Raw genomic sequence first — 144,179 nt, forward strand, 5'->3', positions numbered from 1 at the left:
TAACGAAGTTATATCGTGTCCCAGGACACAAGAGGTTTGAAAATCACTGGTCTTGGTATTGCCCCCCTCTAGCATTAATGGCTCAGGTTAACAGCATTTGTGTTGCCAAAGGTTCTGCAGACAGGTATGGATCGGTCTTTATTAGTACTAGGCAAAGGAATCAAGCAAGCAGAGATGTTCTTAGGCACAACTGTGGGGAAAATGCCCAGACCCACAAACATTTTGGTTGAGTATGTTCTACGTAGACACTTGCTGACTAATGAACTTTAATTTGATTTGAAAATAAACGCACAATACAAAAAAGTAACTACAGTATTCAAATTTTATATAAAAAAGGATCACACTAATCAACTAACCTCATTTCCTTTACAACTTCACATGAATGTTGTATTTTAGTATCATTGTGACAGTCTTAAGACTGCAGACCAGAGGAATGCAAGCTGTTCCAAGAATCAAGACATCAATAGTTTGGATAGACATACATTCCTTTGTTAGATGGCAAAGGAGAAATGCTAGAGAGGGGAAGCCAGGATGTCAAATCAAAGTGTTCAGTTTTCTTGCCTTTGGTCTCACTACTTCATATACCTTTGAAAGGCATTAAACTACAAAAATGTAGGTGAAAATAGTTTCATATTGTTCAGACCTGCTGATGCTAGCCTAGTCAAAATCAGGCATCTCATTTTTAATTTCTGAACTGAAAACACGTGTAAGCTCTTCTTGAAGAGCTCTTGCATGTTAAAGTTTGTCATTGCAGTTACAGGAGCATTTATCTAGCCTGATATTCATCTACCTCTTATGTGGTTCTTTTTCTATAGAGTCAAACATTGAAGTGATCACTGCATTTTTATCCAATAAAAGATAAGCCAAAAGAAGGAAAATAAATGTAAACCAATTTTATTTTGCTTTTAAGTAGTGTTCTTAAAGCACTACAGCATGGTAAACAATGTAAATTAGTATAAGTCATCTCAAAAGCCAGAGTTCTCTTTTTATGAGTTGTTAAAAAGATGCAGCCTATTCTAACAGGATAAATATTTTAACCATTTCACTTCGAGTTAATGAAGGCTCACAAATGAGCAACACTCCTCATTGAGGAAAACAAAAAGCTGTTGTCGACAAAGCGACAGCACACACACAAAAACAAAAGAACTGTGTAAAAATAACTAACTGTACTGTGTTCCCATAGTCTTTTGAAGTTGCTTTACAATGGGATGATATGCACATGATCTTGATGCAAACTTGTCATATTACTTGCAAATACATGTAGCCTAGCCTTACCGTTCAGTCCAAAAGCTGCTAACTGTTCAGGTAATGCAGCACTATACTCCTCTGCTTACCATCAACTCAATATGTTTTACTCATTACCTTTTCTTCTAGACTGCAGGGCAGGTTAGAAAGAAAATGATCCCCTCATTAAAAATTGGTACTCTTATAGGAAAAATGTGTAATTTTGCAATAGACTTAACAAGTTATGTTTTGCCTCTCTTTTCCCCTTAGCCACAAAATGGGCATGAAGTATTGGTTTTTTTTTTTTAAAATGCCTTAATTCTCAACTTCATGCAAATCTAAATAAAGATGACCAAAACAAAAGCTTAAACAATGGAAGGATATTTCACAGAAAATTTCTTATACAAAAAACACATAAGAAAAAGGGCCACTAGGTGACATTTTAATTTACAAATTGGCATCATTTTGGTCAATATCCAAGTGCTGTTTTCTTCTACCACAACAAAGCAGCTGTACAGAAAGAAAACTGCATAACTGGTTTTATGCATTTTAATCACACATTTCCTCAGGAATTTCATGTGGATTAAGGATGCCAGGGACAGACATCTGAAGCTTATGTTTCTCCTCCTGAGCCTGTCGAAGGGCTGTTTCTCTTTCTTCCAGGAATAAATCGGATGTGTCTTCACCTGCAAATTCCTACATAAAGAAGCAGTTTAGTTAGTTCAACGTAAGTGTTTTGAAATCCAAGAATAAAAAGTAAGAAGCTTCCAAAATCCAGACATTTTATACATAAATATGAAAAATCAATTTTTCACACTTGACTGTCAGAACCAGAATTTAAAAAAAAGTATTTTCTTATGCAACAGTTGTTGCCACTAAAACCTAAATCAGTATAAGGAATGTAGTAGCATCCTGCATAATATTTGCATTTTCACTAGCTGCTGCAGGTGGGGATACCAGCCTCAAGTTTTGAGTGGTCAGTTTTTTGGGTCCCATTGAAATGTAGGCATTATAACATCAAAATGTTAGAACTTGAATATACATTGTAATTCTATTTAGGATACTTTACTGAGGGACATTCCTTCCTTTAATTACCTCTTGAAGGCCAACTTATTTCTAAAAGGAAATAGAATGAAACCCTGACTCTAGGAGATCCCAACAAAGAAAAGTTTAGGGTTCTGAGGACTGAAATGCTTTTGTCTATCCCAGCTTACTGGGTTAAATATAATAGCCTGTGATACATAGGAGGATCAGCCTAGAAGATCTAATAATAGTCCCTTCTGGCCTTAAACTATGAAACTATTCCAAAACCAGGACTGCAATATGGCCTCTGTTTAAAAATGGGCTTACTACACATCTCCCAGTTTGGAAAGACTCACAGCTTCATAGAAATCCATAAGGTGCATCTATCCAGTCTCTCAGTCTAAGGCAACAGGCATTCCTCTGCACCCATACTGAGGTGGCCAATAGTCAAGACTGTGCCCTACAACTCTGGGATGGTGAAATATAAAAACATGATGACCTGTTTGTTGCATGACTTTTTATAAGTGATGAACCAGGCTCTTTAGTTTTGAATATCACATTCAACGGTCATTTAAAATTTACACTAACATTCCAAACATACCTTAATTTGGACCAGGAAATCCCTAAGGTGTTCCTTGAAGGCAGGAATATCCTGATTTAAACTGAAGAGTCCTGTTACAAATAGCTTAACCTGTGCACTAAGAGTAAAAATACTAATTAGTACATGGGAAACAAAAGAACCACACTCAATTTTTTTTTATTTATTTATTTTTTTTAACGGCCACAGCACACTTACTCTTGCAGATGAGGAAATGCAGATTTAAGAAGATTAGCGACATACTCCTGAATAAACATTTGGTTGTTCAATGGATTTCCAGGGTTTAAAGGTGTACTTATTTTTCCTTCTTCTACTAAATTGAACATGTACGCAAGAATTGATGCATGCATTGTCAGACCTGCATATGTAAAGCAGAAATGAAATTACTTGTTACTCAAAATAAATTCCTTTATTGTTTAATGATTGCTGTACTGTTTCCCTCAACCTCAAGCACTCTTACCAGCAGTATGTGAAGTATCTGTCACAACAGAAAAAATATGCTGCAGAATGTCACAGAAATAAGTCTGATAAAAACTCTGAGCAGCAGCCTCTTCTTGCGCAACATTCTGTAATAGAGTATAGAGTATCTGAAGACCTGAAAGAGAGCAAAAGGGTGAAGATGACCAAAATCCTTTACATTACTTTTCCTTTCCAGAAAAAATTGCATATAATCAAGAAGTTCAGATTTGTGCACAGAGAAGTCTGACCTAGACAGAATTATGAGAACCAATACTGAAAGATTTTTCAGGAATTTCTTCAAGCAGCTACCATATTTTTATGGATTTTACATTTCATTATGATTACTAAGTATCAAGACCTCAGGACTGTAAAACTCCTAAAAAAAAAAAAAGTTTGTTGGAATTTGCTGACATCTAAACGTTTTGCAGAAATGGTTAGATTTAGTCAAACTTCCAAAGAAATCCAGATTTCCTTCAGTTTGCCCGCCTGGCTTCTCCACAGTTCATCTGGTGGTCTGCTGAGACCAGGCTTCTAGGGTCCACAACTCTTGGGCAACTGCCAGGCACTTTCCTGGAGCCAGGGACCCCGTGGCTTCTAAGACTTCTGGGGCCAGGTAAATTCCTGACTCTGGGAGTTGAGTCCACAGGAGCCCTGGTTCCCAAGCTCCTCAGCAGACCACCAGGTGGGCTGTGGCCCAGCTGGCACTCTCAGGCTCCCCTTTAGTTCACCATATGGCTTGAAGGAGGGCTGGAAACCTCAGCTCCTGGAACTCTCAGAGCTGGCACTCCCTGGCTCCCTGTCAGTTGGGCTACCAAGATGCATCCAGGCTCCTCACATGGCAGGCTGCAGCAGAGCCTGGAACCTTGGAAGCCATGGCAGCTAAGACTGAAAATGACAGTTCTTGTCAGGTTCACTGCTGCCCTGAAAATTGACCAGATTCCTGTCATTTTCAATCCACAGCAGCTATGATTTTCAGAGTCCCTGGTTCCGCTGCAGCGACCAAGCAGACAGCTGGGGACCTCGGACAGCATATTTCATTTTGGAAACATCACATTTTGCTGTTCCAAAAGAAAACATTATAGGATTTCAGTTCTGCACATTTTTTCCAAGTTTTTGGCTTTTCATTCCGATTTGGGATGATAATAAAATGCCTGAAAATTAAGTAGTTTTTGCAGAACTGAAATTTGGTTTCCCAGTCAGCTCTACAACCAACCAACATCATTAACATTACAAAAATGGCAGACACCAAGCCCCCTCCACCACCACTGTTTGGCAACGATTTAGAGAACAATCTTATAGTTAGATACTTATTTAAAAAACAGACATCCTCATCAGACCTTGCCTCTATCTCTATACAACAGGCTGCATTGCCTACAATGGGAGAGAAGTCTAAGGCCTGTTACTCTGCCAGTGTATTTGAAGGTACTCAGATGGCCTGCTCCAGCATCTCCCCCTTCCTGAGGGACACCCTTCTAGTCCCAATATGGGTGCCTCCTATTGGGGTTTCCTTCTTGTTGAAGGCTGGGGAGATAGTGAGCTACAGGAAAGGAAAGGAAGCTAGAAAGGGGAGCAACAACAACAACAGGTACCCTCCCTGGCTGTAGGAGACAACTAAATTCAAATATTTTAGCTTTATACACCTGGACAGACAGCAGAAGCCTGTGAAAATAATGACTAATGGAAAATATTGATACAATACAGCAATACCACCTCTGCAAATATATATTTCCCTAAGTTGACCTACTTATCACATACGCCCTCAAAATATAAAATTCAGACCAATTAACTATCTGTATTTTTAAACTTGAATATAGCCAAACTCTACTCACCTGTATCTGCAACATTTCTCATTGTGTGTTTGAAAGCCCAAATAATAGAATCCAAAACAAGTTTGAACTGTGCAGGTGGAATGGCCAGGAATGCTGGAAAGCAATGAGAATTTACTGCCTGGAGTAGCAAGAAAAAGTTTGTTCTATGTTCAGGATACTCTTCAAAGTCCTAAAAAGAGAAATACATAATGAAATTCCAAGTTCCTTTAGCAGCTATACGACACACCACCGGCTATCACCATAACAAAAATCTGATCCAGTAGCAGAAAGAGCAGCAGCTTTCCAACCCAGGACAGCCTTTTTCCTTATAAAAAATTATTATAAAAGGAAATATTAACAATTTCAGGCCAGCATGTGGACCCAATGCAATGCTTTTTGACTTAAAGTCTGATAATCTTATGTTCTGATGAGTTCATCAAACTGAATCATCATTCAAGCCGGAGTTCTACTGTAGTTAGCATGTAAGAACTGTGCAAGCCATTCACATACCACTTATATTTAACTGTTGTATAGAAACTTGAGTCAGACACTTCACAGCACAGAAAAGGGGCAGAATGGTTGCAGCAGAAGCGGGAAGGGTAGTTTCACAATATGCTTGCCTTAGAGCACCAGAAGCCCATTAGAGTCCCACCGTACAACCACTACTATTTTGTGAGGTTAGGTGTTTGGTGTAGCTACAAGTCAGTTACTTTACATAGCATGCTCCCTCCAAATCTGGTGGAAGCTACATTGTTCACTAGTACGCATGAAGGCCAGGGGAAGGGTGCAGGAGGAAGCCAATGGTAAATGCCATAGTACAGTAGCAGAGCAGACCCTCTTCCAAGGTGCTCTGGATTCTGCATGGATGGAACCTGATTACACTGATGCGCAGGCTCTACAGGGTTTGGAAACTGTACCCCCCTGCACACACACACTTCCTCCCATAAGATGAAACACAAGTTTCCCTGAATTTTTCTTCTTATTGCCTATCAGGATAGCAAGGGTGGAAAAAAGGGGACAGCCATTTAGACCTAATTGTTAACTCCAAACCACACAATCTTTTCCTGGATGCTTAGAGAAGTATGAAAACCATAAAGGAGACTAAAAGGACTTTGGACCAGTTTCTAAGAAGATGATAAACACAGTTATAATTTAAAAACATTTGGAGAAATGTTCAGGCAATAGTCTAGAAACAGATCTGGGTACAGGTCTGAGGACAGCATGAATCCAAAGTACGTTTCTCCTCTTTAAAAAAAAGCACTCTAATGTTTATAAGCTCCTAAATAAACAAGACACTTAGAAGCAGGTTAACAATTTGTCTCATACAATGAATTGCTGTATTTTCTCACAATGGGGTATCACTTTTCATGAAGATTCAAGGGCTATTCATTACAAAATTATGACTGGAGTCTTGTGCACCTGACAGCTGTAGGAAGAGCTGGGACAAAATTCCAGTTCTTTGAGTCTGAAAACCTTAGTTGCTTTTGGCAAGAAGTTTTCATTAGTAACGTAAGTCTGGTCACAATCCGCAAAGTAGAGGTAGCTTGATGTGTGGCTCAGAAACAGCACTAACTCTGGTGTTAATATTTTGGGAATTATTTCTGGCTATTTCTTCGTATACTACCTTTCTAATAGTACTTCTCACTTTGACACATGTCAAACATTATGAAATTATGTACATATCACTGCAGGTTATACCATAAGGATTTAATCACACAAGGTATTTTACCATATAACTGCTCTAAGGATAACTTAAGTTGTTTTTCTTAGCTTCCAAAAAGGAAGGACTAGTAAGTAGAAGTCTTAATATTCTTCAATTAAGAAGTCTTTGGAAGTTTAATGCAGTGGTTCCCAACTGTAATCTACAGGGACCTAAAATGTCACAAGGCTGACTCCTACTAGCTTCCTGCTGTACAGACTTAAAAGCTCTTAATTGCAAGTTCCCTTTCAAAAAGCCAGGTCATTAATAAAAAATTTAAGTCTTGAGAGGCTAAAAACAAGACGCATAAATCCACATTAAGGCACCTATGTTCAAAAAAGTAAGCTCATTCAGCACTTAAAAATAAAAATCAATAGTTTCCTAATTTCTTTACTACATAAGCACTTGCTGCAATTGCTACAGGATTGTTACATAATTTCAAAAAGGAGGGGAGGTGGTCCACAAGACACTATTCAGATGTGGATCACTGTGAAAAAAATTGAGAACCCCAAAGTGTTGACATCTGGGGCTGGATTCACGAAAGCACTTACACCCTTAAGGCCCAGAATCAGGCCCCACCGATTCACAAAACCCCGGTTAATGGCCCCTGAACCCTGTAGGCACCTGAAATCATTTGGCACTTGAATTACTGCAGTAAATATTCCCTAGATGTCTATGTTTCTGTCTCTGAGCATGTGTTGTACAGCCCCATGCCAGAAGTCCAGATGCCTAAAGCCCAGAGCAGTGCACAAACTGGGAGAAAATAAGTGTTCCTCCACTTAGCTTGTCTCTGGGACCCGATCCAATAAGCGTGCTCAGACCAAACTTACTACCCTGAATCTTTATAGGCGAGCTTACACAAAAGCAGCCAGTAGTTGGGGAGAGGAGACCCTCCCTCATAACTTTTAGTCCACTGGTTAGGGTACTCACCTGAGATGTGAGAGACCACTGGTTCAAGCCACTCTCTCCCCACTGACAGGGAGAAAGGATTTTGAACAAGAATTGCCGCTTAAGTGAGTGATCTAGCCACTAGGCTGGGGTGGGCAAAATACGGTCCACGGGCTTTGGATCCGGCTCACGGGATTGCCACCCCTGTGGTGCCATGGGTCCCCCGCTGCTCCGGGAAGCGGCCAGCACCACGTCCCTGCAGCTCCTGGGGGAGGGAGGGCAGAGAGCGCCACGCACGGCTCTTGCCTGTGGGTACCTCCCCCAAAGCTCCCATTGGCCGGGAACTGGGAACCACAGCCAATGGGAGCTTCAGAGGAGGTACCCACAGGCAACAGCAGCACATGGAGCTCTCTGCTCCCCACCCCCATGAGCCACGGTTGCCGGCTGCTTCTCAGAGTGGAGCCTCCCTTGGCCCCAGTGGGTGCCGCTGCCACCCCGGAGCCGCTCCAGGTAAGTGGCACTGGGTCGGAGCCCGAACCACTCCTGCACCCCAACCCCCTGCCCTGAGCCTTCTGCGTGCACCAAGCACCCCCCCCGCACCCCAACCCCCTTCACTGAGCCCCCTCGTACACCCCGCACCCCTCCTCTGCCCCAACCCCTTGCCCTGAGCCCCTTCTTGTACTCCGCACCCCCTCCCACACCCCTTCCTGAACCCCAACCCCCTGCCCGAGCCCTACATTCATGGCCCTGCAAGCAATTTCCCCACCCAGATGTAGCCCTCGAGCCAAAAAGTTTGCCCACCCCTGCACTAGGCAATAAGGCATTCCAATATCAGGAGAGACTAAACAAGCCCCTATGACAGTGTTCCACTTGGAGCAGAAAAACTGGATCCTGAGTCTCCCTACACCTCACGAGTACTCCAATCACCAGGCTATAGACACACACATGCTTGCTCTCTCTGGCCCAACTATTCTTTTCTGTATTTACCCACAGTGCAACTGCTTCACCATTGGGCCGAAGAGAGGACAAATACAAGAATGACTCTGTAGACTGGTGCTTAGAACATTCACAGGAGGTAGGAGACTTAGCATCCAGTCCCCCGCTCCACAGGAGAGACTGAGGGAACATTCACATCAGAATATCTTATAGCCGAGTGACTACGGCACATATCTGAAAAGTGGCAGATGCCTGTTCAAATCCCTTCTTCCCCTCAGATGGTGATGGGAGGACTTGAACTGGGGATCTCCCAGATCTCAAGTGAGAAAAGTTGAGGGAGGCCCTCCCCTGCCTTACAAAAATCACATCAGCACCTAACACCAAGAGAGGGTTTGCAGCTGAGAATCCCAAGCAGAGGGAGGTGCCTCACCACAGCCTGGACCCAGGCACCTATCTCCAACAGGGGAGGGGCTAAGTACACATCCCTTAGCTTAACACCTCTCACTGGCTACCTTCGGAGGAAGAGCCTCCTGGCTTTTGTGAACACCATTCTGAAGGGCCTCTCTCTCCCATTCATTGTAAAGGGAGCCGAGGCACTAACTCCGGCTTTGTGAATACCAGTGATTTTCTAGGCACCTAAAAGTGATGTATGAGGACACTCAACATCATGCGTAAGGTAAGTCTATACAGCAGTGTAAGCCCGGGCTTGAACCCAGGCTCAAGTCTAACTCCCTCCTTGCACCCATACATCAATTGTGCTAACCTAGAGCTTGGACCTAGGATCCCAGGACCCCACAAGACTGGAGGGAGGACCTAGGGGCCAAGCCCTATTGCTTTCCTGTGTGCACGTAGCCCTGGCTTGACTTGGCTCCCAGAAGTCCTCTGGATGTGTCCCAGAGTTCCCAGAGACAGAGTAGGAGCACTGAAAGCATTACTGCATGGCTGAGCTTGCTTCCTGTTTCTGCTCTTCTCACAGCGGTGGCAGTTCCTGCTCTGGCTCCTCCTTGCTGCTGCGTGGAGCTTGCCCGGAGCAGGAAGCAAAGGTGACAGGCAGGAAGCAGCTTCTGGCTGCCAGGATGTTGGGGTTTAGCCCTCCCCTGGACGTGCTGAGCCAGCAGCTCTGCTGTCGCCCCTCCCTGCAGGGCAGCCACTTGGTCTGAGTCTGCTCTCTGTCCTTTGCTCCTGGACCTGCGTGTGCAGAGGTGCCCAAGCAGCATGCACTATGAGGGCAGCAAGTGGGAGCCAGACCAGAAAAATCCCCCCAGCCTCCCAGGGATCCCTTATCCCTGCCTCCCAGAATGTGGCAAGGACAGGAATAAGAGATCCCTGAGGGGTGCTGGAGCACACTGCACCCCAATTCCAGGGGATGCATTTCACCGCTCCGCAGCGAGCAACAGCCAGGATGGGGTGCATGAGTGATTTTCCTCTGAAACCTACATTTTATGTCATTTCAAAATAAACCAATCAACCAACTCCTTAATTGAACATACCATTTTAAAAATTAAGAATTACAAAGTTTCATTTTAATAGTTTGACAGTCATGCAGACTGATGTCCTAATTATCGTTTGAACAGGTGCACGTGGGCATTTTCCTGCCAATGTGACTCAACCTAGAGCTGGAGAGCCCAATTTTCAAACTAGATGGTAGTTCAGTATAAAGCCTTCTCAGACTGCAGTCATTCTACTGAGATAGCCACCAAAGGAGCTTATTATGCAGTTTAAGTATTCATGTGCTCCCTATGGGCACCTGATCTCATCAATAGCACCATCACAGCTGGGAAACAGGGTGGGAAGTAGAGTTTGCCCACAATGCACCACATTCCCAGCGCTAGAATTTTGACACAGGGTGGTGGGTGTGCTAGGCACTCTAGGATAGGGTCTGTGTCCTGCAACATGGGCACCAGAGCCCTAGGTTCAAGCACGGGTCAGAAAATTCTGAACGTAGGGTTAAAATGCAGTGTAGATGCTGAAGCCCATGGTTTCCTGACACACGTCAGCTGACGCAAGTCCCACTAACCCTAGGTTTACATTGCTGTATAGACATATCCTAAGTTTCTTTGTGAATATAGTACTTGGCTCCTATATTTGGGAAAATGCTGTAATATCACCCATCATGGTCCTTCTGTATAATCAACAGCAATAGCCAACACCCTAGCGGGCTTTGTGGAATGTTTGATTCTCCTCCCATTTCAGAGGAGAACTCTGCTTGGGATATCTTATTTGGTTGGTTTTATGTGATGTATTATGGAGACTATAGGTATCCAAACACAAAAGATTAATATACTTACCTTATTAATCATATTTAACGTGCATTCAAAAACAGCATCAAATATCTGAGGTATTTCAGCAGTAATGTGTCCCCCCAATTTATTTACAATGATAGCCATTGTACTGAGTACTTCAGGTTCTCTAGCAGCTGGAACGTTTCTCTGGTAATCAATGAGAACTGCATCCAGCAAAGGAGGAACAAAATTTTCAGCTACCTGGTAAAGAAAGCAGAACTTTGTTAGATATCTAAAAGACTGCCTATAATAATTGCATAATTAATGCTTTGTAGCAGAGTATGAGCTATTTTACATACCTACAAATAATTTAGGTCCTAAATGCATTTTTTAAAAGTAGCTTGCCAAATATATACATGCATATTTTTCATGTAAGCAGCAGTGACTTCTTTAGAATTACTTCTAATCATTGTTTTAGATTATTGATCATGTAGATCCAGATCTATTAAATCCTCTTGGCTATAGCTCATAAAATTGTTGCAATATCACTTAAATTATGTAACTCTCACTCGGCCTTGAGTCCTAGAGTATGTATTACGTATGTTTTATGGACCTCCTGAAAATGAGTTGCTATGACAAAAGCAGAGTGTCTTAATTATACTTTTGTTCTGCTGTAAAGATTGTAGATTTCTCCCAGAGTGTCTTATTTATGACTATTGCTTGTTACTTTAAAAATCCACTTACCATCTGCGGATCATTGGACCTGCTCACCCAACCAGAAATTAGTTTTAGAGTTTCCCTTTTTACTGTCCTCATACTTCTAATCAAAGGTTGTTTGGTAACCATTTCACCTGAAAAGTTTTAAATTTTATTACAACTCAGTTAAAAGGGTTTGTTGATACTTGAATATAAAGAAAACTGACTTTTTACACAGAAGTTTTATGTCAAGCTGCTGTCAATCCCACATTTCATTTAGCAGCTCATGCTCTTTGTACATGCCTATCCCATGCACCAAGTAGTCTCTCAATTGGGAAAATACTGCATCAGTTCTAATCTCCCTTCCCTTTCACTCAATGCCCCACATATTTTGGTCTCCTTCCTTTTGCTCTGTCCATGGCATATGATGTCACAAGAGCAAGTCAAAGGCATTACAAACGTGCAATATAACTGCTAATCTGCTACAGTATACTACCACTGGCAGACAGACATGCTCAAAACAGCCTCCAGCTGTGATTTTATTACATTACACATTCCAACCTATAAATACTATGAGACACACTGGCCCGTCATGTACATTCGCTCCTAAACAGTTAGTTGCCCTCTCCCCCTATCATCTGTTCAGAGATTGCAGGACCTCCACACTACCTACAACTGACTGGAGTGGGTCTTACTTTACAATCCTAGAGACACTTTGTCAGAGTCGTGTTAAATCCTGAGAGAGGTGCGATCCAAACTGTGGGATTACCCAGTAGTTGCAAATGCAGCACTGCACCCCTAAACTGCAGACAGAGCTTCAAGAACTACCTAGCAATAACTTCTGAACTTCATAACTACCCATTTCTAGGCATGGACAACTTCTGGCCTTTGGAGCTGCATAGAATCAAAGATATACTCTCTGGTAGGGAAGGCTTCACATAGGTCAATTGTACAGCAACTCTATAAACATCAAGTACTGCAACTCTACTCTCACTATTCATCTGTGCAAGTTCTACCTGCATTATGTGATGAATATGTACGTTCCCAAAAAACAGCATGTGGGTAGTGCTGACTGGTACAGCAGAGATGGAAAAGCCTTTAATTGCTCCATTAGAACATCCTATGGCACACCAAAGGGAAAGCAAGACCTGTTCCTAAACTACTGCAACCGCCCTCCCCCACCCACCTCCTTTGAGAGAAAACACCTTATATGTAATATTTGTATTTTGTTTGACAAAAATGCTATCCAAGTGTTAATTTCTTTCCAGCAATAACTTTTGATTTATAAAGTCTTGGCCTTGAATTTCAGTACAGATCATTTATTAAGAAGACAAAATGCTCTTAGTTAACATCAAAATACTAGCTTAATATATTAGCACTTTTCAGATAGGATAACTGAAGAAAGAAAAGGGAGTTCTTGGCTCTGATTTAAAGAAACTACAGTAAGACACATTTCCAAGTGTGGGTTGGGGCTTTTATTACAAAATTTAGGATGAGTTTTCACTTCCACAGAAAAATATTTACTGTGTTTTACAACCCCACAATTCTTCTTATTCATAGTTTAACAGTATCATCTATTTTTCCATCAAGAGACAACAGAAGTTTATCTGACTATAAAGGCTAATAAGTCTCTCAATCTGAAAAGTCAATATAAAATTAAGTAAGCTATTTCTTACAATAAGCACTTTGTTATTTACTGATTAAAAGGTGGTAATAACAGTAGATAGTATTATTCCCATTTTGTTAGAAATAACATGGAAATGCTTACCATTAGCCTGAATAGCTGCAGAAATATTTTCACTTAGGCACTTGTACACATTCAGCATATCTAAATAAATTCTTCCAAGCTGAATCACAAAGGGGTGTCCAACTGCTTTACATGCTCTTACATTTGTTTTCAGAATGCTACCCAGCTGTTTAACTGTTTCAGGATCCTTTAGAATATCAACATTCTATTGAAGAATAGTAATTAAGTTAGTTTTGTTCAGTTAATGAGACTGAGCTTCTGGTAATTTTTTTATGAAATAAAAATTCAATCATTTCAAACATTTATCCCATCTATGTGTTAAGACTATCTCAATGCAGGAGACAGCCCCTATACTGTTGTTCTGACTCATGGCACTTAGTGATGCCAAGAGCAACAATGGGATGAAATTGGGATTACTTCAATATTGCTTTTCTGGAGAAGTACCACGTACATGAGCAGCAGTACAAGTATAACCCTAAAAGAAGGAAGAACATAAGGACAGAGGAATGGGAGAAAAGGCACACGAGAGGGCGAAAAAAAAAAAAAAGTGAGGAGAAATAATGGTCCAATGGCAGTATAAGGTAGAGAACAAAGCTTGTTCTTGTCACAGCAGGGATCTGCAAAGAAAAATAGGTCTCTTACTTTCCTTCATAAAAGGGAGGATTTTTTTTCAGTGCATAGCTATTAGCAGTGGCTGGAGGAGAAGACAACTCTCCTACCTGGAGTAGTATTACAGTAAATGTGTGGGGCATGTGAGCAGGGGAAAAAAGAGTAGATCTCCTCTGAAGACACAAATTAAGCCCACAGACAGGTAAACACCATTTTATATTACTACAAGAAATATGCTGCTAAGTTCTTTAAAAGACTATGAAAAAAAGACACTTCCCTTTTGTTCCCTTCCCCATTTTCGCAATACTTCTACAATCATGCCAATTATCCTACTACCCAATGTTTGGCCAGGTACCGCCAGAATTAGTCCACACAATGCCAGATCAAGCACAAAAGTAAGCCTTATTAAAAATCTAACATTTAGCAGGCTCTCTCTAGCGGAGCATAAAATATTTAGAAGTTAACATTTCCATAGTGCTCTTACTTTTGTTGCCTGCTGAATTATGCTGTCCCACACTTGATTAGGGAGCAGCATGTATTTTTCGATCAAATGCTCCTGTACAGTTTGGTCAGTCTGTGCCCCAATCATGTATCCAACAGCTTCATAGAATGTATGCACCTGATTTGAATGAGAAACAAGTGAGATAGGAAGGAAAGTTTTCAGAGTTAAGACCTAATGTTAAAACAACACTTCTTTATGCAGCCATTCCTGTATCTCTAGTGGTACATGCACAATTTTTAAAAGTTGTTCATAAAGAGTTGAAGCAGAAAGTATGTTTTAACTGAATCTAAAAATATCCCCAATACACACTTCACAAAGATTCCACATTTTTAACCAAACATCAAAACTGACTATTTTTGGATGTTTGCTGGACTCGATTAAAACATTTTCAAACATCAGATTATTTCACAAGGTTTGTTTGCAGGTTCCCAGTTTTGTTTTGTTTTTTTTGAAAGAGCAAGGTTTATATCAAACTGGGGTATCAGGTGTGCAGCAGGGAGGAAGGACTGTTTTAACAAATCCTATGAGGTCCATCAAAGTAAGGTACCTGTCCTACTGACTTACTAGGCTATACGTTGCTGGGATAATAGTGCAGTGTACTGTAGGGGAAAATGGAGAAGGAATGGGGAAACAAATACTGAAACATTTAAAAACTGTTTAGATAGAATACTCAACATGGGTAAGAGTATTTTATTCAGTCCTTCTCCATGCACCCCATTTATCTCCCTCCTCTCCTTCCACTCCTTTGCACCGCCTTCATCTTCCTTTCACATTCTATCAGTCTGTCTTCCATCCTTATTCTGCACCCCTCACAGAGCCACAAATTGCAAGACGAAGCAGCTCATATTCATGCCAACTAACTCCTTTTTAGTACGTCTCCCTCCAGTTTCTTTTAGGGTACATTTGGAGGGTGATTAAAAAAATCACTTACAATGGGAAGCTAATTATATCTTTCAACTATGGAGTGGCTACCACCACTCCCTAAAGTCAGGGGTTTTGGCCCGAGGGCCACATCTGAGTGGTGAAATTGCATGCAGGGGCATGAATGTAGGGCTAGGGCAGGGGTGCGGGGTGCAGGAAGGGACTCAGGGCAAGGGGTAGGGATAGAGGAGGGGTATGGGGTGAAGCAGGGGGCTCAGGGCAGGGGCTTGAGGGGCAGGGTGCAGGAAGCGTTTGGGGTATGGGCTCTGCAGCAGCTCCAGGGTGGCAGCAGCATGCACTGGGGCCAGGAAAGGCTCCCTGCTTGCCTGTCCTGGCCCCATGCTGCTCCTGGAAGCGGCCAGTGGCATGTCCCTGCGGGAGGGGGGTGAGGGCTCTGCATGCTGCCCTCGCCTGTGGGTACCTCCCCTGAAGCTTCCATTGGCTGCGGTTCCGTGTTCTCCACGTGGAGCATTCTGCTCCCCCCATAGGGACATGGTGCTGGCTGTTTCCGGGAGCGGCACAGGGCCTGCTGCGCCATGGCGTTGGCAATCCCACGGGCTGGGTCCGGCCCGAAGTTTGCCCACCCCAAAATAGATCTTCCCCACATGCTAAGCCATTTTACGCACAGAGAAAATTGCAAGTATTATTGCTACACCATATATAGTAAGTTTGTGTTTGTCTCTAGTTTTATCAAACTATGGTTCCCACTTGGCATAATATGTACTGTTTGTTTTACCTGTATTCTTGAACTTTTCAGTAGTTGCATGTTGTTAGTGGCGATACTACTCTATGCCATGTTAAAACCATTAACTAATAAAAACAATTAGGTGGGGAATCTTAAAATGTTTATCCCAAAAATTATTCAACCAGAACTTAATTCTTGTTAAAGAAATAAATGGGAACCCATTAAACCCACTTAATCTCCTGGAGAGGACGAGGAACAAAGTCTGCTGAAGGGTGTTAACTAAACCCCCACACAATGACATAAGCATTCTTCTAGTGCCACAGGATTATGCCACAGGATTATACTAGCAAGACTAGGAAACTGAATTCAAATCCCCTAGAAAGCACCACCACCATTTCACCATGACTTTTAAATATTAGCCAGAGCCACTACATATCATTACTTAAATTGCTGTATTTAACATACCTGCTGTGGCTGAAGATCACAAATGATTGTATTAATATTGTTCAGGATCTCATCAATGAATGGCATGACTTCTCCCACTTGCACCTGAACAAAGTGTCGGCGGCATTTCTGTGCTATTTTTATGAAGGTATCACAAGCCATATCCTGGACACCATCATGGGTTTCTAAATTAAAATAGAATTGTGCGTGACTTTTATGCTCTTCACAAAAATTCTACACGTGTATATATATATACACACACACACACACACACACACACACTCGATCAGCAGCTCCAACATGAAAGTAATATTTGAAAATTTAGATCCCCAAAAATTTAAGTGTTAGTGAGCAGAAAAGTGATGAAACAAACATATTTACCATGCATGAATTCAAATAGCTTGTTGACTACTGTCTTCAAAAATTTCCAGTGAGCTCTCAAAAACCGTGGATATTGACCTACTATATACATAATATTTGATGCAATAATAGCTTTGTTATCTTTCCCTCGCTTTTGTTCACAGAGTCCCAGAAGATCCTGCAAAGAAAAAACAACCTATACTTGTCTTCCTTTTCAAGTTTAATGTTTATATTTTCTTAGAACTGTGATGGGGCAAAATTTAAAGTACTATAATAACCCATGCTAAAACTGTAGTTTGGCAATACCTGACAAATACCCAAAAGATCACCAAATCAGGCTTCATAGTTGTTTCAATGCATTTGAACAATGTAGATTAAAGTTAGGATATTAGAAATACAGAGATTTACTAAAACTTTTTGGAAGGACAAGAAAGCAGTTTTCTACCCAGAAATTATTTAAATACACCTCATTAAGAGTTTTCAAACTGATTTTTTTTTAAAAGTAGCCTACAGTATAGTTTTGAGTAACATGAGTCAGTCTTCTTGTGAATTATAGGTTGTCTGAAAAACACAGAAAAAACCTCAAGCCAATCAACATGTAACATTAATCTCTGCTATGAATGTACTCATACCTGGTGTCACATGAACTTAAATTCACTTCAGGCATGGATATAAAAGTGTAAGCAATCCTCAGTGTTTTGTACCAAATGAAGGCAAGCACAAATTTCAAGTCTGCGAAATTTATTTAACAAAAACCAAGCAGTCTTAAGTTCTTCCTGTAGCACAAGGGACTGGCTACCTACTAGTCTTATATTGGTGAGTGTAAAATAAATGATAATTGAAAGAAATAATTTAATATGAATTACTGTGTGAATCTTTAAAACATGGTAAGAAATGCCTCTTTTCTAAGGAATCTTGAGTTTTTACCAAGCAGAGCCTCAGTTTTGACAAGTTTTCCACTCTGCCAAACATCTATTGATAAAACTAAACTTCTAATAAATCTAAAATGTATATAGTAAGAATGCTGTTCTCCCCTCACTGACCGTAGTAGAGAAAGGTACAACCTTAAAGGAAAGAGAAATGCATGATAAACTTAACTTCTTCTGAATTAACCCAGTGTAAAACTTATCTGGGCTAATTTCCTTTATAAGCATGATAGCCAAGGCTCCTTTTCACATAGGATATATTAAATTTTCGTAAAATTGACTAGTCAGTTTGCTTTTTTCTACAATGTAGTTCAAAAAAAAAAAAACCAAAAAAAAACAACACGTGCATCAAATGTTAATATCTTCAAAGAAATTAAAAGAAATCGCCATTGCACTTTTTGAACCTACCAGCTGTTCTGGCGTGAATGTGAGGAACCCACTAGTTTTATGACATTATACCTTAATTACTGTAACAAGAAATCGTTTTTCATCCTCTTCATGCATTGCTCCACTGATTGACCCAATAGCCCAACACAGAGTATTCAAATTCTTCCACGACCATTCTGTTCCATTCACTTGATTGTGAAGTTTTTCTGTCATTATTCGTTCAGTATCTGCATAATCCAGATGTGTAAGATAAACTAAAAGAAACAATTACATTTTAACATATTACAAATCCACTTTTTAAGTAGCCACAGTACATTATGGAGGTGCTGGTCACAACTCCATTGCAGAGATTGAGTTCTATTTCATACATCTGTAGTTTTCATACAAAACATATGTTTTGTATGAAAACTACAGCATATCCTTCCTAAAGTTACAGTCCAGTGTGAATTTTGCAAGGATTTAAGTAAACGTTAGTTTAGGATTTAAAAATAATTAAAAACAGGGTCCTATAAAAATTTTACATCTATGTCAAGTTTTTTCTTTGTCCTAAACATAATGCAGATAACTATATAGAAAGTGTGAACTAACGTTAATTGAAATCTTGTTCATAAACTGTATGTGGAGAACTTAGACTGCTATTAAGCTAAATTACTAATAATGGTTGTATCTAATTGTTAAGATTATATAGGCTCCAGTAACCCATAAGTGAGGCCAATGTGATGTAAGTGGTAAATCAATCCATCCCCCTAGTTAGTTTGCATGCAATAATTCTATTGGTTGTAATGACTCAGTGCTATAATGGAGATGGAGTTCCCACTGGTAGATTACTTGATGCAACTGTCACTCTTCTTTAAAGAGTCTGTGGATGCATGCTACCTTGGGCCTCCCGATAAAAAGCCCTTCACAGCAGTGCTGCCTGAGCTCCAGTTGCACACAGGCACTTTGGGACTCAGAGACAGCTCTCCCAACCCTCAGTTTTACACAGCAATGCTCTCATTGACTGTCCTCTACATCAGTAAGTCAGTTGCAACTTGAAGGCCAGATTCACCAATATGCTTTGGCTGCTCTGTCCGCTCTAAACCCAGTTTAACTAGCTGGTGCACTCTGGCTACTTTGGTGTACCAGTAAATCTACAGTAAAAATAAAAAGTGACTTAAGGTTGACACATATCTTTACATTGTATTGCAGGGTAGCAATGTTTCTTGTTTAGTGTTCGTGTATGAAATTCTATTCTTTTTTTTTTTTTTTTAAATAGAGATGAGGAATTTCCCTGAAACTAACTACATCAAGATGGAGTTAAGGTTGAGCATATGCATCAGTAACAAACGTAAAAAAAATTACAGGGATATGATGGTGGTCTCAAAACTAAGCACTAAGGCACCCAAGCAGCCTTAACTCTGCCTGTAACGTCAGGAGGGGGGAAAAAAAGGAAAAAGTGTTGATTAAACAAACAGACTAAAATAATCTGGGACAACCACCATTAAAATGCCTTACTCATAAATCTGTATTTATTCCACAATGTCGCAGAGTTGGGTGCCTTATGTTTAGATTTCTATTAAGTATATCTTTAACTCTGAATTTCTAGTGTTTATAACACTGTTGTAAGAAAATTACACCAGTGTAATTTTTTTTTTTTAATCCTGAAGTTACTGATGCACACTTTCAACATCAAGTTTTTTTGGTCTAGGAATATATAAGATGAACACAGTACATGGCTAGCGTTCAATGACCAAATTGGAAGGTGAAGAACCATCACTGAACAGATGAAGATACCAAGCAGAAGAATAGATATATCACATACTTAGAACAAAATGCTGAAGACTAGTGTTTCTTAGGTATGTAAAAAACACTGATCAGGTATTCTACAGTGTGTTCAAAATCAAAGGATATGATAATTTTCACAAAAAGAAAAGGAGTACTTGTGGCACCTTAACGACAGGTTTCAGAGTAACAGCCGTGTTAGTCTGTATTCGCAAAAAGAAAAGGGGTACTTGTGACACCTTAGAGACTAACCAATTTATTAGAGCATAAGCTTTCGTGAGCTACAGCTCACTTCCTCAGATGCATATCGTGGAAACTGCAGCAGGCTTTATATATACACAGAGAATATGAAACAATACCTATTCCCACCCCACTGTCCTGCTGGTAATAGCTTATCTAAAGTGATTTCCAGCACAAATCCAGGTTTTCTCACCCTCCACCCCCCCACACAAATTCACTCTCCTGCTGGTGATAGCCCATCCAAAGTGACAACTCTTTACACAATGTGCATGAAATGTGGCACCTTAGAGACTAACAAATTTATTAGAGACTAACAAATTTATTTCAGCATAAGCTTTCGTGAGCTACAGCTTACTTCACTATAGCTGTAGCTCACGAAAGCTTATGCTCTAATAAATTTGTTAGTCTCTAAGGTGCCACAAGTACTCCTTTTCGTTTTACGGATACAGACTAACATGGCTGCTACTCTGAAACCGATAATTTTCACAACTCCTACAGATATTTCTCTCAGACGGTCTTAAATATGGTGGTTCACAGTGGTTGCCAGAATTATTCATGACTAATAGATTGTATTCTAATAACCCAAAGTAGGGTTTTTAATTTTTCTGAATTTCCTTTAGTAAACATATTTAATTTTTTTAAAATTATACTGAAGTATTTTGTAAATTTGTTCAGCAAACATCTTGATATTTTCTAGCAGCATTGACTTTCATAATGCTTAGTATGAATGATTTTGAATATCTTTCAAAGTTGTGATATAATGGGAAAACCAATTTTATTTCAACTATGCATGATACTGTCAAGATGGTAGCTTGTTGCTGGTTCTTTTTTCAAATGAATAGTTAAGGTTACGAAGAATTACACTGCATTTTTTTTTTTTAAACTGACTACAGCTTCTGAAAAATTCTCCTCTGGAGCTGGTATGTCATGTCTCAGACAAGGAGATTTGTAAAAAGTTATTCAAGGACAAACCAATTCATTCTGAGCTACTGGAGAGTTAAGCTCTACCTATTTTAGCTTGAAAGTGCTGGGTCTGCTCAAAAATAACACAAATACAACTGAAAATAAAATTTAAAACCAACATGTCATTCTGTAGATCTCCACAAAGTTCCCAGCTAGCTTAGGAAAAAAATGTTTCTGTGAATGCTCAATGAGCATTTACTAAGATTTTGGCAGAGCTGTTTTTCCCCCATGTGACATACACAGATTGGGAAATTGCATATTCTCCTAACCCAGCTCAGGAAGACAAGAACAATGAGCCTCCAAGCACTGCCCCAAAGTGAGTGGAGCTAGCAGTGTCCAGCTTGGCAGGTGAGTTTTTTGGGGAAGATCAGTGGTGCCACAGTTGCTGCCGACTATAGAGGGATAAGGAGAAAAGTCTAGCCAATAAATTATTAGAATGCAGGTTAAGCAGTAGAGCTGGTTGAAAATTCTGACAGAACAGTATTCTGTCAGAAAATGCAGTTTGATCAAAATCTAAACATTTTGTTTCAACTTAATCACTTAGAATTATTTACTAGAATTAAGGATATGATTTAGTCATGGGTTCAGTGTCTTTACTGGACCTCCATGACTTCAGCGGTCAGTGACAGAGGCAGAGCTGGAGCTATGCACCCTCCTCACAGCTGTGGCAAGAGTGTGGGCTGTGCCCCCGTCCACCACTTGAGCCAGGGCTGTGCACCCCCCCGCCTTCATCCAGGGCCAGAGCTGTACATTTTGGTACAGCATAAAGCTACAAAGATAGGCACCAAGTAATGTATAAAATGAGAACTAATGAGTACTCATGCTGTTCTCTTCCATTCAGACTCCTCTACTGCACCCATCACCACCATGGTACCTGAGCCCCTTCCAGCAATGCATTAAACAGGACTCATGTGTCATGAGTAGTTCCTTCTCAGAGGAAAACAAGAATATGGAATTCTAGAAGAATTATGATGTGCCGTCTGGTTTCATTTGATATCAAAGACAAAACGTGCCTTGTACTGCCAAAGGAAAGTGACAACACTATAGGTGGTTCTTACGTCCTATAGGCTTTCCAGTCTTGGTCCAGCCCTCAAGACTGTTTAGGCCTTGTCTACACCACAGAGTTTTGTCAACAAAAATTATGCCACTTCAATTAAAGGGCTTTAAACAAACTGCAGTTGAATGTGCTGGCAGAGTGCATCCACACCAGCAGCTCTTGCATCGACAGAGAGACCAATGCACTATGGGTAGCTATTCCACTGTGCAACTGGTTGCAGGGTGCTTTGGGAAGGGTTTGCAATGCCTCATGGGGCAAGTACAGTATATGATGCAGGTTTCTCAATCCCACCGTTCCATGGGCATCCTACTAGACTGCCAGCTGCTTTTCAACAGAAGCGAATGTAGTGGAAAGGGGGGGAAGAGTGTGTGACAGGGAGCGTGAGGGGGAGACAGAGACAGTGAGCATGTTAGGGGAGAGTGTGTGGGCATGTTGTCTCCGAGATCAGACAGTGGCCTGAGCAACCAATCCTGGGGGAACAGGACACCCTCCCACATCAACCCCTGGCTCCACACAGCAGTCTCTTCTACTCTCCCCCTCCCCCTAGCAGCAGCCCACTCTGCCTGCCTGCCGATTCCACATTAATGGTTCTGTGATTCCTCAGCCTCCTCAGCTACCAGGAGCACCATCTTCAGCAGCTCTGTCAGTTCTCCATGCTAGGTTGCCAACTTTCTGATAGCAGAAAACTGAACACCCTTGCCCTGCCCCTTCCCCGAGGCCCCACCCCTTCACTCCATTCCCCTTCCCTTAGGTCATTCACTCTCCCCAACCCTTGCTCACTTTCACTAGGCTGGGGCAGGAGGTTGGGGTGAGGGAGGGGGTGAGGGCTCTGGCTGGGGATGCGGGAGGGGGCTCCAGGCTGAGGGGTTTAGAGAGTGGCAGGAGTCTCCAGGCTGGGGCAGAGGGTTGGGGTGTGGGTTCTGGAAGCAAGTTTGGGTGCAGGAGGGGCTCAGGGCTGGGGTAGGGGATTTGGTGTGGGATTCAGGCAGCGCTTACACGAGGCAGTTCCCGGAAACAGCAACATGGCCTCTGACTCCTAGGTTCAGTGGCGGCAAGTGAGGCTCCGCGTGCTGCTCTTGCCCGTAGGCACCATCCTCACAACTCCCATTGGCCATGGTCCTGGCCAATGGGAGCTGTGAATCTAGTGCTTGGGGCAGGAGCAGTGAACAGAGACTCTCTGGCTGCCCCTGCGCTTAGGGGCCCCAGGTACATTCTGGCTGCTTCCAGGAGCCTTAGCCCAGCTGTGCTGCTGACTGGACTTTTAACGGTCCGGTCAGTGGTGCTGACTGGAGTTGCCAGGGTCCCTTTTCGACCATGCATTCCGGTCGAAAACTGAACGCCTGGCAACCGTACTCCATGCTAAGGAATGTCAAACCTTCCTAGAACTTTTGAAAGTGGAAGGGTGAATACCTGCAGGGCACCAGAGTTCAAAACAGCGAGCAAAGCGGTCACAGTGGGCACTGAGGGAAGCCATTAATGTTGATATAATGAACAGCAGCATCTACAGTGACGATTTGTCAGTTTAACTTTGCCACAAAAAGCTTTATGCCTCTCGTTGAGGTGGTTTTATTTTATCAGCAACACAGTGAGAGTTTTGCTGCCAAAAGTAGCTTTGTTTTGTGTACATCTCCACTATTTTGTTTGCAAAAACTGCCTTTTGCTGACAAAACTGTGTAGCATAAACAAGACCTTAGTTTCCTTCAGCAATGAGCTTTAACTGCAGAGCTTGGTCCTACGTCCCAATAATTAAAAACCTTTAAGATAATGCCCTAAGCTACTTTTCCCTCCTAAAGACATTTCTTTTTCCATTAACTTAATTTTTTTTCTGGTGCTACTTATTTAAGATGGTTGCATCTGATCATAATAAAGTGAAAGATAAACTTAAAGACAAAAAACTGACAAGGAAAAAACTCCAAAAATTAAGTCAACTGCTTCTCAGGGAAAAAAGTCTTCCTAGAGTAGCACTCCATTCCCCATTCTTGCATTTCCTCTCCCTCATACCTCCCCCCCCCACTTATCTCGTTCAGTAGTTATTCTTCCTTGCATTTTCTATCTAAATTAGATTATAAGAGCTAGCATTTAGTCAAAGGATTTCATATTTTGTTGCTGTATATTCATAAGATAAGTCATTAACTTACCCAGCGTCTCCCTCATATTCTTGTACAAGTTTATAGAATCTGTATCCTTCATGAATTCTCGTACAACTTCCCCCTGATCGTTTTCCACAACCAGCACTTCTTCTGGCTTAGCCATACGGCTAACCATTAACAACCGGACCTGTGTTTACCAGAGAATCAACAGTTTTAGATTAAGAAAAATTTAGGGTTGGGCATTTGACCAGTTCAAGAGTAAATGGTCAACTGACCTGTCAAATATGGTCAAATATTTCAAAGCACTTATTTGTTAGGAGAGTTTTAAAAAAAAAAAACTTCATGGTCTACAATAGGTTTAGCCTTAGACAGGCACTTATGCCTACTTACAAAAGAAGGTACTAATGGAGTTATTTTAACTCAGAAGAATGCCAAAAACAATGCTCTAAAAGAAAGGCAGCATGACGCAATTAGAAAATAGTGGAAAGAGGAAGCCTCAGTGGAAGAGGCTAAGACAAGGACTACATTTTGGCCTTGAAATGCAGAGCACATACACACTTTAACCAAAATACAAACAGGACTTCAAAATATATGCTTTAAACCAGTAGACAAGGATAATCTTAGATGACCTGACATGCCAACTGGGCACCTCTCACAAACAGACCAAAAAATGCCCTGGGCTGTCTGAACAGTGGCCAGTGTGGCTGGCCCCGGGGCCGCTCTATAAGCGGCTAGCTGCGGAGCTGCCCAAGCGGCAACTGGTGCAGCTGGCCCCAGAGACAGCTGCTTCCACAGCCCTAGGGTCAGCCACACTGGCTACCACAGAAGTCACAGAGTCCATGACTTCCGCGACAAAAACAGAGCCCTACTTATGGTGCATTTAATTAAACAAACATTACCTTTGACAGAACAGGCAGATAAAGCTGTCTCCTGGGAGGAACATCAAAATGTTGACTTCCCGAAAGCAATGGAGAAGCAGATGTTGAAAATGGACTCTCTCTATACAGTTCAGCAGCCAAATGATTCCAGTATTCAAGACAAATCTTAAAAATTTCAGTTTCTTCAACTTCTGACACCAGCAACATATAGTGAAGAGCCTACAGAAATGTGATTTACACAAAAATTGGGTGATTGGTCAATCAGTATTTTTATGGATAATACCTTGACACTGAAGGTTTATTTATCCAAATATTTCTAGTGAAGGGCTTTTTATATATTTTTGCCATAATCTCTAGAAATAAAAGGAATTAATATGTTATAATTACAATTAGAGGTCAGCATCCCAAGAACTGTTCAACAGCCATGACTATGACTACAGGGAACTTTTCCAACATATGCACCTATACTTTTGAAAAGTTACAATAACCTGACTAAAAGGTGATAATGTCTCAAAATAATTGAATCTCCATGTATAATTCTTGATTGATCAAGATAATCATCTCTTGAGTCTCTGCAAGACACTGTGGTTTTACAGTCTCCTAACCAAGGTGTTTGTCAACAGGACAATACCAATATCTGTCTACTAGAGATTACTACTGCCTTAGTGTTGTGGAGCTCAGCATTTTGAAGAAGTCTTTGTTGAGTGCATCATCTTCTGCTGCTCACAGAAGGTAGATGTCTAGACTGCTGACAGAGAAAAGGCAGACATTCCTCATTTGCACTCAATGAAAATTTCTATCAGGACATATGAAGGGAAATAAAAGTTACTTTTATTTATAACTTCCTTTATCTCCTGTGACAGGGTCGGGCCAGATGGCTACAGGAGAGTAACAGAAGATAGATATACTAGCCCCAGGCTAAGTAGGTCCCTTTTCCCTGGGTAAAGTAACAGGAAAGGTTCCAGAACAATCAGGAACCTTCTGGAGACAATTAAGACAGACAGGCTGATTAGAACACCTGCAGCCAATCAAGAAGCTGCTAGAATCAATTAAGGAAGGCTAATCAGGGCACCTGGGTTTTAAAAAGGAGCTCACTTCAGTTTGTGGTGTGCATGTGAGGAGCTGGGAGCAAGAGGCACTAGGAGCTGAGAGTGAGAAATCATACTGTTGGAGAACTGAGGAGTACAAGCATCGTCAGACACCAGGAGGAAGATCCTATGGTGAGGATAAAGAAGGTGTTGGGAGGAGGCCATGGGGAAGTAGCCCAGGGAGTTGTAGCTGTCGCACAGCGGTTCCAGGAAGCACTCTAGACAGCTGCATTCCACAGGGCCCCGGGCTGGAACCTGGAGTAGAGGGCGGGCCCGGGTTCCCCCCAAAACCTCCCAACTCCTGGTCAGACACAGGAGGAGTTGACCTGGACTGTGGGTTCACGAAAACGGCCAAATTAATGGCTGCCGTGAAGCTCCAAGGTGAGCAAATCTGCCAATAAGCGCAAGACCCGCCAAGGTAAAGGAGGAACTTTGTCACACTCTTTACTGCAATGGTGCTAACCAACATACAGACCACAACTTTAAAAGGAATCTATTTGGTATATTTCTGATATAGAATCATGAGATGGGGCTACACGCTCCAACATTCAATGCTCTCTTAGCTAACCTTTCCCTTCAGCTGATCACGGCATCCCATATCACCAGCCACCTGTGGACAAGATCAGTTGGAGGTGAAATCTCTTTAGATGTAGTCCCCATAGGCTGTGCACACTAGGAGAATCAAGTGATCCATAACTGAACTGATTTAAAACAAGGCAATGTGTTCACAAGAGTTATGTCAAATCAGTTTCAAAATGACATGAACACAGTTCTAAACAGTTTAATTTACAATGCTATGTGAGTAGCACAGAACCCTGCATAGCTCCCACAAGCAGAGAATTGAGAGATTTCAAAAGGTCCTTGATGCAATATGGGGTAGCAGTGGAAGGACTAGTTGAACTACTACTATATGTTTGCCTTCACACTGGCAAAAAACATTTACTAACCTTTCTGTGACTTTTTCTTAGAGATGTGTTACTTATGTCCATTCCATGCTAGGCGTGTGCGTGCTACATGCACTATTGCCGGACATTTTCCCCTTAGTGGTATCCATAGGGCTGGCTCACTTGGATATGTGCTGGTATCAGAGGCGCTGCCGGACCCACACCATCTCAGTTCCTTCTTGCTGGTAACTCCAACAGAGAGGTAGGAGGGTGGGTCATAGAATGGTCATGGCAACACATCCCGAAGAACAACAGTTACGAAAGGTTAGTCACCTTTTTTCTTCTTCGAGAGCTTGCTCATGTCCATTCCATGCTAGGTGACTCAGAAGCAGTACCCCAGGAGGTGGGCTCGGAGTTCATGGACATACTGACTGTACCATTGATCTCCCAAAACTGGCATCATCTTGTGCCTGTTGGGTGATGGTGTAGTGGGTTGTGAGGGTATGAACCAACAACCAGGTCATGGCTCTGCAGATTATAGAATATCAGGGTTGAAAGGGACCTCAAGAAGTCATCTAGTCCAACCTCCTGCTCAAAGCAGGGCCAATCCCCAACTAAATCATCCCAGCCAGGGCTGTCAAGCCTGACCTTAAAAACCCCTAAGGAAGGAGATTCCACCACCTCCCTAGGTAACTCATTCCAGTGCTTCACCACCTTCTTAGTGAAAAAGTTTTTCCTAATATCCAACCTAAACCTCCCCCTCTGCAACTTGAGACCATTACTCCTTGTTCTGTCATCTGGTATCACTAAGAACAGTCTAGATCCATCCTCTTTGGAACCCCCTCTTAGGTAGTTGAAAGCAGCTATCAAATCCCCCCTCATTCTTCTCTTCTGCAGACTAAATAATCCCAGTTCCCTCAGCCTCTCCTCATAAGTCATGTGCTCCAGACCCCTAATCATTTTTGTTGCCCTCTGCTGGACGCTTTCCAATTTTTCCACATCCTTCTTGTAGTGTGGGGCCCAAAACTGGACACAGTACTCCAGATGAGGCCTCACCAATGTCACACAGGCAGAATGATCATGTTCCTCGATCTGCTGGCAATGCTCCTACTTATACAGCCCAAAATGCCATTAGCCTTCTTGGCAACAAGGGCACACTGTTGACTCATATCCAGTTTCTTGTCCACTGTAACCCCTAGGTCCTTTTCTGCAGAACTGCTGCCTAGCCGCTCGGTCCCTGGTCTGTAGCGGTGCATGGGATTCTTCCGTCCTAAGTGCAGGACTCTGCACTTGTCCTTGTTGAACCTCATCAGATTTCTTTTGGCCCAATCCTCTAATTTGTCTAGGTCCCTCTGTATCTTATCCCTACCTTCCAGTCAATCTACCACTCCTCCAAGTTTAGTGTCATCTGCAAACTTGCTGAGGGTGCAATCCATGCCATCCTCCTCATCGTTAATGAAGATATTTAACAAAACCGGCCCCAGGACTGACCCTTGGGGCACGCCGCTGGATACCGGCTGCCAACTAGACATGGAATCATTGATCACTACCCACTGAGCCCGATGATCTAGCCAGCTTTCTATCCACCTTATAGTCCATTCATCCAAATGTCCTGGACTTTACCTGCACAAGAAATGCTGCTTATGAAGCCTGGGCTCTTGTGGAATAAGCAGTCATGATGGCCGGAGGCAGGATATTCGCCTGCTCATAGCAAGCCCGAATGCACGTGGTGAGTCAGGACGAGATTCTTTGGGATAACACAGGTAGTTCTCTCATCCTTTCCGCTATTGCTACAGAGTTGTTGCGATTTGTGGAAGGGCTTACTCCTTTCAATATAAAAGGCGAGGGCCTGCCTAATGTCCAACATACAAAGTCAATGTTCCTCAGTGGATTTGTTGGGTTTTGGGAAGATAGGTAGAAAAATGATCTGATTATGGATTTGTGACATCACCTTTGATAGGCTGAATTGGGGTGCAGTTGGGCCTTGTTGTTGAAGAACACCATTTAAGGAGGTTGCGACATAGGACTTTGATCTCAGAGACCCTGCTGACCGAGATAACAGCCAGCAGGAAAGTGACCTTTCAGGAGAGAAGCAGTACGGAGCACGATGCTAACAACTTAAAGGGGGGGGACCCTGTGAGCCTCAACAGGACGAAGTTTAAGTCCCTTGGTAGGGGAGGGGTCAGTTTGCAACCGTGAGGATAGTGTCTTTCCAACCCCTTGAGAAACTAGACTGTCATCTCGTGGGAGAACACCAATCTGCCATTCACTGCAGGGTGGAAGGCTGAAATGAATGAACCTTAATAGATGAGAGAGCCAGACCTTGCTGCTTTAGGTGGAGCAGATAGTCCAAGACAGACTGCAGAGAAGATCAGAATGGAGAGAGATTCCATTCAGAGGCCCCCAAAAAAGAAATGTTTCTACTTGGTCAAGTAGGTAGCCCTGGTGGAAGGCTATTACTTTGCAAGACCTGTCAAACCTGAACCGAGCAGACCTGTTCCTCGGGGTTCAGCATCCATGCAGTCAGGTGCAGTAAAGCCAGGAGATCAAGTCCGGGTAGACTAGGAGCGTGAGAGGTGCTGCCACCGAGAGGTCCAGAGCTGTGCCAAACCAATGCTAGCATGCTATCAGGATAACCCTTCCCTTGTCTTATTTAATTTTTAGGAGAACACTGTGAACCAAGGGGATTGGAGGAAAGGTCTGTATAGTAGATGGTCTGCGCACAAGAGGAGGAGCCCACACAGCGAGCAGTACTGATGGCATTTCCTGTTCTGCCTAGTGGCAAATAGGTCCAACTGGGGAGGCTCCCACCTCTGGAAGATGACACTGATGACTTCCAGGTGAAGAGACCACTCATGGTGAGAGGAAAAAGCTCTGCTGATGTGATCCGTCAGTACATTTCGGGCTGAAGATCGAGCACCTCCCTGCTTTTTGAAGTAAAACATGGATGTGGTCATGTCTGTCAGGACCTTCACCACTTTGCTTGAGATCTGGGGAAGGAACTCGTGGCAAGCTAAGCCCTGAGTTCCCAGACATTTATGTGTAGGGAGATTTCTTCTTCAGACCAGAGGCCATGGGTCCTGAAGTTGTTGAGGTGGGCTCCCTACCCTAAATCTAACCGAGATTAAGGCTACAAACAGTTGAGGAGCAGCAAAGGGTACCCCCTAACATTACCAATTCTGGGTCTTTCCACCAAGTCAGGAAAGTGAGGACTGGAGGTGGGACAGTGAGTCTAAATGTTGTCTACTCAGGGAGTAGACTTATGTCAGCCACATCTGGAGGGGCTGGAGGTGCACCCTTGCATACTATACCACGTAAGTACATACTGCCATGCATCCCAATAGTTTGAGGCACACCTGGACAGTCATTATTGGATAAACTGTGACATTGGATATCAGATCCGACATAAGTTTGGAATTGGGCCTCCAGAAGGAAGATTCTGGCTTGTGTCGAGTCAAGCACTGCCCCGATTAACTCTATTCTGAGCTGGGACCAGAGAGTTGACTTTTGTTAGTTTAATCAGCAGAACCAGTGCCTGGAAGGTGGGCCGGACTGTACTGATGCTGTGCTGTACCTGAGCATGCGACTGACCTTTGATCAGCCAGTCATTGAGGCATGAATAGACTTGGACACATTAGTGCATGAGGAAGGCTGCTGCTGCTATCATACACTTCATGAAGACCTGTGGGGCTGCCAATAGGCTGAAGGGGAGAGCGGTGAATTGATAGTGGTGTTGACCCCCTACAAACCTGAGAAATCTTTGGTGACTGTGGAAGATAGAGATGTGAAAGTAAGCTCCATTAAACTGAGGAAGGCGTAGCAGTCTCCTGGATCTAGGGAGGGTATGATGGAGGCCAGAGAGACCATGAGGAACTTTTAGTTTCTTGAGATATCTGTTGAGGTGATGCAGGTTCAAGATGGGCAGTAGGCCTCCTCTGGCCTTTGGGATTAGGAAATACTGGGAGTAAAAAAAAAAAAACACCAAAAAAAACTCTTCCCTCTCAAGGAACTTCTTTTATGACCCTGTAACGAGGCAGATTGGTCACCTGCAGACCTGGAGGGGAGGGGCTCCTCACTGAACCTTGGTGGGCGGAACCACGCCACACTCCACTTTCCTGCCAGAAGTCAGTAGACGGGACAGGAAGTACAAAAGGCGGGCCGGAGAACTCAGTTGAAGCCCCAGCCGCCAAAGGAGCCAGAAACCTCCTGCGAACTCTAGAGCTGGGTGGCTGCTGCAGATCCTGAGGAAGTGGAGGACTGGCCAGGACCATTTACAGACCTGAACATGGAGGAGATGCAAGCCCTGACAGAGGCCCTCTTCCCCAACGACCAGAACGACCCTCTAGAGAGCCAGGTATGCCCTGAGGGGGGAGTTAGGAAGTGGCCCGGGGTAACCCCCCCGTCTGACTGCAATCCTGACAGCAGGTGAGTCAGTGAGTTGCAGTCATGATCCCCGCTGACCCAGTGGCAGACCACTCTGCCACTGCTAGGACCCTGGGCCAGGATGCAGTGGAGTGGGTGGGCCTGCGTCACCCCCCCACGCCACCCCAACCCGTGGGTGGCAGTCTCCCCCCCTCTTAGGTAAGAAGCCTGCACTCGTTGACCCTCTGCTAGAGCTAGGAGGCCTGACTGTTTTGCTGCTCAGCCTGAGTGCAGGCCTGAGCCCTCAGACTCTACTTCCCCACCCTGATCAAGGGCCTGGGCTAACTGACTGTTTGGCTACCCAGCCAGAGTACAAGCCTGAGCCAGAGACTCTTTGCTGCCCCGCCCTGACCAGGGGCTGGGCTCCATGTTTGTCGTTTGGCCCTGATCACAGACCTGCCCTGCATTTCCCATGCCAGGCAGACTCCCAGAGATGTAGTGAGGCCTATTGGCTTCCCACAGACCCAGAGGGAGAGGGGCTATTCCCCCGCAATGGACTACAGGCCCCCACAAGTAGGAGGGATTGCATCTCCCCAGCGAGGAGTTGCTGGTGAGAAGGGCCCCTGAAGAGGGACTCGGGTGGGGAATGGGAGGGAGGGGTAGATACAAACTGGAGGGTGGAACCAACTGTTACTGTACTGAGTAACTAACAGTCCAACATTATCTATGATTATGCTTGGCTGAAGGGCAACAAGATGGTCCAAAAACCAAGAAAGGCGATGAATCTGGAACTCAGACTGGTGTAATGCCCTCTGATGCACCTTTAAAAAGCCTGCGGATCAGTGACCATTGTGCCAGGATCATGAAAGGCTTGCTCCTAGACAGTGCAGAGGTGGTTGGTCCTGGCATGGAGCTCAGCGCTTCCTGCTCTTTCCTATCCCCGGCTGTCCTGGCTGCCGGAGATCCTTGTGGGGCTGGCAGAATTGGGGGAGACAGGTCCTTCATCACTTGAAATGCCTCTGGCGTTGAAAGAGGTGGTGGACACCTAAGCACCATGGTTGCTTCCAGGAGTCTATGGTGGGTCCCAAACCAGACTAGGCACTCTAAGTGGAGTTGACAGTGCCATCAGTGGCTCGGTGAGGACAAGTGACCTGACATGGGTCTCACTGAGCTGTCCATTTCCTGCACCACAGAGCGCCCTCTCTCTGTGTCCTGTTTCTTATGCTTCTTCCTCAGCACCGGAGACGAGGAACGGTGGCGGAAAGAGCACTGTGCCGAGGGAGTGCTTTGCATGGATATCGAAATGCTCAGCACCGATGTGGAACAGTTTGGTTCCGAGACTGGTCTGAGGGCCACCTCCATGAGTAGGACATTCAGCTGATGGACACTTTTTTCTCGTGCGAGGGCTGCATTTTTGCCAATCTGGCACTTATCTTTAACCTGAGACTCCCCCAGACAGACACTTTAAACAGCTTGAGTACAGGTCACTCACCTTGCATTAGCTTGCTAGTGGCAAGAGGCCCAGAGCTTGAAGCCCAGGGATCAGGACATGCCCAGCCTCTGCGGCAAAAAGTCCCTCGATGACAGAGACAACTATTCACACTAGTATATACGCTAATACTGAGAACTAACTACAATAACTACACTAAGAATAAATGGAGAAAAGTCCAAACCACTTGCCGCAGCAAGAAGGATCGTTCCAGCAACCATCACGGGTAGTAAGAAGGAATCAAGAGGATGCGCCCCTTATCCCAATGCGTCTGTACGCAACTCTAGAGGGCACTAGAGCCGACCCTACAGATTCCACTAAGGGAAAAATCTCCAGAAACAGTGCACACAGCATGCACATACCTACCATGGAAAAGACATGAGCAAGCACTTGAAGAATAAATCAGTTCTTAAAACTCCAAAAGCAGAGTCTTCGCAACCAGTTTTTAAGAACTTTTGTAAAACCAGTTGAAGCAGTTGCATAGGATTTGAAGTGTTTCATAAGCATCCCAGGGACTTAAGCCCACATTTTTAAAAGGTATTCAGGCTTTGCTGGGTCACTGTTGCAACACCTGATTTAAGAGCCTAAAATCTCATTTTCAACAGGGATTGAGGCACTTAGTCTAAATTCCATCAACACTTGGTGACCAAGCAACACCTAAATACCTTTAAAAATCTGGTCCCTGGATTCTCAGAATACTGATTTTTTTCTAAAGAAGAAAACAAATCTATATAATCTTACCAGTTGCACCTGACAGAGCTAGGAAGCCAGAATGAAGAAACTGTGCTATGAAGAACACCTCAAAAAGAGGTCTTGTCATTACTAAAGATGTGAATCTTTTGCAACTAAACTCACTGTACTGAAGCAATTTAACGACAAACAATTCAGCGTATTCATGCTAGCTATGCTGAATCAGTTTAAGATATTTTGCAGTGTCTGTCCTATGTCCTCACTAGCACTGTCCTAAACATTGTCAGCTGCAATATTCTGAACCCTGATCAGAGTAGTTCAGCTTCCAGAAGCAATGTACTGAGGGAGATTTCAAAAGGCCACCACACTACAATGTGGGACAACAGTTGAAGTAGCAGGAGACCCATGTCAGCTAATATGCATCCATAGTGGTGCTTAAACAACAAAGGCAGAAAGTGAATCTAGTTCCACATAAAACTTTTGAAGCAGTTGCACATGAATATGAAAATACTTAGTTGTTTGAAGGGCTGAGCAGGAGAGAGGCAGAAGCAGCAGCAACACAGAACAGCCGACACCCAGCACAACTTTGAATCGCAACACATGACTAAAGAGACCTATCCTACGACTCAAATCCTAGAATCATCTTTTAGGTTCTTGTGGGCCATGGGCCAAAACAGATTGAGAACCACTGTTCTAATACTTCTGATGGTGCAGAGCAGTTTTCTGCAAAATATTCACAAGTACCTTGCCCAGTTCAGTTTTAAATGATTGAAAAAATGGGGCTTCTTACACTTCCATTGCAAGGTTATTCCCCAGTCTAAGGGCCTGTCTAGATTACAAACAGACTCCGGGGACTCCACTGTAACTGTTCTATACTTGCTGCTTAGATAGATTGCCCTTTAAGTGTTTGATAAAATCTTCCAGGGTTTCAGTTTCACACCCTTTTCAACTACAACTGAAATTTTCTTTTATTCTATTTCACTGCATTGCTCTTAGTTATATTTCATGACTGAGAGGAAAAAGGAATGCAGCAGCAACTAGGAAAAGAAGGGAGCAAGCAGAACTATAGTAATACTGTAAGCTTTGACTACTACAACATATGTACAGCATTTAGCACAATGAGGCCTTAATCTCTAACTGCAACCTCTAGGGATATGTCTACATGGCAATTAAACACCCATGGCTGGCCTGTGCCAGCTGACTCAGGCTGGGGCTTGTGGGGCTGTTTAATTGCAGTGTAGATGTTCAGCCTGGGCTCTAGGACTCTGCAAGGTGGAATGATCTTAGAGCTCAGGCTGCTGCCCCAGCCCAAACATCTACACTGCAATTAAGCGATCCCTTAGTCCGAGCCAGCAGGCATAGATCAGCCACAAGTGTGTAAATGCAGTGTAGACATACCCTAGGTGCTGCTGCAATGCAAATATGGTCACCAAGAGTACATGGTAAATAGGGCTTAGAGTTCCGCTGTTGGACCATATTAAAGAAGTTCTGTATTAAAATCACAAATGAGTTTGATTCCCCATAGTTTAAATTCCAGGGTATTAAGAGGTCTCATGGTTTTTGGTACTGTTTCTCTCTCTCTCTGTGTGTGAAACTTGCAAGCTGCTAATTGTGTTAGTACATTCTAAGACAGAGTCTGTTCTCAAAGCAATAGTCTTTAACTACAGAAGCAACACCCAGAGACTCCCCACCCTTTTGTTGTATTCATCTCGCTTTGTTAATAATTGTGATTAAAATAGAGATAGAGGATGTATGTGGATGGATGCTTGGTGTGGATAATAACTGAATGATCAGGGAGCTGCCAGCCTAAGAATCCAGTGTCCATCGGCTGAAGAAGGCATCAAGTGGAAATAACCAGAGGACCCCCAGAGGGCAGACTGGAATCCACCCGACAGCCTCAAGAATGGGAGAACCAAAGAACAAGATAACATCTGGCAGCATGGTGCCATCAGGAATGAAGCAGCAATTCCCATAGACTGGCATAGGAAGAAATTCCTATAAAAATGGACTCTAGAAAGGGAGAACTTTGGGGTCTGATTCTGCAAACCAACTTCCAGCAGCATCAGATGAGCATCTGACAAGGCCCTGCTCCCTCCTCATGTCCAGGCCACCTGGCCAGTGGCTTGGCATGAGCAACTCTAAGGCTGGTACCTATGATAACAACCTTACAGAATGTGTGTGTGTGAGTGTGTGTGAATAAATATGAAATTGAATGGAATGTTATAGCTATAACTAACTGCTTACTATGATTCTTTCTGTATTCACAATAAATGTGGCATTTTGTCTTTTCCCCTTTAATAAGATCCTGCTGGTTTTTATTGGTATAACACCGCCACTATTAACCTGTAAAGATTACCCCAATGGCATGTATTACTGCAATGTATATCTCTGTTATTACATAATGATGGGATACTTCCCTCAACTAGGTTGCTTAGTTTAATACTGAAAGTTTGAAACGGCTCACTTTACGGAGGTTATGATAAATACAGAGAAGACACTAGGATAGTTTAAGTCGAAAGCTAAATGTTATATTACACATACATACACCCCTCCCTCACACAGCTTTCAAGTTTTACCATGTAGTTCTTTAGTAGCAGGAACTGTATCTGCCTATACATTTGTACATATAGCACAAAGGGGCCCTGATCAAGACTGCAGTCTTTGGGCATCGTGATATAAATAATGTAAGGTCACTGCATATAGAAGTGCAATTAGCAGGTGTTACCAAGTGCAATATCTTTAATGTGTCTCAATCAGGGGTTTAAGTATTTGTTAGTTATGGGAAGGAAACTCAAGTACTTACTTCTCTAACTGCATTTCTTTTGTGGTGAGTGCTACAGATTTAGTTCAAGTAACTGCACTAGGGACACATCATTTGAGGTACTCATCCAGCACAAGGACATACAAAGTACATTAACTGCCACTAGAGAACTTACCTCCATTAACGTTTCCCTCAGATTTAATCTCTTTTCTATAAGTTGACCATGTTCCTTGAGAAACGTGCAAAGAAACAAGCTGAGATTCTGAATGAAGTTTTGTTCATCATCTTTTCCATTGGAGTATGCGAGTCGAATATTGGTGTTTAAAGGAAGCATCTAAAAAAACAGGAATGAAGTTTCTAGATCAGCAGTTTTTAAACTTTTGTATAGTTCGGATCACACCAAATAGGTATCTCAAACAATATCTCCTCCTGTTTGCAATTGTGCAATATTACCTGAAGACGACAGGGAACATTTGGGTGTTTTTAAACAACAAATGACTTGTCCCTTTTAGGAAAAAACATTTCTGCTAATCACTGCATTCCCCTCCTTACAACCACTCTGCAAATGCTTCTCCCCTCCACCCCACCAAAAGCACACAGATATATCTGTATGGAAAGGTTCCAAGAAATGGGAACAAATTCCATTAATCTTTAATATACTATACCGTGCCTGTATAATAGGGCCTTGGCTTTCAAGGGCTACCCACAATATAAATAAAAATAATCTCAATGCCTTACGTTTGATGACTGCCTTAAAACAACAGTATTGACATTAAATTAAGTGTTTCAGAGGACCTAAATCTTTAATTATCTGCCAAGATTATATTTTAGTGTTAAATTAGTTTGGTTCTAATATAGTTTATCTTTATAAAACAAACTAATTCAGTCAAATGAAGTCTTAGAGTAAGAAGAAGGAATTCAAATGGAAGTCTCTGGGCCAAATTCAGCAATGGTATAATGTGGTACTAAAATGGGTTTACCCAATTTGTGGTATATTAAAATACTTATTCAATTGGTACATAAACTGAATAAAAACTCAATAAGCCAGGCAAATTTAAGTAGAAAGAAGTAAAAGCACGTAACAGGAGCATGGAAGAACAGAACACCAGCTGCCAAATTAAACAAAGAGTAATACTCAGAACTCTGACATGTCTGAATTTAGCCCAAAAGGGTATAATCCCCATTTTCTTCAATGGGAGCCACATTAGGATTGCAAAAAATCCTGTTTAAAACACTAGCCATATGTTTCCAGATGCTTTAAAACTTGCACGTCCACTAGATGCTGCAAGTGAACAAACAGAGGAAAATTAAAAGAAAAACTCATGTAGTCATTTATGTCATTTATGAAAGATGACTTAAAAAGGACTACAAGCATCCACACTAGGAAGATCTGTTCATAAAAATATACAGTATTCAAGTTGCTGAAAATGCCATCCAAGGATGCAGAATAAAATATGACAAGGATATTGATCAGAAAATGAGAGGTGAACTTTACGTACAATCAAACTTAGGTACAACCATATCTGGGTGCATAGCATGCTATTTGAGTTTGAGAAAGTAATAAACTTGATCAGCCTAATGCATATTGTGGAAATAAATTCTTAGGCAACCAGCAACTGCTTGGTGAATGACTGGTTGAAAGAACCGGTGCCCCAGATTTTCACTGACACACCAAGAAACTCAGGAAGACTGCTACTACATTTGAATCCAACTACCATGTTAGATTTCACACTGAGCATGAGGACTACACTTCTATCCCGATAAAACATGAATTCAGACATAACGTGGTAAACCAGCGCTCTGGGGGGCAGGGCTACACGCTCCAGCGGATCAGTGCATCAGGCTCCGACACACTCCTCTGAGTGGCGTTTTAAGGGTGCCTGGCCGGGCCGAGGGGATGGATAAGGGGCAGAGGGTCTCAGGGGATGGTCAGGGGACAGGAAGCGGGGGGGGTTGGATGGTTTGGAGGTTCTGGGTGTGTGGTGGTCAGGGGATGGGGAACGGGGGTATTGGCTAGGGAGTGGAAGTCCCGGGGGGCCTGTCAGGGGGTGGAGGTGTGGATAGGGGTCGTGGCAGTCAGGGGACAGGGAGCTGGGGGGTTGGGTAGGGGGTGATTAGGGACCGGGGGTATGGGGAGGATCTTCTCTGGAGGGGGCGGTCAGGGGACAAGAAGCGGGGTGGAGGGGGGTGGGTGGACAGGCTGGGGGTTCTGAGGGGACAGTCAGGAGGTGGGAAGTGACTATTAACGGAAATGCTCGAGGCCAAAGGAAGTTCGATACAATGTGGTAAGATTTTTTGGCTCCCCAGGACTGTGTTATATCAGGGTAGAAGTGTAGTGTACTTTGATTAAAATAGCAGCATTCATATTACACAAGGAATGCTTCTCATCAGAGAGCCACTGAACTTAAACCTTTTCCAGTTGCTTTGAGAGACTTGTCAGATTACAGGCTGACACTACTGTCACATCCTCAGTGGAAATCTGTCTTGCTCCAAGAACTATCACTATCAAAAAACCCCCAACCAATCAAAACAACAAAAAAACCCCATACAAACCAAGAACTGAATCAAACCTAAGGAACCTTTTCCATTACTTAGCCAACATGATTGTCTCAAACACAAGGCCATCCGTTGAGTCTATACAAGAGGAAATAAATTGACTACTGAGGACATAATTTAGTTCATTTCTTGTCTTCCAATAGTTAAAATTGAAGATCCAAAATTCAAACCAATAGCCTATACTTGTGAAAGAGGTTGAGCATAATTTGCTGCATGAGGATGATTGTTAATTGTGGAAATAAAGTCATGGAAGACAGAACCACTGAAAACAAAGTGTTGTATTTAGAATTGATTTCTGCACTTCAGTCCAGCAAACTTGGCATCAGAAATGCTCTCAGCTCATTTGGATAAATTTGGCTCAAGCTTTGTAGTAGTTTAGATGCTGAAAAAGCAAGTACATTGGTAGAAGTGTTTTGATATATTAGAGCAAATACACTTATGTTTCACAGAATAGTTTTCCATTTTGGATAAAGTTTATGTCTGTGTTTGAGGAATAACTGTAATTAAACACATAACATGGGATGTATTTTATTTCAAACCATTTTTCTCCCTGCCCCCCCAAGATTGGGTAAACCACAACCCTGAGTTCCATCCCTTTTTATCCAAGCCAGATTTTATCCTAACAAAATCCAAGTCAGCTATTCATTTAAATACCCACTGAATGCCAAACCAGAAGAAGATACAGTACTACTTTGTTCAAAAATGCATTTTAGTAGTACAATCTACGGCAAGGTTGAAACTTAAATTGTTATCACCACCACCAAAGCTGGTTTAAGGTCACTATGAGACCTTTATTCATCAAGAGTTGACCTATAACATGAACAGATTGCTAGAAAATGCAAACTTTGATCTCAAAGATTTTTGTTGGTATGAATGCTATATTCCACACACACCTCAACTGCTTCACTGTCTCAAAACAAATTTGCACACCACACCGCAAAATCCTAGATCCATTACTGTCCCCATGTCAGTGGGAGAAAACCCACGAGATGGTTTGGGGCCGGAGAGGAACAAGCTGTTTAGTCCAAACAGCTTGCAAGCTCAGCCAGAGCAATTTTTATGCATAAACTTCAGGAAATTTCCTGTCAAAAAAGCATTAAGCTACAGTGAATGCTGTAAATTTGTGTTACCTGAAAGAAAAACCCTTGAACATGGTGATCTTCATAGAAAGTCACAGTCAGCACTAAAGGTCACCAACCAACTTAAGTTTGTCATGAATCACCTAAGTAATGCTGGGTCAGACCAATGGGCCATCAAGCCCAGCATCCTGTCTGTGACAGTGGCCAGTGCCAGAAGCTTCAGAGGGAATTAACAGAACCCTGTTGCCCAGTCCCAGCTTCTGGCAATCAGAGATTTAGGGACATCCAGAGGATGGGGTTGTGTCCCTGACCATCTTGGCTAATAGCCATTGAGGGACCTATCCTCCATGAACTTATTTAATTCTTTTTTGAACCTCATTGTGCTTTTGGCCTTCAAAACATACCCGGTTGACTGTATGCTGTGTGAAGTACTACTTTCGTATGTTTGTTTTAAGCCTGCTGCCAATTAATCTCATAACTATTGTGTTATGTGACAGGATAAATAACATTTCCCTATTCACTTTCTCCATACCATTTGTGATTTTATGGATCTCTATCATATCCCCTACTAGGGGTCTTTTTTTTTTTTTCTTTAATAAGCTGATCAGTCCCAGTCTTTTTAACCTGTCCCTGTATGGAAGTTGTTCCATACCACTTATTTTTGTTGCCCTTCTTGGTACCTCTTCCAATTCTAAAATATCTTTTTTGAGATGTGGAAACCAGAAGTGCACACAGTATTCAAGGTGCGGCCATACCATGGATTTATATTTTGGCATTCTGATCCCTTTCCTAATGGTCTCTAACAAAGTTAGCTTTTTTGAATGCCACTACACATTGAGCAGATGTTTTCAGAGAATTATGCACGATGACTGATGTTTTTCTTGAATAGTAACAGCCACTTTAGCCCCTGTCATTTTGTCTATATAGTTGGGATTGTTTTTTCCAACGTGCATTAGTTTGCACTAATCAACACTGAATATCATCTGCTATTTTGCTGCCCGGACACCCAGCTCTGATAGATCCATTTCTCAGTCAGCTTTTGACTTAGCTACTTTGAGTAGTTTAGTGTCTCTGCAAACTTCGCCACCTCACTGTTCACCTTTTTTTCAAGATCATTTATGAGTATGTTGAACAGCACAGGTCCCAGTACAGATCCTTAGGGGACCCCACTATTTACCTCTCCACTGTGAAAACTGATTTTATACCTATCCATTGTTTCTTATCTTATAATCAGTTATTGATCCATGAAAGGACCTTCCCTCATATTCCATACTGCTTAATTTGCTTATGAGCCTTTGGTGAGAAACCCTGTCAGACCCTTCTGAAAGTCCAACTACACTGAATCAACTGGATCACCCTTGTCCACATGCTTGCTGATACCCTCAAAGATTTTTCATGGATTGGTGAGCCATGATTTCCCTTTACAAAAACCATGTTGATTCTTCCCCAACATATTGTGTTTATAGGTCAAATCATTCTGTTCTTTACTATAGTTTCAACCAATTTACCTGGTACTGAAGTTAGGTTTACTTGACTGTAATTGTCAGGATCACCCCTGGAACCGCCCCCCTCCCTTTTTTTTAAAAATCGGCATACATTAGCTATCCTCTAGTCATCTGGTGTAGAAGCGGATTTATGCGATAGGTTACAAATCACAGTTACGAGTTCTTTAATTTCATATTTGAGTTCCTTCAGAACTCTTGGGTGAATACCATCTGGTCCTGGTGACTTATTACACAGTTTAATTTATCAATTTGTTCCTAAACCATCTGACACCTCAATCTGGGGGCAGTTCCTCAGATTTGTCACAGAAAAAGAATGGCTAGGTTGTAGGCACCTCCCTCACATCCTCTGCAGTGAAAACAGATACGCGTATTCATTTAGTTTTTCTGCAATGACTGTGTCTTTCTTGAGTGATCCTTTAGCACCTTTATTGTACAGAGGCCCCACTGACTCCTTGTCAGGCTTCCTGCTCCTGATGTACTTAATTTTTTTGCTGTTCATTTCTGTGTCTTTTGCTAGATGTCCTTCAAATTCTCTTTTGGTCTGCCTAATTATACTTTTACACTTGACTTGCCAGAATTTATGCTCCTTTCTGTTTTACTCACTAGTACTGGACTTCCAATTTTTAAAGGATGTCTTCTTGTCTCTAATCACTTTTACTTGGTTGTTTAGCCATAATTTGACAATTTTGATTGATTGATCTTCTTAATCATTGTGATTAATTTTTTTAAAAATCACTTGATAACCCTACTTACATTTAATTACCAAGCAGTTCAGCTATGTTTACCTCTTGAACAGATAAAATGGTTACTAACTTTACATAACTGTTGTTCTTTGGAATGTGTTGCTCATGTCTATTCCATGTTAGAAGTGTGGGCGCCATGTGCACCATTGCAGGATATTTTCCCCTCAGTGGTATCTGTCGGGCTGGCTCTAGTACCCTCTGGAGCCATGCACTCATGCACTGGCATAAGGGTGCCATCTGCCACTCACCCTTTCAGTTCTCTATTGCTGGTCAGCTCCAACAGAGGGGTATCAGAGCAGGTCGTGGGCTTAGGAGGTGGGCCTGGAGTTCATGGACATGCTACTGCAACACTGTTTTTCCGAACCGGTCATCTCGAGCTTGTTGAGTGATGGCATAGTGGGATGCAAAGGTATGCATCGATGACCAAGTTTCTGCCCTACAGATGTCTTGGATTGGGACTTGTGCAAGGAATGCCACTGAAGAGGCTTGAGCTCTCGTGGAGTGAGCTGTTAGGATGGCTGGAGGCGTAACACTGGCCTGCTCGTCACAAGCCCAAATACATGCGGTTATCCAGACTGACATCCTCTGGGGCTGATACCGGAAGCCCTTTCATCCTTTCTACTACTGCTACAAAGAATTGCATGAATCTTCGAAAGGATGTAGTTCTCTCAATATAGAGGACAAGGGCATGTCTAACATCCAATGAGTGAATCCGCTGATCCTCAGACTTCTTGTGAGGCTTCGGGAAGAAGACTGGCAGGAAAAATAGCCTGGATAGTATGGAATTGTGAAACCACCTTTGGTAGGAAAGCCAGGTGGGGGCACAGTTGGACCTTGTCCCCAAAGAACACTCTGTATGGTGGTTCTGATGTAAGGACCCTGATTTCAGAGACCCTTCTGGCTGAGGTCACCTTCCAAGAGAGAAGTAGTAGAGGGCACAAAACTAGTGGCTCAAAAGGAGGGCCCATGAGCCTTGACAGAATCAGGTTTAAGTCCCAAGGAGGGATCAATTTGCAGACGTGAGGGTAAAGTCTCTCCAGTCCCTTGAGAAACCAGACAGTCATCTCACTGGAGAACACTGACCTGCCGTTCATTGGCAGGCAGAAGGCTGAGATTGCTGCTAAGTGCACCTTGATAGATGCCAGGGCCAGACTTTGCTGCTTCAAATGGATTACGTAGTCCAAGATAGACTGAAGGGAAGAATAAACCAGAGACCTCGTTGAGATGCCCACAATGAGAAGCGCTTCCATGTGTCTGTGACGTTAAGTGTGATACTTTCTTACTGAAAGGTGACACTGGTCCAAAAAGAGTTAATTAACTCACAGACTGACATGACCCATGGCTGAACTTTAAAGACTTGTTAGGAAGATATGTAAATAATAGAGCTTTGAATGCAAGCCTGCATTGTTAGGGATAGAAGAGTAGCTGTTTGCTCAGGTCTTGTGTTGTAAGCAAAGAAGTCGTGTCTATTACTATGGCTTTGATTCAAAGATCAAAAAAGGAGTATTAACATTTAGGAAGACACTTGAGTGAAACAGTATTATTGTCTATAGGTCTCTTTGAAGGTTGTGGTAACCTGTATCTGAACTGTATAATGGATAAATTACCCCCTCTGCTAATTGCCATGATGTTTGAGAGACGGAAAGTTAAGCCTATTGTTTTCTCAGGCCAAGAGGCTGCTGGAAATATATAAAAATCCTGGGACATGACCCTTCTTCATCTCAGATCTGCTTTGGGTTTCAAGAAGGGGAAACCTTAAGCCATAAGAATTGAGATCCCCAGTCACTGACTAGAGTCACCCTGAATAGAGACATTGAACTATAACCTATGGACTATTTCTAAAAGAATTTTTGGCAACGACACTCACCATCTCTGCTATGTATCTGGACCTCAAGAAATTGAACTCAAGTCTGTATGTATATCATTCTTCTTTTTAAATAAATTTTAGTTTAGTTAATAAAAATTGGCTATAAGCGTGTATTTGGGGTAAGATCTAAGTTATCATTTGACCTGGGTCTGGGGCTTGGTCCTTTGATATCAGAACCTTTTTTCTTTTACTGGGGTATTGGTTTTCATAACTGGTCATCCCCATAAGGAAAGCAGTGCTGGTGGCAATACTGGGAAACTGGAGCACCTAAAGGAATTTCTTGTGTGACTTATGGTTAGCCAACGGGGTAAAACCAAAGTACTCTCTGGCTGGCTGGTTTGGCATGCCCTAATAATAAAAGAACACCCAGTTTTGAGCTGTAACTGCCCTGCTCTAAGCAATTTGTCCTGAATTGATACTCCCAGTTGTGTCCTACCAAAGGCCGCATCGTTACAGTGTCCAGGCAGGTAGCCCCAGTGCAAAGCTTCCTACTACCTAGCAAGACCTGTTGAACTTGCTCTGAACAGGCCTGCTCCTCTGGGTTCAGCCATGTAACATCCATGCAGTTAGGTTAAGGAATGCAAGGTTCGGGTGGAGCATCCAGCCATGGTCTTGTGAGATCAGGTCTGGGTGGAGTGGATGCAAAAGAGGAGATGCTACTGATAGGTCCAGCAGCATGCCAAACCAGTGTTGACATGGCCACGCTGGAGCTATGAGAATAACTCTTGCTTTGTTACTCTTGATTCTCAGGAGGACTTTGTGAATCAGAGGGAACAGGGGAAAAGCATGGAGCAGAAGCCCTGTCCATGGGAGCAGAAACGCATCAGAGAGGAGGCCTAGACTGCGCCCAGGCAGCAAGCAAAACTGATGGTACTTCCTGTTCTGCTTGGTCCCCTGGGGAGACTCCCACCTCTGGAAGATGAGCCTGGCGATCTCTGGGTGAAGAGGCTATTTGCGGTGAAAAGAGAAGGATCTGCCGAGGCGATCTGCCAGTGCATTCCAGGCTCCCGAAAGGTCTGATGCCTCTAGGCGGATGGAATGCTTCACACAGAAGTCCCATAAGCGGATGGCCTCCTGACACAGGGCAGAGGATCAAACTCCTCCCTGTTTGTTGATATAGAACATGGCCATGGTCTGTCAGAACTTGCACCACCTTGCCTAAGATCTGGGGGAGGAATACCTGACAGGCTAAACGTACAGCCCTGAGTTCCCTGCTGCTTATGTGCAGGGTGAGTTCTTCCTGGGACCACAGGCCCTGAGTCCTTAGGTTGGGAAGCCTTACTTCCACAACCTCGGTCTGACATGTCCAAAACTAGGGAACCAATGGCTATGGGGCTCGAGAGAGTACCCCCATCAACACTAATCTTGGATCTTTCCATCTGACCAGAGAGGTGAGGACCAGGGGTGGAACAGTGACCACAAAGTCCAGGTAGTGTCTGTTCAGGGAGTAAACTGATACCAGCCACATCTGTAGAGACTTGAGAAGCAGCCTTCCATGCTGAACCATGTAAGTGCATGGAATGCCATGTGCCCCAGCAGCTTGAGGCAAACTCAGGCTGTTGTAATTGGGTGGACTATGACTTTGGATATCAGATCCAACTGTCTGGAATCAGGCCTCTGGAAGAAAGGCTCTGGTCTGGGTTCAGTGAAGCCCTGCCCTAATAACCTCTATTCTCTGAACTGGAATAAAAGTTGACTTTTATTCATTTAAAAACAGGTCCAGTGTTCGGAAGGTGGCTTGGCCTATGCTGATGCTGTTCCATATATGAGCCACTGACCGACCCTTGATAAGCCAGTCAACAATGTATGGGTAGACCTGGATGCCTCACCACCTGAGGAAGGCCACTACTAGTGTCATATACTTTGTGAAATCCCGTGGGGCTGTAGACAGGCCAAAGGGGAGAACGATGAAGTGGTACTGGCATTGGTTCACAAGAAATCAAAGAAATCTTTTGTGGCCACAGAAAATAGAAATGAGAAAGTATGTGTCCTTTAAGTTGAGGATAGTGTACCAGCCCCTTGGATCTAGGGAGGGTATAATGAAGGAGAGGAAACCATGCAGAACCTCAATTTCTTGAGATGACTGTTGAGGTGATGTAGGTCGAAAACAGACTGGAGGCCCCCTTGGGATTAGGAAATATCAGGAGTAAAACCCCTTCCCTTTCAAGTCTTCAGCTATTTCCTCCACAGCCCCCAGTTCCAGAAGAGACTACATCTCACGGGCAAGGAGTTGCTCGAGAGAAGGGTCTCTGAAGAGGGATGGGGGTGGATGAAAACTGAGGGTATAGCCAATTGTCACTGTGTTCAGCACCCAGTGGTCCAATGTTATGCAGGACTATGCTGGAGCGAAGTGGGACAGATGGTCCAAAAATAATGGGGAGGCAGGATCTGAAGCAGGAACTGGTATAGTGCCCTCGGACACACCCTCAAAAGGCCTACTTAGGCCCACCGGAGCATCTATGAGACCCCACCTGGGAAGTTGAAGTGGACAGGAGAGGCGGACGCTGCTTGTAACCGCTCCCTTTCTTTTTACAGGGTTCCTGTCTCAGAGGTGGTGCCGAGAAACGAGGTGGTTGTTGGGGCCTGAAGAGCTTCCTGAAACAGATGGCGCGTAGAGGCCCAAGGACAGGAGGGTGGCCCTTGAGTCCTTCGGGCCATGAAGCCTCGTGTCCGATGCTCCAAGAACAGTAAGGAGCTTTCAAAAGGGAGGTCCTGGATAGACTGCTGGACCTCATAAGGAAGTCCCGAGTACTGGAGTCACGTGCAACGCTTCATGGCGACAGCTGAGGTCATTGTCCTGGCTCCTGTGTTGGCTGTGTCCAGAGCCACCTGGAGAGAGGTCACGTCACATTCTTACCCTCTTCCAAGAGGTCACTGAATTCCTGCCTTGAATCTAGAGGCAGAGAGAGTTTTAAAATTTGGCCAGGGAGTCCTACGGATTTTTGTCCTTCTTCCTTGGCACCTTACTGGTTAGAGATACACAGTTGAAGGCTACCTGTTGAATAAATCTCTCCCCCAAAACAGGCAGGGCGCAAAAAACCTGGACCTATCCCCTCTTGTTGGCTGCCGACACAACCAGATCCCCACAGTGGGGTGTGTGAGCAAGGATAGGTACTTGAACCCACATGCTGGCACATATTTCTTCTCTGACCTCTGAGGTGGGAGGGGGGCAGAGGGGGCGCAGAGAAGGAGTTTGCCAGAGAGCCTTGACTGGACCCAGTAAAGCCTCGTTAATGAGTAAAACCACTTTGGAGGGAGCTGCCACAGCCAGAATGTCAATAAGGCTGTGGGATGTTTCCTTAAGCTTCTCAATTTCCATCCCCATGTTAGCTGCTATCCACTTCAAAAGGTCTTGATGGACCTTGAAGTCATCCTGCAGGAGCAAGCTACTGGGCCCTGAGATGACCTTGTTTGAGGGGGGAGAAGGCGGCAGCGGCAGCTTCCTCAATAACATCCATGGGAGCCACATCCTGTTAGTATCGGGGTTGCGATAAGTGAGAAGGGGTGGTAGCCCACCTCTTCAAGACCACAGAGTGCCATCGACGGGAGGGAGAATCCAGTACTGGGGGAAAACCCCAAGGGTTCCAGTTTGGCCACTGACCCGTTGGCCAGGTGCTGGTGGGGGGAATCTGCTGGGTACCAGTGGTGGTTCTTAGGTTTCCCCTTTGGACTTTGATGAAGGGTCCTCCCTTGGTGACTACAGTGGAGTGGTATACCTCTCTGCCTCCATACAGTGCAGAGAGTCCCGGGACCGGTGGCAGACCGTAAGTTGTGACGACAGGATCAGGGTTGATTTGCCCTTAGAGGGTGCCGGGGGCCCGGTGCCCAGAAGGAGCTCAACGCTCCCTGCTCCCAGTCATCAAAGCCAGCAACTGTCCCATCGGAGTCGGGGGGGTGGGCGGGGGAGGGAGAAGAAGACGGACACAACAGGGGACCGGGAGTGATAGTAAATCCGACTGCTGCAAAGGCTTCTGGCGCTGCGGTGGTTTCTGGGTCTCAGCGGAGGGTCCCGCACCAGACTCAGTGCTCTGGGCGGAGTTGACGGTGCCACCAAGGGACTGAGGGTGGAGTGGCAGTCCAGCACGAGTTGCACTGCGCAGTCTTCCCCATTCTTGTCCTTTTTCTGCACCGGTGAGTGCCCCTCTGTCGGTGCACTGTTTTTTGTCCTTCTTCCTTGGCACCAGAGATGATGAACAAAGCACTCCTCTGGCACCATACCAAAGCCAAAATGCTCACTGCAGAATGGTAGCAACTTGGCTCTGAGGCTGGTCTGAGTGGCTTCCATTAGGATAGCCTTCAGTCTTTTTTCTCTGTCATTTTTGGTGCAGGGTCTAAAGTCCTGACAAATCTGGCACTGGTCCCTTACATGAGTTCTCCTAAGCACTTCAAGCAGATGCAGTGCGGGTCGCTTACGGGCATACGTTTGCTAAAGGAGGCACAAGGTTTGAAGCTCGGGGATTGGGGCATACCCAGCCTCTGAGACGAAGGGAGTCCCTCGACGATAAGCACTAACACTAACTACAAAATCTGTGTACACAAAAAACTATGTTTAAACAACAAACTAAAAATTAGAATCCAGAAGCCGTTGGGAAGAAGCCTTGCCGAAGTAAGCAGGGTCGTTCCAGCAACAGTAAGAAGGAACTGAGTGAATGTGTGGCTGGCAGCACCCCTTACACTGGTACATGAGCATACGCGGCTCCAGAGGGTACTAGAGCCAGCCCAACAGATACCATTGAGGGAAAAATCTCCAGCAATAAGGCACACAGTGTGCACCCTCCCCACCCCCCATATGGAATGGACATGAGCAAACACTTGAACAAGAACCTATGCTCCACTTAGGACTAAATCAAGAAGAGTCTCTCCTCTTGTAGGTTCCAGGACAAGCTGCTCCAAGAAGCAATCATTAACCATGTCTAGAAATTTTACCTCTGCATCCCATCCTGGAGTGACATACACCCAGTCAGTCAATATGGGTATAGTTGAAATCCCCCACTATTATTGGCTTTTGTTTTTATAGCCTCTAATCTCCCTGAGCATCTCACTATTACCATCATCATCCTGGCAGGTGGTCGGTAATATATTCCTACTGCTATACTATCATCAAACACCAAATCTTTTTTTTCTAATATACAGACCAACCACAAAACTAAAACCCAGAAGACAATTCTGTACTGAAACAATGCACATCAATATACCAGTAACTGAAAACTTAAAAGTAATCTAAATTCACTTATTGATAGACTGACTGAACCAGGGTGCAGCATGTTCTTACAGAGAGGCCATCCTTTAAGGTCAATCAGCTGGAAAAAAAGTCACACTGCTTTTATATAATTTAAATAAACACAAACACTTCCAAGGGTATCATACAGGATAATCTCCAGGGCGATTCCTGGTTTCAGCTGAAGAAATGCATCCTTCTGAATGACTTAGTGAATGAAGTGAGCTGTAGCTCACGTAAGCTTATGCTCAAATAAATCTGTTAGTCTCTAAAGCGCCACAAGTCCTCCTTTTCTTTTTGCGGATACAGACTAACATGGCTGCTACTCTGAAACCTTAGTTTAGACATGTAACTACCATACCTGAGGCTACAAATTTAATGGACAGGTAAAATATTATGTAACGTACACACTCAAGATACACTGATTTAGTGAATTTACTACACAACAGCCTGCAGCGTTTTCTGAAGTCCTTATGAACGCTTCCATCAAACGCATTAACTTTTTTTTTTTTTTTTTTTAAGAACACAAGCTAGATGAACTTGCAAGGTCAAGTCAATGAGGGCAGGACAAAAACAATGGCGGTTTAGATAATCTCAACTATGCATTTTCATGTTTTCTGATGTTTTTGTTTTGTTTGTCTTAACCTGATCTTCAACTCTTGAATATAATAGTAGCCTGAAAAGACACTCTTCAAGTAACCAATAGATACTTACAATCTTAACTTCAGTTTAAGAACTATTTTGCTTGTGAACCTTTAAGATTTATTCAAAAGTTGTTAGTTACATCTTTAAAAATAAACTTACAGTATAACATTCTGCTGCAAAAAGATAGCTAGCTTTCTATAATGAATGTGTATTGGCAAATATAAGCTAAGCTTCCTCTATTAAATTGATTTTGCTAAATAAAAGGCAGTCAAAATTTAAATCAGGAAAGTTTATTTTGTATTAAGTTCAAAAAAAGTTACCTGTTTCAACTGCATCATGGTCAGCGTAAAGAGGGTTACAAACTGTTCCTCGTACTGGCTTACACTGACACCTGCAATCTCTGTGAGGCACTTCAAAGAGACGTTTCGAAACATGGGAACATTTAAAAACTATAAGAAAGATTTCAGAAAGAAGATTATAGATAGTACAAAAAAGAAAATTACATATGAAGCATTTTATTTCAGCTAACCAAAGCTTCCATCTTATTTGCTAGTAGACATCAATAAAAGAAAACAAAAACCAAACCAAACCCCCGATTACCTTGTATATTAATGTGCTGATTAACTTGGTCTCAAAAATGTATCCCAGTGGAATCCAGTTAAGGAATCGTAGCAAAGTTTCCAAAGTTGCATGAACAAGAGGAGCGTTTTGGGAATTTTCCTGTAATGGAACAATACATAAACTAGTTTACCCTCTTCCTACGAAATTCCACTCTATTTTAAAAAGTTATTGAAATTAAACTTACCATCACAAACTGACACAGTTGAAATATCTGAGAGAATTCGTTGCACATACTAAAAAAATTAAAATAGTAAGATGTTAAACATTCAGCATCGCCACATTTAGTGAACTACACTACACATTTCAATAATGGTGCTTTTGCAGTAAGAGAGAAAAGTTTCTGTGAAAATTATACAAATAACTCTCCACATGCAAATTTTGGTTTGCAATCACAGGCACAGAACACGAAACACCATACCTGCTCACAATTAAGAGGGCAGAACTACAATACCTATGAATGTACAAGCTGATAAAGCAGAAGTGTACACAGCTGCTAAATGAGTCTGGTAAGGTTTAACAGTGTCACTAAGAAAAAGGGAATCATCAAAATAGTCAAATCTCAAATTTAAAAAGCTACTATGGTAGCTAGCCAAAAACCTTCGATGAGAGCGATTCTCGAGCAGCAACTGCAAATGTGATGTACATTAGGAGTATGTGAAATATTACAGAATATTTTACTTGCCTGTCTTTCAAATGCTTGGCTTTCACTTGAGTTATCTGCCCACTAGAGAAGTCAAAAACTTCTTCACTTAACAGTTTAAGGATCACCATATTGTTCTGGCAAAGACTCTCACTTGTCCGGCTTGCCCCTACGATATCACTTATGAATGTTGGCCAGTGTTTGGGCCATTCCTGTTTCAGTATCTGAAAGTCATAGAACATCCATGTGGTTGGTACAGCTTTCTTTCTAAACATTCCATATGCAAAACCAGTTCTTCTTGTTAGATTTGTTAAGTGTGTAATTTTCTTAATGCAAGATTAAAAATGCACTAGGAGCTAGCGTTTACCTGAACAAGAATCATATTCAGTTTTCCAATATACACTTTTTCTTTCTAGAGTAGAGAAAAAGAGAGTTAAGTTATCAGTAATGCTTCCCTCCCATTCCACTTCCCCTAAAGAGAATTCACTTACTTCTACACATGTTGGATCAGATGAGGTCTTGATAATTAAGCCGACAACATACTTTTTTATTCCTACGAAGAGAGTTAAAAATTAAATTTTCAACCTGATCTGTTACTATGGATAAATCACCTACACATGGAAAACCTGACTCCAGAAGCATTAAACAGTTTCTCAGCAGCGTGCACATGTACAACCTCAAGCTAGTTTTAATTACACATGCACATCAACTGGAGGATACAACCCAAAAACATCTCCAAAGAAGATCAAAGAACCAAAAACATCTCCAAAGAATATCAGTTAGTGTCTTCCAATCATACGCATATTTTAGTTGCATGAACTGCATCAGATGGAATTCTTGCTGTTAAAACAAAGGAAGCTGCAGAATGACTAAGGATTAAAATGTTAAATTTTCATATTTTAAATTTAAATAGACTGCGTGCTCTAATCCAAATGAATCTATGTGCTTTACTGCCCATAGAAGTTCTGCCAGGTTTCTCAGGCTTCACAAATACGGAGGCTGCTGCAAAATCTGAAAGAAAAGACACCCCCCGGTACCACCTGTGGAAAGCCTATTAGGCTACTTTTCCCCAGGAACTGAGTCTCACGCTAACCAGTCAAAAATGTCAAATATAGCCAATGGAAGAAAAGTTCTGTGTAGCTCGAAAGCTTGCCTCTTTCACCAGCAGAAATTGGTCCAATAAAGGATATTTCCTCACCCACCCTGTGTATCTAATATTCTCGGACCAACACAGCTACAATATTGTGAACTTAAGCAATTGGCAGCTAAGGCAATGCTGCAAGAGAATTCACCGAGTACAGTGTATTCCCATCCCCTATCACTTTTAGGGGTTGTCTACACACTGGAAATCTTAACAAAAACAAAACAAAAACACACATGCGTTTAGCTAGATTGGTGTTAAAATGGTGGGAAATATATAATGCAGACATGACCTACAGCCAGACCTGTTTTAACCAACACTTTAAACATTTTTCAGTTGGTTTAACAAAAATGGCGGTAAAAACAGGCCCAGCCTTCTCTACATTATGTTTCTGACCATTTTTAATATCATTTCAACTCATCTAGTGGGAATGTTTTTGTAAATTTCCCTCTGTACAGGCACGGACACAGAGATATTATTGTGTTTAATCTTACCCATTTTAAATCATTTGGAAAAATGTAACACATTTTAAAAAGTTTCAGTCATATTTTTTACAACATCAGATGCCATGTGTGAGTCTATCAAAATTATGCTTCCCTACAGTCTCATTAACTTTTTCCATCATCATCATGACACGAGTCACTAACACATCAGTTCACGTCCACAGATTGGGCCTGGACTGATATATATTTGTAATAGTTTTACAAGGTTGCCACAGATTGAACTCACTTTGCTTTTTTGATTTTAAAGCAAATATAGTACTTATTCATTAACAGTCCCACTTCTATTTGACTTTGACACAGCAATTAGAGAATCTGTCACATACTAGACAACTGAAAAGAAACTTTCCTAGAAATATTTTTTTCTGTTGAATAATAGTTTAAATACACTATTTTCAGAAACAAGATATTATAGCCACTTAACGCCATGTACCATTTGGATCCATTGCCTGCTGTGAAGTGATCTGAGCAGTGGTTCCCAAACTGAGAGTCATAAGGAGTTGAAAATCTATGCAAAAGCTGATGGGCCAAACCTGAGCAGGCCCATGTGGTGCTGGAAGTCATGTACATGTCATGCACAGTGTGTACCACTTTGTTAACCAGGCTCAGGGTGAGGCACAAATACTCCTTGTGGTTGTATTGGTGAGATCCTCTGGTAGTGGGAACCTGTGCAAGGGCCAATGTGTCTGTCCAGTGCCTGAACACACAGGTGCTGCGCGACCACTGCCAGGAATGGAAAGCTAGGCAAAGACCACCAGCAGTGTGGTGTAGTGGGGATGATGTGTGGGCACTCGGCACCTTCTACCCCAGCAGCCACTGATACCTGGGGCTGCACAAGTGCATCCAGAGCTGGGACAAACTTAGCAGCTGCCCACAGCAGGAATAAATATCCTCCATCCACTTCGGTGCTCCCTGCACATGGTATTGGTGCCTCTCCACAAACCTGGCTGATCCAAGCAATTATCTCCTCACCTCCACCAGACCTTCCTTCCATCCCACCTCCAGTCAGCCCCCTTCATACCCATCTCCTCTCCTCCCACCCCAACAAGTCTCTTCCTGTGCTCTCCTAGACACACACAACTCCTCTTTCAGCCAACCCCATCCAAGTATCTCTCTCTCGGGACACAAGGAAGCACTCCCCCTCTTCCAGCCCAAGGGTTGCGTTAACAGAGCTAAGCCCAAAAGGGGACATGGCATGAAAAAGTTTATGAGCCACTAGATTAGAGGCTCTCAACCTTTCCAGACTACCATACCCCTTTCAGGAGTGACTTGTCTTGTGCACCCCCAAGTTTCACCTCATTTAAAAACTACTTGCTTACAAAATCAGATATAAAAATACAAAAGCATCACCACACTCTATTACTGAAAAACTGCTTACTTCCTCATTTTCTCTGAATGAAACTTTAGTTTGTCCTGACTTTGCTACTGCTTTTCATGTAACCTGTTGTAAAAACTAGGCAAATATCTAAATGAGCTGATGTACCCCCAGGAGTACATGCACCCTGGTTGAGAACCACTGCTGTAGACAACAATGGACTAGGAACTAAAAGCTCTTTGCATATAAATGGTCACATGACCAACATAAATGACTGTTTATAGATTTCACCTAGTTACTGAGAAGTAACATATTCTTTACCCCAGGGGTGGGAACCTTTTTTCTGTCACAGGCCATTGACCCACAGGAAAAAAAAACGAAACAAACACACACAATCACAGGCCCACTCACCCATTCAGGAGGGCATGGAGGCTTGGGGCTTCTCCCCACAGCGAGGTGAGCTGGCACTCGCAGATCCAGCCCGGGGGGGTCAGGGGGCAAATGAAATTAACCAATGGGATAGATTCGGCCCGTGGGCCATAGGTTCCCCACCACTGCCTTAACCCATTAAGGAGCCTAAACTACCTAGTTCCCATTGCTTTTTGGGGGCTGAGATTATGCATTTCTACTATAACTATATATTACTTACAGGGAGTATTATGCAATACTACTCCAGATTCTTTTAACAGACCAAGTCAAAGATCATATTTCTAAATAGGAGTAAAAAATATTTTAACTTTAACCCTTTGATAAAGTTTACAATAATGTTTCATTTTTGAGAGCAAATCAACAGAACTGTTGTCACAGGATAAGTTTAAACAAGCTTAAACAGTGAGTCAAGCACATGAATAACTTGTTTCATAAACTGCATTCTCCATGACTTCTTCTGTTTAATATCTATTAACAAAGCTTCTTAACACTCTGGAAGCACACTGAAAGCTTCATAGAAGTTTATTTTGCGGTCTTCCCCCATATTGTAGAAAAGAATGGAGTGTTCATAAACCACAAATGAACAAGAGCAGAATGTCTCTTTCTCAACCAAGACACCAGTTAGAGCCATCTTAGAAGATTACAGGACTGACTGTAACGATACACCTACATAGCAATTAGGTCAGCCGCAGGTGTTTGAGTCAGTCAACTCTGGCTCAGGGGGACTGTAAAGTTGCTATGCAAGACATTCAAGCTCGAGCTGGAGCCCAAGATCTGAGACCCTCCAAGAGGGGAGGATTCCAGAACCCAAGTTCCAGCCTGAGCCCAAACACCCACACAGAATTTTTAGCCTTGCAGCCAGAGTTAGCAGACGCAGGACAGCTACAAGTCTTTTATTCCAGTGTAGACATATCCTAAAGATCTTTCAGAAGGCACTCCGCTGTGGAGGAGCAAGTCTGTACTGGGAAGTTGGAAGCCATGCTGGAAGGAAAGGGTTTCAGGGGAGACCCTGGCTAAACAATGGGTTGAATGAACAGCTGGACAACAGTGGCGGATACAATACCTAAGTTTAATAAATACTGTAATAAACTTAACTAAACTGAGAAATGGGAAATGCCTCCCACACTTTGGCATGTTTGCTGCTTTTTTAAAAAAACACACACACACATTTTAGGTTGTAATCCCTTGTCTGTATCTGAACAGACCCACGTTCAACAGGGCCTCAGTCCTGACTAAACTATAACATCTGTTCCTATCCTCTATTACATGACAATGTGCACCCTTAACTGGATTATACAAGTGCATGCAGATCCTCAGATAGGAGGAAGGTACTACATAAGTGACAAGTATGTCACAAAACTATCATGTGAACGTAAAACCTTTATGCATAATACTGAATTTTAAAACAGATATATAGCAGTGAAATCCCATCTATCTAAAAGCAAGTTTAATATTTTTATAGTCAAAGTACTGTTAAAAATAAACTAACCATCTGTGAGACAGACAAATAAATACCCCCACTTTATACAGAAAGGGAAACAAAAGCAAAACTAAAGTGAATGGCCAAAAAAATTAATCATAATTAGGACTAGAATTCAAGACTTCTGGACTCCCAATCCCATACTCATACCTCCAAGATCACAGATCGAGATCCATGACTCTTGTGATAATTGGTCAAGGTACATGAACAAGTTTTGAAATACTGTCGTCTTACTCTTTAGAAAGCTATAATACTTTCCCCACTATCTTAAATTACTTTTTACACCTTAGAGTTGAGATTGGTTTGCAAATGAAAAAAGGTTGAAAACCACTAGACTAGATAATCACAATGATCTTTCTGGCTTTGGAAATTATGAATAATAAAAAAGAGTGGCATTTAGTACATCTTATTTTCTTGTTCTCATAAAAAAGTAGGGAAAAAACAGATCTTTTTTTCCCTTCCTGTCTATGTCCTCTCCCTGAAAATCTTATGCAGACACTTATTCCCCCAACTAAAGTATATCAGTATGTGCCCTCTCCTCATCAATGAAGTAAGCCAACTAGGGCTGTCAAACAATTAAAAAAATTGATCGCGATTAACTGCACTGTTAAACAATAGAATACCATTTATTTAAATATTTTTGGATGTTTTCTACATTTTCAAATATATTGATTTCAATGACAACACAGAACAAAGTGTACAGTGCTCACTTTATGTTTAGATTACAAGTGTTTGCACTGTAAAAAAATAGTATTTTTCAATTCACCTAATACAAGTACTGTAGTGCAATCTCTTTATTATGAAAGTTGCTTACAAACGTAGAATTATGTACAAAAAAACTGCTTTCAAAAATAAAACAATGTAAAATTTTAGAGCCTGCAAGTCCACTCAGTCCTACTTCTTGTTCAGCCAATCATTCAGACAAGCAAGTTTGTTTACATTTGCAGGAGAGAATACTTCTTGTTTACAGTGTCACCTGAAAGTGAGAAAAGGTGTTCTCATAGCACTGTTGCAGCCAGTGTCACAAGGTATGTGCCAGATGCGCTAAAGATTCATATGTCCCTTTGTGCTTCAACCACCATTCCAGGGGACATGCATCCATTGTGATGAGTTCTGCTCAATAACAATCCAAAGCAGACTGACGCATGATCATTATCTGAGTTAGATGCCACCAGCAAAAGTTTGATTTTGGGTTCTGTAGTTTCTGCATCAGAGTGTTGCTCTTTTAAAACTTCTGAAAGCATGCTCCACACCTCATCCCTCTCAGATTTTGGAAGGCTTGGGTCTAGTGCTATAGCTATCTTTAGAAACCTCACATTGGTACCTTCTTTGCATTTTGTGAAATCTGCAGAGAAAGTGTTCTTAAAATGAACATGTGCTGGTTCATCGTCCAAGACAGCTATAACATGAAATATATGGCAGAATGTGGGTAAAACAGAGCAGGGGACATTAAACTCCTTGGGGGACAATTGTGTCACAAATTTAATTGACACCTTTTTTTAACAAGTGTCATCAGCATGGAAGCATGTCCTCTGGAATGATGGCCAAAGCATGAAAGGGCATACGAATGTTTAGCATATCTGGCACAAATACTTTGCAATGTTGGCTACAAAAATGCCATGCAAATGCCTGTTCTCACTTTCTGGTAACACTTGTAAGTAAGAAGAGGGCAGCATTAGCTCCTGAAAATGTAAACAAACTTATTTGTCTTAGCAATTGGCTGAACAAGAAGTCGGACTGAGTGGACTTATAGGCTCCTAAGTTTTGTAGTGTTTTGTTTTAGAGTGCAGTTATGTAGCAAAACCAAAAACAAAACCTACATTTGTAAGTTGCACTTTCACAACAAAGAGATTGCACTACAGTGCTTGTATGAGGTGAACTGAAAAATACTCTCTCTTTTGTTTATCATTCACAGTTCAAATATTTGTAATAAAAATACACACTGATTATAAATTACAAAACAGAATACAATATGAAAACAGAAAAATATCCAAAATATTTAATAAATTTCTATTAGTATTCTGTTTAGCAGTGCAATTAAAACTGTGATTAATTGGAGTTAATCGCAATTAAATAGACAGCCCTAATGCCAACCTAATTCCATAACCCACTAGAGCTGTAAAATGGAGGGGGGAGGGGAGGAGAAGAGTCCCTCATCACACCCCAGGAATAAGCTGCTTCTACAGTTCCCTGCCTTTGCTAGTTCTAAACTAAGCCCCTTGCTCTGAGCCAATGCGTTATACTGTCACTGAACATGTTCACTGTTAAATGATGCTAGAGAAAAATGCTCACATTTCATAACAGACTGATTAAACAAGTGTCCACACTAACTCAGTGAAAGATAAGCTACCTTCAACACAAAAGTAGAATTTCATTTCACATTACGAAGTCAATTATCTCTCTATTATTGGACCATAAGCACAAAAAACCAAGGCATCTTTCTGGGCAAGCTTTCCATATTTTGTAGCAGAAAACCAACCTAGTTCTCAAGTTCCCATTATCATGGGACACTCCCTATGTGTGTGCTCTCATTAGTTTAATGTAATAGTGGACTACAAAATTCCTAATACTAATCAGCCCAATACAAAAACCACTTATAAAAATTTTTAAAATTTAAATAAGCATCAAAAGACTGCATAAGCAATCACTAGTGAACATGTAGTATTCTTTCCTTGATTTTATTAATTCAAGTGCTTACATTCAAGACTGTGTGCCATTTTACTGCTCATATACTCAAAAGACACTAGAGGGGATTGACTGTCCCAAGTTCAATGTATGGACGGAACCAACACATCCTTCTTCCCACTCTACCCCTCAGAGGCCTTAATATATTTTCTTCCAGAGCTTGCAAAGTCACTGTGTACACTGGGAATTGACAAAAGCAATGCACTCTCACAGGGGCTGAGCACCCTAACAGCAAGTCTAGCTCATCCCTATTGTGACCCGTATCTTGACACCTCAATATGGCAGAGACCAAGTTGCCAACAGTACACTGGTGCAGACACTTGGTCTTTATACTATTTTTTTTAAATCTGAACATCTTCCCAAGAGTTCTGTATTCCAAGAATCCAGGTTTGTCCAGACAGCTTTAATTTGACAGGCATTTAAAAACATTAAATTTGTAAAGTAGTTTAGACCACTGACTTTATCTTTGTTCCTGATCTGGAATCAAATCATGAAGGATACAGTTAAAATCTGCACAAAAATGACCAACACATTGATCAATTTTAAAAACTAAACTACAATACTTGAGAAAACCAAACGCAGCTGTGCCCAACTTCAAACGCAACAGTCCCAGAACATCTCAAAATGCCAATCTCCAGTAGGGCTGTACAGTGTTGAGAAATTCAAGGCAAAATGAGAGTAGAAATCCAAGTCCAAAGGACACGTCTTCAGAAGATAGCTTCCTGTATTTGGAATTTTGGACTGAAGGCAAAAAAATAATCCCAATGAATGGAAATTCCACTGGTCCAAGACCTACTACTACTTAAGCCCACATCAGTAACAACAAATGTGGCCATTCTGAGGAACCAATAATAATTTTTAAACAGTTTAATTAGTTTTTCTCTCACAAATAAGACTAGAAACAAATGCTGTACCCCGAAGGAAAAATTAAGAGGTTCAGCTTTCCAATGGTACATGGCATTGGTTTATCTCCCCACAGACTTATCTCCCCAAATCTTTAAGTCAGGTCATTCCAATAACATTGTTTTCTTCCATTCACACTTCAATCCAGACCTGATTTTAACAGCCATGATACTGAGAAGTGCTGTAGCTACCAGTAGAAACCAATGTTTTTTCCATCTGAAAATAGCGGGCAACCCCAGCTTTCACGATTATAAGTCATTATGTCTTTAACTACGTTTCAGTAAAAATTACTGCGAAAATCCAGCCAGAAGACGGTAAGCGTTGTGAAAATAAGATTGTAATTAAAATTACCTGATTCATAGAATCATAGAATATAAGGGTTGGAAGGGACCTCAGGAGGTCATCTAGCCCAACCCCCTACTCAAAGCAGGACCAATCCTCAACTAAATCATCCCAGCCAGGGCTTTGTCAAGCCTGACCGTAGAAACTTCTAAGGAAGGAGATTCCACCACCTCCCAAGGTAACGCATTCCAGTGTTTCACCACCCTCCTAGTGAAAAAGTTTTTCCTAATATCCAACCTAAACCTCCCCCTCTGCATCTTGAGACCATTACTCCTTGTTCTGTCATCTGCTACCACTGAGAACAGTCTAGAGCCATCCTCTTTGGAACCCCCCTTTCAGGTACTTGAAAGCAGCTATCAAATCCCCCCTCCTCATTCTTCTCTTCCGCAGACTAAACAATCCCAGTTCCCTCAGCCTCTCCTCATAAGTCATGTGTTCCAGCCCCCTAATCATTTTTGTTGCCCTCCGCTGGACTCTTTTCAATTTTTCCACATCCTTCTTGTAGTGTGCGGCCCAAAACTGGACACAGTACTCCAGATGAGGCCTCACCAATGTCGAATAGAGGGGAACGATCACGTCCCTCGATCTGCTGGCAATGCCCCTACTTATACATCCCAAAATGCCATTGGCCTTCTTGGCAACAACGGCCCACTGTTGACTCATATCCAGCTTCTCGTTCCGAAGTATTGGGTGTCATATTGCTTATTTTGTTACTGAAGGGCAAACTCCTAAAAAGTCAGTCTTAAATCTGGCCCTGTATTTTACTTCTACCCACTAGAGAGAGTCTTGCCCTTCAACTGGATGACTGGGTCAAACTGAGCAGGCCTCAGTATGTTCAGCTTGCTGGGCAATTAGATAGCCAGATGAAGGTTGGAAAAGTGCAGTTCCCTGCTATCAGGTCCCAGCCATTAGTTTAGAAGGCAAAATAGATGAAAAAACGGCAGAGCTGAAATACCCATTCAGCAGGCTCTACCCCTCCTCTATCTGACGCTGCTAAAGCCAAAAAGATGGAGCCACAGAGCCATACCACAACTCCGCATATCCGGCCCCTCTCCCGTTCCCGGAACAGTTCCCAGGATGTAGGGCAGAAAACAGAGGAAAAAACAGAAGTAGATTGTTTAGTTTTAGAACTAGGGTTGTATTTTAGTTTTTTTAGCCACTAGTCCAACTATGATCATTATTATAGCAGTAGCTGAAAGTAAAATACAATCCCAGCCCTAATATTGGACTGATAGTCCCAATCTGCCACAAGACAAATGAAATTAAAGAGTACAGTGTAGACGAGTGTGATTTTCAATAGAGTGATTATCATCTACTGTTACAAGTAACATCTAAGACAGTTTGGTCTAAACGGCAATCTACACGCTCTCTCCCCCCATACCTCTCACACAACTGGTTTTATCTGGCCTGTGAACTCATTAATCCAATGCATGTTTAAGTAATTTACTCATGAAAATGTGTTGTATTTGGTCAACCAGTTCACTCCTGCACCAGATATCCCGAGCTTTTACCACATCTTGTGATGTTGGGACTGTTGCCACCTACTGTTTTACCCCTGCCTCTCTCCACTAGGGGCCACAAGCGGTGCTGAGTTAGTAACTACTCTATCCTCAGCATCAATTGCTGACCCCCCAGCTTTCCCTCACCTTCCAGCTCCAATTGTAAGGAAGTCTGAATAAGCATCAAATATCTCAATCAAGCTGCCAACTGTTTTGCAAGTGAACACAGAGTGGGTGAAGGAGAGCAACTATGGTAAGCACTGTATAGAGAAGTGGGGCAAGAGGAGAGGAACAGAGAGCTTATTTTACTTGGGGACCCTATCTGATATTGTGGGCATCTTAGTTTTTATCCAACAATCTTTCCCACAACAATCCTATTCAAAATTTCAACTGCCTTATTCTCTGCCTTCTGTGTTTGTCTTCTTGAATCAAATAAGCATGTTTACAGCCAATTTCTTCCCCCCAATTTAAAATAAATCTACATAGTAAATTATGCCCGGCCAATGGTTCCATCCTCTACCATCTGAACATCTATTAAACGTGTTCATCTGACTAAACTTCATATATAGCCTGTACCAATTCTCTATTCTCAGTGACCCATTTTGCTTGTCTTACACACAGCAAGAAGTTTTGTTGTTTTTTGTTTTTTTGTTTTTTTTTTAGAAAAAAGCAAACAAAATTAAACAAGCATAGTACCCAAACCTACTGTTAAAATTTACTAGATTTCAAGTTGAAGATGTCCCTTTAGAGCCCTGAAAATTTCTCTAAAGTTTTACAGAGATTAGTGTTTTTATCTTGGCTTTGACGCCACTTCCTGAGAGATTGTGTGACTTCCCTCTACTGATGTCACAAACAAACTCCACTTCCACATCTATTGTTGGAGCGAGAATCTTAAAAATGGACAAAAATATCACATGGGATGGGAAACAATGATTTTTTTCATTAGTCTTCATCAGATAGTACTCTTCATCAAGAATAGGTCCTCTTTAAAACCTGGAAACTGCAGTGCTTAGCAGAAGAGAAGCAGCAGCACAAGTTCATGTGGCATCACAAAACTTCACTGTGAAAAATCACAGCAGAAATTATACTTTTAAGTCTCCTGGAACTTCACAAATGTTTTACAAAAACCACTACCAGTAACAAAAGAGTATAAGAAGTTTAGAACGATTACAACCATTGTCAAGAGTTTTTTTACATAGCTAACACTACCAGGAAATTAGTTTAAGGTCCAAATTTCCTGACTTGCCTGAGCTAGAAACATCTTGATGGACCAACTATTCCTTCTCACTGGCAAAGGACAACATCTGATCAGTTATAATAACCACTGCAATTTTTAAAGTCATAGAATATCAGGGTTGGAAGGGACCTCAGGAGGCATCTCGTCCAACTCCCTGCTCAAAGCAGGACCAATCCCCAATTTTTGCCCCAGAACCCTAAATGGCCCCCTCAAGGATTGAACTCACAACCCTGGGTTTAGCAGGCCAATGCTCAAACCACTGAGCTATCCCTCCCCCCCAACTTGTGCTGTAGACCAGTGGTTTTCAATCTGAAGTCCAGAGCTCCCTGGAGGGCTATGAGCTGGTTTTAGGGGGTCCGTCAAGCAGGCCAGCATCAGACTCATTGGGGTCCAGGTCAGAAAGCCAAAGCCCCACTGTATGGGGCTGAAGCCAGAGGCCCTGAGTGCCACCATCTGGGGCTGAAGCCTGAGCAGCTTAGCTTCACGGGGCTCCCTGTGGCCTAGGGCCCCAAGCAATTGCCCTGTTTGCTACCCACTGATGCCGACCCTGGCTTTTACATGCAGAAAATCAGTTGTTGTGACACAGGTGGATGGTGGAGGTTTTATAGCATGCTGGGAGGGGATCTCAGAAAGAAAGAGGTTGAGAACCCCTGCTGTAGACTAGTGAGAGAAAGGAGAATAGATCCAAGAATCAAGACTGAGTCATGAGTTCAAAATTTCTTTAAGAGCAAAAAAGCTATGTTATTTTGAATAAAATTGCCAAAACAACTTACACATCTCTTTTTTTAAACTACCTAAGGAGCTCTATAATGGTCAGCAGACACATCTATGGCCTGATTATCAGAGTGCTAAGCACTCTCTACAACATCATTACAATTCATGGAAGCTGCAGGTGCTCAGCATCTCTGCTAATCAGCCCTGTAACGAATAGAAAACTTTTCCTGCTAGGCTCACAAATGTTACAGTATGGATCCCTCATCTACTAAATCCAAAAGACAAACTAACTATATTTGAAATTGAAAGTTATTTAGATGTCAACAAACATAGTTAACTATCAAATTCAAAATCATCATACAAAATGTAGTGTATTTTCCTACCTTCACACTGGTTCCTTGGAAGAATTTTCCATCTTGTTTTTATCACATTTTCCAAAATTTGAAGTCCATAATACTGAAAATTGGAGAAGAGCATTATGTGAGTATGTTATTGTAGGACTAACAATAACTTTTAGGATTCTCATTCAAGCAAACATTCACACTTAACATCTAAGACTTCAAAAATATTAAACTAACAAATTTAGTTAAAAATAAAGTCTATTCACCCATTTACTGAGTTGTTCATGCATTTTTCTTGTTTTTATTGTTTGCTACTCTAAATAAGTCCTGCTGTTTGATCATGCTCACACCAGGAGGAGAAATAAAAAAAGCCATTTGGCAGCCAAAGGGGCTATCTGTAGAAGAGAAAGTAGCAGCCAGATATGAATTCATAACATAAATGACTGCTCATATGTTCAAGTATTAAAACCACCAGGCTCCTAAAAAATTTAGCAGCTTGGATGGATGGTTTCCTCTACTATCCCTCTGAGATGAAAAATCTTGGCTTAGCATTATATGTATTGTCACTGGCACTTTCTAAAGAAAGTGGTTCCCAAACTTTACTGGTGTGTTACTTAAGGAACAGCAAGACAACCCACAGGTTTACTTAATTTCAATCCCCACCCCTACGGAAGCTATTTCTACAATTTAAAGATGATCTTTTTTGCTCAGTCAAAAGTAATTAAAATTTTAACATGCACTCTGAAATCCTTTTACCTTTCAGGTATTGCTTCCTGAGCTCTGACCCAAAAATTTGGAAAGAGTTTATTGGGGCAGGGGGGAGGCCACTTCATTCAATCCATTTTGTCCTTACTGCCTACTCACCATAAGTAGTAAAGAGAATTCTGGCATGACCAGCAACTTAATAGGTCATGCACTTTAAAAGTGAACAGACAGAAAGGAAAAAAAGGAAAAGGAATTTTTTGTTTCTTTAGTCAGTGGTTGCTTAGGGAGGAAGACAGTACCAATGCCTGAAAGGTAAACTTATTCATGTCTTTCTAGTAGTATGACTAGAGTTTGGCTGAGAATAAGAGTTCATCTTTAAAATGGTTAGTTGTTATACAAAGTAGAATTCATTAGCATTTCAACCACAGGGATCATGTAAACTGCACACTTTAACAGCACAATATAGACTGTCCCAAACTACATTGTACCCAAAAACATTAACGTTTTTGCTGTTCTCATCTTGACAGTGTTTACTTCTATATGCCTTCCTGCTCGCTACCCATTTTTGCCTGTTTCACTCAATAATTCCACATTGCAGAATATTCCTTAGACTTCAAAAACATTGTACATAGTTATTCTGCAATTACAGAAAACAAATGCCAATTTTTTTTCATAATCAGTAGTAAATGTTTATCTTCTGGATTTTGTTTTTAAATTTGTACAACTAACACTAGCTGAAGTGAAGCCAAGGAAACATTTGTATAGGAGAATGATTCACAAGCATACAATTTCTTTAAAACAGCATGCTCTACTTTATAGCAAGCAACCTCAGCAACTAAAATAGTTTTATAGGTATAGCCTCTGTTTCTGTTACAGGTAAACAGAAGCTAACAAAAACAAAAAAAGTATAAAAGCTGGTGATAAAAGTCAACCTAAACTCAATGGTTGAACACTGATATCAGGCAGTATTAACATTCCCAAAGCAGCTCTGAACCACTTTAAAGTTCCCAAATTGTATGGCTGCAGTCACATTAATAATACACTTAAAGCTAATGGCTAACCAAAACTGTATCTTTACTTCCTTAACAACTCCCGAGAGCTGTATTTTCAACAAATCAAATCAATTTGCTTTGAAAGGGGGATGGAAACTTTTTGTTAGAGCCCCCACCCCTGCCCACACACACACAAAAAGTGACCCGAGACTTCCAGACAAACTTAATTCATAACTTTTTAATGATACAGGCAAATGTCTAACCATTATCCTGTTTTTCATTTATTTCCTTTTCTAGATTCCTTGTCTTTTACCCTTTCTGTCCACTAATTTTTTACGCATTTACTTCTCCCAGTTTACGTATAAGAAAGAAGCAAAGCGAACCTTGCCAGCTTCAACTTTGCTGTACCACTTGCACATGAACTGAAACAGAGAAGGCAAATGCCTCAACATCATTACTGTGTCCAATCCACCCTCCTGGCATACCATGCTAGAAGACTATGTAAGCCACCTTGTGGAATAGATGCTGATGGCTCCCAGTCCCTATCCTGGACGATATAGTCTTTTTAAGCCTTGTTTTATTTTATAGTCAGTCATTTCTGGCACTGTGTTTCAAGTACCTGCCCTGCTCCAATAGGTGGAATTCTTTTCAGCCCAGAATTGCAAATACTGTCTAATTCTAAACATCTTGGATTTTATTCCAGTAATGTATAGATGTCTATAAAAAGTACAAGCACATTTATGTAGCACTCAAAATTCAGGTAATGTTTTTCTAGTAGTTATTTAGTCTCTGGTTTTATCTTATGCTAAATATCAGAAGCATTGCACAAATCGACTGCTGAGTTATGAAGGTGAGGGACAGAACAGCAAAGACTAAATGAAAAAATGCATGAAATGATCCCTATGGCAGAAATTTCTATGGTACCCTTATTAATTACTTATTCTATGCATTGAATCCCCTTTCCCTCCCACCTCCCAAGAAACAAAAACAATTGATGAACAGAATTCAGTTAAAGGGAATCAAAAGGGTAGACCTTGTGGAGGCCTGCCGTCAAAGCCTAGCTGTGTCAGTTGCACAGGAAGACACCCCTTTTCTTCCTATTACAAGCAATCAACATAATGGAACATTATGATTAATATCAGATAGTGTTAACAGCTTTAAAGATAAAATATGATTGCATAAAAGCCAAATGTCATAGTGCATAAATTTAGCACCAAATCATTTGCAATTTATGTAAATTGAAGAATTCTTTACCTGTTGCTTTCTTTCTGTTCCTCTAATCATCTCATTTTTCACAAGACAAATTTGAGTTTTTAAAAATACTGTTGATAAATCAACTTAAACATTAGTAATGTCTGTCAGTATAAAAAGCAAAGTTTACCAGGCAAGCAAACAGGCAAACACTGTTACTTAAAGGTTAGCACTTTGAGGAAGTTCTTAAACTGTTTTCCCCTAAAATTTACAGAATAAATTTTAAAAAGTTAGGACTGTTTCATGAATACTATCTGAATTCAGAAACATACCTGAACATGGCTATTTTCTGTTCGAACACAAAGTATATTAAAGTAACGTGTATCAAGCAGAAAACCATGCATAAAAATTACTTTAAAATTAAAGAGAAGTGTGAGTCAAACTTAAGACAGTCAAAACACATTTTGATCAACTCTTCTGTTCAAATTGCTTAGAAGTCTTAGAGTAAAACATGTAGAATTGCAAATAAAAACTGAGTTCTGTCCCCTTAATCAGTCACTATAATGGTGGCAGGTTTAAAAAGTTGTACAACTTAGTGTGCTCTGCAAGCCAATACAGATTATAGCCAACACTACAAAGTGTTTGGGGTGCCTTGCTTGTATGGATTAGACTGCCCCAAATAATCCCAATCTGATCATTGTGTGTTCTGCTCTACCTTCAAAATACTTAGGAACAAATTCTGCCCTCAGTTATGTGCACATGGCTCCCAATAATGACAGCAAACATTTATTCAAGGACAAAATTTGGCCCTAGCAAATTTTATATTACTCAGATCTGTACATATACCAAACTCATATGAATTCTGCATGTGCCTTGAAATACTTTATTTCTAATTTATCTCTTCCTTAAGAAAACTGTGTCAATGTAAAGGGAAACTTAAATGCTAGGCCTATTTATGGTAGAGTTAAATTTAAGGCAATTTTAGGAATAAAACAATAAAAAATGTGGTTTGAAGCAACAAAAGCTAATGCTAAAAATGAGATACCTTCCTCAAAGTTTATGAATGGAAGAAAGGGAGAAAAGTCAATTAAAGACCAGGTGCTTACTTTGGTGTTCATATTCTGAGAGAACTCCAAAATAGTATCAACTCTGGTCCATGCATCAGGATGTTCTTTTAAGTGAGTCAAGACTTCCTGTGCCATCCTTTGCTAAAGAAGGATAACAAAACACAATTAAATGCATTTTAGAAGCTATTTACAGTAATAAAATAAAATTTAAAAAAGGTTAAAACAAAAATGTTTTTTGAACAGTTTAAACACTTACCACATTAAAACCAAAAGCGGTTTGAATTACGCCAGGAGCAACAGATCACATCAAATGTTTTCTGACTCTTTGGGTCAGCAAGTTTTGTTAACTAACACTTTGGCATTCTCTCAAACCAGAATGGAATGGAATTAGTCCATAAAGAGAAAATGTTCAGAATAAGTTCTACTTAATACTCTAAATTTACAAGCTTTCATATATTCATAGAACTTGAGGCCTAAAGGGACCAATAGATCACCTAGTCTGACCTCCTGTATCTCACAGGCTTTAGTGCAAGTACTTACATTACTCTACTTGCATTAGAACCCACTGCATCCTGAAATAGAAGGCACTTAAGTTCTTCAGGTAAAGAACTGAGCAAATATGAAATAGTATTATTGTACTCGAGTGACTTTAAAGCAATATCAAGGGGCTCCACATTTATGGTCTTGATTTCTGTTGCCTTACAAGTAAAAAGAGGTATTTCTAAAGACAACACTGCATTCTTTCCTTCTCCCTCATTACAACCATTAATAACTAGGGCTATCAAATGATTTAAAAAATTAGTTGCAATTAATTGAGAGATAAAAAATAATCACAATCGCAGTTTTAACAGCACTGTTAAACAAGAATAGAATACCATTTATTTAAATATTTATGAATGTTCCCTACATTTTCAAATATATGGATTTCAATTACAACAACACACAATGCGTTGCTCACTTCATGTTTCTGAGTACAAATATTTGCACTGAAAAAAGGAAAAAAATGGTGCTTTTCAATTCATCTCATAGAATACCGGAGTGCAATCTCTTTTTCTTAAAAGTGCAAAATTTTTTTTTTTAAACCTAACCGCACTCAAACAAAATTATGTAAAACTTTGGAGCCTACAAGTCCACTCAGTCCTACTTCTTGTTCAGCCAATTGCTTAGACATACAAGTTTGTTTATATTTATGAGAGATAATGCTGCCCGCTTCTTATTTACAATGTCACCTGAAAGTTAAAACAGGAGTTCACATGGCACTGATGTAGCTGGCATTGCAAGGTATTTATGTGCCAGATATGCTAAACATTTGTATGCCCTTTCATGCTTCAGCTTCCAGAGGATATGCTTCCATGCTGATGATTGGTTCAATCCAAAGCAATGTTGACTGACACACGTTCATTTTCATTATCCAAGTCAGATGCCACCAACAGAAGGCTGATTTTCTTTTTTGGTGGTTGGGGTTCTGTAGTTTCTGGATTGGAGTGTTGCTCTTTTAAAACTTCTGACAACATGTTCCACACCTTGTCCCTTTCAGATTTTGGAAGGCACTTTACATTCTTAAATCTTGGGTTTAGTGCTGTAGCTACCTTTAGAAATCTCACATTGGTGCCTTCTTTGCATTTTGTCATATCTACAGTGACAGTGTTCTTAAAAATTGAACAACGTGCTGGTTTGTCATCCAAGACTGCCATAACATAAAATATATGACAGGATGCAGGTAAAAAAAAAAAATCAGAACAGGAGACATACAAAGGAGTTCAGTCACAAATTTAATTAATGCATTTTTTTTTTAATCAACATCATAGGTATGGAAATCTAAGGGGATTGTGGACCCCTTACTGAAACTTAGTGGGGTTTTTTGGTTGGCCATCTCCCAGTACCAAAAGAAAGTGGAAGGGCCAATGAGAAATCAGGACCCTGAGACTGACAGTACCAGGTCCAATGGGGAGAGGCCAAAGCTCCAGGTCAGCCTCATTGACAGGACAGACAGGCCAATGATGGACTCAGAAGCCTGGGGGTCCCATCTTCTGTGAGAGCTGGAGCCGACAATGGCCAGTGTGGGCTGAGCTAAGGACAGAGCAGGAGCCCAAGCTGAGCTGGGGAGCAGAGCCATGCCAGCCAGAAAGGCAAGTGGAGCAGCCCAGGGAGCTGAGCTGGAGGCAGAACAGCAACAGTGCTGAGTCAGAGCGAAGCTGGGGCTGGAGCAGTCCAGAGCCAAGCATAGTGAGCAGCAGAGCAGAGCAAAGCAAGGAGGAGACGCCACCAGCCAAGAGGTCTTGCAGGCCTGGGGCAGGTGGGGGCTGGCTGGCACTGGGAAGAAAGGTCCTACCATCTAAAGCAGAGGTGGACAAACCTGAGCTCCTGGCCCCCGGCCCCTCCCCTGCTGTCCCCCCTCCCCCTCAGCGCGCTGTGTCACCAGCGCTTTGGCCCACCGCTCCTGCTGGGCAGTGCGGTGGCATGGCTGTGAGTTCCTGCCACTCTGAGCGGCATGGTGCGGGGAATGGGTGCATAAGGGGCAGAGGGTCCGGGGGGGTGGGGGGGGCAGTCAGGGGACAGGGAGCGGTTGGCTGGGACAGAGGTTCGGGAGGGGGGCAGAAAGGGGATGGGGGTGTGGATAGGGGTCAGGGCAGTCAGGGGACTGGGAGCACAGAAGTTAGATAGGGAGTGGGGTCCTTGGAGGGGGCGGTCAGGGGACAAGGAGCGGGGGGGAGGGGGTTTGGATGGGTTGGGGGTTCTGAGGGGGGCAGTCGGGGGAAGGAAGTGGGAGGGGGCGGGGTCCAGGCTGTTTGGGGAGGCACAGCCTTCCCTATCCGACGCTCCATAAAGTTTTGCAACCCCAATATGGCCCTCAGGCCAAAAAGTTTGCCCACCCCGATCTAGAGCCTGAGGGTATGCGGCCACTGCCACAGCAAGTGTCTGACCTGTTGCATGCCTGCGGCACAGCCAGGGCCCGGCACGTGCGAGGAACAGACTGAATTTCCCTTATCCTCCAGAGACAGATGTTTTTGTTTCCCCCGTGCTCACAGAGTGTGGTTATGTGTTTTCCTTTAACCTTTCCAATTTTTTTTTTTTAAATTGGTTGCTGTTTAATAATTGTATTTGCTTTGAACTATATGTAACATCAGTGGGGTCAGGGAAGCATTCAATGCGAAAAGAAAATCCTGGACAGGGGACACCTTAGCCCCTGTCTTAAGTGACCACAACAAGATTGGGGGTCAAGCCCTGCAGGAATTCTGGACCCAGTCTTGTTAGGGTTACAAGAACTCTGCTACACAGGAGAGGGGAAGGGGAGTCCTTGAGGTCAGGCAGGCCTCTGGGTAAGGGGAGTAGGAGCAAGAACTCAGATTCTTTTGCTAGCCAATTTCACCAGAGTAGTGTGTAAGCCAGAAAAGTTCCCCACAATAGCGGGGCCATTCCCCCACTTACATAGTTATGTCCTCTGGATTGGTGGCTGAAGCATGAAGGGGCATATGAATGTTTAGCATAACTGGCATGTAAATACCTTGCAACACTGGCTACAAAAGAGCCATTCAAACGCCTATTCTCACTTTCAGGTGACACTGTAAATAAGAAGCAGGCAGCATTATCTCCCATAAATGTAAACAAACTTGTTTATCTTAGTGATTGGCTGAAAAAGAAGTAGGACTGAGTGGACTTGTAGGCTCCAAAGTTTTACATTGTTTTGTTTTTGAGAGCAGTTATGTAACAACAAAATTCTACATGTGTAAGTTGCATTTTCATGATAAAGAGATTACAGTACTTGTAGGAGGTAAATTGAAAAATACAATTTTTTACCTTTACAGTGCAAATATTTGTAATCAAGAATATAAAGTGAGCAATGACCACTTTGTGTTGTAACTGAAATCAATATATTTGAAAATGTAGAAAACCGATATTTAATAATAGAATACCAATTGGAATTTATTATGTTTAACTGTGCGATTAAAACTGTGATTAATAGTGATTATTTTTTTTAAATCGAGTTAATTTGTTTTGAGTTAATCGCTTGAGTTAACTGCAATTAATTGACAGCCCTATTAATAAGGATTATACAGGCCAAAGTAGACCCTCGGTGACCTGTCCATCCATCCTGTCTTCAGTGGGTGTGCAAAATAACTATATGAAATTTAGATTAGTTTATATATTTGAGTGCTTAAGATCAGACTCCTAGATCCACACTTAGAAAGCCAAGTAACTGGGCACTTCTGGAAAAAACACAATTACCAACAAATCCACTGCAATCAATGGAAACCTGGTGTTTGGCACCTGATTTTATGAGAAGGCAGGTTTGAAATTTTTGCCATACTAAACAATGGCGCATAAAAGGCCTAATAGAATCTACCTCACTCTCCCAAGTATAACACAGTTAAAGCTTACTTTTTGTCACTCAAATTAGCAAATAGGCCTGACTGAACATAAGGAGCAGATCTGTTGAATAAGTATGTGCATTTTTACAGTTACTTTTCAGAATACAGTTGCACTAAGACATTTGTATTCTTAAGTCACTGGAAATAAGCATATTATGTACCTTACATACATTATGTACACACATATAAGAAAGACAGTCCCCTGGCCCAGAGGGCTCAAAATCTACATGTCCAACAGATGGCAAACAAGATGGACAAAATAAATATGGTGGGGCTGAGTTAAGACACCTGTATAGAATTTTATATATTTTACATTCAGATCAAAATACAGAACTCAATAATCATAACTTTAAAAGATCTAACTTGGGGAAAGGCAGGAATGATGAAGTTAGTAAGAATAACGTAAACAGGAAAAGAAAGGAGGGGGAAGATGGACATTCATAGTTTCTCACTTGCGTACCTGATAAGCAGGCTGAGGGTTTTGTAATCACTATGGCAAAAGTGAGCCTTAAGGACAGAGACATTTTTTCCACATGTAAGTGGTTTCAGGGGAGGAAGCACAGAAGTCTTTAATGTTTAAGAGAAGAAATTTTAAATAACTTCATCTCAGCTAACTTTGCATTCCTATTGCTTGAGCCAGTTTTGAAGCTGTGCTCTGTGCCAAGTCTGTCTTTTAGAGGCAGTGCTTCTGCTGGTACTAGTGCTTGTTGTGGAAATATACATACGAGAGTCAGTAATATGAAGATACTCACTGAAAAATGAAAAGGAGTACTTGTGGCACCTTAGAAACTAACCAATTTATTTGAGCACAAGCTTTCGTGATGCATCCAATGAAGTGAGCTGTAGCTCACGAAAGCCTGTGCTCAAATAAATTGGTTAGTTTCTAAGGTGCCACAAGTACTCCTTTTCTTTTTGCTAATACAGACTAACATGGCTGTTACTCTGAAACCTGTCACTGGAAAATGTGTGCTTCCACAGGAATACACACTTTTTAATACACTACATACTGAGACTTTTCATAAAGAAGCCATGTATTTATGCTCTGATGCAAACTGTTTAAGCATATAATTGTTTTTGACAATTTTAGTTCATTTTCCTTTTTCAATTCTTTTGCCATTAGCTTATCTAAGTGTCAAAAGCTTAAAAGACCCACAAATCCAATGAAATTGTACCCATTTGATTTATAAATGGAACCACTCAATCTCTTTCATTGACAGAGCAATGGCATTTTTTTCAACAAAATTGTTTCGTATTCTTTTGTTGAATTGGTATTAGATGTTAGGAGGAATTACAACTGGAATATCTCCTCAATGCTGAATACTAAACAGAAAGCAGATATCTTAAGAGCTCCTTTAAGACTTGCTGCATATACTATTTAAATAGCAAATATTTAGGAGTCCATACTATGTTACTTTGCATAAGAAATTTCAGAGCTTCAGAGTATATGAGAAATTGTCATATTATGAACGTAAACTTGTGACAGCTTAAGTTTGGAAAGGAGCTCACACATTGTACACATCCCAGAAGATGTACACAAGGTCAAACAATGGATTTTAGCATCTATAAGAATCTACACTAAGAAAACTGGCATAGCAGACTGCCCTTTATGGGGGTACCAATATACAAAGTGGGTATATGTGTGGTTGGTTTTATTTATTTTAGTAAGGGGGATCTGGGAAAGGGGACAGAAGAAGTGTTAGGTTACAAATATTTAGCCTCTTTATGATACTGTCACATTCTTCAAGTCTTGTTCAATGTTTGATACTTTAGGGTGGGATACTAGCTACAAGCCATTACTTGCCACAAAATCTGTGACACTGTACAAGTATTATAAAACAACAAAAGTATGCCAGAAAAACAGACGTGTTAGTATTGTTTGAGCAATACTTATCTTTAAAAATGAAAGACCTAGCTTTTATATAGTGCTTACATAAACTGATTTTAAAAGGCCATAAAAGGTTCACTCTTAGACAGGTAGCATAAAGCAACTTTAAAATACAGTGAGTACGAAGTGCCAAAAGTCTCAATCCACTGGATGTACATGGAAAGAGTGGCAAAAGAAGGAGTATAAAGGAAAGAAGAGTCCAGACATCACATGCATTTTTATAATGTCTTTTGTTATGTACAATAACCAGAGTTATTTTAAACAAAAGGTTTCTCCCTTAAATATGATCCTGGAGTGAAGTCAATGGTGAATTTGTGACATCACAACTATTTTCATGCTAACAGCATGTCAAATATGGCATGATTATGACTTCCCTGCAGGAATAAAGTATAGAAGTTGGGCTGTGATGGATACCGCTCTTATCAAAGAAACACTTTTCTATACCTTCAACAACAGAAGAACGACTGGGTAAGCAGATCCTTTTAGATATAAATGTTCTCTTCATGTTTGTCTTATCTTAAAGCCTCCTTTAAACACTGGGACACAAATCAACATCAGGTAGTCTGCCAAATTTGTAAGGTACCTTGTCACCAATACTACCAAATAGTCTTTCCATGAGAATTCTAGTCATATCAGAATGAAATTCCCTCTGGTTTCACTCCTTGCTTAAATTTGTTGGGTGAACTTGAAATGAATTGAACTATTTGACTTAGCTTTCCTCTAAGGATTTATAGACTAATGTAAAGTTTTAATAAGGCCAACTTTATAATACTCTTGAATTAAGACTTCCATATTTTTGGACATATATTTTACCTGGGCTCCTTCTCCATGGTACAGACAATTCACCACGTTGTCCAAGAGATTGATATCCAATTTCTGGTTGAAATCCAGCAGCTGACGAGCTGCATGGTCTGCTAACATTGTCATAATTGCTGGCATAGATTACTGCAAAATAAAATGAATCAGATCAAATTAGAGAAATTAATCATAGTTTCTTACAAACTTGCTGGAAACTATTTCTACAGCTGCTTATAAGCGACCTGTTCAATATACCCATCTCACTTCAAAACTGGAAAGAAAACTTTTAACTGTGTAGTTTTTCTTAGACCTCGCAGATAAAATTATATGTCAGTGTCACCGCATGTTGAATTATGAAAGTGCAATACTGTAAATATTAGAAAAGCTTCAATATTGACTATGTCTATCTGAAAACTTACAAATTATAATGCCAAACAGGTTGGCAGTAGATTTTACACTGAGAGACTTAATACATGTGAATAAACTTAAGTTTAGCTGGCCTTAGTTTCCATTCCAATTCAAGGTAAGACTGTAGATATGAGAATCAGAATTCAACATGTTACAGCATTAGCAAGCCACACTAAAAGCCAAGCTAGGTTAATAACAAAATTTGCAAATATCTGTTTAAAATTTAACTAATTTGTTTCAACTGGAGGTAATTTTTTGTTTGTTAATTTTTTGCAAATACTCTAGCAAATAAGTTTATTGACAGGAATATTTGCCAAAAAAAAATTAAATTTAAACTAATATTAAAGAATATTCAGACAGACTTTTGAATTTCCATATCAAATATGCACGCTTGAAGTCTAGTTTTATGATTTTTGTGGAACTGAACTGTCACCTATGTATCCAATCAACAGCAGCCCAGACTAATCTTCAAATATTTGCAATGAACTGCTCACAATTGAGAAATAATTCTTGGTGCATCTCTCACACAAGTAAATTGGAGAAGTTAGTGCTAGGCTTAGGAGCAATTTTTCAAACAGAAGAACACAAAATGTATTCATTAAGTTTTCAGCATAACTTACTTGCCCACTTCTAATTAAAAAGAAATCTGACTAAAAGGGGACAGTGAAGATCTCCCACACTAAAGGAATAAACGTACCAACAACATATTTTCCACCCAAACATACATATGTATTAAAATACAGTGCAGTAAAATCCAGAGTTCGAAAAATTTACAGGACTTTTACAAGCCAAAAAGTGATAAAAGATTGGAGGGGCATCCACAGCAGTGAAGGCAAGACGCTCAGCTCAGATTAAGGTATTATTTGGAAGGGAATTATCATCCTGGAGTGTGGCTGGGGGCTCTTTGCATATCAACCTTTGATTTGTAGGTATCTGATCAGCTTCATGATTCACTTTGTCTGCTGGGAGAAAGGGCTTTCACTCTCACTCACACACACTCCCTCTGCCATTAAGGGAGTTTTCTATGGCTTTACCATTCCTCAGCCTCTTGCTCATAACTTCCCCATACAGCTACAGAGTGAAATTAAGCATGACCATCCATTTCAGTTATACCCATAACATTGGCTAGCAGCAGCAAAACCCCTGAACAGCAGCAGAAGCACTGGAGATATCTGGGAGGCTGAACATAGCCACAAGGACTATTAGAAGTTCTATTTCAAAACAAGCTTAATACTACAAACATTGTTGGATTAGGTCCCCCTGATTCACCAGCAAAACTACTGGAAGTAATCTGTATCTTCTTTCCCAAATAATTCCTAGTGTATATTAAAAAGTTACCATTTCTTGTTTAAAAAGAAACCAGGTATAACTTATGCCATCCAAGTTGAATTGTTTAGCTTAGAAAGGAAGACAGAGGCTGTATCCCAAGTCTGTCCAACTAATTACTACACAAAATGCGAGAGAGACTCGTGCATCGAAGCGCTCATTCAGAAAATTTCTTTCATTGGGATTTATATAACCAAACATGCTAAATAAGTGTTCCAATACCAGAGGGGCACATCTTTATTTTGAACTCAGACAATTCACTCCAGGATTAGTGCACTGGCAAAAAGTAAATATTAGAGCAGTGGTTCTCAAACTGTGGGTCATGACCCCAAAGTGGGTCCCAACTCTGCTTTTATGGGGTCTCAAGAGCTGGGCTAGACTTGCTGGGGCCCAAGGCCAAAGCTGGAGCCCGAGGGCTTCAGCCCTGGGTAATGTGGCTGAGGTTGCAGGCCCCCTGCCTGGGGCTGAAGCCCTTGGGCTTCAGCTTTGGCCCCCCGACCTCCACCCAGAGCAGAGGAGCTCGACTTTGGCCCCCCACCCAGGGCAGCAGGGCTTGGGGGGGGGGGGGGGGGGTTCAGGCTTCGGTCGTCCCCCCCATGCCATGTGGTAATTTTTGTTGTCAGAAAAGGGCCATGGTGCAAAGAAGTTAAATAATCCACCACAGCTGTCAAATTTTTCTTCATTCCAAATACAAATTCCATACCCCACTATGGTTATACAAATGGCAGATTCAAAAATGATTTCTTTCTGCTTCTTCAGATTTGAAATGTGAGATTCTTCTTTTTAACCCTGAACCCCTCCTTCCTTGGACAAAGTGCCAACTGGTAAAAAGGCAGTAAAACTATTCAATTCATATAATCTTCGAGTTACATTTAACTCCCCCCTCCTCTGCATACACTTTCAGACACGCCCCCTTCCGCTCGCATCTGCTGCACATGGCTAAACAGTGAAGTAGGAAAGCTGCTTTTAAATCTAAACAACGTTTAAATTGACATTCAATTTAGGTGTAAGCTGCCTCCAATTGCTTTAAAACGGTCTTAAGAGCGCTCTTCAGCCTCCACGTGACTAGAAGTTATTAGTTATTAGTCATGGAAGCAGAAAGGAAACATTTCTAATAGAGCACTTTGCCACTCCCAGTATTATCTTCAAAATGACCTACCTACTGGTGAACTGAAATACAAAAATGGCGGCTTTGTGGTCAATGCCAACTGCGATTAACTTGATTCCCTACTCCCAATAATGTGCCTACATCAAGCCTACAGTATTGTATGCAATCTGCTAGACTCCCACCCCCATCCATAGATCAGCCTGCACCTAAAAACGCTTCTAGAGGGCAAAATATATTAATACAACAGTGCTAATAAAACTGGAGTGAAAACAAACCAAATACTATGAAAATTAATAAACACGGGAAGAATCTGACACTTGCCGAAGCCCGGAAGAACGGAAACGTAATGCTTATATAGCTACCCGATGTCTCAGTGGCCTTGTGCAATCAAGTGCAAGAATACTTAGACCAAGTGTACCGATTACCGTTTCATAAAGAGATTAGAATAGCAATTTAAAAATGATTTGGGCTGGATGAAGAACATACACGCAAAAACCAAGTAAAAATCTGCTTAAAACACGGGAGTTAAACTCTAGGTCAAACACAACTCTCTACAAAGAGAGACGGCTACGCTACTTCGGGCTGCGCGGGGGCAGCAGCACGCTTCATTTAAGTACAGAAGTAGGAGAAACATACAGTTACCCCGCCCCACTCAGCGAGCAAACAGCTCCACTTCTAACTACAATGAAAGTCAAATCAGCATCCCACCACACTCTTCCACACTAACTGTGATTATTTATAGCACGCAATTAAAAGTTCAGTTTCTTCTAACTGTTCAGCCTATGCACAATTAGACATGCACAGCACACCACACATGCATTATACACCAATATAGACACATACACAAATATAGCGCATTTACTTTAAAGTTAATACCGCAGTTCCAGACGCTACTGAACGAGCTTGTTTCCCTCCCCCGAATACGTGTGTGTATAGCAATAACGGGTAGCAGAATTTTGGTTAAATTTCCTTGCAAAGCTGCAGACACATCACATTACCCAACATTTATCCAATTCAATGTAAATTCATTGGAATTATTATCAGCAAGATATTTGATGTGCACGAATACAGCACACACACACGTGAACACACAGACGCACACCCACCCAATGTAAAGGCCGTTGCTGACTTCCCTTGCAAAGCAGCAGGAATACCGCAGTACATGGGAACATTTATACCATTAAAACACACAACTACACGCCAATCGGTTTTCCTAGCAAGTAGTTAATACTAAAGTATCTACCGGACGGGGGGGTGGGGGCGGGTGGTGTAGGGTAGTTAGGAATAGGAGGCTGTTTGGTGGGTTTCTTTGCAGAGAGCAGCAGGGACACTGCAGCCCCTCCCTCCTCTCGGTCCCTGCGTTGTATACAGGGCCACCCCACGTGATCCAGGCGGACGTTTCAATACTGCTGCACAGACACACAAAAATATTTCTGGAAACTTCCACTCCTAATAATTTACAGATTATGTCCCTAGTTTCCCGAGTTCTCAACGCCAGCCCCAGCCCCAGCCTTCACCTATATGAAGGGCACAAAATGACCATAATCTACCCCCACGAGCCCTCACAGCAGCCTCCCAACAACATCTGCTCACGCGCTCCTGCTTTCCCCACATCCATGGCATCAGTGGTGGAAGCTGTACTCTCGAGTCAATTGCACAGCCGACACGTCTCACGGTGGTACCCCAAGGAGCCCCATGCTCCCGCCCCGCGTCTTACACCCCACTGTGCCTCTCCTACCCCACAGACTTTCTGCCCTCCGCACACATCCCCCCTTCTGCTTCTGGCCCCTTTCTGGCCTCCCATTTTGTCCCCCAATACGTCTGACCCCGCACCCCATGATTTCCACCCCCCCCCCAGTATTAAGAGTTACTTACCTAAATAGTTATTACAGCCTCTGCCTTTAAAAAAAAATACGGGCGGGAGGGTGAAGTTTCCAACCACACAAAAAAAAAAAAATAGGAGAAATCACACACACGCGCGCCCTCTCCCCTACTGAGCGTTTATTGGTGTCAACCTTCTTCCCCCACCGCCTCCAAGACAAGCGTGCACGGGGCTGGTTGTATGACACACGCTCAGCGCTGCTGCCCCTTGGCCAGGCTCACTTACTCCCTGCTGCCCCTGGCTCGCCCTACAAGGACTCGGCCCCCAACTCCCCGCTCCAGGGCCAAGGCCGCCCAGCGCAGGGGATGGAGCCCCTCCCTTCCCGGCTGCTCAGCTCTGGCTCCCCAAGCCCCGGCTCGTTGCTTTCCTGGAGCTCCTTGATTCCCTAGTTCCCCAGGCCCCGCTTAGTCGCTGCGTTGGTGGGCCCCGGGTCTCTCGCTCCCCAGGCCCCGGGCTCCTCTGGCTGAGTCTCTGCCTGCCCGGGCCCCCGCTGCTCCCCCTGATCTGGCCGGTGCTCAGTTCACCCCCATCTCCCCCCCGCTCGCACTAAACTTTGCCCCCGTGGATGTGTCGGCGGCTCCCCCTGCGGGCTCCCCTGTGAGCAGGTCACACACACAGCGGCGGAGGCAGCGGCGGCGGCGGCAGGGAGTGAGCGCAGCGTTTCTCCCCCTCCTAGTGCCACAGACTCGGAACCGGCTCAAACCGGTTCAGACTGGGAGATTCCATCTCGGTTTAGTTTTCAGCCCATGGCGCCGCGAAGCGTTTGGAAACCTCGGGCCTCCGCCCAGCTGCTGCGCCCATTGGTTCCGAACACGGTCGCTGCGCAGGCGGCCTCGCCTCTCATTGGACAACGGGCCTGTCCGTCTACTGCGCTGCCCTGACAAGGAGGAGCGGGAGGCCCCGCCTCCTCTCCAGCAGCGATTTGCCCGCAGAGGGGGGAGGTGGCGGAGCCGCAACCCTCGCTGATTGGTCACGCAGAGCTGTCGCTCAAGGGCGGTGCCCGCCCATAGCTCCCGACCCGCGGGCGCAGTTTTTACCTGCTGCCGATTGGTTGGGCGCTTGGAATGACGTAGGGGTTCGATTGAAGCTTTTTAGGACCGTGCATGTAGAAGGGCGCGCGGTTGAGTAGAACGGGCAGTGAGGCGCCGAGAAAGCGCGGGGAGAGATCGCGGGATCGCTGGGCGCGCGTGTAGGGCCCTCCCGCGGGATTGTTCCTAGTAGGAGCAGCAGGGGCTTGTGTCTCGGCGCTCGCTGGGAGGGGGCAGGGGCGAGTGGGTGCGGCTGTCGCTGGTTCGTAGGGGCAGCGGGAGAAGGGCTCATAGAAAGTACCGGGGAGGGGCTGCTGTGTGTGTCAACGGGAGCCCCCGCGGTTATCTTCCCTCAGGTACTTGTGTGGGAACCCATCACCGTAGCGCCTCGCGGCCGTTAGAGTCTTTGTCCTCACAGCACCCCTGTGAGGCAGGGCGGGGCAGCCCCGTGTTGCAGCAGGGTAGCAGGCACGGAGGGTAAGTGGCTCGCCCAGGGCCCACAGGGCAGAAAGTCCCTGGCCGAACCGGGAATGCCCTGGCCTGTTAGCACTTTTTACTGAGTGGGGGCGTTGGGACAGCGCTATCCTGCTCTCTGGTGGCTAAAACTGGCCAAGCGGTGACTGTAACTCTCTTCAAGAAGCAATTCACTGACCAGGGATGTGACCTGGGAGGAGGCTCTTAATAACCACTCTCTGATGGGGACATGATAGTGTAATTATAGGGTGACCCGTTTTGGCTGGACAGTCCCTTGTTTAAGCCGTGTCCTGCCGTTTTTTTTTTTTTTTTTTGGCAAAACTCTGTTCGCTCTTGCCAAGTCAGCATCAGTTGGCAAGAGCAAACTGGACAAATGAACAGTTTTGCCAAAAAGTGGGATGTGACCCCTAGAAGGGCACGGAGGAATGTGTGGGGTGTGGGAGGGGACAGGGGCAGTTGGGGCCGGGCCAGCCTTGCCCTGCCCCACGTGAGCAGGTGGCAGGGGGTCTTGGGCTGGCCCTGTGCACAGCAGGTAGAGGGGAGCTTTGGACTGCCGGGGGGGGGGGGGGGGGCTGGGGCCACTCCCACCTGCAGGAGAGAGAGGGGGGCCCCAGGGTGGCCCTTGGGCCCGCCCCAAGTGGTGTCATGTTTTCCCTTTGGGAAAACGTGGTAACCCTATCTAATTATAAAAACAATGAGGCATTCTTGAGGCACCTTAGAGACTAACATTTATTTGGGCATAAGTAGGTTATAGTCCACGAAAGGTTATGTCCAAATTAAATTTGTTAGTTTCTAAGGTGCCACAAGGACTCCTTGTTGTTTTTGCTGATACAGACTAACATGGCTACCCCTTTGAAACCTATCTAATTATGAAGACTAGAGCACATTCCTGATTTGCTTTCTTTTTGCAATAGCATTGTTATATGTGAATGTGTTTAATTACACTCATTTTCAATAAGTATTGGCATAACAAGGTATACGGTTCCCAGAATTAGTATGCTAAGTAGTAAGGTCTGTTCAAATACTACTTGGGAAATACTGTAGGTAGGAGTTTGTGTTGTAAAATATAACCAATTTTTAATTGGAGAAAAGAAGTTTGAATCTTCTAATGCATTTTTCAAATATTTAACCCTCCTTCCTATAAAAAAAAAAAGTATAGACTTTTACCACATATATTCTTAAACAGTTTTGTTTTTCAAGTGGTATATGAATCAACAACACCATGATTTGAGCACCAAATCCCTAGCACAAGGAGTTTCCTTGGCACCATAAAAGTGATGCCTTTCAGTTGTAACATGCTTTGTTATTTTGGTGTTTTTTCAAAGGAAAATACATAGTTTGTAATGCTAAATACTGAATAAAGTTAGACTTAAAGACAGATTATATGCTTTGTTTCACAGGAGTTGAAGATGCTGCTTAAAAACTATATAGCCAAATAGGAGGAAACACCTATACAACTTGTGTTCAGACACTTTTGTGTAAATTTTCCCAAGTAACTATTCATGATGGGATGGCTAACTTGAAACCCTGTAAAAGACATCTCACTGCTTGCCCTCAAAATCAAGTTCCTTTAAGGTGTGTTTAAACTGATATCCCAAAACTAAGACTCCCAAAAATCACTAACTGCCTTAGAAAATTTAGGTCAATTACAATTAGTCTTTTAACTTACAAACAGCCATGCCACATAATACTTCTGGTGCCATGCATGGGATGAGAAGAACTCAACCAGTGCTTCTTGATGTTCAGTGCTTTTTATTCTACTTTTGTTCTTTGTTTTACTGTACAGCAAAATGTTTGTTGTACTCTTGCTAGATGCTTTAGTGCAGTGGTTCCCAAACTTTTCGGCATCATGCCCCCTTTTTAATTTTCGAGAAACCTTCACACCCCCACCTCTCCTTTACCATCATCCAACCCTCCCTGCTCCTTGTCCCCTGACCACCCCCTCCTGGGACTCCACCCCTTTCCAACCCCCCCTGCTCTCTGTCTCCTGACTGCCCCAACCCCGTCCATACCCCCACCCCCTGACAGGCCCCCCCGGGACTCCCACACCTATCCAACCTCCCCGCTGCTGTCTCCTGACTGCCCCCCCAGAACCTCCACCCTATCCAACTGCTCACTATCCCGTGGCTGCCCCCCCAGGACCTCCTGCCCCTTATCTAACCCCCTGCTCACCGCCCCCTTACCAGGCTGCTCAGAGCGGCAGGACTGGCTTATTGGAAAGCCTGGGAGGTGGGCGAGCACAAGCAGCGCTCCCTGTGCGGTGGTGTAGCTGCGGTGGAGGGGGCCGGTTTTGTTCAATATCTTCATTAATGATGTGGAGGATGGTGTGGATTGCACCCTCAACAAGTTTGCAGATGACACTAAACTGGGAGGAGTGGTAGATACACTGGAGGGTAGGGATAGGATACAGAGGGACCTAGACAAATTGGAGGATTGGGCCAAAAGAAATCTGATGAGGTTCAACAAGGACAAGTGCAGAATCCTGCACTTAGGACGGAAGAATCCAATGCACCGCTACAGACTAGGGACCGAATGGCTCGGCAGCAGTTCTGCAGAAAAGGACCTAGGGGTTACAGTGGACAAGAAGTTGGTTATGAGTCAACAGTGTGCCCTTGTTGCCAAGAAGGCCAATGGCATTTTGGGATGTATAAGTAGGGGCATTGCCAGCAAATCGAGGGACGTGATCGTTCCCTTCTGTTCAATATTGGTGAGGCCTCATCTGGAGTACTGTGTCCAGTTTTGGGCCCCACACTACAAGAAGGATGTGGAAAAATTGGAAAGAGTCCAGCGGAGGGCAACAAAAATAATTAGGGGACTGGAACATATGACTTATGAGGAGAGGCTGAGGGAACTGGGGATGTCTTCAGAAGAGTCTTCAGAAGACAAGAATGAGGGGGGATTTGATAGCTGCTTTTAAGTACCTGAAAGGGGGTTCCAAAGATGATGGCTCTAGACTGTTCTCAGTGGTAGCAGATGACAGAACAAGGAGTAATGGTCTCAAGTTGCAGTGGGGGAGATTTAGGTCGGATGTTAGGAAAAACTTTTTCACTAGGAGGGTGGTGAAACACTGGAATGCGTTACCTAGGGGGGTGGTGGAATCTCCTTCCCTAGAAGTTTTTAAGGTCAGGCTTGACAAAGCCCTGGCTGGGATGATTTAGTCGGGGATCGGTCCTGCTTTGAGCAGGGGGTTGGACTAGATGACCTCCTGAGGTCCCTTCCAACCCTGATATTCTATGACAGGAGGGGAGGGGCGGGGCCGGGCGCCAGCCTCCCCGGCTGCATGCTCAAGGGCTGGGCAGCCTTGCGCCCCCCTTGGAATTTCTTCACGCCCCGCAGTTTGGGAACCGATGCATTAGTGCTTACCTAATCAGGATTCCTCACTTTACATGGGAAGTACTTAAACAGTAGTCCCATTAAAGGCTGCAGATGAAACAAAGATTGGTACTTAAGACTATAACTGGCCATATATGGTATCATGAGTAAGCCTTCATCACGTTATGGTGGTGGATATTTTTAAATAAAAACAAAACATGACAGTCCAGGGAAGAAAAATTATAAAAAGCAGCCTAAGAACATCAACAAAACCTGCTTTTGTAGGAAGTGGTTGGTCCCTTTTGTATTTCCAAAGTGGAAAATACTACACCCAGATCTCTTGATTGTATCACTGAAGGTAAAAGAGATAGTAAAAGAAGGGGTTCGTGTAGCACCTGACACAACTGAGTAGTGAATTCTCTGAGATTATGTATTATTGGCCAAAGTGTATCTAGAAGGAGATTTAATTTTGACTGCCAACATAGGTTTGTCAAGCTTTGCTTGCTTGCTTGCTTCCGTGATGTAACTTAAGGAGAAAAGTCACTGAACGACTGTTTTTAAAAAAAACCTCTTAAATTCCTGGCTTTCTATTGTTTAAGGTAAAACTTTTAAAAATAAACTGGAAGTATGGGAATGTAGTAAAGATGCCCCCATCCTCTTCCATCAACATATGCACTGTCCACGTCAGATGTTTCTGAAAGTACTAGAGTCATAACTACTTGATATCTCTGTGTACAATGTCATTTGACCATGTACTCTATCACTTAGTCTAGGCTATGGAATATAAACACCTCAATTGCTGGGGGGGTTTTCCAGTTTGTCTGAAGACGTTAAAAAGTCGCTAGTTGTAGACCCTGTAAAATAATACCAGCATGGTTTAAAGAGGAAAATGTATATAAATGAACTGTGAGTTGGGAGGTATATGGGGAAATCTTCCCCCACCCCTAAAATCAAATACTGAAGCACTATGCACTAGAACCTGAAAGTGATAGTAAAATAGGATAGAGACAAAAATGAAATTGACTTGTCTGTTTTCATTGGCCAAGTTGAATACAACAGCAAATATAAGTTAGTGGTGATAAATATTTTTTAAAAATACCTACGGTTTTAATCACTTGTTAGGGTCAAAAATAATTTTTAAGGCGTATGATGTAAAAGTTACGCTATTTAGTTTAAGTAATTGTGAGAAAACTTGAGCGATCTTCACAGTGTGTTGCACTGTAAAGAAAATACTCATAGAAGTGGGAGATTGTATTTTACCTACTTTACACAGACTGGACTTGGAAATGTGAAATACTCTATATTTTGCCTTTGAGTTACTTTCTTCCATATATCTCCTGCTTTCTCTATGCAATTTATAACACCTTTGCCTCTGCTGTATCTGATAAAGGTTAATAAGAAAAAACGGTTATAAGTTAGGTTTCTAGTTCTGAATAAAATACTATAGTCCATCTTTTTGCCAAGTTATGGACCATATTACACCAGTAGTTCGTAAGCAGAAATCTGTTATATCATTGGTGATTTCTGCTTAATAACTGATGACATGGTCCTGCCCTATGTTTGTATGAATATGTGTCTATTATGAAAGGCAGATTAGAAGATTGCAGATAGCTTTCCATTATAAAATGGATTTTGGTACCCCACCTCTTAACTTTGTCAAAACTAAGACAGTAAACACCCAATTGTTTGTTTGGTCCTTTGCCAGAGAAAAATTGTTGAATCAAATTTAAGATATGATAGAAAGTATGAGAGTTTTCACTTTAAGACTGCATTTTTTGGAATGGCATCTCAAAAGCAGTTTGAGCTAGAAAATCAGAATTTGTTTAATTCACCTGTCCTTAGGAACCTTTTTGGAAAAGTATCATGCTTACGCTGAGTTATTAGGAGCTCCAGTAGTTCCACTGCAAACCTTTTTAATGTTCACAGACTCTAAAATATCATAATCATCTTGCATTGTGGAACTAATGGCTTTTCATTGCGCTATTCATGTCAGCTGAGCAATGAGATGATAGTTTTTCTTTCTTCAGGCTTTTTCCACCAAAGAATAAAGTCTATCTACACATTTCTTTACATGGACTCTGCAGAACTAAGGCCATGTCTACACTACAAATGTTGATCGATGCAAGTTATGTCAACTTAAAGCTGTTAGTATGGACACATGCGTACTTGCATCAGTGTTGTGCATATTCCCCAAGAGTGCTTATGCTGATGTGCATTGCTCCATGGGTAGGTATATCAGTGTGCAGTTTGCCACCATCTGACTCACTGTCTTGGGAAATCATGGCAATGTCTGGTGGGGCAGAAACAAGTTCTGCAGGGGTGACTGGGAGCAATGGGTCAAGTCCCTATCATGCAATTTTCTTCATCCTATAGTGCTATCCATGTCCCATAATTTCCAGGACCTTTTCTAAACATCCCACCAAACTACACAGCTCTTTTCACTGTCTGCCATCTGTGGCAGAAGGATGGAGCCTGCACAGCTCCATAACGGTTGTTATGAATATTGTAAACATAGGACAAACAATCCTGGTATTTGCAGAGCCACAGGAAGAACTGCAGCAACAAGGGACATGGTGATTTCATGGAGGACAGATAGCTGTGAGACATAGCAAAAGCCGATTCAAGGATGCTGGTGGTGTTCTCAGAGCCACTGCAGACAGTGGAGCGCTGCGTATAAGCTCAAGAAATGAACACTGACGGATGGATTGCATCATAAAGCACGTTTGGGATGATATGCAGTGGCTACAGAACTTGCACCTGTGCAAGGCCACATTCCTGATGTGTGTGCTGAGTTCCCGCCAGCCCTCCGGTGCAGGGACACCAGAATGAGTGCTGCACTGACATTTGAGAAGCAGGTGGTGATAGCTCTATTGAAGCTTGTGATGCCAGATTGCTACTGGACAATAGGAAATCATTTTGGAGTTGGGAAAATCCGCAGTGGGGCCTTTTGCCACGCAGGTGTTCAGGTCCATTCATTTTTTCCTGCTAAACAGGACTGTTACTTTTGCTAATGTGCAAGACATAGTCCACAGGTGGCCAACCTGAGCCTGAGAAGGAGCCAGAATTTACCAATGTGCATTGCCAGAGAGCCACTGTAACACATCAGCAGCCCCCCATCAGCTTCCCCTGCCCCCCGTGTCTCCCACCTGCCAGCAGCACCACTGATCAGCACCTAACCCTCCATCCCTGCGCCTCCCGCCAGCCGCAATCAGCTGTTTTGTGGTGTGCTGGGGGTGGAGGGGTGGGAGGAGGAGGAGCAAGCGTGCAGCAGACTCGGGAAGGGGCAGGGGCCTTAGGGGAAGGAGTGGAGTAGGGCTGAGGCCTGGGTCAGTGCCAGGGGTTGAGCAGTGAGCACCCTGTAACACATTAGAAAGTTGGCACCTGTAGCTCCAGCCGCGGAGTTGGCGCCTATGTAAGGAGCCGCATATTAACCTCTGAAAAGCCGCATGTGGCTCAGAGCAACAGCTTGGCCACCCCTGACATAGTTGATAGAATGGAAGTAGCAGGGCTTCCAAGATGCAGTGGGTTAATAGATATTGTGCATATCCCTGTTATGGCACCAGCCCACCTTGCTACAGAAAGGGCTACCTTTCTAGGATTTTGCAAGCACTGGTGGATTGCCAGAGACACTTCAGTGATATCAGTGTTGGCTGGTCAGGGAAGGTGTATGATGCTTGCATCTTTAAGAACACAAGACCGTTCAGAAATCTGCAAGCAGGGATGTTCTTTCCCAACCACTGCATTGCTATTGGCAATATAAATGCCAATAGTGACTGTGGGGAGATGCATGCTATCCCTTGGTCCCCTGGCTCTTGAAGCCATGTGTTGGCCACCTCAACAGCAACAAGAAAAGATCTAATTACCTGCTCAGCAGGTGCAGAATGATAGTTGAATGTGCTTTTGGTAGACTGAAAGGATACTGGTGCTGTGTACTCACGGGATTGGATCTCAGTGAGAAAAATATCCCAGTGGTTATAGCTGCCTGTTGTGTCCCGCATAATATCTGAATGGCAAAGAGGGAAAAGTTGCCACCGCAGTGGAGGACAGAGATGGGTGTCTCGTTATCTGAGGGCTAGTCTACATTAGAATTGCTACAGCAGTGCAGCTGGACCAATGTAATTGAGCCGCTGTAGTGCGGCTAGTGCGGATGCTCTATGCTGATGGGAGAGAGCTTTCTCAATAGAAGAATTTTTCCACCTCCCCAAGCAGCAGTAGCTATGTCGATGTGAGAGTTTCTCCTGCTGAGATAGTGCTGCCCATTAGGTCGGTGTAACTTACATTGCTAAGGGGGATGGCTTTTTCACACCCCCAAGTGACTTAAATTATACTAAAGTAAGGGCTAGTATGTCCAAGTCCTATGTTTGAACAGCCAGACGCAGGGGTTATTAAAAGAGCTCAGTGCGGAGCTATGAGGCTGAGGGAGGCCTTGAAAGAGCACTTTAACAGTCAGTCATAGTAATGTGGTATTGTGGACTGTGCTTCACCTGGCCCTGAAGTTTTGGGGGCTATTAGGAATTGTGGGGTACTTGATGTACACTTATGAATATAACTGTCTTAATGTGCCTGTTAAGTTTGTGGTGCTTGCTGTACATTTATAATTATTACATTGTTTGTCACTGATCCTATGAGTTCTGTTATTGTACAGTGTGACAAGTAGTGGATGCTTTTACTAGAACTAGTAATAAAGGATGAATTATTTACCAACAAATAGATTGTTACCAAAACAAGATGCAATTAAAAACAAATACAATAAAAACTTCTGAAATGAATAGACCTTAAAGGGGAGAGAACATTCATGTCCATTTTGCTACCCATACAACAAAGCATGGCTTCTAGTTCAGTGTATTTGGAGCTGTGATTGTCCTTACTGTCTACCGGCATGGCATGGTAGGGCTAAAGATATTGCCTCTGATGCCATGTGGAATGTTGGAGGTGCAGGGAGATGCTAAAATGGAGTTCTTCGTTAACTGCAAAGGGAAGTGAGCCCATGATTGTTGAATCTGTAGGTCAAACAAGAGTCTCCAGCATTTTTATTTACTACTAGAGAAGCCACATTAAATTCTGGAGCAGCTCCCTCTCTGACTCCTGGCCCTTTCTCATGTCTGCTCTTTCCTTCTCCATATTGTCTGCAGTATTCACCCTCAAGGCCTTCTGTTCACGATCTAATGGAACACTGGCTTGCAGGATCTCACTGAACACATTCTCCCATATCCTCTTCTTTGTCCGCCTCATCATGGTCAGGCATTTTATGGGTGTGGAGGGGGGAAACCTCAAGGCTCTAACAGGCAGCAGCTACAGATAAAACAGATATAATTATATGTATAGTCACAGGGGAAAGCGAAAGTTAAGTTTCAGAACTCCATCCCCTTGCTCCCCTAAAGTTTTAAACACAATGTGCCTATTGACATTTCAGCCTTGGGGTGCCTGTGCACAGCACTGCTCTCCAGGCTGAGCCATGGCCCAGCAGGGGTCTGGAGGGTGGGGAGGGGGAATGAAGAGGGAATTTTTCAATTGCATGAAACATCTTTCAGCCCCTATTTCCATGGGTATGGATGGAAGGCAATGGCACTGAGAACTGGCACTATTCTCCATACCCAGTGGTGATTTTTGGCTGATACCTCGCTCTTTAGGGTAACAAAGGCACAGAAAGTACAGCTGCTGCTGGCTTATTAAAGCCCCCTCGGCCCATATGCCGCTAGCCCATCTACTGCAATGATGCCTGCTGAAGTCATCGCACACCAGCATGGGAAGTGTCCTACTGTAGAGGAAGAAATTAGGCTGCCGGCCCTAGAAACTTTTGGGAGAGGATTGCAGAGTACCTACATGAAAGTTTCATTGAGTTCTCTCAGGAGAGATTCAAGGGACATCCCTGGGTATGTAAATTGCTCTGTATGCTCCCCCCAAGCTAACTCTACAGGGGAATGAAAAGTAGATAAACTACTTTGTCTGTTTGTTGTACCACTGCTGCTTCTAATATGAGTAAATTAATGAAAAGTCAATACCTGTGTCTGGCTACATTGGGGAGGGGTGCCATCAGTATATTGCAACACTATAATGAGAAATGCATTCACATGCTTAGGTTCCTTCTCCTGCATTGGGTTTGGCCATGCTTTGCTGCCAGGACAGATTAGACTGCAGTGGTGTTTCAAGCAGATCCGGGCTCACAGCATAGCTGGAACCCCCACCCTTGGTTACATGTCCCCCATCTTCTACACTGTACAACGGGTCTGTCTCGTGATCCACAATGTGCGGCAAAGATGCCACCAGTGCCCACAAAATATGGCATGAAGCTCATAGAAGTGGTAGGTATGTGGCTTGTCCCCAAGATCTATTATTGGCTTTCTGGCATGCCTGCCAAAGTTCCTTTGCTTTCCCCTGGCACTGCTGCTGATCCCTGTTGAATCTCTTCACTTGAATCCCCCATGCATGTAGTAGATGTCCATGTTTGTACGACTGCTCTGCAGCTGTGCCTGCAAAGCTGCTTCTCCCCGCAGTCCTAGGAAATCCAGTACCCGTCTACTCCAGACAGGAGTTCATCTGGAACTTGGAACCAGCATGGTCAATTGGGAAGTTGCACACAATGCAGAGCTGCTAGATGTGCTCACCAAGCTGGGCAATCAGGAAAAGGCATTTCAAAAACACATGAAGGTTTTAAAAGGCGGCGGGGGTTAGCTTTCAGTCTCTGACCTCTGGGCATGGGAGTTCAACAACTGTGACTAGAGCAATCAGTGTCAGGCATTGTGGGACAGCTGCTGGAGAAGTGTTAAGGTAGACATAGGTCACATATTGTCTACACTTAAACGGTGCTGACCACAGTCAGTCAACCAGGGCTCAGGGAGGTGGTGTTACTGCATCACCATAATGGGCACTTACATCAGTGGGGGACAAATTTGAGTGCAGAAACATGCACAACTAAGTAGATGCAAGGTGACCTATACTGATCTATCTTTGTAGTTTAAACCAGATCTCAGACTGGTTCACAGACTTTAGGGGAATGTGCAGATAGTCTCCTCAGACCTACTCAAGCCTGCCAACTCTTTACAATCTTTAGAACAGGCTAGTTTGAATGACTTTAAGAGGTCCTCAGACAGAGCTTTAAAGAAACTTTGTTGCAGAAGACAAAGATGCTAATTTACACAGTTATCATCAATAACGCAATCAAATGTACATACTTTATAGAGGATAAATAGTTCTACAACAGGTTTTATATGGTTTGATGACACTTTCAAAAACACCTACATCAGGGATTTGCAACCTTTGGCACACAGCCCATCAGGGAAATCCACTGGCAGGCCGGGATGGTTTGTTTACCTTCAGCATCCGCAGGTTCAGCTGATCACAGCTCCCACTGGCCGCGGTTCACCGCGGCCAGTGGGAGCTGCGATCAGTTGAACCTGCAGTTGCTGCAGGTAAACAAACCGTCCCGGCCCGCCAGTGGATTTCCCTGGTGGGCTGGGGGCCAAAGATTGCCGATGCCTGACCTATATAAAGTTCAAAGTAAATAAACGTTATAAGTGGAATTAAGGGTGTAAATTTCTATTCATTTAAGGAGAAAAAATATTTGAATTTTTTATGAAAACAGCAAGATAGAAAATTTCTAAGTTGAGGTATAACTTAAAATTTGGACAATATGAAAATGCAGAAGTCAGGTAATCCAAACAACTTAAGTACCTTATTTTAGCTAGTCCATTTTTAATTTAATGTTAACATTCATACTTAGTTAAAAGAAGTGCTAAAAATAATAATGTTTTCAAGAAAGGATAGTATACCGTATGGTGAGCTCTTGCCTCTGTATGATGACCACGACTGTTATTCTGTGCATGCTATCAACGCAGGTTTCCCTAACCTAACCCACCCAAACCTGAGTTCATCTACATATATCCTCCTATTTCAGCATGGTGGATCTATTTTACAGAGAGTCTACAACCAGACTGTTAACTCTTGGCCCTGTTGAAGTCAATGGCAATAAGGGCAGATTTTCATCTGCTGTTTTCACCTTTCCCAGGATGCTATTACATCCTGTTATGTATGTTATGACTGGCTGATCCTTTATTTACCCTTCAAATAGGATGTGACATGAATAGATGGCTCATTCCATTTCTCAGTGGACAACTATCCACAAAAGCCAGTTGTCACTAACTGGCGTTCTTGTGAGCAATCCTGAAAGAGGGGCCAATTAAGTCCATGGTAGTTTTGGGTCCTCAAGGAATGTAGGCTGTATCCTGCACAGGCTTTTTTGAGGAACAATGAGTTTACTGATTTGTTTGAGCAGCATTTCCCCTGCTGTCACCAGCACAGATTAGGTCTGTAGGATAGCTTGCATACATTTAACAGGAGACAATGCAAAATGAACAGGAATGACTTCAGACTTGTGGCCTAATTCTAATACTTTGAGTTACTGATTACAAGGTTATAATGAACAGAAATGATCTGGGATGGTATGACAGGGCGCCTGAGATGACCCATGCCTGCTGATAGTCTGGGGGAGGGGGGAAGACAGAATGAGGGCAGCTGGCTTCAGCAGCGTTACTGGGCAGGCTCAGTCCATGTGAGCATGCTCAATATAAGCCAAGCAACAAATCATGGGAGGGCACGTGATGCCACATGCCCCCTACAGATGTCACCTCTGCAGGGAGCTCTACTTAGCACCAGGGGCACCTACTTGTGGCCACATCTGGGGATTAGCTCCTCTCAGGTCTTAGGCCCCCTTTCTTCTGTGAGCTGCACGCTCTGCCATCTCTCTCTTGCTCCCTGCGATTCAGAGTACGCCATCTTCGTGGCTTGGCCCTCCTCTATTCACGTGATTAGATCTTCCAGGGAATCAAAGTATTTCCATACCAACAGTCTCAGGCAGTCTTCTCATGCACTGCCCTGATGGTTCCACTTGCTCAGTGGCCGGAGGGGAACCCGGACCTGCCCACTACTCTGGGTTTCAGTCTAAGAACTCTATACCTGGCAGCTGTGGTCTGCTTTCCCTTCAGAGCCTGTGCTCTTTCCTTGGACTCCTTCTTACAACTTCTGTCTCCCCGCTCCTCGGGGTGTACCAGCCTAAACTCCCTCCTTCCAGGGAGTAACTGCAGACAATTGACCCCCGTAGCCTCACATACACCTCCCTCTTTACAGGGAGTGAGTGCAGACCACTGCCTGCTCATCCCCAAACCCCCTTTCTGTTGCTAGCTTCCTGCCTTTATAAACCTGGCACAGCTTCTCCCCTCAGTTGGATGACATCAGCAAATTAGACTTTAGCATATCCTGCCTTTTCTCCTGGTTCAGCCTACAGGTTAATTAACCTAATTTAATCCTTCAGGCCTTGTATGGGATGGGCAGCCCATCACAGATGGTATCCACTTTCTTTAGAGCAGTTGTGTTCTTTTGGGTAGCTAAATTTTTTTGGCTTTTTCAGGCATTGTAATGCCATGCCCATTAATCTACTTTTGCTTGTGCCGGAGCAGGAAGAATCGTTAGCATTTTTCAGCCCCTTATGTGTCTCCTTGTGGAAATTAAAGAGCCATTAAGAATAGGGTTTTGCCCCAGTGTCCATAGCCCTGGGTCTCCCACACCCAAATGTTGTGTACTGATTGGCTGCTTCTCTGCCTATTGGAAGAGACTTTTGTTGGTTCGGTGTCTGTAGTTTGAATCCTTTGGCCAAAGGATTCCCTTTTAACTTTCTCTGAGAAAAAAACAAAAAAAACTATTTTATCCAAAAGGTCATAGAAAATTAAATGCACTTGTCCTCTGAACAGAAATTGTGATAAACTTAAAAACTAAATTTAGTCACTGGACTGTGAAAGAGAGAGTTAATACTGAATTAAGAGAAAAGTTCAATGCAAGCTTCACTATAGAATCTCTACAAATGCTTCCATAATACGTGCATGTGCCTAGTCTTGCAAACCTCTATTCACATGATTAGATCTTTCATTACTCCCACTGGCTTCAGTAGGACAACTCAGATAAGTAAGAGTTGGTGAGTTCAAGCCCATAGTTTGTAAAGCTTACTGGGAATCTTAGAGGTTAAAGGAACTTTTGAAATTCTTTGGGGGTGAATTGATGCAAGACATTATCTATTATTTTTAGTTACTATATACAGTTGCCATGACAAATTTTACTCCTGATTTTAAATCAAGTTTGTTTTCAGTGCTCACAAACTATACTATAAATTGTCTAGAAAGACTTTGTGGAACATGAAGTCTTTTTGAATTATTCTAAGGATAGAATTGGCTTACAAAGTCTGAGGTTGTTCTGTAATATTTTATGCAAAACATAAATCATGTTGTTAAGCAGTCCCTGATAGCACTGAATGTAGTTTAATCACTAATGTAACGTAATGATTTTCTGCATTTGTGGCATATTGTTCAAATAAAGGCTAATCATTTTGGTAATAAAACAAATATTGCTCAGTGATGTTATAGGACAAGGGTGACATAATGGTAGGGGTCTACTGTAGACCACCTAACCAGGAGGAAGAGGTGGATGAGGCGGCTTTTCTTAAACAAAATTATCCAAAGCACAGGACTTGGTGGTGATGGGGGGCTTCAACTACCCAGACATCTGTTGGGAAAATAATACAGCAGAGCACTGGGTTATCCAATAAGTTCTTGGAATATATTGGAGACAACTTTTCACTACAGAAGGTGAAGAAAGTGACTAGGGGAGAGGCTATTCTAGATTTTATTCTGACAAATAGGGAGGAACTGGTTGAGAATTTGAAGATGGAAGTTAGCTTGGGTGAAAGTTATTAATTCTAAGGAATGGTTGGAGGCAAAACAGCAGAATAAAAACAGTGGACTTCAAGAAGGCAGACTTTAGCAAACTCAGAAACTGGTAGGTAATATTCTCTAGGAACAAAATGTAAGAGAAAAAAGTTTGGGAGTGTTGGCAATTTTTTTTAAGAATCATAGAATCATAGAATCATAGAATATCAGGGTTGGAAGGGACCCCAGAAGGTCATCTAGTCCAACCCCCTGCTCAAAGCAGGACCAATTCCCAGTTAAATCATCCCAGCCAGGGCTTTGTCAAGCCTGACCTTAAAAACCTCTAAGGAAGGAGATTCTACCACCTCCCTAGGTAACGCATTCCAGTGTTTCACCACCCTCTTAGTGAAAAAGTTTTTCCTAATATCCAATCTAAACCTCCCCCACTGCAACTTGAGACATTAAGTAAGAGACATTACTAAAGACACAAGAGCAAACTATCCAAATGCATAGAAAAGACATATGGTAAGAGACCTTCCTGGCTTAACCAGGAGATCTTCTATGATCTGAAACTCAAAAAAAAAAAAAAAGAGTCATACAAAAAGTGGAAACTAGGTCAAGTTAGAAAGGATGTATATATGAAATGTACAGCTCATCGGGCTCAACGGGTAGTGATCAATGGCTCCATGTCTAGTTGGCAGCCAGTATCAAGCGGAGTGCCCCAAGGGTCAGTCCTGGGGCTGGTTTTGTTCAATATCTTCATTAATGATGTGGAGGATGGCGTGGATTGCACCCTCAGCAAGTTTGCAGATGACACTAAACTGGGAGGAGAGATAGATACGCTGGAGGGTAGGGATAGGATACAGAGGGACCTAGACAAATTAGAGGATTGGGCCAAAAGAAATCTGATGAGGTTCAACAAGGAAAAGTGCAAAGTCCTACACTTAGGACGGAAGAATCCCATGCACTGCTACGGACTAGGGACTGAGCGGCTAGGCAGCAGTTCTGCAGAAAAGGACCTAGGGGTTACAGTGGACAAGAAGCTGGATATGAGTCAACAGTGTGCCCTTGTTCCCAAGAAGGCCAATGGCATTTTGGGATGTATAAGTAGGAGCATTGCCAGCGGATCGAGGGACGTGATCATTCCCCTCTATTCGGCATTGGTGAGGCCTCATCTGGAGTACTGTGTCTAGTTTTGGGCCCCACACTGTAAGAAGGATGTGAAAAACTGGAAAGAGTCCAGCGGAGGGCAACAAAAATGATGAGGAGAGGCTGAGGGAACTGGGATTGTTTAGTCTGCAGAAGAGATGAGGGGGGATTTGATAGCTGCTTTCAACTACCTGAAAGGGGGTTCCAAAGAGGATGGCTCTAGACTGTTCTCAGTGGTAGCAGATGACAGAAACAAGGAGTAATGGTCTCAAGTTGCAGTGGGGGAGGTTTAGATTGGATATTAGGAAAAACTTTTTCACTAGGAGGGTGGTGAAGCACTGGAATGAGTTACCTAGGGAGGTGGTGGAATCTCCTTCCTTTGAAGATTTTAAGGTCAGGCTTGACAAAGCCCTGGCTGGGATGATTTAGTTGAGGATTGGTCCTGCTTTGAGCAGGGGATTGGACTAGATGACCTCCGGAGGTCTCTTCCAACCCTGATATTCTATCACTCACACACACACACACACACACACACACACACACACACAGAGAGCTCACGCCCAGGCACAAAATGAGATTAAACATTTTACAAATACATCAGTAGCAAGAGGAAGACCAAGGACAGAGTAGGCTCATTAGTCAATGGGGAGGAAAAGACAACAGAAAACACTGCAATTGCCAAAGTGTTACATGCTTTTTTTGTTTCAGTTTTCACCAAAAAGGTTACCAGTGATTGGGTGAATATCAGTGTAATGGGGTAGGATCTGAGACTAAAACAGGGAAAGATTTTATTGACTTTAGCAAAGCTTTTGACACGGTCTCCCACAGTATTCTTGTCAGCAAGTTAAGGAAGTATGGGCTGGATGAATGCACTACAAGGTGGGTAGAAAGCTGGCTAGATTGTCGGGCTCAACGGGTAGTGATCAATGGCTCCATGTCTAGTTGGCAGCCGGTATCAAGTGGAGTACCCCAAGGGTCGGTCCTGGGGCCAGTTTTGTTCAATATCTTCATAAATGATCTGGAGGATGGTGTGGATTGCACTCTCAGCAAATTTGCGGATGATACTAAACTGGGAGGAGTGGTAGATACGCTGGAGGGGAGGGATAGGATACAGAAAGACCTAGACAAATTGGAGGATTGGGCCAAAAGAAATCTGATGAGGTTCAATAAGGATAAGTGCAGGGTCCTGCACTTAGGACGGAAGAACCCAATGCACAGCTACAGACTAGGGACCGAATGGCTAGGCAGCAGTTCTGCGGAAAAGGACCTAGGGGTGACAGTGGACGAGAAGCTGGATATGAGTCAGCAGTGTTCCCTTGTTGCCAAGAAGGCCAATGGCATTTTGGGATGTATAAGTAGGGGCATAGCGAGCAGATCGAGGGACGTGATCATTCCCCTCTATTCGACATTGGTGAGGCCTCATCTGGAGTACTGTGTCCAGTTTTGAGCCCCACACTTCAAGAAGGATGTGGATAAATTGGAAAGAGTCCAGCAAAGGGCAACAAAAATGATTAGGGGACTGGAACACATGAGTTATGAGGAGAGGCTGAGGGAGCTGGGATTGTTTAGCCTGCAGAAGAGAAGAATGAGGGGGGATTTGATAGCTGCTTTCAACTACCTGAAAGGGGGTTCCAAAGAGGATGGCTCTAGACTGTTCTCAATGGTAGCAGATGACAAAACGAGGAGTAATGGTCTCAAGTTGCAGTGGGGGAGGTTTAGATTGGATATTAGGAAAAACTTTTTCACTAAGAGGGTGGTGAAACACTGGAATGTGTTACCTAGGGAGGTGGTAGAATCTCCTTCCTTAGAGGTTTTTAAGGTCAGGCTTGACAAAGCCCTGGCTGGGATGATTTAACTGGGAATTGGTCCTGCTTTGAGCAGGGGGTTGGACTAGATGACCTTCTGGGGTCCCTTCCAACCCTGATATTCTATGATTCTATGAGATCAAATTAAGAATTACTTAGGCCATGTCTACAGTACAAAAATAAAGTCTACCTAACTTAGTTCAGCATACAGCTGCTGCAGTAATTACATCATTTGTGTGTGTCTTCCCTTTGCTCCTTGTGTCAGCTGTGCACATAGTGTAATCGACCTAAGCACTATTGGGTCGACTGTACTGTCAGAGTGGGGCATTGTGGGATGGCTCCTGAAAGCCACTACCAGTTTATGTAAGCTACACATTGTCTACGCTGAGGGCATGTCTACAGTACAAAATTATGGTGACCAAAGTTACATCAGCATACAGCCTCTGCCGTAATTAAATAGCTTTTGTGTGTCTACACTACACTCCTTGTGTCAACAGTGCATGTCCTCATTAGGTACGCATGCATCAATGCAGAGAGTAATGTACCATGGATAACTATCCCACCATACAACTCACCACCATATATCGCAGGGAGTTTTGGAAAGGTTTTGCAATGCCTCCTGAGGCTTAAACAAATCATGAAGATGTGACTGGGAACATGATTTCAAGGTCCCATAATGCAATGGTCTCCATCCCATAGTTTCATCTTGCATCCTCTAAGGTTTCATTCCTCTTTTCAAAATCCCCACAAACCCATACGTCCCTCCTTGCTGTCCACCACCTGTGTCAGAAGTATGGATCCTGCACAGCTCTGCACTATTGTGATGAGCATGGTAAGCACGGGGTGCCTAATCCCACAGTATTTGCAGAACTGCCAGAGGAGCCACTGGGAACATGCCGATTCCTTGCTGTGGGATGCAGAAAAAAAAATTAGAAGATGTTGGTGGCATTCACAGAGCAGCTGCAGATGGTGAAGTGCTGGTTCTGGGCTCGAGAAATGAGCAGTGACTGGCGGGATTGCATTGTCATGCAGGTTTGGGATGATGAGCAATTGGTGCAGAACTTTTGAATGCGCAAGACCACATTCCTGGATCTATGTGCAGAGCTTGACCCAGCCCTTCAGCACAGCCATATCAAAATGAGATATGCACTGACAGTGGAGAAGCAAATGGCAATCGCTCTGTGGAAACTTGCGACTCCCAATTGCTACTCACCAGGCGGGCTGTTGTGATGCAAGTGGGCAGGGCCATTAATTGCATTCTGTTACAAATGACTTTGGGCAATGTGCAGGACATAGTGGATGGTTTTGCAGCAATGGGGTTCCTAATCTGCGGTGGGGTGATAGATGGCACACATATCTTGGTTTTGGCCCCAGACCACTTTGCGACAGAGTACAGAAAGGGATACTTTTGTATGAAGCAAGCACTGGTGGATCACCAGGGATGCTTTATTGACATCCATGTGGGCTGGTCAGGGAAGGTGCATGACATGTGCATCTTTAAGAACATAGAACTGTTCAGAATGCTGCAAACAGGAACTTTCTTTCCAGACTGGCGGATTACCACTGGGGACGGTGAAATGCCAATAGTGAACCTGGGAGACCTAGCCTACCCTTTACTCTCATGGCTCGTGAAGCTGTAACACCGCTCACCTTGACAGCGCCAAGAAGCCCTTCAACTATAGGCTCAGCAGATGCAGAATGACAGTTGAATGTGCCTTTGGTCATCTGAAGGGTCACTGGCACTGTCTACTCACAAGATAGGGCCTTAGTGAGAAAAAAAATCTAGTTATAGCTGCCTGCTGTATTCTGCATAATATCTGTGAAGCAAAAGTGGAAAAGTTTCTGCCGAAGTGGAGGTGTTTTAAGCACCTGGATACCAGGGCTATACCAGCTCAACACAGAGCTATTCAGCTTAGGGAGGTTTTTGAAAGCCCATTTCAATAATGAGCCACAGTAATGTGTGTTGCTGTAGTGTGCTCTGCCTGGCATTGTTTTTTTGCACCCCACTATGAACCTTGTAATAAGTGCTGTGTATGGTAATATAACATTGCATATGCACCTATTACTATTTTTTGTGAATGATATCAGCCCCAGCCAGCATACACTGTGAACTATTAAAGAGTAATTAGGTTTCCATAAATAGATTTTTATCCCATACCCATGCAAACAGATAAATTAGTAACTGAATAAAACTCAATAAATAAAGGGAAAAGAACAGTCATTTCCATTTCAGAAACATGGACACCAACCATGTCTTTCACAGGTCAGTGTATGTGCCACTGTGATTGCCTGTATTCTCCCCCAGAGTGGAGTAGCAGGGGTAGTGCAACTGAGAAGGCCTCCTCTGGTGTACTCTCTCTAGTTCTTGGCACCACACTTTGGGAAAGATATGGACAAATTGGAAAAAGTCCAGAGGAGAGCAACAAAAGTGATTAAAGGTCTAGAAAACTTGACTGTAATGGGGCAGGAGTCACCACCATGGCGCCTCCTGCTGGCAGTCCTGGGAATTACCTCTCAGCCCTTCCAGTCCGCCTTCAGCTAGTGATGTCATACTTGCCGACACTGCTGTCTCCACTCTTTAGACCCACGTCGCTCCCCAGACCACATTGTCCTCTTCTGGGCACAGCTCTCTGGCTATGCCCCCATTGTGCTTTCTCCCCCACTTTCTGGGGGGACTGACAGTCCTTAGTCTCACCACTTGCCTCAGCAGCCAACTGCAGTCCAAGGTCCAGCCCCTCACCTCAGGGGCAAACTGCAGTCTGGATACTGGCCATTCTCCTCATTGGCAAGTGCAGTGCAGAAGGGGAGGGGGGAACCCAGGCCTGCATGCTACTCTGGGTTCTGACCCGGGGATCCTATAGCCAGCCACTATCTACTGCCCTCCTCCAACCTGCTGCCTATTTTCCCTGGGCCACTTCCCTCATAGCCCCAGTACTCTCTCAGCCCTTGTTGCAAGACCCCAGCCTGGCAGTGGCCGGCCGGCCGGCAGCTCACCCTCGCCCTCCACACAGGCAGGCTCCTCCCTTGCCTTCCAGGGAGAGATTGCCCTCTGCTTTACTGAGCAGCCTTTTATACATGGCCCTCGCCTGCCCTGATTGGCTGCTACAGCAAGCCTTCCTCCTACTGGTGGGCTCAATAACCCTTTTCCTGATTCATGGGTTCTGCACAGCTTCCCTGGTGCTACTTTTAACCCCCTTCTTCTCTCAGTGTGGGGCAGTTGCCCTGCCACAATGACCTACAAGAAAATTTTGAAAAAAATGTGTTTGTTTAGTCTGGAGAAGAGAAGACTGAGAGGGGACATGATAAATCGTCAAAAACGTAAAAATTGTTATAAAGAAGAGGATGATAAATTCTTCTCTGTATCCACTGAGGACAGGACAAGAAGTAATGGGCTTAAATTGTGGCAAGGGAGCTTTGGACATTAGGAAGAACTTCCTAACTGTAAGGGGAGTTTAGAACTGGAACAAATTATCTAGGAAAGTTGTGGAATCTCCATCATTGGTGGTTCTTAAGAACAGGTTAGAGAAACATCTGTCAGTGATGGTCAAATAATTAGTCCTGCTTCAGTGCAGGGGACTGAACTAGATGACCTTTGAGGTCCAATCCTATATTGCTAGGACAAGAGAAAAGATTAATAAAAAAAATAACTAAAAGTAGGGTTGAAGAACTAATAACAGAAGTGCCCTCAAGAGTATCCTAACCACATACTTCATGATCAAGAAATCATACTGTAGGAGCACTTATACATTTACATATGCTGTTCTTCCACAAAGATGTTTACCCTAATTTCTGTGCTGTTTAATTTGAAAGACTTTCTGCTCACTGACATTGCCTGAGTTTTTGACCATTCTGAGTTGAGGGTTCTCACCTTCCCGTGCATGTGCATAAATGACTTCAACACAGTTTTCAGGCTGAAGCAGGAGTGCAGAACAAGTGATAGTCATATGGAATTTCAGAGTTGGCAGTTAGTGACACCCAGATCCACAAACATACCTAGGTGCCTAAACCCCAGATTCAGGCACCAAACTCCTAGTTTTGGCTCCACTGAGATCCATAAAACTCCTGCCAAACCAGTAGGCACCTAAACTCCTTCAGTGCCCAAGTTTTCAGGGTAAAAGTTCACTAGTGGCCTGTGTTTTGCCTCTGAGCATGCACACTACTGCCTCACTCTCAACATCTGGATGCCTATCTCCTGCCTAAGTCCCCGATTCACAAACCGGGGAAGGTTTCAGAGTAACAGCCGTGTTAGTCTGTATTCGCAAAAAGAAAAGGAGTACTTGTGGCACCTTAGAGACTAACCAATTTATTTGAGCAGAGATGTTCTGACATGGACTTCCTCAGTCTTTCCTTTTGAAGCTCTTCCACTGTGGCTAAATAATGAAAGATTGATTAGAGCAGGGGGACTGAACCCAGGTCTCCCACCTCCCATGTGAGTGCTCTAACCACTGGATTACAGAGTCATTCCCATTCTCTCTCTCTGGACCAATGACTATTTAAGTATTTATCCACTGGAATAGTTACTGGCCTAGACAGAGAGAGGAGGTGAGAATGATGCTGTGGTCCAGTAATTAGGGCACCCTCCTGTGAGGTAGGTAGGATTTGAACAGGCATTTCCTTTCTCCTCAGGCAGAGGAGGGAATTGAACCTTGCACATCCCCCTTGGCAGTGAAGCAGACAAAGGCCCCAGCTGGAGAACAAAGGGAAAAGGTGTCAGGTGGCTGGGTTAAGAGCTGGTCTTTGGAGAGACTCACTAGGAATGAAGGAGAAAGAGACAGAGACAATGAGAGAGAGTGAAGATGGCTTTGATGGCAGCATGGCTCAAGGGTGCCTTAGTCTAGTGTTTGCCAGGCTGAACTCTATCTTTACTAACAAAGGACTTTCAGAATCTGTATGCCCGGTGACTAATAATATTGTTACCTTGTTTTGGAAAGGCTGCCTAGTGTCACTGTAAATACTCACTGAGACCATTGCATCTTGAAGAGGTACAGTACAAGCCTTCAACAGGAGCCTGACTGGCCTGGATTTGCTGCAGGGAGCCACAGAGACAGGGATTGCTGGGCTTGATGGGATTGCTCCTGTGGAACTGTGTGGGTTTTTAGGGCCCAGTATACTAAAGAGGTCACTCCCATGGGACTGGTCAAGGCCTGTGGCTTAGACCAGACCATGTGTATCTATGACAGTTAGTGGGATTTCAGGCTTTGGCTGGATCCTTCCTGCAGTTTCTTTCCCCACAGCCTCATGGATTGCGGGAGGGAGATGCTACCTGGGTCCTAGTGCCCCAAAGGGGTCTCCGCTACACAGTTCTGAGTATGGAGGTTTTGGAAGGGAGTGTCTCAACTGGGGTGTGGGCAGTCTGACCTAGTGGTTAGAGTAGGACTCAGGGATCAGGGCAGGTCCAATACCAGAAGGTCACAGTCCAAAACAGGCCAAAGGGCAAACTGAGAGTCAGGCAGGGTCAGGTTACCAGGAGATCAGAGTCCAAACCAGGACTCAGGTGTCAGGCAGGGTCAGGAGATCAGGAGCAGGTATCACAGGGGAAGCAGTCCAAAGCAGGGAGAACCCAGTTGCATGGACAACTTCCTGTTTCTGTGCTGGATTTATATAGAAGTTGTGACCCAATCAGGACCCCAACATTCTGCCAGTCAGATTCCATAACTGGAGTCCTCCGTCAGAATTCACTCCTATTCTGAGGACAATAAGCAGGTCACTGATGGCAGGTTGGAGCTTACTAGCTCCAAAGAGCCCTGTGGACCATAGTCCCTGACAGAGTATCTTATATGGAGTTGATTGGTCCCTGTTTTACCCCTACCACCTTGTGTAGTAGTCCCTGCTTAAAATGCTTTCTGCAGTTTTGATTGGATGAGACCTGAATGTTTGTGTTTGGTTAATGAAAGCCATAAGTGAAAGCTGTTCCATCCTTTGACCCACAGGAGTCTTTAACCTAGCTTATTTCAGGGATCAGAAGCTGTAAGGCCAGCCCTGTCTGTCCTTTTGCATTTAACATCTGATTTTTTTAATGATTGTATGAGTTACACTTGCCGCTTTAGATCGAGATTCTACTATAGCTATTTAACTCCTCAAAGATTTTTAGTTGACTTTTTCACTTTATTTTCCAAATTTGTTTATCTGATTCTATGTTTAACTGATCATCTTGTACAGAAGGAAACAACTGGTGTGTCCAGCTAAATGTTCCAAATTAATAAGCAGCAGATTCAAAACAAACAAAAGGAAGTATTTGTGAAGCCAAGACTATAACAGGGCTCAAAAAAGTACTAGATAAGTTCATGGAGGATAGGTCAATCAATTAGCCAGGATTGGCAGGGATGGTGTCCCTAGCCTCTGTTTGCCAGAAGCTGGGAATGGGCAACAGGGATGGATCACTTGATAATTATCTGTTCTGTTCTTTCCCTCTGGGGCACCTGGCACTGGCCACTGTTGGAAGACAGGATACTGGGCTAGCTGGACCTTTGGTCTGATTCAGTATGGCCATTCTTATGTTCTTAATGAGCCAGAGGAGGGTGTCAACAGAATGTTAATAAAATTTGCAGTTGATACTGTGACACCCTGGCACCCTAATATTCACCACTGTCATGTAATTAGGATATGTTTTGTATAAAGTATGCCTTGTGAAGTATCATTCTAAAAGTCTTGATCTGCTAGACATTAATATCTCATTGAACAGTATGTGCTATCATTGTATGTGACGTTATGAAGTTTGGCTATGTATGTGTTACCAAAACATGTTGTGAGGTTGAAAAACTTACACTGTACCGATCTCTGTGCACTGCAAGATGGTATAATTTTGGGTTTATACTCCAGAGGGGGGTTGCACACCTTAGGAATTGGGAGAACCTGTGTGTATGTAATGTTGCCCTGGATTTAAGGGGTGTGTATACCCCAGAATATGATTAAGTTAATTGCAACCATATTATATGCAGTCAGCCACTCTAAATTCATAAAATAGAACACCACATAGTTAAGGTTTAATTTGGAGACAGGCTTTTAGAAACAAGGTCATATCTAGCTGGCAGTTTCTGCTAACCAGAATGGGAAAAGGGGACAAATAGGTAAAGAATTAAGATTAAAAACCTTGTTGGTTAAAAACCTTAAATCTCTAGACAGCTCTAATATTAAACGTTTATGAAAAATGTAAAAAGTAATAATATTGTAGGGATCATTATAACTTATGTGTTTTATAAAAGTTAGTTATAAAAAATTATCAGATAAAGTGTATGTCAAGGTTCCTTCCCCACTCTGAACTCTAGGGTACAGATGTGGGGACCTGCATGAAAACCCCCCTAAGCTTATTTTTACCAGCTTAGGTTAAAACTTCCCCAAGGTACAAACTATTTTACCTTTTGCCTTTGTACTTTATCACTGCCACCACCAAATGTCTAACACCGGTTACTGGGAAAGAGTCCGTTTGGAAACGTCTTTCCCCCCCAAATCCTCCCAAATCTTACACCTCCTTTCCTGGGAAAGGCTTGATAAAAATTCTCACCAATTTGCATTGGTGAACACAGACCCAAACCCTTGGATCTTAAGGACAATGAAAAAGCAATCAGGTTCTTAAAAGAAGAATTTTAATTGAAGAAAAAGTAAAAGAATCACCTCTGTAAAATCAGAATGGTAAATACTTTACAGGGTAATCAGATTCAAAACATAGAGAATCCCTCTAGGCAAAACCTTAAGTTACAAAAAGACACAAAAACAGGAATCTACATTCCATTCAGCACAGCTTATTTTCTCAGCCATTTAAAGAATCAGAATCTAACGCATATCTAGCTAGATTACTTACTAAGTTCTAAGACTCCATTCCTGTTCTGTCCCTGGCAAAAGCATCACACAGACAGAGAGAGAGAGACTTTGTTTCTCCCTCCCCCCAGCTTTTGAAAGTATCTTGTCTCCTCATTGGTCATTTTGGTCAGGTGCCAGCGAGGTTATCCTAGCTTCTTAACCCTTTACAGGTGAAAGGGTTTTTCCTCTGGCCAGGAGGGATTTTAAAGGTGTTTACCCTTCCCTTTATATTTATGACAGTGTACTTTAAAGTAAATAAAGTGTACTTTTGAGAGACATTTTTCCTAACAACCTTTCTCCCCAGTGGGTGAGCAACTGGCTACTGCAAACCTGCTGTTAATTATTCAGTACCGTTCTAGATGTTAGGTAAATATCTGGGATGTTCTAAATCTATTGCTTATGTTTGTGTGTGCTTAAATCTAATAAACTGCAGTTTTAAATAAAGCATATTTCTTACATGAATCTTATCAGATGAAATTGCTGTGTTCCTATTAATTTATTTCTAACACTGCCTAAAGTGAAATAGTTAAGTTGTCCCTGTCGGAGGTTCTGAAAACCCTGGGTAACAGATTTTGGCGCATCAGCCAGGAGCTGGTATAGAGGAAGGGAACAATTGATGCAAGTGGTTTGTATGTTTGTTTGTTGCAATAGGTGAAAGGGACAGTGGAACAGGGTAACCTGTAATTCTCCATGCCGTAGTCTGTGAGTTAATTTATGGTCACATTCCGTTATTGATTTATGGGCTTAGGCTCAAAAGCCTGGTCAAGTAAAAAGATATGTCAGAAGGACAGGGAACACCTGGAAAGAAAGAAAAGCTAGAAGTAAATTTGGATAAGAACTTGGCAAATTTAATGTAGGTGCATAATAATGGTTTTTGGAAGCCTGAGAGCTTTACCAATCCCAGAGCATTCTGCAGCTCTGTTAGTATATGGTAACGATGCTAGCAGATAAGCAAATAAAGAAGTTAAAGACAGAAATAAAGAAAGTTAAGACAAAGAAATATCCAGACTAAGGGCAGCTCAAATATTGGCACTAAAGAAGCAGGATTGTGACAGTGAGAGAGAGAGATTAACAGGTTGGAGCAGGAAGTGTCTGGATTGAAACAACAGAAAACTGAGTGAATCTGTTGTTACAGCCTTACCAAAGGAATCCCAGGATAAGAGCCAGGCAGATTTCAGGGAACGTAAAAGTCAAAGTTATGCACTCAGCTCCATGTGGGGAGAGCAAAAGGGAACAGTGGTTACAATTCATGGGAATCGTAGCCTTAGATGCGGGGGGCAGTCAGATGAGGATATCGACTCGTATTCTCATTATAATGATATGAGGTGTAATCCCCATGAGCTTCCTTTTCCCTTGGACTCTTCTAGGCAGTCTCCGTAGGGTCCCTGGCTTGAAACACTGGAAGAGCTGAAATTGCTCACAGCCCCCATTGAAAGTGAGATTGGTCCCCAAGGGGGTAACCCAAGACGGGAAGAATGGGTAGAGGTCAAGCTCTTCACCCTTAACCAGGCTAGAGCCACATGAAAACTGGTTGACCCGTTAACCCAGAGCACAGCCTTGAAATGACAGGCAAAGATAGCTGGCACCCACGATTTCTGGCAGATGTGGCAGCAACTCCCACTCTCCTCTCGGAGCCAGGATAGGGGCTAGGGGTCCAGATGCTTTGGTCTGAGGAACCCTACTTCTAGATTTGTTGTTGCTGTCTGTACTTTCCTCAGCTTAGGTTTTCCTTTCTCCCTAAGTTGTTCTTTTTTCACTCCCCATCTCCACTTCTTCTCCCTCTCTCTCTCTGCTTTTCTTGTCTCCACCTGTTCTTTGCTTTTTCTCTTTCTGTTTCCCCCTTCCGCCCACCTCGCTGAAAGTATTTACTGTCTTTGAAAATATGGTTGCCAGGAGAAGGATCGGGCCCAAAGATTGAAAAGTTTGTGTCCACAGGAAGCAATCTTGTTTAAAGCCATGGCTCCTCCTAAATACAATTTTAAAGGAGGGCACATAAAAAGGGGGGGAAGTAAATGAAGATAGCACCTTCAAGGGTTGAGTCAAAGCTCTTAATCCCTGGTGGGTGGAAATTTGAAGACAGCTTTTAAGGCTTGTTCACCCTGGAATTTTTGTTAAGGCTGGCTGAGCATGTAGGGAAAATCCAGAGGGCATTGCTACCACTGCCAGTTGCCTCCCTGTAGGAGGCCTGGGCCCCTCAACTTCCTCAGCAGTGACACATTTGGACACCAGTGGGTGGGGGAGATTCATGGTTTATGTGGAGTTTGAAGGAGGGGCGTTCAGACAGAATTTGTTGTTAGATACAGGTGCCACTTACTCCTCAATAAGTATCCAGAATAAGAATTTCTTTGGCCCTCTGGCTGGAGTTAAGACCTTACAGGGATTTAATGAAACAAAGAGTGTTGTTCCCTTTGCAAAAATATTTTGTATTAAATATAAAAAAATAAAATAAAAAGAAATTTGGCTTAATCAATTTTTTTAAATTAATATTTTTTAAAAATTAAGAGTATCAGCTAATTTTGCTAACAGGATTCTATGAAAAATGCCTCCTGGCATATCCTGGGAACCAGTGAAGATTTTAGCAAGTTATCAGATAGCAGCCCTTAAGGCATCTAAAGCATTGAAGTTGCCCATGTGGAATCCAGAAATTTTGGCAATTTGTGGACCAAAAATAAAATAGAATGTGGTAAAATTGAGGCAGAAATCCTAGTTACAGACCCTGATCCCCCACCCCAGAAGCAGTACAGGTATCCAAAGGAGGCAGAAGTCAGCCTGAAAGAAACAATTTATGGGCTTTAAAACCAAGAGGTTTTAGTCAAGACCCAATAATGCTGCTCTCTGACTGGTCCTTAAAAGTGATGGCAAGACCTGGGGCTAGTAATTAATTTTTGCCCCTTGATCGGGTGACACCACTGATAGCTCCCACAGTGGCTAAGTATCAGGAGGTGATGACCTCCATTGTGTGTGGAGCGGGCGGGCGGGGAGGGGGAGCAGGGGGGCGGGAGCACAGTGGTTCTCAGTTTTGGATTTGGCCAATGCTTTCTTTGCTATCCCTTTACCTTGGGACCACTATTACAAATTTGCTTTACCTTTCAAGTGAAGCAGTTGCGTTTTGCCAGGGTCCCTCTGTAATTAAAACCTGGGATGGGATGCCTGAGAAAGACAGTGTGATTTTTTAATGTAAATAACATCCTGCTCTGTATTTAGACCAAAAAATTTTTTTTTGAAAGTGCTGAATAAGGTGTTACAAAAGATTCAGAAAACTAGGTTTAAAGCAGTGGTGGGCAACCTGCGGCCCGCATATGGCCCATTAGGATAATCTGATTGCAGGTGCAAGATATTTTGCTGATGTTGACTGTCCACAGGCACAGCCCCCCGCAGCTCCCAGTGGCTGCGGTTCAGGTTTACGCCCTGTGAAAAAGGAGGTTTTGGCAGTAGTTTGGGTTTTGCATTACTGGGAATATCTGGTGGGATTATCCCCTGTTTTATTGAAAACTGCCCACTCCCCAGTGAAATATGTGCTTGCTGGCAAAATTAATAATGGTTATGTCTTCAGCCCATTCGAGCCCTAAGCAAATTAGAGATGATAAATTTGCTGAGCCCCAAGTGGGTGCTCAAAGCACAATTAAGAGTTAAAAAGCCCCTCCCAAAGGAAAAAGGTGGAGGGGGAAAGGACTTAGGCCCAAATGGGTCTAAGTACAGACTAATAAGTTAGTCAAATGTTTAAGTTATGTTTAAATGTATACTTCCCTCTATATAGGGAGGGCAGACGTTTTGTTTTGCTTTGTGTTTTAAATGATTAATTATGTGAATGCTGGAAGATGTTGGAAATGATGCATTCCTGAGTGCTGTTTTGGTTGGCATTTGGATTGCAGGCCTCCTCCTCTGATGGTCTGAATTCGGAACTTGGTGTGCCCGCAGCATGGGAAAACTTCCTGTGGATGACAGTGGCGTGCAAAGTAAATAACACAGTAAAAATTAATGTAGATCTTGGTGACCAGAAACGTCTCCAGCAGTGCTGCCAATACCTCTTGGACACGGTCAAATGTCAATTGGACAGAAGTGACCCCACCCACAACTCACCTCCAGAAGCCACAACAAAGCATCTACTTTGGTGGAAAGAAAAAGCAACAGCAATATGGAACTTTGGGACTGCAATTTGGTGACAATTTTAGTTTAAATTTTAATTCTTTTTCCACCTGTAAACCCCTCTGAGTTCATTTATGAATGGACATTCCCAAGTGGACAGCACCAGGAAAAAAGACAATTTATGTTAGGCTGAAATACTCCCTTTTATACTCAAACATTGGGCAGGAAAGTTTGGAGGCAAAACTACAAATAAAAACACCTTAAAGGGAATAAAAGGCTCTTTTGCCTTGCATTTAAAAGGCCCGAGGTCCTCAAAAAAATTATAAAAAACCAAAAAAATATTTAAATAATAAAATAATTAAATGGTGCTTCAATAAAATAGTCAAAAATATAAAAATATAAATTTTAAAACCACCTGTAATTAATTGAATTAAAGCATATATATTTCACCCCAATGTAAATAAGCATATACAAATAAAAAGTAAATTAACAGTCACTTATGTAAATGTACGGTAAAAACAAGAAAATAATATCAATAAAAATAATTATAAATAAAATAAATGCAACGGGTCAACACCTAAAAAATTTAGCAGTGCCCCAAGGATATTTTTAAATCAGGTAAGCTGCATACAGGATGGGGTGGCACAAGTTTTACAAAAATAAAAGCAATCCCCAAAGAAGAACTATCTCTACCTTTTGCAGGCTGTTGGTGCCCTCCAGGGTAATGTTTCCTTAGCTCTGGCATGCATGCAAATGCAAATTATTAATATAGTAAAAAACATAATTTAAAATAATAAAAGTAAAATACTCCCATTAAAAATTTAAAGCCTACTTAAAAATTTAAAATATAAAAATCACAAATACCTTGCAGCCACAAAATATATATTTAAAAATAACAAAAAGCCTGTATTTATTAAAATAAATTTAATTATTATAAAAATGTTATTTAAGCATTCCTATTTAAAAATTATTTGTAAGTTGCTAGGCAAAAGGCACCCAAAGTCATAATTACCATCCACCATGCTTCTAATTAAATTAAATAAGTAATTAAAAGGGTTAGCAAAAATTCAGAACAAAATTAATAAAAGACATTATTAAAATGGTCCCCCACAGCATTGGGGATTTAATTTGACCTTACATTTAATTGTGGTAATTCTAATGTTTCAGGTGGTGTTGGTTGTTGTGCTTCTTGTACTGATATGCTGAATTCAGAGGAAGAGTGATTGGTTGCAAAGTCAGCTGTTTTATAGACCATGAGTACTCCCCAAAAATAAGTGCATAGAGTTTGGTCCTTAACAAGGGAAGGTGAGGGGTGAAACCAGAAAGTGCCAGCGAGAAGATTTTTGCTTAGTCTTGGTCGAAAGCCTTGAGCCTAATGCTAAAAACCTTCAAAAGTAACTCACTAAACTCGTTATATACAGTATATGTAAAGGCCTTAATATTAAAAAATATATGGCCTTTAAGGAGGGGAATGTTGCCCTGGATTTAAGGGGTGTGCACCTCCAGCCAGAACCTGCACCCCTTCCCGCACCCCTGCCCCAGCCCTGATCCCCCTCCTGCCCTCCAAACCCCTTGGTCCCAGCCCAGAGCACCCTCCTAACCCCCAACTCCTCATCCACAGCCCCACCCCAGAGCCCGCACCCCCAACCAGAGCCCTCACCCCCTCCCACATCCCAACCCCAATTTTGTGAGTATTCATGGCCCACCATACAATTTCTATTCCCAGATGTGGCCCTCATGCCAAAAAGTTTGCCCACCCCTGACCTAGTCTGATATCATGCCTTTCATCATGACCTATACTGTGCCTCCAAGAAAGACATACAAACAATGTAACTAAGACCTGGTCTACATTAGAAAATTAGTTCAGTTTAACTACGTGTCAGGGATATGAAAAATCCACACCCCTGGGTGGCATCGTTAAGGCGACCTTAATCCCCATGTAGACAGCTCTAGGTCAACAGACAAATTCTTCCATCCACTGAGCTTCTCCTTCTTGGGACGATGGATTACTTACACTGATGGAAGAACCCCTCCCATCGGTGTAGGTAGTATCTACACTGAAGTGCTACAGCAAGGCAGCTGCAATGGCGTTGCTGTAGCTTTTTAAGTGTAGACAAGCCCTAATTTGTGTAGAATCTTATATTTTGTGGGACTATTTTCTCAGCCCAAGAGAGTGATCAACTAACTCCCTTTATTATATAGTTAGAATCTTGCCATCACCTTTCCCAACTGCATATAGCTAATCATGAAATTATCTAGTCTTCTCAAAACCCAAACACACTATTAGGCTGTGTCTACACTATCACTTTCAGCACTAAAACTTTTGTCATTCAGGGGTGTGAAAAAACACCCCCCTGAGTGACAAAAGTTTTAGCGCTGAAAAGCGCCAGTATAGAGAGAGTTTATCGCCGGGAGCCTGGCTCCCGGCAATAACACTACTACTGCTCGTTCGGGTGGGGTTTTTTTTATCGCCGGGAGAGCTCTTCCCTGGCGATAAAGCATGTCTACACCGTCCACGTCACAGCGCTGCTGCGGCCGCGCTGTAACTTGAGTAGTGTAGACATACCCTTAGTCATGGTGACTTCCTGTGGCACAAATTAGAATGGAGCATCGGATTGCTTTTTTGCTATACTCTCAGTACACTTACACACCTTCTTTCAAGTCTCTTCTTCACATCCTCAGGCTAATCCCAGTTTTCTCTCTAGTTTCACTTCATAAACAAACATCACACTGTTCTAATCCATCTTCATCACCCCTTTATGACCTTTTTGAGATGAGGTGACAAGTTGAATTTTGTAAACCAAAGAGCTGCATTCTTTGCATGCCTTAAGCTCCTGTGGACTCCAATGGGATTTTTGGACACACAAGGAATGAGAATTTGGCCCCAGGCAAGGACATAGCTTTAGAGTATCATTTTTCAATCTTTTCTCTTAACGCTGCCAATTATTCTATATTATTTTTTTCCCTTCTGCTGTACATAGACCAGATATCCTCACTGGACAATTGTCTGACACTCCTGGGACTTTTTCCTTAAATATCCTATGATTAGGGAGTCAATCAGCATATGAGAAATTTAGAGATGTATTAATGGTATTAATTCTTACATTTATTCAAGTTACATTAATCTACCCTCATGACAGGAGTAGTGGAGCACTTCCATTTTGTTTAGATCCATCTGGAGCTTGTCATAATCATGGGTTTTTGCTTGTCTGAATTTTGTCTCGGAAAAATTTCACTCATTCACTGTCACCTTTCCTCTCCAAATTGTGGTTTAAAAAGGTTATTTGCCATTGTGGTTAATCATCATTCCTTCTAACCACAGAGGATTTATTTAAGGCAAAATAAGGTGTGATCTGCAAAGTTGCTCCATAACAGGCAATGTACTAGTCCAGATACTGAATGAAGTCAGTGGGTTGCGTATTAATAATGCTATAGTAGAAACAGACACGCATACCTGTTGTAAGGGAGCCAGCTATACCTACAAAGGTGATGTCAATGACAATTTAAATGTCAACATTTCTAACTATGTATCTGCGAATCAAAACATGTAAGAAAGGAAACGAAGAATCATGTCTGCATTTCCCAAAGTGTGGGGTGCATGAAGGACTAGCAGGTGAGAAGTAAAAGAAAGATGTGTAGGTCTTTAATAATATATAGCAGAACTGCAGGGTGGGAATGGCTCAATCAGATTAATTTCCCTGAAGGAAGCTCAGGATTAAAATTTTAGAAACACTGGTCTGAGGGATTGCCTGCCCAGAGAAATTGGGAATTTGTGTTGTATTCTCATCTAAACCACGGCTGCACCAACAATGTTCCAGGAAATTGGTCCCGATCAGAGTTAAAACCTAATTTAACAACAGTTTGTGACAGTGTTGTGTGGATGCAAACCCTGTTCTATGGTTGTTGCCATCAGGGATCTATGGCAGCATGATTTCCCTGACCAATGTGATTGTGGATTTAGTCTGAGAATTGTGTTATAAAGTAAAACCACACTATTGGCATTTACTACCATATCTACAAGAAAAAGCTATAACATTATTTGGATAGCACAATTCTCTGCTAGATGGCTCCTAGTAACAAGTACCTTTAAATATGATTGAACCTTGCATGTTTCAGATTATAGTGGGGATAGTTCCTTGGATTTCTAAGCACTCTTTTAGAAGTTACAAGAAGTTTAGAAGAAGTTTTAAAATTACATGTCAGTGTAAGAGCCACAAGACTGAAGAGATCCTCATACTTTGTACTTGGAATAAAATTACTGTTTTCCTTAGACTCACAAATTTACTTTGTATTTAAAATTATTGGGTTAAGAGTTACAAGAAGTAGGGAGGCGGGAAATTATTTCTAATCAACTGACTTAGCCTTCCAGCTTTATGAGTTTTAGTATCTTTATGGCAGAGAAGAGTGAAGAATTTGGACATTTAACTTTGGGCCAGCAATATATGTAAAGGAAAAAGTACTTGACAGTTTGATACAAATATTAAAATAAACCTATTGTGTAATTAAAATATAAATTATTAGACATCTCTTCCATGAGAAACTCATACTCATATTAATTTTGTTTCTCTTATGGAAAACATCATTGGTCTATAACATACTGAAAATATTACCATACTTTAATATTATTTTTAGCACTTAAATTCCTGAAGTTATACTGCAGGGTAACCAACAAAAATACATGTGTTCAGTAGGTCATCCAAGTATAATCAATACCCCATTAGAAGGAATCTGGCACTTTGGCACTTTGACAGTTACCACTATCTAATTTTATCTGCTTTTTAACTGTAAAGTGTAGTACAAAGAAATTATACAGATGGTTGAATTAACATACATCAGCATTGTATCATAAAAACAGTTTCAAAAACAAATACATTCACTAGCAGCCAAACATAAAACAAGCTTGTTACTAACCTGGAAATATACTAGGTCTTGCAACTCTGTCTGTCTATTCTCTGTGGTTTGGGGAGTAAAGGAGAGTAGGAGCCTCCAGTAAATTAAATAAAGACATTCTTTAGCATCCCAGCCATGAATGCAGTGAAATTCCTTTACAGCTATGCAATATGCTTAAAAGAGCTTCAGCTGTGTAGTGTTCTGCATGTAGTAGCAAATAGCTAGTGGAAAGGGGCTAAACAGAAGTATTTAAGATTCAAAATGTTTTATCTATAAACAACCCTGAGAAAATATAAAACTGACATTTGTTTCTTTATCAGGTAATATGGTGATGTAATGACTAAAAAGATGTTCTCTTTATGATCAGGGCTGGCCTTACCATGAGAGGAACTGAGGCAGCCGCCTCAGGTGCCAGACTGTGGGGGGGCACCACTAGGACCCAGGGTGTAGAAAATTGTGTCTGCTGCTGGTGCATATGTATTCTCTCTGCTCTAGATGCACAGAGATGGTGGAGTGCTGTGCTGGAGGAAGGAGGGCACAAGAGACATAACAGACAGGCAGGAGAAAAGGTGAGAGGGAATAACAGAAAACAACAGGCGCTTCAGGGAGAGAGAGGAGGAGGAGGAGGAGCCTCTTATGTACCTCTCTAGCACCCCCAGGAGCCTGGACTGATTAGCACCAGCTTCTCAGGGAGCTTCCTGGTTCCTGCTGCTTCCCTGAACCCACTTGAGGAGAACAGGCAGTCAACTGAAGTAGTAGGAGCCAGTTAGGCCCTTAAGACGCTGATATCTTCCCTCACTCTGCTACCAGCCTGCTTATTTGTCCCCGTCAATTGAGTGTTGAGAGCCACTATAGCTGGCACAGAACAGCAGTCATGAATGAAAGAAGAAAACGCCCCTCTGGGGCAGCATTCAGAAAAAGAAAGAAATCAAAGGAAGCATTTCTATCTAAGCAGGAAGGAGCTCTCCTGAGATACATAGACACAAATGTTCACGGTGAGCCTTCCACCCCAGTGTGGATGTGAGTGGTGAGGAGATGCCTGATCTTCCAGTTAGTCAGAGTGCAGGTGACCTGGCAGCTACTGCAGCATCCATCTCAAATGGATGTAACCATGCACATTACTGAAGAAAAGTGTAGATCGGAGAAGAGTGTGGTGGAGGCACAAGAAACAGCTGCTGCTGAGTTTAGTTCCTTACGTCTAGGTGTTCCAGGACTGTGGACCCACTTGAGCACTAGCCTGAGGGACTTCCTTGTACTGTATGGGCCACAGCAAGTGAAAAACTTCATGTTCCCCAAAGACAATGAAAATAGAAGTTTCCATCCAACACATTATTGGCATGAAATCCCCAATGGCGCCAAAGTGGAGGGGCCATGGCTTATGTACTCAAGAACCCAGAATGCTGCATACTGTTTTTGTTGCAACCTCTTCCAGTTTAATGTTCCAGCCACATTGGGTTCTACAGGAACCCAGGACTAGAAAAATCTGGCTAGAAATCTGGCATGCCATGAGAAGGCAGCAAATCACCAGAGAGCATTCCATAGGTGGAAAGAGCGTGAGATGAGACTAAGGTTAAAGGCCACCATAGATGATAAGCATCAAGAGAAGATTGCATCAGAGTCTCTTTACTAGCAAAATGTTCTGAAAAGGTTCATTGCCATTGTGAGAGTGCTTGCTACCCAAAACCTAGCACTGTGTGGCACTTCAGATCAGCTGTATGTGCCAAACAATGGAAACTTCCTTAAAATTGTGGAGCTGATGGCTGAGTTTGATGCTGTACTCCAGGAGCATCTAAGAAGAGTTACCACTCAAGAAATGTACACACACCACTACCTTGGAAAAACAATTCAAAATGAGATCATACAGTTACTGGCAATGAAAGTCAAATAGAAGATTGTGGCAGATCTGAAGTCAGCAAGATATTACTCTGTTATTCTGGACTGCACACCTGACATCAGCCGTACGGAACAAATGACTTTAAAGGTGCATTTTGTAACAACAACAACAGAACCTAGTGAAAATGTCCCTGCAATGGGGACTGTCAGAGAGCATTTTTTAGAATTTATTGATGTTGATGATACTACAGGAGCTGGTATGACAAATGTGCTTCTTAAAAAGCTGGAAGATACGGGAATTGCGATAGCTGACATGAGAGATCAGGGCTACGATAATGGTGCCAACATGAGAGGAAAGAACAGAGGAGTGCAGACACTGATCCGAGAGTTAAACCCTCGAGCTTTTTTTGTCCCATGCAGTTCTCATTCATTGAACTTGGTGGTCAGTGATGCAGCATCAGCTGCTAGTGAGGCTGCTGAATTTTTTAATGTAATTCAAAGCATCTATGTATTTTTCTCTGCATCAACTCATCAATGGCAAATTTTGAAGCAACATCTGGAACATCCTCTCTGACACTGAAACCACTGAGAGCCACAGGATCGAAAAGTTGAGTGGAGGCAATAAAGCATATCAAACACCAAATTGGGAAGATAGATGATGCCATAGTTGCCATTATGGAGGATGATGCTATAACAGGAACTGTTCGTGGGAGATCAGTGGCAGAGGGAAATGGAATCACCAGAAACATACATAACTTCAAATTTCTGTGTGGCTTAGTGTTGTGGCATGACATACTGCAGCGGATCCCCGGACGCTTTAAATCACTGAGGAGCCCTGGGGGCTCCTGGCTGCCACTGCTACCCCGGAGCTCTGGACTCTGGCAGAGCTTTAAAGGGCCTAGGGCTTCGCTATGGTAGCAGCTGCTGGAGCCCCGAGCCCTTTAAATCCCCACCTGAGCACTGCTGCCCGAGCCCCGGGGGTAGCAGTGGCCGGGCTCCATCGGGGATTTAAAGGGCCCCGGGGCTCCAGCTGTCGCTTCCACCCCGGCCCTTTAAATGCCTGCCAGAGCCCACCACCACTACCACAGGGCTTTGGCAGCAGGGCTCCGGCGGGGATTTAAAGAGCCCCGGGAGGGTAGCAGGGGCTGGAGCTCTGGGGTCTTTTAAATCCCGGCCTGAGCCCTGCTGCCCGAGCCCTGGGGTAGTGGCAGCGGGGCTCTGGAGGGAATTTAAAGGGCTCCGGAGCTCCAGCCGCTGCTACTGCCCTGGGGCCCTTTAAATCCTGGCCTGAGCCCTGCTGTCCGAGCCCTGGGGTAGTGGCGATGGGGCTGTGGCGGGGATTTAAAGGGCCCCGGGGCAGTAGCAGCGGCTGGAGCTCCGGGGTCCTTTAAATCCCCACCAGAGCCCCGCCACCGCTACCCCAGGGCTCAGGCAGCAGGGCTCAGGCCGGGATTTAAAGGGCCCCAAGGGGGGGGCAGTAGCAGCGGCTGGAGCTCCAGGGCCTTTTCAATCCCCACTGCAGCCCCGCCGCTGCTACACCAGGGCTTTAAATTGCCCTCTCTGAAAGCCGGTCCTGGTACAGTGCACCGGCTCTTACCGGTACGCCGTACTGGGGCGTACCGGCTTACTTTCACCTCTGTTTGAAATAAATGTAAGCAAGAGACACGAAGGTGTTGACCTTGATATATCTGGAGCAATGGAACAACTGGACAAAGCAAAGTCACACCTACAGTCTTACCGATCAGACGGGGGATTTCAAAACGTTCTGAAGAGTGCACAGAAGTTGGCAGAGGAACTTCACACTGAAGCTATTTTCCCACCCATTCAAGAATACAAGAGTCACTGAAGAAGAAGACATTTTGATTACGAGGCATGGAATAATCCCACAAGAGACCCCAAACAACAATTCAAAGTTGAATTCTTTAACCAGGTGCTAGACTGTGCAATACAGTCAGTTGAAGAATGTTTCATGCAGCTCAAGGAACACAGCAGTATATTTGGGATGTTGTATGATATTCCAAAACTCCTCACTATACCTGAAGAAGGCCTACACCAGCAATGCAGGGCACTAGAGACAGTGATGACATGCATGATATTGATGCAAGTGATTTAGGTGATGAACTGAAAGCCCTTTCAAGATACATTTCAGCAGGATCAACTCCAAAGGCTGTTCTGGAATACATGTGCACAAATAAGATGACCACCCTCTTTCCAAATGCTTTTGTTGCTCTGCGCATACTTCTAACACTTCCTGTAACCGTTGCCAGTGGAGAACGCAGCTTCTCCAAGCTGAAGTTAAATAAAAACACATCTATGCTCCACAATGACACAGGAGAGGCTGGTCGGCCTTGCAACATTCTCAATAGAGCATGAGCTGGCCCAAACTGTGGACCTTCAGGAAGCAGTTCAGATCTTTGCAACCAAGAAGGCACGGAAAGCACCACTTTGATTATTCAAACAGATAAAAATGCCAGTGTTTACTATGCAGACAAGAAAAGTTACATTTTGCTGTTCAGGTATTTGAAAGTTAAGTGTTACTTAAAATTTTTAAACAAGGCATTTTAAGTTGTTAGTTCTCCTTTATTGGGGTAGGTAGCAGAGCAGTACCATGACAGGAGTAGAACAGGAAGAAGGCAGAATTGAGACCTTTCAAAGTTTTGGCCCAAGCGAGGGAGCATGGGGGTGTCATTTGAGCTCCCCACCTCAGGTGCCAAAATGTTGTGGGCCAGCCCTGCTTATGATAGTATTAAGTTTGTCAAGCAGTCATTTCGTTTATCATTAGGGGGAATGACTTTTGGTAAGGCCAAATTCAGCTTGCCTTTCATAAGCTGTCCCATTGCCTCCTTGTGCATTCACACAGTAGGAGTAGGGATTTCCTATAGCCTATTCCTGTATTTGACACATTTAAAATCTTTGTTTAAAAGAAAGTTTCTAGCTCTTCTAAATTGAGAAAAATAACCTTGAAAACATAAACCAACAGAGAGAAGAAACACGGATTTTAAACATCATATTCCCTCCTACAGTATTCATATCAGAAGTTTACAGTAACCAAATTCTGCATGAGGCTGTCTTCCGAACATATATATTAAAAATAATTAAAACAGTCTGAACAGTGAAATAAATCCATTAATATAGTCTGGAGAATCAGCAAAATACCAGTAAAATCTTGGAATTTCAGAACTTGCAAACTGAATTTGTTTCATTCACTGTAAATTAGTGTCATTACTTATCTTTCTGACAGTAAGCAGTGGAAGGTCACTGCTCAGATTCAAACAGAACAGTTTAAATAGTTAGTGCCTCAGAATTAAAAAGCAGGCAACATAAACACTGTCAAAAAGAGAGAGTTCAGTCTCTGCTAGTTATATCCACTGCTTCTTGAGGTGCTGGTAAGAGCTTTACGTGGTCCTATGTAGTAATCCAGGAGCAGTGCTGTCATCTTCAAAATGCATTGTCTTCATGTATATGATTTGTTGTGGAAAGGCTATCAAAAGCAAAGCCAACAAATGTATTTCAGCTAAAATTAGCCAGTGTTTCTGTACTTGGAATCTCAAATTCCTATCAGAGTTTTCAATATCAGGCAACCAAAGTGTATAGTGAACAAATTTTTAAATTGAAAAAACAGGACGCTTGTTGAGGTGGGCACACAAAGTATGTTGGGTTTAGTGTGTGGGTGCTGGGTGGTATTGGTGGCCTGTCATATACAGGAGTCAGACTAGATAATCTAATAGGCCCTTGGGGCTTAAACTTTAGGGGCATGTCCACGCTAACCTCCTTCTGTCAGTGATGCACTGACTGAAAAGGGGAAGTGTGGGGGGAGAGGGGCTGGGGGGGGCCTGAGAGCCAGGGCTCGCAGCTCCCACTGGGAGCCCAGCTGCCTACCTGGGCATCTCGCCTCCCTGCTCTCAGCGGCCCGGGCTTCTCTCCCCCTCACTGGGAGCAGGGGACAGCTGGCCTGGGTTTCTCAGCTCCCTGAGCGGGGAGCCAGAATGGGGGGGCAGCCGGACTCTAGCAGGAGCCCACCAGCAGCCTGGGCTTTCTTGTCAAATTTACGGCTCCAGAACGGAGCCATGAACTTGACAAGAATGACAGCCAACAGCCAATGTAGATAACACAGTATCTGCATGGACACTGCTTCACCCTAACTACACTGATATAAGCCTGCCTCTCTCGTGGAGGTGGAGTTATGATGTTGGTGTAGTAGAGCACTTACATCGGTGGGACCAGGCTGTAGTGTAGACACTATTATTAGGCCAACATAAGCTGCCTTAGTTGACCTAACTCTGTAGAGCAGACCAAGCCGAGGATACTAGGAGTATGCTTGTAGTGGGGTGTCAGGGAGGTGTGCACAGGAGGGTTTTGGCAGTGGAGTAAGCAGAGAAAGAAAGGCTTCCTGCTTCTGTCTCTTCCCCGCCAAGCCCAGCAGCACTCCTGAATTTGCCTTCTCTGACACCCTGTGGAATGGACTGTGTGTGCAGGGAACATCTGGGTAGAGGAATTGTGAAGAAGATGGTTGTTGGGCAGGCTCATGGGGCCTGCAGCTGTTTACAAAATCACTGCTTTGTAAAATGACAGGATGGTGGGACATTTGTGTTTTATTCAGGGACACATCAGCCTAAAAGTGCTGATCCTGTAGTTCCTGTTCCCCACTCTGGTATGCTGGATGTATTGGAGATACCACAAAAGTGAGAAGCAATAGCGCTAAACCTAATAACGACTCTAGGGCCCGGATCCATGGAGGGAATTACTCAGCATCACAAGGCTAACTTTCAGGCATTTAGAAAATCACAGGAACAACAATGCACTCCATAAAGCCCACATTAGGCACCTACATGTCCTATATGATGCATGGGGAGAGATAGAATGGGATCCACAAAAGCCAGCACACCAGATGGGAAGATGCCTAAGCTAGCCCGTGGGAGATGCTAACCTGAGGGGTATGTCCTAAGTCCTGTCCCTCTCAGAGTTTGGAACCTAAGTCCAGGCTGGAGGGAGGCCCCTATCTCTGCTTGTGATCCACAACTGCGATCCTCTCTCCTGCAGCCAGGCAGCTTAGGCACCTAAGCTGTTTCTTGTGGAGGATGAGTTAGGCCTGCCTCACTGCACATAAAATGTGGGGGAGAGGAAGGTGGTAGTTCCTGCCACCTGCCTTATAAGCTTTTGCCCAGTGCTTAGAGCACTCCCCTGGAATGTGGGACACCCAAGTTTAATTCCCCTCTCTGCCTGCTAGGGAGAAAAGAGGTAAAGATGCCTGTTCAAATCCTAAGGGGGTATTCTAATCACTAGTGATGGCATATTCTCATGTGGGCGGTGGAGGGAAATTCTCAATCTCTCCTGTTGAAGCTGTTAAGAGACATAGGAGCAGGGGGACTGGACCATGAGTCTTATCTCCCCATGGGTACCCTAACCACAGGATTATACAGTCATTCTATTCTCTCTGGCCAAGTGACTCTAAATATTTATACACAGTGGAACAGCTTCAACAAACAGGAGAGACTCAGGGAGCCACACATCAGAATATGGTCTAGGCACCTAAGCACCTTTGTGGATCTCGGCTTAGGTGAAAACATGAGTCTCTCCAGTTTCCCAGTCTTGCATAGGTGCTGGAACTGGCTCAAAGTGGTTTCCATTATATACAGGATTTACAGTTTGGTTCAATAGCTCTCAGCTCCCACTACAAAAATTGTTCCAGCATCCCTGCAGTCTTGATCTTCCATGCTGCAGTATAAGTCACAGAAGCATGTCTTCCTTCCATTATGCTGTTGGTGATTGGATACAATCCACTGATGAATGAGAAGTCAAAAAATACAAGGTGGGGGGCGGGGAGGGGGGGAGACAGTTAAATGTATCCTTCTTGCAGAGAAACTTTTCACCCTTTGGCCACTGGGGCTATTGCTTTTCACTTTCTCTGGACTCTGAACCCTTCCTTCAGGTGATCTCAGAGGGTATGTCTACATAGTAAAGCAAAACCCATGGCTGGCCTGTACCAGCTGACTCAGGCTCAAAGGACTCAGGCTTAGGGGCTGTTTCATTGCTGTGTAGACTTCCTGGTTTGCGCTGGAGCCCAAGCTGTGAGACCCTCCCACCCCACAGGGTCCTAGAGCCTGCGCTCCATGCTGTGTCCAGAAGTTTTAGCCTATACAGCAATGAAACAGCCCCTCAGCCTTAGCCTGAGTCGGCTGGTATGGGTCAGCCACAGATGTCTAATTGCTGTGCAGACATACCCAGAGACAGCTGCTTTACCCAGGGCTTCTATTCAGTAGTTCTGAAAAAAATTACTTCTGCTGTGCAGAAGTATCTAGTGGAGATGGGACTGCAGCTATATCTACATCTTACTAATCAGTTAGGAGTATTGCTTTTCCCTCCCTTCTTCATACCTGGCTTTATGCCTGTGAGTGGAGAGCAAGTTAGACCTAGTTTACAATGCAATATGGCGGCAAAAAAACAACCCCCCTCCCCCCCAAAACCAGTGCAATTTTAAGTGCATACACAAAGGCATCATGTCATGGAGCAGAAAGCATTACAGTCACTATGGTTTGATATCTTAGCTGAAATCCTGACCCTGCTGAAGCCAAAGGTCAAATTTCCTTTGACTTCAACTGGGTCAGGATTTCACCCTTGGAATATTATATTCTGTTCTAGGCAACCATTACTAAAATTATTTTTGCAAACAAAAACAATTCAGATGAAGGGAACAAAAATGAGCTGCGGCCTGGAGGGAAGATATGAGCAAAGATTAAAATAGCAAAGATCAAATATAGCTTGTCTGACTGTTAGTTACAATTATTTGATGGGAAAGGAAAGTAGAGAGTAATTATTCTGCGCAGTTTACAGAGGTAGAGTTAGCAGATTGGGATGAAAGAAAGAAAAATATTAGGAAACACTTTGTGATAGTGATACATATTAGGATGTAAAACTGTCTCTCAAGGGAAGTGGTAGAAAGCCCATCACTTAAAACATTTAAAATAAGATAGGCCAATACACTAAAAGTGACTGTAGGGAGCAATCCTACACTGGCAGGGTGATGGACTGGATGATCAAATCCGTCTTCCCCCTCTCTAACTTCTGTGGTGATTCTAACTTCTTGCTAGCTCCAGCATTTGTTGAAGTTAGAGTGCAAATTAGAGTGCAAACTGGTCCTTCAAACATTCCTCCTCCAGCTGAGATAAGAGCAGCTACTGCAGTGAAGAAGGCTTCCATTGTTATACCACTGCCCAAGGGCAGGTTTGCAGCTGCAACTCAGGCATCTTCTGATAAGGTCAGTTTAAAACTTTGAGGAGTCTTACTACAAATGCCACCACTGAGGGAACAGAGTTGGGCAGAATCTTACTTTTCTCGTCCTCTGGGACAACTCCTGCTTCTCCTAATCATCATAATGTGAAAGGCACAGACATGTCTGACTTGAGGGGCATCGCAGAGGAAGACCCTGACTCCTCTCAGTACTTCCTTATGGAAGAACTGCCTTTTCTGTGCACTAAAATCACTAAAATCCTTCCGATTAAGTATAGTGCCCACCTTTGTTATCATCTCAGGGGAGCTTCTCCTTATTATAATAGAAGACAGATCACATAGTACCAGTCAGCATTCTCATTAACAGCATCTGGGCATCCCTTAATATGAAGTTTATCCTTCCCAATAATTCAGCTTAATTCTACAAGCTTCCCACAGAAGAAATTGAACTGTGGTTCCCAGTTCCCAAGATGTAGCCACAAATATTAAGAGTTTTATGTTAGCACCTAGAAACCCCAATCAACAATAATGCCCTGTTGCTCTAGGCAGTATACACATACTTAGTGAGAGAGAGTCCCTGGCCTGAAGAGATTACTGCACAAATGGACAAGAATTGGGAAAAGGATACAAGCAGAAGATTAGGAATTAGAGAAATAGACTAAGAGACTTGCCCAGGTCACACAAGAAATTTGTGGCAGAGCTGAGTTGAAGCCAGATCTCCTGAGTTCCTGTTCCATTGTCTTAACTACAAGACTGATGTGAAGCAACAGGCTGGAAAGGAATGGGTTAAGAAATGTGTATCAAATGGGTAAGTGGGGTATATAAGGAATAGGAAGGTGGGGCCAGAGGTCAACAGGACTAGGATGTCTCCTGTTTTTCCCCTGAGTGGTAGAGGCAGGGGAAAACCTCTGGGGAACGTAGCCTGCATTTGTCAATTGAGTTGTTTTATTTTGTATTGTTTGTCCTTTGCTTTTAAACAATAAATCACACTGAGAAGTAAGGCCCATTAAGAACATAAGAACGGCCATACTGGGTCAGACCAAAGGTCCATCTAGTCCAGTATCCAGTCTTCTGAGAACAGCCAATACCAGGTGCCCCAGAAGGAATGAACAGAACAGGCAATCACCAAGTGATTCATCCCCTGCCGCTCACACCTAGGTTCTGGAAAACAGAGACTAGGGACACGATTCCTGCCCATCCTGGCTAATAGCCATTGATGGACCTATCCTCCATGAACTTATCAAGTTCTTTTTTTAACCCTGTTATAGTCTTGGCTTCACAACATCCTCTGGAAGACTTCCACAGGTTGACTGTGTTGTGTGAAGAAATACTTCCTTTTGTTTTAAACCTGCTGCCTATTAATTTCATTTGGTGACTCCTAGTTCTTGTGTTATGAAAAGGAGTAAATAACACTTCCTTATTTACTTTCTCTACACCAGTCATGATTTTATAGACCTCTATCATGTCCCTTAGTCATCTCTTTTCCAAGCTGAAAAGTCCCAGTCTTATTAATCTCTCCTCATACGGAAGCTGTTCCATACCCCTAATCATTTTTGTGCCCTTTGCTGTACCTTTTCCAATTCCAATATATCTTTTTTGAGATGGGGCAACCACATCTGCACTTAGTATTCAAGATGTGGGCATACCATGGATTTATATAGAGGCAATATGATATTTTCTGTCTTATTATGTATCCCTTTCTTAATGATTCCCAACATTCTGTTCACTTTTTTGACTGCTGCTGCACATTGAGTGGATGTTTTCAGAGAACTATCCACAATGACTCCAAGATCTCTTTCATGAGTGGTAACAGTTAATTTAGACCCCCATCATTTTATAAGTATAGTTGGGATGATGTTTTCCGATGTGCATTACTTTGCATTTATCAACATTGAATTTCATCTGCCATTTTGCTGCCCAGTCACCCAGTTTTGTGTGATCCCTTTGTAACTTTTCACAGTCTGCTTTGGACTTAACTATCTTGAGCAGTTTTGTATCATCTGCAAATTTTGCCACCTCACTGTTTACCCCTTATTCCAGATAATTTATGAATATGTTGAATAGTACTGGTTCCAGTACAGACCCATAGGGGACACCACTATTAACGTCCCTCCATTCTGAAAACAGACCATTTATTTCTACCCTTTGTTTCTTATCTTTTAACCAGTTACCAATCCATGAGGGAACTGTCCCTGTTATCCCATGATAGCTTACTTTGCTTAAGAGCCTTTGGCGAGGGGCCTTGTCAAAGGCTTTCTGAAAAGCTAAGTACACTATATCCACTTAGATCATCCTTGTCCATATGCTTGTTGACTCCCTTAAAGAATTCTAGTAGATTGGTGAGTCATGATTTCCCTTTACAAAAACCACATTGACTCTTCCCCAACAAATCATGTTCCATCTACGTGTCTGATAATTCTGTTCTTTACTGTAGTTTTAACCAGTTTGCCTGGTACTGAAGTTAGGCTTACCGACCTGTAATTTCTGAGATCACATCTGGAGCCTTTTAAAAAAAATTGGAGTCACAATAGCTTCTGTACCAAACGACTGGAGGATAGCTGATTTAAATGATAGGTTACAAACTACAGTCAGTGGTTCAGCAATTTCACATTTTAGTTACTTCAGAACTCTTGGGTGAATACCATATGGTCCTGGTGTTTCATTATTGTTTAGTTTTTCAATTTGTTCCAAAAACCGCCTCTAATGACATCTCAATCTGGGCCAGTTCATCAGATTTGTCACCTAAAAAGAATGGCTCAGGTTTGGGAATCTCCTCACATTGTCAACCGTGAAGACTGATAGAAAAAATTAATTTAGTTTCTCCACAATGGCCTTATCCTTGAGTGCTCCTTTAGCATCTTGATCGTCCAGTGGCCCCACTGGTTGTTTACCAGCCTTTCTGCTTCTGACATATTTAAAAAAGTTTTTGCTGTTACTTTTTGAGTCTTTGGCTAGCTGTTCTTCAAATTATTTTTTGGTCTTCCTAATTATATTTTTACACTTCACTTGCCAGAGTTTATGCTGCTTTCTATTTTCCTCAATAGGATTTAACTTCCACTTTTTAAAGCAGGGGCGGGCAAACTTTTTGGCCTGAGGGCTGCATCGGGTTTCTGAAATTGTATGGAGGGCCGGTTAGGGGAGGCTGTGCCTCCCCAAACAGCCAGGCATGGATGGCCCCCGCCCCTTATCTGACCCCCCCCTGCTTCTTGCCCCCGATAGCCCCCCAGGGACCCCTGCCCCATCCACCCCCCGCTCTCTGTCCCCTGACCGCCCCCAGGACTCCCCACCCCTAACTGTCCCCCCCATCCCATCCAACTCCCCTCTCCTTCCTGACTTCCCCCCTGGGATCCCTGCCCCATCCAACCACCCCTTCTCCTTGACTGCCCCTGGAACCCCTGCCCTGACTGCCCCCCACCGCCCCATCCAACCCCCCTCCTTCCTTACTGCCCCCCCAAGGACCCCTGCCCCTATTAAACCACACTGTTCCCCACCCTCTGACTGCCCTGACCCCCATCCACACCCCCGCTCCCTGACCACCACCCCGAACTCCCCTGCCCTCTATCCAACCCCCTCCGCCCTGACTCCCTGCCTCCTTACTGCACTGCCTAGAGCACCGGTGGCTGGCAGCGCGGCTGCACCAGAACAGGCAGCCGCGCCACAGAGCACTGAGCACTGGGTCAGGCTGTAGGGAGAGTGGTCACTTTGGATGAGCTATTACCAGCAGGAGAGTGAGTTTGTGTGTGTGTATGGGGGTGGGGGCGTGAGAAAGCCTGGATTTGTGCTGGACATGGCCCACCTTGATTACCATGCACATTGTAGGGAGAGTGGTCACTTTGGATGAGCTATTACCAGCAGGAGAGTGAGTTTGTATGTGTGTATGGGGGTGGGGGGGTGAGAAAGCCTGGATTTGTGCTGGAGATGGCCCACCTTGATGATCACTTTAGATAAGCTATTACCAGCAGGACAGTGGGGTGGGAGGAGGTATTGTTTCATATTTTCTGTGTGTATATAAAGTCTGCTGCAGTTTCCACGGTATGCATCCGATGAAGTGAGCTGTAGCTCACGAAAGCTCATGCTCAAATAAATTGGTTAGTCTCTAAGGTGCCACAAGTACTCCTTTTCTTTCATTTGACTGTTTCTCATCAGATCCTATCCATATTTCCATTCTCTCCTCCTTACTAGGACATAGAGAACCTCCATTAATAGAGCCTCCCCTAAGGGATGTCTCTGTCTGAACCATGTGCTCCTCCACATCTGTCGGCTTTCCCACAGCCATTGGGTTTAAAAACTGCTCTACAACCCCTTTTAAATTTTAAGTGCCAGCAATCTGGTTCCATTTTGGTTTAAGTGGAGCCCATCCTTCCTGTATAGGCTTCCGCTTTCCCAAAAGGCTCCTGTCGTCTGTTAAGGGGAGTGGTGCCTCCCCCTCTGGGTCTTTGGGTGGCCAATCCACCCCACTATGTCTCTGGCAGGTCACCTGACATGGGGAATCAGCGGGACGATGGGCAATGTGAGCTTGGGTCTCTGATCAGGCCCAAACAACAAACACAATTATGGAGTCCCAGCCCCTGGTGGGGGCAGGGCAGCAAAGAGTTTCTGGCTGAGGCCTGTACTCAGGCTGAGCAGCAAGCAGTCGGGCCTCCTAGCTCTGGCAGAGGGCCGACAAGCGCAGGCTTCTTGCCTAAGAGAGGGGGAGGCTGCCACTCACGGATTGCGGTGGTGGGGGTGGATGTAGGCTCACCCACTCCACTGCATCCCAGACCAGGGCCCTAGCAATGGCAGAGTGGTCTGCCACTGGGTCAGCGGGGATCCTGACTGCAACACACTGACTCACTCGCTGTCAGCGTTGCAGCCAGACAGGGGTTGGCTACCTCTGGGCCACTTCCTAACTCCCCCTCCGGGTGTACCTGGCTCTGTAGAGGGTTGTCCTGGTCATTGGGGAAGAAGGCCTCTGTCAGTGCTTGCAGCTCCTCCATGCTCGGGTCTGTAAATGGCCCTAGCCAGTCCTTGGCTCCCTCGGGGTCTGCAGCAGCCTCTCAGCTCGGGAACTCACAGGAGGTGCCTGGTACCTCCGGCGGTTGCCTCCCAACTGAATTCTCCAGCCCACCTTTTGTACTTCCAGTCCCACCCACTAACTTCCAGCGGGAGGGCTGAGCGAGGCGTGGCTCCACCCACCAGGGTTCAATGAGGGGCTCCTCCCCCTCCGAGTCTGTGGGCGGCCAGTCCACCCCACTACAGACACCAACCCTCAACTCCAGCTCCCAGTCTTCAGGGCTAGTCTCTTGATTCCGCCCTAAGCGGGAGAAGAAATCAGCATTGGCGTTCTCCTTACCTGCCTGGTGCTTGACAGTAAAGGTGTATTGCTGGAGGTTAAGGTAGCAGTGCATCAGCCTGGCGTTAAAGGTTCCTCATGGTGTTTAGCCACTTCAGGGGTGCATGGTCGGTGATCAGGACGAAGGGGGCCCCCCAGAAGATAGTATCTGAGCACGTTGATTGCCCTCTTGATGGCGAAGGCCTCCTTCTCGATGACCGAGTATTTACACTTGCTGGGAAAAAGCTTGCGGCTAAGGTAGAGGATGGGATGTTCTTTTCCATCCATCTGGTGGGAGAGGACAGCCCTGAGCCCCGGCTCCAAGGCATCTGTTTGAACCAAAAACTCCCAGTTGAAGTTGGGGCTGAATAAGATGGGTTCCTGACATAGACTTCCCTTAAGATCCTGGAAGGCGTCTTCGCATTCAATCGACCAGCGTACCCAGCGGGAGCTTTCCTTAGTGAGGAGGGCCATGAGGGGGGCTGCGATTGATGCAAATTGGGGCACAAAGCACCAGTAGTATCCAGTTAGGCTTAAGAACTGTTGTACCTGGCGCTTTGTTGTTGGGGCTGGGTACTCTTGCAGCGCCTGGACCTTTCTTATGAGGGGGCGGATGAGGCCCCGGCCAAGGGTATATCCCAGGTACGTAGTCTTCTGCCAGTAGATTCAACATTTTGGGGGTTTGGCCATGAACCCGGCCCCTCACAGGGTTTGGAGGACGCTGGCCACCTGATTTAAATGCTCATCCTACTGACGACTGTAGACCACGACATCATCCAAGTAGGCCACGGCATACTCTGTGTGGGAATCCAGGAGGCAGTCCATCAGGCGCTGGAAGGTTGCCGGGGCTCCATGGAGGCCGAAGGGCATCCGGGTCAAGTGATAGAACCTGCTCAGCGTAGCAAACATGGTCTTCTCTTTGGAGTTAGGGTCCAAGCAGATCTGCCAGTAGCCCTTCATGAGGTCAAGGGTCGTGATGTATCTGGCAGTCCCCAGATGATCAAAGACTTCATTGATCCTGGGCATCGGGTACGCATCGAACTTTGATATCGCATTCACCCTTCAGAAATCTATGCAGAATCAGAGGGTCCCATCAGGCTTCGGAACCAACACGATGGGACTGCACAACTCGCTCTGTGATCATTCCACGACTCAAAGCTCAATCATCGTTTGGACTTCCCTTTCAACAATTTCCCGTGTCTGTCGCAGGAGCGGGCGAGTGGTTTCCCGAACCACCTCCCTGGGGTTCATCTTAATGGTGTGCTGGACAATGCTAGTCTGGCCTGGATGGGTGGTAAAAGTTGTATGAAAAGCATCCAGCAGGCACCAAGCCTTTTTCTATTGTCCCGGGGAGAGGGTGTCCCCCAGTTGAGGCTCCTCGGTCTTGGCCATATCAAGGACCTGGGGACGTAAGTCCGGCTTGGGAGGGCGAGGGGTAACTAGCAGTCCACCCTGTGCATACCAAGGCTTCAGAAGGTTTATGTGATAAATCTGCTTCTCTCTTCTTCAGTCTGGTTGGTGGACTTCGTAAGTGACCAGCCCCACTCACCAGACCACGTCATAAGGGCCCTGCCATCGGGCAAGCAGTTTTAACTCCTCAGAGGGGAGAAGGAGGAGTACTCAGTCATCAGGATTGAAAGTTCAGTCTCAGGCCCCCTGGTTTTAAACACTGCCCTGGGTCCCTTGTGCCTCCTGGGGATTCTCCTGTACAAGGGCCCCTGCCCGAGTGAGTCAGTCCTGCAATTGCAGCACATATTGGAGAAGTCCATGTGAAGCTGAATCATTGTGCTTCCAGGTGTCTCTCATCAGATCCAGTATTCCGCAGTGTTGTTGTCTGTACAGGAGTTTGAAGGGGGAGAACTTGGTGGATGACTGGGGTACTTTATGGATGGCTAGCAGCAACGGCAGGAGCAATTGGTCCCACTGCTGCAATTCTTGTGGAGGGAACTTCCTCAACATACCCTTCAAAGTCCTGTTGAAGTGCTCGATGAGCCCATCTGTCTGCGGATAATACACTGATGTCTGCAGCTTCTTCATGCCCAACAGGGTACACATCTAACAGAGCTCCCCAGTTTGGGAACCAATGCTCTAAGGGAACACCTACCACAGGCAAGGGGACCAAGGTCACTTTCGGCACCCCTGGGCCAGTGGCCAACTGGCATTCAGGCATTAGCAGCAATAGTCTCTTATCTCCTGATGGTCTCCTGGCCAGTAGAAATGGGATAGGGCTCAGGCCAGGATCTTTTCTTGCCCCAAATGGCCGGCCACAGGGATGTCATGTGTGAGCTTCAAAAAGCCTTTCTGATGACACTGGGGAACAACCAGCTGGGTCCGAACCGCCTGTGTTTGTGGGTCCCGCTCCACCCAATAGAGGCAATCTGCTACGAGTTCAAATTGGGGCCATCGCACTGCTCTTTGGGTGTCCGTCATGGCCCCATTAATGCTGGCCACCTGGTCATAGGCATCACTGAGTGTAGGGTCATTCTGCTGGTATTGAGGGAAGTTGCGTAGGGGGGTTATCGAGGGGCCTTCCCCTGGGGGATCTGGAGGCAGAGTCAGGATCCCAGACTCATCAGGGTCCTCTCCTTCCAACCTCCCCTCCGCATTTTCAAGGGTGTCCCCCATCTTCGGCGTTGGTGTCCCCATCTCCAATGGAATCTCCCTCTAGGTCTGGCTGGGTAGGAGGTATCCCAAGGCTGTCCTCCTCCAGGAGGTCATTAAAGCCCAGCCAGTCTCAGGCGAGGATGACAGATAGGCGAGAGTGGGGGCCAACCCCACTGTCATTTCCTCTGTCACACCATTTATCGTCAGGAGTTCCCTGATGCGGGGTATGCTCGCACATCCACATGGATACACTGGAGTCTGCTCTCCCCCTCCATCACTCTAGGGTTGGGGACAACTCCTTGACGGATGAAGGTCTGCCCACACTCCAAGTCCAGGAGGGCCACGACTCATCTCAGCCCCACCACCATGGGCGTCATCAGCTTTGGGGTGGACTACTTGTAGGCACAGGACTCTCCGGTACAGACCTGGCCGAAGCTGCAGTCCATCTCAGGACATTCCCGTTGTAAATGCCCAAAATGGCTTCAGGAGAAGCAGGGTCCCACTTCTGGACGTCCTACTCACGGTGGCGTCTCTGGGGGAGAGCTTCAGTGAGAGTCCCAGACCGCCTTGCTGGGTTGCTCTGGGTGTCCGCAATACACGGGTCCAGATTGCCGAGGGATGTCCTGGGGCTGGCCGTCGGGGCTGCGGACCCTCAGTTGGCATTCAGTCTTGGGTTTGGGTCTCCAGATCGGTGCGGGGCCCATCAGCACGGGTTTCTGGACTGATGTGGGTCTCTGTGGCCAAGAAGTCTTCCATCAAGGTGACTGCTGCACTCTAGGTCGTTAGGTGGTGGTGGGGTACCCAAGCCCTACTACGGAGTTTGAGCACCTGGATGAACTGCTCTAGGGCTCGCCGAGTGTCACTCTGGGAGAAGCCATTGCCAGCAAAGGTCTTTAATTGCCTGGGCTACGATGTGGTGCCGGCCACCCAGCGGGTAGGTCATCGTCCAGAACCACCAATGGAAGGTCTCTGGCGTGATGTGGAGGGCATCTAAGATGGCCTACTTCACCTGCCCATAGTCTCCTCCAGAGGAAGCCCCCAGTAGGCGGTCTGCGCCATCCCAGTCAAGTAGGGGGCCAGGAGATTGGCCCACTGTTCCTGGAGCCACCCTGCCACTACGGCGATCCACTCAAAGGTGACAGGGAAGGCTTCCAGGTCATCCTCGGGTCCCGTCTTGGAGAGCCTTAAGGGCACTGAGGGAGCAGTCGGATTCCCTGGGGCCGGACTAGGTCTGGGAAGCAGGGTTGAGAGCTGCTGGAGGCGCCATTGCTCTTGGTGCTGGGCTCCCAACTCCAAGAGTATTAACTGCTGCTGCTGTGCCCCCAGCAGCTGCACTGCTGCTGGCTCTCAGCTCTCAGCCAGATATTTGATGAGCTTCTTAAGCTCCATTTTTCTCTCTTTTTTTTTAGGGTTCCCAACGGCGAACTGCTGCAGTGGGGCCCCTTACTGCAGGGGTCGGGCTGATGCCCACATTCTCTCCCAAGGGTAGTCCGTTGGAGGGACTGGCTCTTCCCCCACCGGATCCGGGTCTAATCCACCCCACTACATGTCCAAGGGTCACCTGACGTGGGGAATCAGCGGGGCGATGGGGACGTGAGTTCGGGTCTGTAATCAGGGGCGAACAACAAACACAGTTACGGAGCCCTAGCCCCTGGTGGGGGCAGGGCAGCAAAGAGTTTCTGGCTGAAGCCTGCATTCAGGCTGAGCAGCAAGCAGTCCGGCCTCTTAGCTCTGGCGGAGGGCCGAAAAGTGCAGGTTTCTTGCCTCAGAGAGGGGGAGACTGCTACCCACGGATTGTGGTGGCGGTGGGGGGGATGCAAGCCCACCCATTCCACTGCATCCCAGACCAGGGCCCTAGCAATGGCAGAGCAGGATCCTGACCGCAACACGCTGATTCACTTGCTGTCAGCGTTGTAGTCAGAGTGGTCGGCTACGCCTGGGCCACTTCCTAACTCCCCCTCAGGGTGTACCCGGCTCTGTAGAGGGTCGTCCTAGTCATCGGGAAAGAAGGCCTCTGTCAGTGCTTGCAGCTCCTCCGTGCTCGGGTCTGTAAATGGCCCTGGCCCGTCCTTGGCTCCCTCAGGGTCTGCAGCAGCCTCTCAGCTCGGGAGCTCACAGGAGGCATCTGGCTCCTCTGGCGGCTGCCTCCCAACTGAATTCTCTGGCCTGCCTTTTGTACTTCCTGTCCCACCCACTAACTTCTGGCGGGAGGGCTGAGCGAGGTGTGGCTCCACCCACCATGGTTCAATGAGGGGCTCCTCCCACTCTGGGTCTGTGGGCGGCCAATCTGCCCCTCTACAGTTACCCAGTTCCTAATCAATCTAAACCCCTCCTCCCTACACCATCATCTCTTCTAAGCATTGAGACCCTGAAGTTTTGCCTGTCTACCTGGCCCTGCGTGTGGAACTGGGCGCATTTCAGAAAATGCTACCATGGAGGTCCTGGACTTCAATCTCTAACTTAGCAGCCTAAATTTGGCCTCAAGGACATCTCTCCTATCCTTTCCTATGTCATTGGTACCTACATGTACCACAAACTCTGTTTCCTCTCCAGCACTACACATAAGTCTATCTAGATGCCTTGAGAGATCCACAACCTTTGCATCTGGCAGGCAAATCACCATGCGGTTCTCCCAGTCATCGCAAACCTAGCTATTTAAGTTTTTAATGATCGAATTGCCCATTACTAATACCAGTCTCTTCCTAATAACTGGAGTTCCCTCCCACAGAGAGGTATCCTCAGTGCAAGAGGATACTACAACATCATCTGGAAGGAGGGTCCCAACTATGGGATCATTTCCTTCTGCTGCAGTTGATGCTCTACTTCCCTGTGACTTCCATCCTCCTCTCCTGAGGCTGTCAGACCAGGGGTGGTACCGTTCTACTTTTTCCCAGTACATTAAGGTACTTGGTTTGGCATTTGCCTCCCTTCCATGGCTAGGGAAACAACCCAACAGTTTACCACATTTTTCACAATAGTCTCCTGCTCTAGCAAAATTGCCTTTCCACAGAAGGAAACGCCATACCTATGGTGCCTTTAGAAAATAAAGAAGATGGGGCCCTTAGAAAACCTTGTGAGTTTGCTGTTGCTCAAATTGTAATTTCAATCCACTCCCTATTTATATGGTTACACAGCGTTGGGGTAGGGAATTGCTAGCACCTTCCAAGAGACCCACATCTATGTAGCCCATGGAATCTCTATCCTCTGTGATTTTCTTGCTTCCTTTATTCATGAGGCAGTTTATGCTCCCTGCTTTAATATAGCTATTTTCATTGTAACCACTAACCTCTATAGATTACATTCCTGGACTAGAAGGCAACTTTCCACAAAATGTAAATATATAGCTGTGATACTCTGTACCTCAAAGTGGCACCCTGGAACCCCCATATTCACCACTGCAATATGATTATATGTTTTATACAAAGTATGCCTTGTGAGGTGTCATTTTAAAAGTCTTGATCTGTTGAAAATTAATATCCTGTTGGATTGTATGTGCTATCATTGTATGTGAAGTTACAAAGTTTTGCTATAAATGTTATTGAAATATGTTGTGAGATTCCCACAGCCAGATTTTCAGTAAGGCCAAAGGCGCACCCATCACTGACCAGACGGGCATTGATGGCCCATTAAAAAAAACCAATCCACTATCCCAGAGGCTCCTTAGAGAAGGCATGTACAGAATGGAGACTGCTTGATCAATGGGGACTGACTGGTCCCCTTTGTCACAGCAAAGATCTTTCTAGCAGCTGGAAGAAGGTATAAAAAGAGAGACAGTGACATCATCACTTGTCCTCTCTCTCTCCCCCTCCCCTCCCATTTCAACACCTAAAAAATCATCTGGAAGACAAAGACTTTGAACTGGAGAAGATTGGTCCTAGGCTCGAAGTAGGTCCAGTCTGTGTTTTGAGGAACTGTAAGCTGCTTGTACCATCTGTTAGGGTGAGACTGATCCAAATCTTGCTTAGTCTGTTTAAGTTAAAAATAAATTTGCAGTCTAAATTCTATTCCTTAGGTAACTAACTCTGATCTCTACACCTGCTATTTATAATCACTTAAAATCTATCTTCCTACAGTTAATACATCTGTTTTATATTTTACCTAAAACAGAGCATTTTTGGTTAAAGTGCTTGGGAAATCTCAGCTCAGATTACAAAGGCTGGTGTATGTCCATTCCAGTGGCGAACTATTTAATGAACTTGCACTGCCCAAGGGAGCCTTGAGCAGTTTAAGCCAGTACAGTTTAGGCGTGTAAGGCTGGGAGCTGGGGGGAATTGGCTGAAGCCTACTGATGGTTCATGAATGGCTGGGAGATTATTCATGTAACTCAGTTGGGTGTATCCCTTCCTGTGGATGGCTATGTAAGTGCAGTGCCTGTCAGAGGCTTGTAGCTTGACATTAGCTCACAGTGTGAGGGACAGCCCAGTTTGGTGGGCTCAGTGATCCCACCATCCAGGTAGGACACCACACATCAAAATAGCATTTTTGTACTCTGGAGGGAACCCTTCACAAGACTTATAAGGATTTTGCAATATTATATTAGTATTAGTATTATACTGGCCAGCAGGGAGAAACCTGAATCTGCTTCAGCTTCTCAAACCTATCACAGATATGAATCTAATTTTCATTATTCCTCTTTTTATCAGAGACTACTCTGTGGTTTAAGGTTCAGCACCACTACATTGTCAGAGAGAGAGATTGCACCTGCTGAGTCTCCTACTACTTGGTGCTGACACTATCTACTTGGCTCGCTTCTGGACCAGAATTTAACAATTTGTCTTCTCTAGAGACCAGCTTTGAACAAATCCATTCCCGTTTCCTCTCCTGTTGGTTTGTAGAGATTCTTCTGCAGAAAGGCCCCCTATTACAACCCTGCTACTGAAGGATGGAAAATTGTCCTTTTCTCTGGAGAAGATTCCCCAGCAGCATTAGCACTCAGGGCTGTGAGGTAGATAACTGTTAGAATTCAGGACTCCTGTGAACTAGGAGTAATCAGCACAGTGTAAGCTTAGTCAGGATAGACAATTCAGCAGGGGTTCCCACACCCACAGAGTTCATCTTTGGAAAAAGTTGAGAAAAGAATCTCCTTCTCAGGACGCATTGTCCCCCAGGAAAATCCAGTGACCTGGAAATGGTCTGAGAAACAGTGTGGTACTAGTGGAATTGGACCTCCTTTCCTTGGTGTTCCAGGCCTGGGGTGAAATCTTGGTCCCACTGAAGTCAGTGGCAAGATTTTCATTGACTTCAGTGGGGCAAGGATTTTACCCTGGTGTCTTAACCAGGAGAGGGAAGTCTCTCTTTAAACCTGTTGATTCCCTTTTTGAATGTCATCCTTCCCTAATTTTGCAGCCACTTCTTTGGGTGTACTAGGAGGAAGAGAGGGGCCAATTCTGATGGATAAGTTTAGTCAAATGGTGGGATTTTTTTCATAAATGTAATACCAAAACATTTAAAAATCATTTTTAAAAATAAAATGAAAAACAAAAACTTCACAGAAAATTTTGAAAATGTAGTATTGGAAACTAACAGAACAAAGATTTCAAATATTCAGGATTTTCACCAGTTTATTTTGATGTTTTCCCAACCCCTCTAGAAATAATTAACCACAAATCAAACACTGCAACACTTCAGACAGTTGTCTTTTCCCATTCCAGTCCTCACTTCTTCCCTCTTTTTTGTGATCATCTTTGCTTTTCTCCTCCCATTGCTATCTCTCAAATCTGTTCTTCCAGCCCTCTTCTCTCCTTGTTTGCTGTGCCTCTGAGTCAGACTCCCTCTTTATGCTCACATCATGGTCTCTGTTCTGTTCTCTCATACCAGCCCCCTTCCTTTTCTACTTTTCCTTACTTACATACAGGCTCCTTTTGCATTCTGTACAGTGTGGATGGAGAGGCAGTATGGCCTAGATCTTCAAAGGTATTTAGGCACCTAAACTCTATGGGAGTTAGGCACCTGAAAACCTTTGAGGATCTGGACCCATATCCTTAGGTTTTCCTCGAGCAGCACCCACTCCTGCCCCCTCTGTGCAGAAGCAAGAAGAGAGGTCCCAGAGAAAACTGATTGAAATGTCCAATAACTGTTTTGTTGGCAATTCAATTTTTGATGAAAATCCACACAAAAATAAGCAGATAATTACCCTATGATTCCATAGCCTTTAACATGTGCTTCCATGGTGAACACTTGCTATAAAACTAAGAGTTGTGTGAGCCCTGTGAAATGAAGTGAAGCCATAATATTTCTATGGAAACATATTTCATGAAGTCATATAAATACATAACTATAGTTTAACTTTGCAGCAATGAGAAAATGGTATTTTAGTGAACTACTTTTATTTCTTAGAGGTTCTGAAAATTCTCCATCAAAATATTACCAGTACAAATTCCATGCTTTATAGAATATAAAACCCTTATTCCCAGTTATGCCAACATTCTTCACTCCATTTGTTCTTCTCTTTCCTCCCTAAGAAGTAAAGCTTTCCAACATATATTTATAACACCAAAGCATATAGATGATAATTGTTCGGGAATCTATGTCCCTTAGCATACATCCTGTGTTTATTTCAGAATTATTAGGATTTTCCATCAGAAAAATTGTATGCTGAAGCCTACATGACTGTATTTATGCAGTGAATGATTCATACAGAAGCATCATCAGAAATGAGAGTACAGATGACTAATCCCAAGAACTCCATCTTCACTAGAGAATTTTGGCATTTAAGGCCAATCCAAAGTCAATAGAAGGGCTTCTACTGACTCTTATGGATTATGGATCAGACCCTTACAGCATTTGTTCAAGCACTTGGAATGTTTGTAAATTGTTTCACCCAAATATTCAATCTTGGATGTCAAAATATGTATCCTGTTGATTTCAGTATGATTAGGTGTAGTTAGGCACTTACCCATGTCAGTAAGGGTGGTAGAATCAGGTCTTGTATAAGCAAATTATCACAGAACAATTTACTACTGTGTTATTCCTGTTGTGTTTGTGCCTCATCCTGACAGATAACTTCAGAGACTTGTGAGTGCTCAGCACATTTAAGGGTCAGATACTAGCAGTCATAATGCACTGCAACAAAAGCACACAACAAATGCAAGTCTTGCAGCTTGTGGGGGCCACAGTTAAAAAGGCCAGGTTTGGTCAAGGACCATAACTTTGACCAGTCTTTGTCTATGAAATGATGTTAATTTCAAAGTGATTAGATTTTTGCTGTTACATCTGATGTAGGGCTCTGGTGGATTTCACTTGTCAAATATTGGTATACATTGTTTTCATAAGACCTGCTTGTTATGTGTTTATTTTTAAAACTTTAGCAGCCTCTTACATATATTGTAATGCTCTCCCCACTTTTCTATATAATCTGAAATCTTGCCACCTGAGCCTTGTAAATTTCCACTCTCTTATCTAACCCCCAGAGGCATTTTAGCAACTATTATAGCTGATTCCAGACATTCCTGCTGTAATTTGTCAAATTACAGGAAATCTAATTGGTCTTAATGATAGGTTTGTCATCAGAAGTTGACTTGACCAACAAAAGTTGCACACCCATACATATTTTTTTTGAAGATTTCCTTTACACAGGAACACACCCACATTCCTAGCTCTGTCCACTTTACCTTCATTTTTGCAAGGTGCTGAACTAGTTGTAAGGTGCTGTACATGCAGATGAGCACCCTTTACAAATATATCAATATGCATCAAGTGGGATGTAGTATGGTGGGTCGGTCCACTGACTTGGGGACTAGACAGTCACACCCAACTCTGTTTTAGCCTTCTGCTCAAGTTCCTTTATTTTTCTGCCACATAAACACAAGAAATATAGAAAAGTAACAAAAGTGATAGTCCTGATCTGAAGGAGTACTGCAGGGTCCTCTACCCCCTAGTAGCTCAAAGGTCACAGCCTTCCCTTAACCTAAAGGGGAACCACAGTGTCAGCCAGCCAGCCAGCCAGCCAGCCAGCCAGCCAGCCAGCCCAAGGAAAATGTTTCTTTCTCCTAGCCTTTCTTTTCTTTTAGGCAGCTAGGTCTTCACTTATATCTTTTGGCTGGGAATCGGAGCCAATCGTTAGCTGCTGCTTAGCTGGATCAACTGATTATCAACAGCTGCCTATTGGACTGCTCCTTAGGCCAGGACTTGCAGCTCCCTAGCTCCCCAGGCATTGAAAAGGACAGAACACGCTGCTACATGGGGGGAGGGTTATTTTTTTCATGCCTGGCTGTTTAGTGTTGTCATATGTTACAGGACTGTGTTTATTTTTATATGTATTGAATCATTTACCCAGTGTGTTCAGACAGGCACCTCTTGTTATTTAAAAACTCTAAATAAGTAAATAATTGAAATTCCTTATTCAACCTCTTCAGGGCAGATTTGGGTGCACATCTTTTAATATCTAGCCTCCTGAGTTTATAGCAAAAGTAGAAATTAGCTAGTTTGAATATCAAATAGGCAGTATCAGCTATCGGACCAATTTGAATGTTTTAGGAGTGACAGTCATTAGGATAAAAACTAGGGATGTGTAACAACACTACCTTGAAGATAGTACAGTAAATATTTCACCATATTTGGTACAGTAAATGGTTTATGCCATCTACTGGTCCAGTTAGGAGGTGCATTTTCAGCCTAAAGAAAAACTGAGAATGAATTTTATTGTAGTGCATTCTGTAGTGCAAAATAGTAATTCAACCTGCTCACCACAACCCTCTAATAAGGTTTAACACCATTAAACATATCTACAATAGGTGCTTCAGTATGTGATATTTAAAATGTGTTAATTAAAATGTTAGCTAACTTTTTTTTGTTTAAAACACCTTTCCCCCTAGTCTAGAATAGGCTTGCCATCTGTCCATGTTTTCTGAGGACCAGTCTGTGACGGTACCCCCCATAAGGCTTTATGGAAATATGCTTATGAATAAATATGACATAACTGGAATATGTTCTATACTACATATGTCATGTAACATATCTATGTAAAGGTTATGATCTACTGAATCTATTAATCCTATTTGTATGCATGTATCATTTTTGTATTTGAAGTTATGAATATTGGCCGTGTACTGGCTTGATTTCTAAGTAACCTTAATAGAACATTTGGTCAGTTCCTGGAGAAAGGAATTTGCAAGGTTAAGTGCCTAATCAAGAATCACTTAAGGAACAATGACAGGTTTCAGAGTAGCAGCTGTGTTAGTCTGTATTTGCAAAAAGAAAAGGAGGACTTGTGGCACCTTAGAGACTAACCAATTTATTTGAGCATGAGCTTTCGTGAGCTACACGATGAAGTGAGCTGTAGCTCACGAAAGCTCATGCTCAAATAAATTGGTTAGTCTCTAAGGTGCCACAAGTCCTCCTTTTCTTTTTAAGGAACAATGCATCTTGGAATGCTCCAATCCACATAAGAAGTCTTCCTGAGACATTCAAGATACCATGTGGGCAATGGCTTCTGCCTGTAAAAACCGTGAGTCATGCATGGACATGTGACTTGCCCAGATGACTCCTGAACTCCATCTTGGAGCTGGACTTTGCATAGGAAAGAAGAGGGGGGTCTCCACCCACAAGAGAAAATCTATTTAAGCTCGTGGGAGACCCCTCCATTTTGTCTTGAGCTGGCTAAGGAGATAGCCTCTTCACCCTCAAGGATACCTGAAAGAAACTGGAACAAAAGACAGTAACTACAGGGGATGAGAGTGATTGCTGGACCCGGACTAGAAGGAGATTAGTCTGTAAAAGGAAACTTACTGGAAATGGTGAGGTGTTGCCTGTATTCAGTTTTATTAGACATAGACTCACGGGTTTTATTTTATTTTGCTTGGTAATTCACTTTGTTCTGTCTGTTATTACTTGGAACCACTTAAATCCTACTTTCTGTATTTAATAAAATCACTTTTTACTTATTAATTAACCCAGAGTGTGTATTAATACTTGGGGGGGGGAACAGTTGTGCATCTCTCTATCAGTGTTATAGAGGGTGAATAATTTATGAGTTTACCCTATATAAGCTTTATACAGGGTAAAGACCCCATTGGGAGTTGGGCATCTGAGTGTTAAAGACAGGCACACTTCTGTAAGCTGCTTTCAGTTAAGCCTACAGCTGTTAGGGGACGTGGTTCAGACCTGGGTCTGGGTTTGCAACTGGCTAGCGGGTCTGGCTCAAACCAGGCAGGGCACTGAAGTCCTAAGCTGACAGGGCAGGAAAGCAGGGGCAGAAGTAGTCTTGGCACATCAGGTGGCAGCTCTGAGGGGGTGTCTGTGATCCAGCCCGTCACACAATCCTTTTCTGAGATAGCTCTCCCAGGAAATCTGTAAGGGTGCACTACCAGCTGGCTAGTTTTATGGGTTTAGCATCATCCCAGGTATCCTGGATTTTTGTACCTGAGAGGTGGCAACCTTAGTCTAGACAGGGGCTAGAAGCATTTCTCCTGGTGAGTTTGATCCCATTTACACAGATTTCTTAACTGAACTTAACAGCCATAGCTGAACATGGTTTCATCTGTGGCCAAACTGGGTTCTAATAAGGTTTGGCTGGCCACTGTGGGTGCAGTCAAACTATGTTACAATGTCTTAGAAATACAAAAGATCCCATATCACCTCAAGTTAAAACAGGGTAAAGTACATTCCCCTTCCCCCATAGTGGTTTGATGTTTACATAAATGTTAAAGGTGTAATAAAAGAGATGCTGGTAGAGGATGAACTGCAGCTTGATTAACTCCAGTTTTATGTAACTCCCATTTATCTGAAATGCTTTGGTATCTCGCAACCTAATAGTAGGCTATTGTATTTTTCCCTGTTTTTATGAAACCCTGACTCATCAAAAGTCTTGGATGTCCACTCAGACTTTTGTGAAATTGAGATTTATTTGCATTTTGAAATTATACCAGGCATTAATTTGGCATTAAAGATTCAGTATTCAGGTATTTGCTCTGAATATCCGTACTACTGCTTCAGTATACAATACAGTTTTAGTATTTGTTCTTAATATTATTGTTACCAGACTCCCATAAGGTCTTTCAGCCTTTTGCATTTTCATAGTTTTTTATTTCCACATGTGGCAAACACATAACCAGTGGATTCACAAACTGTAATTTCACTGCCTGAAAAATTGTTACATATGTGGGAACAGCAACCTTGAAGTAGCATTACTGGAGCAGATGCCCACTACCTAGTACAGCATGGGGATGAGGATTCTGTACATCAACACCACCTGCAGCTGGTTAAATGCTCAGTCTGGTTACTTTGGCTGTGGGGGTTCTGCAAGGACCTAACCCTAGATGAAGCGGCAGTGTGGTCAAGTAGAGAGAAAACAGGACTCAGGAGATGGGGGTTCTATTCCTAGCTCTGGCACTAGGTTTCTGGGTGACATTAAGCAAGTCACTTCATCAGTCTGTGCCTCAGTTTCCCAATCTGTAAAAAATAGTGATAATGGTACTGACCTCCTTTGTAAAGCACTTAGATCTACCGATGAAAAGTGCTATATAAGAGTTATTAGGTGGATATTTTGTGCATATCTACATTTGAGGCCCAGTCAGATGCCATGTGGAGTGCCTCCTGCAAGGTGTGAATAGCCTCAAATTCCTTAGGTTTTGGCTGTTAATTTGGATTGTGTTTGGCCTACTGAGGCTTCCTGGTGACATCTATGGTACCAGAAGTTTACCATCCCTCGCAGAGGGTGGCACATATAATTTGTTTATTTTTTGAGAGTTATCGAACTCTCCATTTACTATGACATCAGGTCAAAAATTAGTAGAGTGAATACATGGGGTACTGGGTTGTATTTTGAAGGCAAAATCCTAGACCTATTGAAAATCAATGGTAAAACTCCCCTTAACTCCAGTGAGGTAAGATTTAATGCTGAGTCCCAAAAGGGATTCAATATACTGATGGCAAAAATCACCATTAAAATACTCAGCTTTTCAATTTTCTTTCTCCTGCAATAGCAGGAGATACACAAGATGTCCTTATTTGCTGTTCCATGATTGATTTCTATAATTATGTGTAAATAAATTACAGTAAGTGCACAGAATGCAACTGCATGAACAAATAGCTAATTATGGTCAGATTATAGTAATTATGATCATAGCAATTGCTCATGCAAATTAAGTGCATAATTGCACATCTAACTTGTTTTAAAATATCAGGCTACAATTCTCCATCTCAATAGCATTTCTTTCTGCGCCTATTATTTCCCAGTGAGTTTTCTTTACGTTTTATTTTATTTTGTGTCCTTTGGGAGACTGACAGATAATACCACTGAAAGAATTTCCAGCTGTTACTCCTAGATCTGAAAAAGAGAATGTTATCAAGCTCCTTTAAAGATAGTTTGTTTGTTTCTTATTAATGACCATTAGCGTTACGACTTCAGCTAGGTAGGAATATGCATACAGAATGGATTATCCCTG

General features: G+C 43.4%; 1 protein-coding gene across 2 annotated transcripts; it reads right to left on the minus strand.

Annotated features, from left to right (window-relative positions):
- Window positions 1-878: 878 nt before the first annotated feature.
- On the minus strand, window positions 879-80,099 carry XPO1 (exportin 1). Of its 2 annotated transcripts, XM_073339390.1 has the most exons (25): window positions 79,583-80,099; window positions 74,881-75,012; window positions 67,852-67,953; window positions 63,900-63,972; window positions 51,763-51,824; window positions 51,639-51,683; window positions 51,314-51,495; window positions 50,816-50,864; window positions 50,611-50,730; window positions 50,331-50,459; window positions 36,573-36,731; window positions 25,145-25,342; window positions 24,294-24,432; window positions 18,207-18,388; window positions 16,843-16,999; window positions 16,483-16,646; window positions 14,394-14,528; window positions 13,322-13,505; window positions 11,602-11,708; window positions 10,924-11,118; window positions 5,134-5,302; window positions 3,306-3,440; window positions 3,044-3,203; window positions 2,849-2,945; window positions 879-1,920 (listed from the first exon to the last, which is right to left on the minus strand). In XM_073339390.1, exons 2-25 carry the CDS (start codon window positions 75,004-75,006, stop codon window positions 1,774-1,776), a joined length of 3,216 nt encoding a protein of 1,071 aa, XP_073195491.1. In that variant the 5' UTR covers window positions 75,007-75,012; window positions 79,583-80,099; the 3' UTR covers window positions 879-1,773. The 2 variants fall into 2 exon arrangements, with proteins under 2 accessions (XP_073195491.1, XP_073195492.1); XM_073339391.1 differs by lacking the exons at window positions 51,763-51,824; window positions 74,881-75,012; window positions 79,583-80,099 and adding an exon at window positions 66,588-66,651 and having other exon boundaries at window positions 67,852-67,940.
- Window positions 80,100-144,179: the final 64,080 nt, after the last annotated feature.

This window comes from Lepidochelys kempii, chromosome 3 (genome assembly GCF_965140265.1).
Source record: "Lepidochelys kempii isolate rLepKem1 chromosome 3, rLepKem1.hap2, whole genome shotgun sequence".
Taxonomy (NCBI): Eukaryota; Metazoa; Chordata; order Testudines; family Cheloniidae; genus Lepidochelys; species Lepidochelys kempii.

What these genes read in the sequence shown, in the direction of transcription:
- XPO1 (XM_073339390.1), bottom strand. Translation starts at nt 75,006, where the DNA reads ATGCCAGCAATTATGACAATGTTAGCAGACCATGCAGCTCGTCAGCTG. An exon ending in GCCAAGCATTTGAAAGACAG is followed by an intron (nt 50,865 to 51,313) that starts GCAAGTAAAATA and finishes TAATTTTTTTAG; the next exon opens with TATGTGCAACGAATTCTCTC. An exon ending in ATTTCCTGGTCCAAATTAAG is followed by an intron (nt 1,921 to 2,848) that starts GTATGTTTGGAA and finishes TTCTTTATGTAG; the next exon opens with GAATTTGCAGGTGAAGACAC.